Raw genomic sequence first — 121,896 nt, forward strand, 5'->3', positions numbered from 1 at the left:
GCATAAAAGCCAAAGTCCTTACCTATAAAGACCGTACTGCCAACACCATCTTGCTGTCTGCTGACAAACCAGGCCCCTCCTCCCACCTCAGAGCCTCACTGCCTAGGAAGCCTGGCCTCCAAGACACCAGTGCTCCACCCTCAACTTTCCATCTTCTTTCCCCATTTTATTTCCTCTTCAGGGTACTTATTATTTAACATACCACATTTTAACTTAATTATCCAGTTGATTATCTGTCTTCCCATACTAAATGTTAAACTCTGTGCCAGCAAGATTTTTATGTTCTGTTCTTTAAAGTACTATAATGCTTAAAAAAGCAGGCACTCAAATATTTGCTAAATGACTAGAGAATTAAATTTAGACATTAAATTTGATATGTCAGCACTTTGAGTTGAACGTGCTATGTGAGGTGGCTTTCACATGATTCAACCACTTAAAAGTGATAAAACTTTAAAACAAGGCCAAGTCCTCTTTGCCTATATAAGAGAGTAAGAGATTTCACTATACTCTTCTTCAACCTTTTTTTCAAGAAGGGGAAAAAAGCACGTATTACTGGCAAATTTCTCTTTCATTTCAACAGATATAAACTCTAGAGACTAAAGCTCTAGGGATGTCTCTGGAAAAAACTAGCAATGACTATCAGCCAAAAGAAAAAACTGAGGCAAACAAATATGCCGGTGCTCCTGCTGGTTTCTAAAACAGTGCTATGTCCTTCATTTATTGAAGGCAGAGCCAAGGTTATCCTCGGTAGTAAAGCATGTTAATGAGGTATAATAGTAGTCAGAGAGTACCTAGTTATTGCTATTAACACTGAGCACACAACACCACAGTCTATATTTCAAATAATCTCCAAACAAGAAGCCCAATCAATAACCAAGCAGCTTTCACTGGCAGGGCCCGAGTTCGATCCCTGGTGGGGAAACTAGGGATCCCACAAGCTGTGCAGCATGCTCCCTGCAGATCTTTTCAAACCAAGCCCCAAGCAGATTCAAAGTCTTGAAAACATGTTGCCCAATTTGAATTTTAACAGACTGCTTCACTTTCAGTTTATAATGAAAATGAAGATTAAATTTGATTTGCAAGACTTCTTTCAAATTCAATAGCACTGGCTTATTTCCAACAGTGTAAATATTTCGTATGTATTACTTTCATTGATCACTTTTAAAAAGTTTAAAAACTAAACATAAAGAAAATTTAAAAAAGAAAATAAAGCTTCAATAATACTATTAAAAAAATACTTCTGGAAATTACTTATCAGACATAAAGCTAGCCATTGAATTTATTATTGAATTATCTTTATTCACAGTACCAAGAGACATACAGTACAGAACTGCTTTTATCGAAAAAAATCTCAATAAATGTTTACTGACTTACTAAGACTTGTTTACTGGTCTAATAGTCACCTATTACACAATTCTCATCTTACAAGAGAAGAGAGCTTGTTGATCTTCAGAGCATGAAATCAGAGACAGCTTCAGTACGCAGATCCACAAGTAAAAATAGAACAAATTCCACAGCCTCAAATTGAGAAGAGGGAGGAAGAACACAGCCATCCCTATTTAAGTAAACAACCTATGACTCTATTCAAAATCATAAAATAGATATTTCCCATAATTTGAAATAGAAGTATTGAATAATTCAAGACAGCACTTTTCAAACTATTTTCACATTATGATTACTAATAGGATGCTCATATATGGTACTGAGGTTTCAATAATACAGTATTCAGAACTTCTTTATAACTTACCACTTTATTCTCTTTATAAAAATGTGTATAAAATACAAGTATCATTTACTGCCATAATTGTGAAGACTAATTTTAATTCTCATCTTAGGTGTATTTTCTACCCACTGAAAAGTCTTTAGGTGTAAATTATTCTTTACACTAATCCAATAAACATCAAATATTAATGCAAGTCAACAGTATGAACATTACACCCAGACCTCAACTGATATAATCCTAAATATATGGATTAGACAGCCAACAAACTCAGTTTTCATGGTCCTTCAAAGTAGGTAAGATACTGTGAAAGTGAAGTCACTCAGTCGTGTCCGACTCTCTGCGACCCCATGGACTGCAGCCTGCCAGGTTCCTCTGTCCATGGGATTTTCCAGCTAAGAATACTGGAGTGGGCTGCCATTTCATCTCATCTTAACTCATACTTTAACTAAGAATTTAGAAAGGAGGAACAGAGAGAAAACGAAGAAAGATGCCTGAGAAAAAGATACTAAAGAGGAAGAAATACAACTGTAGAAATTTGAGAAAAGCACTACTTAGCTCTTCTAAAGTTGATTTTAACCTTCTAGCAATTCCCTAACATCCCGACCAAAGATTTAAACTTAGCAGCTACTTGAACAATGCCATCCATTCAAGCTATATTTTCTGAATGCCTACTATATGCCAAGCAAAGTACTGTTATGTGCTGGTAACATAATGCAGTAGTCATTAACGATGTTGTCAAATACTTCTGGTTCTCTTCCCATGCAGGCATACGATTAACATACATTTCTTGGCCCCCTTGTGGTTGAGAAGCCCCGTGTCTAGAACTGGTTGGTCAATGACTTCTAACTGAAGCGCCTCCATTCACTTCTGGCCAGAGCATTTAACTGCCAATTGAACAAAACATCCAGAAAACCACTACCTCTCTGGCAATATTTGAGATGGTGGCTGCACTACTACTGAGTAATCTCGACAAGCAGAGACCTCTGTCAACCTGAGCCAATAAGGAATAAACATTTGTGTTTGAAGCCACTGCGATTTTCAAGTCTGTTTTTTTAACCACAGCATAACCTAATTTATTGACTAACACAAAGAGTGATCAATAGACGTCTTTTTCTTTCAAGCTACTTATTACTAAGCTAGGTCTCCCTAACTTCACCCTGAAAAAGCTTTTTTTTTTTTAAAGACAAATACAATTATCTATTATTTTAGCAAATTTTTCTGCCCAACTATGGAAAACTAAGTCCTTATTTTATCAATGAACCTAATGGTTATTCAATTCCTTTGATTCCTAAACTTAATAAATATATTGATGTCTTCATTCAAGTGATTATTTTTTGGAACTGGATCAATTAAGTTCAAGAACCCTGATGCAAACTAGTAGACTGTCCATCGTGGTTCTTGTGAACCAATCAAACATCACTACAGTTATAACTGTTCAACTATAAAAGCATCCAGTCTTCCATATGGTTACCATGGTTGTCAGTAGCTTAACAGAATCACTACAAAAAATTAAACATGACTGAGGAGAGAAGGACAGGAATAGGGATTAAGAAATAGGATCCTAATAGCAGACTGACATTTAATAATCATACATGGAGGCAAAAGCAAATGTGTACATAACAATCATCGTCAAGTACAAAGTGCTTTAAGGACAAAGAAAATACTAAGTAGAGAAGGTAAAAGTTCACTAAAAATACATCAGACCCTACTTGAGACACATGCTCAATGCCAACAAGCCAGTGCAACTGATTACAGCAAGGGACATGGATTTCTAAAAAACAAAAATATCTGGTCCTTTACCTTAAAAGATGAGTTTATTTTACTAAGCAAAGATGGGGAAAAGATGGGAACACCCCCAAATAAAATGTATGTTTGTTACACAGAGAAACAAACAGGACAGAAAAAACATTTTTCCAAAGGGAAGTTGCTAAATCAGAATGTTTAGGGTTTGTTCTTAATATCCTGTCTTGCCCTCAAGTGCTTTACAAAGAAACATAGAACACAAAAATATATAAATTAGAAATAGATGAGAAAAAGGGAAACAACGTAGGAACATTAAGTGAAATCAGAAATAAGAGTAATATAAAAAATGCATTAAAAATACATATCACAGTCCTCTTCATTCACAAGGTTAATAGCTTACAATTTCAGCTCCAAGCTAACAGATGCTTAGTTTTTGATGAATGACTAGTTCAATTAATTCAAGATTTCTAGCAACTGATATGAAAAAAGAAATATAATCAGATGGTCACACAACTAATTACCACTAAGGTTGAAAAAATTATTTTTCTGATTAAATAGAATTATGTGCACTGCTAACAAAAAATGCACTTACTCCTAAAGGGCTGCTTAAAAAGACAGTCTTCTAGAACATCTTCACAACTCTCAATGAATTCCACAGGGTTGCTGCTGACAGCATTATCTCCACGGGTGGCGACAGGAGTGATCTCTCCCCAGCCCAGCTCAATAAAGAAAGACACCTCTGTGGAGAGTAGGTGTGCAGCAGGGTAGGTGTTGAGGACAACCTAAGGGCATCCATAACACTGATATTTATTTCGTTGCAGGAGGAGAGGACAAAGGGAGATCAGCAGACAAGTGGTTTCAAACCTCAGAATCTAAATTAAGGGACAGATCTTCCTCTCCCTCCACTAAATGTACAATTTTGAATATAAAATTTCAGAGGATTCCAGATGACGCTATCCATTTAAGAACCCCCTGCACTTCCCTGGCAGTCCAGTGGTTAAGACTCCTCCCATCCAGTGTTGAGAAGGGGAGGGTGATGGAGTAAGTAAAGTTAAATAAATAAGTAAAAATTTTCAAAAATCACTCTAAACACCCCCTCTATAAACAGAGAGTGGGTTTTTTGGTTTTTTTAACAAAAATAAAAAGAAAGAGACTAACTGCAGAGACTTTAGTCAATCCTCAAAAACTGTAATTTAATCTTATTTATTGTAACTGAACATGGTAGCAGCAAATTTCAGACTATACTCACTAACCAAGTATCAACAGTGCAGATATGTATGCTCCATGTGACCCACAGAGCAAAAACACCAACAGTAGAACACACATCTTCTAAGGAGCCTTAACGAGATCTTATTACTAAAGAAAAGATACTCCAACGGATACTTACAATGGCTTAACCGGCTTCACTGACACAAGGCAGCACCACCCCTAGCCATTCTGGACCTCTTTTTGTTTACTCAATTGTCCTGGCCTTTTCAAACATCTGGGTAGTTCCTATAACCATCCTTTAGTCTTAGCTTGGATAGTACTTCCTCAGCAATGCTCCTCCCAACTCCTACTATATGAGCCTGTATATCACGGCAATTACAAATTTAACTATCTTCCGTGCTAAACAAATGAACTTCATTCAAGAAACAATTTTTACAGTGTCTCCCAAGCCCAATAATATTTAAAGTCAGCATTCAAATACTTACCTGAAGAACAAGACTACCTCTGATAAAAAGTAAATTAGCATCGCAGCACTGTTTATAATAGCCAGGACATGGAAACAACCTAGATGTCCATCAGCAGATGAATGGATAAGAAAGCTGTGGTACATATACACAATGGAGTATTACTTAGCCATTAAAAAGAATACATTTGAATCAGTTCTGATGAGATGCACGAAACTGGAGCCGATTATATAGAGCGATGTAAGCCAGAAAGAAAAACACCAATACAGTATACTAACACATATATATGAATTTAGAAAGATGGCAATGATGACCCTGTAGGCAAGACAGCAAAAAAGACACAGATGTGTATAGCGGACTTTTGGACTCAGAGGTAGAGGGAGAGGGTGGGATGATTTGGGAGAATGGCATTGCAACATGTATACTATCATGTAAGAATCAAATGGCCAGTCTATGTCCGATGCAGGATACAGCATGCTTGGGGCTGGTGCATGGGGATGACCCAGAGAGATGTTATGGGGAGGGAGGTGGGAGGGGGGTTCATGTTTGGGAACGCATGTACACCCGTGGTGGATTCATGTCAACGTATGGCAAAACCAATACAGTATTGTAAAGTAAAATAAAGAAAAAAAAAAAAAAAAAGTAAATTAGGCCTAGAAGTTTTTCGATATCCTTTCTTATACACAAACGAGCAAATTCCTATCCCTTATAGTATGGCTCAGCTAACTAGCTAACAACGCTGTCAAGACACCACCTTGAACATTTCAAAACAAGTAACAAAGCATTCACAGAATGCCTGGTTTTGAGGAGTACTTTCTGCTGTACTCCCCCAAATTAAATTATTTATAAAAATTTGCACCCAGGGACTGAAAGAAGCAACTTATAATTAAATGGCAGGGCCACTGTTAGTTATTTAAAACACTCTTTAGATAATATAACCATATCATCGTCAAGATAATACTGCCTTCCCAATCTCTATAGAGAAAAAGTTTCTACACAGCTCATTCATAAGTGGAATTAGATCATGAAGGAACCATTAAGAAGACTGACCAGACCATTCCATCTTTTTACTCCAGTGTTAATTATTACCTGGCCCATAAAGAAACAGTCTCCAAGGACCCTAAGAACAAGCCATATGGAAAATAGAAACATTATCAGTCAAGGTTTAGGGTGCAGAAAACAGAAAATATATTTGGTGCTTTAAGGAGAAGGAGCTTAATGAGAACTTTGGTGCTTACAAAATTATTGAAATGGCTAAAAGAGTTTGAGTTAGAGAAAGAACTTCCAGCATGACAACCATGGAAATGCAGAACTGATCTAACAGCAGCCCTGGAGCTAAGAATTCAAGAACAGAGGACCGCAACAGTGATCAGATTCAGAAGCATGAATCAAAGAGAAACCACTGTGCTGGTTCTATGCAACACTGTACTGCAAATCATGGCCAGCATAAGCAAAAAAAGTGTTTTAAAAGCATAAAGATTGAAGAAGTAAAATGGTATTTATGTGGAGATTACAGCTGTCTATTTAAAAACTCCTAAGGAAAATATAAAAAGGCTACTAGATCTAGTAACTCAGCAAGGCTGCACAGTTCAAGGTCAAAATACAAAAAGAGTCAGCTGTTAAATGTCCATCAGCGGAGGAATGGATAAAGATGTGGTACTTATGTGTGATGGAATATTACTCAGCCAAAAAAAAGAGAAATGCTGCCATTTGCCACAACATGATGGACCTAGAGACTGTCACTCTAAGTGAAGTAAGACAGAGACAAATACATGATATCACTTATTTATATGTGGAATCTTTTTTTAAAAATGGTACAAATAAGCTTATTTACAAAACAAATAGTCACACATGTAGAAAACAAACTTCTAGTTACGGGCTGGGGGGCTGCGGATAAACTAGGAGACTGGGACTGACATATGAACGCTACTGTGCACAAAACAGATGGCTGATGAGGAACTACGGCATGTAGTGCAGGGCGCTCAACTCTACACTCTGTGATGGCCTACACGGGAAAAGCAGCTAAAAGAGAGTGGTTGCATGCGTAACGGAGTCACTTTGCTGTACACCTGAAACTACAACATTTTAAATCAACTACATGTCAATAAAAATTTTTTAAAAAGAAAAAGAAAAAATATCAATTGTATTCCTACAGGAAATACTTAGGGATACACTTAACAAAGCTGCAAAATCTATACAGCAAAAAAGACAAACTTGCTAAAATTTTAAAAGACTCTAAATAAATGGAGAAATATACTATGTTCATGGAAGACTTCATATCATTAAAATGTCAATTCTCCTCAAAATCACAGTAAGTTTTTCTGTAGAAATTGTGTCAAACTGACTTGAAAAGACCTTTAAAAGACTAATTTTTACAGGAAAACAAAGTTAGAAGATTTACAATATATGATTTTAGGGCTTACTACACAGCAATAACCAAGCTGTGATACTAGCATAAGGACAGACACATATTTCAATGGGGAAGAAATGGCAACCCACTCTAATATTCTTGCCCGGGAAATCCCACGGACAAAGGGGCCTGGAGGGCTATACTCCATGGGGTCACAAAGAGTCAGATACAACTTAAGAGACTAAACAACAACTGAATACATAGTCTCCAAAAACCTACAACAGGTTAGTCAACAGATTTTCAACAAAAGTTCCAAGGTAATTCAATAGGAAAAGTTTCGTGTTTTTAACAAATGATGCTGAAACATATGCTACAACACAGATCAGTTTAAAAATATTATGCCAAGTGAAAAAAGCCATAACAAAAGAACCCACATCTTATTATCTCATTTACATGAAATGCCTAGAAAGGGCAAGTTTAGGGGGACTGAAAGTAGATTAGTAGTCGCCTGGGTGTGGGGCTGGCAAAGGGGAGTGTCTCCAAATGGGCGTAAGGTTTCTTGCTGAGGTGAGAGAAACGCTCTAAAATTACACTGTGAGGATGGCTGCACAACTCTAAACATACTGATTGTACACTTAAAATGAACAGATTTTATGGTATGCAAATTAAGCCTCAATAAATCTGTCATAGAAAATAGACTTTCACTGGGAAGGTGGAGCAGAGACTAACCTCTTGTAAATTAAAAACACAATTGCCAAATGAAAATTAAAATGGCCAGTCTAAACAAAACAGGCATGGTTGAAGACCAAGTCACTAATGTGGGGAAAAAAAGTGCAGGACATCTTTTCCATGATATAGTAACCAAAAACAGAAAATGGGCAATGGCAATAAGGAGACAACCAGGAGTGATCAAACACCTGACGCGCATGTGTGGAGCAAAGCAGCTCGAAACACAACACAGGGGAACGTGGACGAGGACAAAAGAAGACAAGAAGGAAGTTTCAGAGCGAAATACAGACCTAAGCCTTCAGCCTAAAAGAGCCCGTTGAGAGCCTAGTACAATGAATGGAAAACATTTACACTTAAGAGACACATACGGGTAAAATTTTAGAACTCCAAGTATGAAGAATACCCTTTAGAACTTCAAAAATTCATCTACACAGCAACAATACTTAGACTGACATAAGCCATTTTTCTTCACTGTCTTCTCACAAGGAATTCTGGATACTACAATGAAACAACGTCATCAAAGTTCCATGGGGAAAACATTTTCAACTCAAGAATTCAATTCCCAGAAAACCTATCAAACATGAGAACAAAATAAAAGCACTTTTCAATACGCAAGGACTCAAAATTCACCTCCCATACACTATGAATTTAAGAAATACTAGAAATAGGACAACATGGGTTATGAGAAAACAATAATTGCATATGAGCCAGAATAACTAAGTGAAAAGTGAAGGAAGTAAGACTTTGATACTTAAAGATTCTCCATTAACAAAGTTTCAATGACTGGAACTACAGCACCTGTTAGGTACAAAAACATATTTGGTATTATAATGAATACACTGACAAATTATATAAATGCTGTTTTCTAGTTCTTCTTTAAGACTAGATAAAACATTATTTCAGTTATTAAAAAAAAGAATATAAATGCTATAAAACTTGAGAATATAAAAATAATTAAAAGCTGCATGGAGGGGACGGAAACCACTGAACAGTAAGTGAACTAATTTCTTTAACTTTCATAGCAAGAACTCCTATGTAAAGTGAAAGTGAAAGTCGCTCAGTCGTGTCCAGCTCTTTCCGACCCCATGGACTATAGAGTCCATGGAATTCTCCAGGCCAGAATACTGGAGTGGGTAGCCTTTCCCTTTTCCAGGAGATTTTCCCAACCCAGGGATCGAACCCAGGTCTCCCGCATTGCAGGTGGATTCTTTTGCCAGCTGAGCCACAGGGGAAGCCCTTATGTAAGGTAGATAAATCATTAATAAAACCAGCCATTAGAAGAGCTACATATATAAAACAAAAATCAGGAAAGGGAATTAGAGTTTAAAGTCTACATCTTTCTTTTCAATGGATTATTTATTCAAGGATCTTGGGGGGGGGGGGGTCTCAATTATTTATTTATTTTGGGGCCAGGCCAGCACACGTGGGATCTTAGTTCCTCCACCAAGAATCGAACCAGAGCCCCCTGCATTGGAAGTGCAGAGTCTTAACCACTGGACCACCAGGGAAGTCTTCATCTTTCATAGTGAGAAGTGAGTCATGAATTAAGAAGTATCCTATAAACTATCGTGGTAACCAGAAGCATGAACTACAAATTTCCTTTGGAGGAGGAAAAGGAGGGAGGTGAATGGATGGGAGACTTACTTTTCATTTTATTCTCTCTGGTAGAACTTATATTTTTGTCATGAATATGCAATATTTTTATAATTTAAAGAAGCATTTTAATAAAAACTGAATTTTGTTTTGGCCATGGAATGGCATACTGTATTTGAAAAGAACAAGTTTCTGCGTACCAATACATAAAGATCAAGTGAAAAATCAAGAGGCAGAACAACACATTAGGACAGTATCATGTTTAAAACAAAATGTGTGATACGGCCACGGTGGAAGACAACTTAGCAGTGTTTTATCAAGTTAAACAGTCTTACAATTAGCAATTGTATCCTAGGTATTTATTCAAGGTGGTTGAACTGTGTATTAATGTTCACAGCAGCTTTATTCACAATCACTAAAAATCAGAAACATCAGTATGAACCTAGGGGTAACTTAATACATATATAGATAGACATACAGAAACAGGATAGATATGTATGTACCTAAGTTAGTTAAATACACCTATCTGTGTATGTGGGTGTATTTCTGTCCTATAAGGTAATGAAGTCCAGTAGCTATGAGCACTTTCAATGTTCAGATCTTGGTTTCTGGATATTATCCATGGAGAAACAGCTAACTTGAAGGCTGGGGCAGAGAAAATATAAGATAGGCCTGACACATCCTATAGTCATCAGAAAACAAGGAAGTGCTTAAAAACTAAAAGGCTGAGTGCATGTCAAAAGAACATAGAAGCAAACCTGAAAGAATTCCCAATGACCAAAGCTGCAACAATTTAGGGACCACATTAATGACAGAAGGAATAAAATACATATATGATGACTAACTTATGTCAACATTCTTGGGCCATGGTACTCAGATTATGTGGTCAAACTTACTCAAGATTGTTTCTGTGAAGGTGTTTTTTTTAAATGAGATTACAATTCAAGGCTGTGTTGGTCAGGTTTCTCCGCTGCAGAGTTACTGTTTTTCCTGATAGCTCAGTTGGTAAAGAATCCACCTGCAATGCAGGAGAACCAGGTTCAATCCCTGGGTTGGGAAGATACCCTGGAGAAGGAAAGGCTATCCACTCTAGTATTCTGGTACTCAGATTATGTGGTCAAACTTACTCCAGATATCTCTGTGAAGGTGTTTATTTCTTTAAATGAGATTACAATTTAAATCAACAGACTTTCAGTGAAGCAGATTACCCTCCATAATGTGACTGGGCCTCATCCACTCAGCTGAAGGCCATAATTCTTAAAAAGACTGACCTCCCCCCAGAGAAATTCTGCCAGCACTCTGCCTTAGGACTTGCACTACAACGCAGACTTACCTCCAGGCTTCCAAGCAGCCCTGCAGAATTTGGACTAGCCAGTTCCTACGATCACATGACACAGATATATCTGTGTATCCTCCTCCTGGTTCCGCTTCCCTGTAGAACCCTGCCTAACACATATTTTAACCCCCAATTATAAAATATATAAACCCATGCTAAGTAAATGATTGAATTAACAAATAAATGGGAAGAGTGACAAATCTCCCTTACAGATGAATTCGAAATAATGTAAGTAGATAGGGGCCCCTTCAGGAAGTGAGGCCTAGTCCTTCCTTCCCACATGAGTGGGGACTGAAATTTATAAGTGAGTAGCAAAGATAAGATAGGAAAAGAGAAAAACAGTAACTTTGCAGTGGAAAAACCTGGTCAACACAGCCTGAAACAAAGGGTCAAGGTTCCCATCGCCAGTGCTGTGGTGTGGTTAGGACAGGCATGTGATGAGAAGAGCACTTTACCTCTGCGGTATTCTTTTTGAAAACACCAGTCTAATCAAGAAAAACACTTTAGACAACTCCAATTTGAGGAACATCCTACAAAATACCTGACTGGTATTCCCCAAAATTGTAAAAGACACAGAAAACAAGGAAACTGAGAAACTCTCCAAGAACAGACAAGACTTAGGACAACTAAATGCAATGTGGTTACCTTGGATGGGAAACTAGAACAGGAAAATGTATATCAGGTAAAAACTATGGAAATCTGAGGCTTCCCTGGTGGTCCAGTGGGTGAGACTCCATACTTCCACTGCCAGGGACATCCCCAGGTTCGGTCCCTGGTCAGGGAATTAAGATTCCCACATGCCATATGGCACAGCCCAAAATAACTATGGAAATTTGAATGAAGAGGGAGTTCAGTTAATAATAATCTATCAATACTGGTTCATTAATTGTGACAAATGAACCACACTAATGTAATGTGTTAATAATAGGGAAATCTGGGTACAGGGTATATAGGAACTCTATCTTTAGAATTTTTCTGTAAATCTAAAACTCTTCTAAAATTACATTTATTGCAGGGGTGGCAGGGGGAAGGCCTATCACAATGGCACTGCTTCCCCCAAGAGCCACACCGTACGCCTTAGGCCCTGAAGAGGGCAGCAGGAAGCACAGCACCCTCACCCGTGCCACGGCTGCACCCACAAGAGTTAAATATAAACCAAACTGGATAACGGCGGTTTTGTTCTTTTTCCACCAAGCAAATGCTAAGGGTAGAAACTGCAGCGAAGGTATAACCCTAAGGGAGAGATGTAAAGCCAGCCAGGAGACACTGAACACACAGTGTTCCCTGGGGAATTACCCCACCACAGGCGTGCACAGCAGTCTGAATAAAGAAGTGAGCACAGTCCGAAGTCCTAGACGGCTAGTGATGACAATATAAACCATCCTACGCATTGCTAAACACGAAGAATGAATATTATCGTAACAGGTAAAAGAGTATTAAGGAAAGTCTCAGAGTAACAACTCTCCTGACATGAGCCATGAATAGATATTTTAATCTTAGAATCCTACAGCATAGAAGTTGAGAAAGGCAATCTCAAAATATCAAGTGAGGCCACGAGCAATATTAGTTCTCCTTCCAAAAGTCACAAAGTTTTCAAAGTTTAAACATGCCATTGTATCAAAACCAGTAGTCTTGGTAATAAGATGACCTGAGTTTAAAATCTGAGTTTAAAATTTCTGTCATTTACTTGCTAAATAAATTTGGAAAAAAAGAACTCCTTGATCTTTAAGATTTCTTAGAGAATCAGTATGTAAAAGGAACTTTAACAAACTCTACTTTGAAGAGCATGATTTTCACTAAAATCCTTAATATTAAAGGTTCTTCTCTTTCAATTTCAATTTACCAAAAAGAGCAAAATGCAATGAAAAGAATCAAATGTTAAGAGGCTGCAAAGGGGTGGTTGATCTTTGTATCACGTTTTATCTTTTCCAAATCTATAATGAATAGGTTCGTTTTATTCATTAGAAAAGTTACATTGTAAAACATTTGTTGTTGTTGTTCAGTCACTTAAGTCCCGTCCAGCTCTTTGCAGCTGCATGGACTGTAGCCTGCCAGGCTCCTCTATCCTGGGATCTCCCAGGCAAGAATACTGGAGTGGGTTGCCATGCCCTCCTCCAGGGGATCTTTCTGACCCAGGGTTCGAACCCCGGTCTCCTGCCTTTCAGGCTCCTTTACCCCTGAGTCACCAGGGAAGCCCCATTTAGTCAAAGCTATACTTTAAACAAGTGAAGGTGGAGATGTAAGAAGGGTAAGAATGTCTATACAAATGTGATGAAGTATATATATTCTAATGATCAACCAGTATTTGTTTATAAAAGTCTACACTCTATTCTAATTATCGGTCAGTATTTGTTTATAAAAGTCTACGCTCTACTCTAATTATCAAACAGTATTTGTTGATAAAAGTCGACACTCTCCACTAGACAGGGAAGCCAGGAATTGTATCATGAATCTTTGGATCCTTAGGGCCTGGCATATAGAAGGAACTAAATGTTTACTTTATGGAAGTTTCTAATTGTCTCACTTTCTACCTTAAAAGGTTCAGTTCACACGTGCTAAAGTAATGGGGCGGGGAGGCAGGTGGGGGGGGGTGGAGGTGGATCTAGTGCAGTAATTTTAATCCATCCAATAAATATTTATTGGTTGCTTGCTGTTTCACTCTTCTAGGCATCCGCGATATCAGCTAATAAAAATAAAAATCATTGTCTTTATGGACAGACTGTAGTCTGGTATCACTCTCTACTCTGCCCAAAGCAGCGCTAAAGTGTGGTCCATTAACTGGTGCCAATGTACCAAACTTACTGGTCCGTGACCGTCAGCCAGGGCAAGCATTTAGAAACTCAGACAGCAATATGATAGTCATTTTATCTGATGAACCTAATATTATAAAGTACTGACTAGAATCTATCTTTATTTCATTTTTCTAATAATTTGTTTATTGTATTTTAAAGAATCATTATATAATGAACTGGAAAATTTATTAAACCTGGTCGTTCACCACAGATAAGGAGAAGCATTGGTCCAACACACTTTGATCACATCATTTCTCCCCTCCTTGGTAAAAGTCTATGCTTCAGTATCTTTATGGTCTTCCTCAAATGAAACCAACCTTTCCAAATGCTGTTTTCCCACTAGTTCGGTTCATCATATACTCCAACCGCAGTGAATTGTTTTCAGCGCAAGACTTCTGTCTGGCTTGCGCTTCTCTCTCAGCCTTAAATACTTCTTAAGTTTACGTGATCAAATTTTACATATCCTTTTCAAGTCAAGCACAAATGCCACCAACTCCCTCAAAGCCCTCTAGGTAGAAGCAAACATTCCCTGACTTCCTCTGGCACAGTGTTCTAAAGCAGCCCTCTGATAGAATTTTCTATAGACTATGAGTTTCTGGAATACAAGAATAATTTATTCATTTGGCATCCCTATATAACACACAAAACGGTCATCAAATTTGCTGAATGAATGATGTAAGAGACAGCATTACATGTGCAGAAGTCTCACTCAAGAGATCAGAAAATCCTCTAAAATTATACCCAAAACTGTGTGTGCCTTTTCTAAGGGAAGCTCTAACGCTTACTAGATTCTCAAAGGAGTATAAGAAGCCCCAAATGTTAAAGAAACCACTGGTAAGGAAAGGGTTTCAATTTCATTAGCAGATCTATTTCTGCCAGCCAGCTCCATCAGGGTTAGCTCCAGGGAATACCGGACATAATAAAAACCTCAATTGTGCTCAGTTGTTCTGTTGCCACTCTATGGACTGAAGCCTGCCGGGCTCCTCTGTCCATGCAATTCTCCAGGCAAGAATACTGAAGTGGGGTTGCCATTCCCTCCTTCAGGGGAGCTTCCCGACGGAGGGATTAAACCTGCGTCTCCTGCATAGCAAGTGGAATCTTTACCTCTGAGCCACCAGGGAAGCCCCGAACCTCAATTTCCTTATCTCAGAAAGTGATGTTTACTCCAAAGATTTGCCATAAGAACTGAATTTGACCACATATGGAAAGTCCTAAGATCATGAAGAGTGACTTGTTTCCTTTCTGTCCTCCTTCCACTTTTATATACTCGTGAAGTAAGCAAGCAGACAGGTTCTATACAAAATTTCTTAAATTACAAATTACTACCATCCCTCGAAAGCTGTGTCCAGACTATTTTCTTGGAAATCTTCAACAGGGTTATCAATTCAGTTCAGTCGCTCAGTCATGTCCAGCTCTTTGCGACCCCATGGACTTCAGCACACCAGGCCTCCCTGTCCATCACCAACTCCCAGAGTTTACCCAAACTCGTGCCCATTGAGTCAGTGATGTCATTCAGCCATCTCATCCTCTGTCATCCCTTTCTCCTCCCACCTTCAATCTTTCTCAGCATCAGGGTCTTTTCTAATAAATCAGTTGTTCGCATCAGGTGGCCAAAGTATTGGAGTTTCAGCTTCAACATCAGTCCTTCCAATGAATATTCAGGACTGATTTCCTTTAGGATTGACTGGTTAGATCTCCTTGCAGTCTAAGGGACTCTCAAGAGTCTTCTCCAATACCACAGTTCAAGACCATCAATTCTTCTGTGCTCAGCTTTCTTCACAGTCCAACTTTTCCAATCATACATGACTACTGGAAAAACCACAGCTTTGACTAGATGGACCTTTGTTGACAAAGTAATGTCTCTGCTTTTTAATATGCTATCTAGGTTAGTCATAGCTTTTCTTCCAAAGAGCAAGCGTCTTTTAATTTCATGGCTGCAGTCACCATCTGTAGTGATTCTGACTATAAGAAAATAAAAATTTGACTACAAGAAAATAAAAGTTTGTCACTGTTTCCCCATCTCTTTGCCATGAAGTGATGGGACCGGATGCCATGATCTTCGTTGAGTTTGTTGAGTTCGTTGAGAATGTTGAGTTTTAAAGCCAACTTTTTCACTCTCCTCTTTCACTTTCATCAAGAGGCTCTTTAGTTCCTCTTCCCTTTTTGCCATAAGGTTGGTGTCATCTGCGTATCTGAAGTTATTCATATTTCTCCCGGCAATCTTGATTCCAGTTTGTGCTTCATCCAGCCCGGCATTTCCAAACACCTATTTGTTTTAAGTCTCTCAACATTAGATTTCTGTCATGCCAAGTAGTTCTAATAACTAATTTTTCTATACTGATAAATGCCAAGAATTTTTAAATATTTAAGTTAATACTCTTAAAGAAGTGAAATCTTGATTCTGCTATATCCAAAATACAGCTCTTTCCCTATGATTTCCCAACTTCACTGTACCCTCCCATATTAATACTCCTTCCTCATCTTTCTCCTCCTTCCACTTGTGTTTATGTACTTATACAGCATTATATTGAAGAAAGTAGGGAAAACGACTAGACCATTCAGGCATGACCTAAATCAAATCCCTTATGATTATACAGTGGAAGTGAGAAATGGACTTAAGGGTCTAGATCTGATAGACAGAGTGCCTGATCAACTATGGATGGAGGTTCGTGACATTATACAGGAGACAGGGAGCAAGACCATCCCCAAGAAAAACAAATGCAAAAAAGCAAAGTGGCTGTCTGAGGAGGCCTTACAAATAGCTGTGAAAAGAAGAAAAGTGAAAAGCAAAGGAGAAAAGGAAAGATATACCCATTTGAGTGCAGAGATCCAAAGAATAGCAAGGAGAGATAAAAAAGCCTTCCTCAGTGATCAGGGCAAAGAAATAGAGGAAAATAATAGAATGGGAAAGACTAGAGATCTCCTCAATAAAATTAGAGGTACCAAGGGACTATTTCATGCAAAGATGGGCTCAATAAAGGACAGAAATGGTATGGACCTAACAGAAGCAGAAGATATTAAAAAGAGGGGGGAAGAATATACAGAAGAACTGTACAAAAAAGATGTTTATGATCCAGATAATCATGACGGTGTGATCACTCACCCACAGCCAGACATCCTGGAATGTGAAGTCAAATGGGCCTTAGGAAGCATCACTATGAACAAAGCTAGTGAGGTGATGGAATTCCAGTTATTTCAAATCCTAAAAGATAATGCTGTTAAAGTGTTGCACTCAATATGCCAGCAAATTTGGAAAACTCAGCAGTGGCCACAGGACTGGAAAAGGTCAGTTTTCACTCCAATCCCTAAGAAAGGCAACGCCAGAGAATGTTCAAACTACTGCACAACTGCACTCATCTCACATGCTAGCAACTGCTGCTAAGTCACTTCAGTTGTGTCTGACTCTGTGCGACCCCACAGACGGCAGCCCACCAGGCTCCACCATCTTTGGAATTCTCCAGGCAAGAACACTGGAGTGAGTCGCCATTTCCTTCTTCAATGCATGAAAGTGAAAAGTGCAAGTGAAGTTGCTCAGTCGTGTCCGACTCTTAGCAACCCTACCAGACTGCAGCCTACCAAGCTCTCCATCCATGGGATTTTCCAGGCAAGAGTACTGGAGTGGGTTGCCATTGCCTTCTCCACATGCTAGCAAACTAATGCTCAAAATTCTCCAAGCCAAGCTTCAAAGGTACGTGAACCATGAACTTCCAGATGTTCAAGCTGGATTTAGAAAAAGCAGAGGAGCCAGAGATCAAATTGCCAACATCCACTGGATCATCAAAAAAGCTAGAGAGTTCCATGAAAGCATCTATTTCTGCTTTATTGACTATGTCAAAGTCTTTGTGTGGATCATAATAAACTGTGGAAAATTCTGAAAGAAAGGAGAATACCAGTCCACCTGACCTGACAGAGAAATCTGTATGCAGGTCAAGAAGCAACAGTTAGAAGTGGACATGGAACAACAGACTGGTTCCAAATAGGAAAAGGAGTACGTCAAGGCTGTATATTGTCACCCTGCTTATTTAACTTATATGCAGAGTACATTGTGAGAAATGCTGGGCTGGATGAAACACAAGCTGGAATCAAGATTGCTGGGAGAAATATCAATAACCTCAGATATGCAGATGACACCACCCTTATGGCAGAAAGTGAAGAACTAAAGAGCCTCTTGATGAAAGTGAAAGAGGAGAGTGAGAAAGTTGGCTTTAAAACTCAACATTCAGAAAACGAAGATCATGGCATCCAGTCCCATCACTTTATGGCAAAGAGATGGGGAAACAATGGAAACAAGTGAGACTTTTATTTTCTTGTGCTCCAAAATCACTGCAGATGTGACTCCAGCCATGAAATTAAAAGACACTTACTCCTTGGAAGGAAAGTTATGACCGACCTAGATAGCATATTAAAAAGCAGAGACATTACTTTGTCAACAAAGGTCCGTCTAGTCAAAGCTATGGTTTCTCCAGTAGTCATGTATGGATGTGAGAGTTGGACTAGAAAGCAAGCTGAGCGCTGAAGAATTGATGCTTTTGAACTATGGTATTGGAGAAGACTCTTGAGAGTCCCTTGGACTGCAAGGAGATCCAACCAGTCCATCCTAAAGGAAATCAGTCCTGGGTGTTCACTGGGAGGACTGATGTTGAAGCTGAAACTCCAATACTTTGGCCACCTGATGCGAAGAACTGACTCATTGGAAAAGACCTTGATGCTGAGAAAGATTGAGGGCAGGAGGAGAAAGGGACAACAGAGGATGAGATGGTTGGATGGCATCACCGACTCAATGGACATGAGTTTGGGTATGCTCTGGGAGTTGGTGATGGACAGAGGCCTGGCGTGCTGCAGCCCATGGGGTCGCAAAGGGTAGGACACGACTGAGGGACTGAACTGAACTGACAGCATTATAATCTTGATTACATGTCCATCAATGCCTATTAAATGCAGCACCTCAAGGCAAGAATGCCAGGTCAATTATCTTTTGCATTCCCTCCGTGTTTCTCAATGCAACTAAACAGAAGTGCTCAGTAAATGAGCTTTTATAGTGATCCTTTCTCCCATCTTCCAAACAATAGCACAAGAAGTTTAAACAAAGAGTATTTAAAATTAAGATGGAATTTCTACCTCAAACTACAGATTTCATTCAATTGCAGCTTCCTATTCCTTGAAAGTGTTAATATGGCAACTATGTTGCTACATTTCTAAGTATGATGTGAAAGTCTCAGTCCTGTCAGGACTCTGTGTGACCCTATGGAGTCCAGGCCAGAATACTGGGCAGGGGGTAGCCTTTCCCTTCTCCATGAGAATCTTCCCAACCCTGGGAATCCAACCCCAGGTCTCCCCAGATCGCAGGTGGCACTGCAGGCACACTGCAGGCTTATCTAAGTATGATAGTAAGTTTATTAATAAAAAGGACTTCTTTACATGAAAAAAGACCGATAAAAATGCTCTGGTTACAAGTGGCTTTTTAAAATTTTTTATTTTGATATACAGTTGTATAGGGCAATGGAAAAATAGAACAGAGAGATTGCTGTGAATCTAAAACTGCTCCAAAGGGAATTCCCTGGCTGTCCAGTGGTTAGGACTCAGCGTTTTCACTGCCAGAGCCCAGGTTCAATCCCTGGTTGGGGAACTAAGATTTCACAAGCTTCGAGGCATGGCCAAGAAATGAAATTAACTTAAAAAATAAAATAAAAAATAAAACTGTTCTAAAAGTTAAGTTTATTTTTAAAAAACAGAACTACCACATGAACTAGCAAACCCACTTCCAGCTATATATTCAAAAGAATTGAAAGCAGGGTTCTGAAGAGATATCTCACACCCATGTGCATGGCAGCAATAATCGCAGGAGATGAAAGCAACCCAAATCCACCTACAGATGAGTGGATTAACAAAATGCAGTATACGTACATACAAGGGAGTATTATTTAGAGTCAAAAGGATGGAAATCCTGCCATACACTACAACATACCCTACATTAACAAGCCAGTCACAAAAAGACAAACATTATATGAATTTACTCATATGAATCAAATGCAGAGAAACTGTAAACATAAAACGGTGGTCAGCAGCGGCTGGGATCAAAGTGGAAAGGGAGATTTGCTTACTGAATTTCAGTTTTTCAAAATGAAAGAGTTATGGAGGGTTTTTTTTTTTTTTTTTTTTCCCACAACACTGAATAAACTTAACACTACTGAACCATACACTGGAAAATGGCTGACTGTCAATTTTATGTTTTTTACATCAAAAAAAGAATTTTATATAAATGGAATCACAGAATATGCAACCTTTTGAGATTAGCTTTTTTTCATTCAGCATAATTCCCTTGAGATCAACAAAGTTGTTTTGTGTATCAACAGTTATTTCTGAGTAGTATATTCCACAGTACGGATGTACCACGGCTTATTCACCCACTGAAGGACATCTGCGTTGCTTCCAGTTATTGCTAATAACGCTACTATGAACATTTGCAGGTAAGTTTTTATGAGGATATCCGTTTCCATTTCTCTGAAATAAATGCCCAAGTGTGTACTTGATGGGTTGTATGGTAAGTGTATATTTAGTCTTACAAGAAACTGCAAACTGTTTCCATAGCGGCAGTACCATTTTACATCCCCACCAGCAACATGTGAGAGATGAAGTTTTTCTGCTTCTCCTGTCCAGCATGTGGTGTTAACTTGTTTTAATTTAGCTGTTCTAAATAGGTATGTGGTGATACCTCAGTGGTTTCAATTTACATTTCCCTGGTGTTTAATGATGTTGAACATCTTTTTATTTGCTTATTTACCAGCTGAAATGTCTGTACATGTCTTTTGCCCATTTTCTAAACAGACTGTTCATTTTCTTTTACCGTTGAGTTTTAAAGAGGTCTATATTTTCTAGAACAATCCTCTGTCAGATAGTCTGTAATTTTGTTCTTCCAGTCTGCAGTCTGCTTTTTCTTTTGTGTTTCAAAAACAGAAGTTTTTTTATTTTGACGATGTCCAGTTTACCAATACTCCCTTGTATAGATCATGCTTTTGGTGCCATGTCTACCTTGTCTAGAATTACTCTGTCTTGAAACATAAACTCTTAGTTAAAATACATCTTATATAAGAATAGAAAATTGATAATATAATTAAAAGCATAAACACATTTAATAAAAGGTAAACATTTCTACTTACAAAAATTGACTTCAAAAATTTTCTAGGACTTAACATCATAAAGAGAAGTACACATCTCTACTGCAACAGCAATAAATTACAGAATTTTTCCTAGCAGTTTCTCTGAGGGCCAAACTCAATCAAGGGAACAGCACTGATTTTAAAAAAAAAATGACTTAGGAAATTCCCTGGCTGTCCAGTGGCCAGGATCTGCACTTTCATTGCCAAGGACACAGGTTCAATCCCTGGTCAGGGGACTAAGATTCTACAAGCATGACACAGCTAGAAAAACAAAATCTGATTTACCTGAATTAGTATAATAGTATCTTGAACTAGTGCAAAAAAAATTGTAATGCTATATTTTAACATATATATATATACACACACACATATAAATACATACATACACACACAGAGAAAGAGAGAGATAACATCTTATTTCCTAAAGATGCACTTTATTCTTATCCCCTCATTTATCTGTTCATACCAAAAATTCATGTTCATTACCAAAATTTGCAAAATATTTGCTTTTTCTTATTTGTAATTTTCTGTAGTTGAAATGCCTTCAACCAGATATAACCATGTCTGCTTGGCCAGAATGGTTCCATAAGCATTTATTAATATTATGCTTTCTTCTCTGAAAAGTTATTTCCTACAAACTAGTGAAAGTTGCTATTCAACAGATTTTTGGAGGTCAACTAGTGTTTTAAATTCTAACAAAAAAAATTCTCAGTAATCTAGAAATGAAAATTTAGGATGAATTTAAGTCAGTTCATTAAACAAAAGAATGCTTAGCATTTTATTTGCTTGAAGCAAAAGCATAGCCTGCTACAATTTACAATAAACTAGTATCCCTGCTCAATAAAATCTGCACTAAAGTAAACAAGATCAAATAACCCAAAGATTGAAAATCTTGATACCTGCAAACACGCTTCATCTGAAAAGTCAAAAAGCAACAATAATATTGAAGTAGTGAAAGGATTTTTATATTTTCCATACTCGGTATCACTCTATTAATACTTAAGGCATGTTTGGGACTTCCCTACAGCTCAGATGACAAGAAATCTGCCTGCAATGCAGGAGACGGGGGTTCTAACCCTGGATCAGGAAGATTCCCTGGAGAAGGAAACTGCAACCCACTCCAGGATTCTTGCCTGGAGAATTCCACAGAGAGAGGACCCTGGCGGGCTACAGTCCATGGGGTTGCAAAGAGTCGGAAACAACTAAGCAACTAAGATACACGACATCACCATTATATACACACATATCACCAAATATAAAGTATATTAACTTATATAAACTATATAATAAAACCATATACTTTAGTACTACTTTACAGTAACTACAGATTATACTAATAAACTAATATGTACAAATTATAGGTAAACAAATGTTTACCTCAACATTTTGATATATTCAGTAGTACTTGAGAAAGTGAGATCAACTGTTACACAATATATAGAAAGTATGTTTCATTCTAAATTTAAAATTAAGCTACCATTTATTTTAAACTACCAATACTTATAAAACACTAAATTGCATTATATATCAAAAATATTCACTGAGCAACAGAAATTATAACTTAAAATATTTACTCCTTAATGTCAAGAATTAAAGATTATCCTTCCAGCTTTACTGAGATAGAATTGACACATAACACTGTATGTAAGATATACACATAATGACTTAATATATGTATATATTTTGAAGTACGATTCTGTAACATAACATTAGAGGCTTAATTCCTCAATGCTCCCCCTTGGCTACAGGGATTATAAGTCATCTAACATCCCTTCTTCAAACACGATGTTTGTTTGGTTTATACTTTTTTTCCGACAGCATATAGTAGCTGCATTGTATCTGGAACAGTGTAATGATTTCTGGAATTAAAAATTCCCCAAACTCTATTAAAATAAATAGTAATTTGATGCAATATAAGGCTTACTTTTAGGCTTTTCTTCCATTTCTAAATATGTGCGTTTACAACCATTAAGGATATTAATATTGTGCCCATCACCTTAGATTCTTCTACCACTAGGGTGGTCCCTTTCAATAATCAATACTCTATTTTTTCTTGTTTAAGATTACTAATGAAATTTTATGTCACAGTGCCAATACATTCTAGAAAGGCCAATAAGAAATATTAAATCTAATTCCTCCTTTTAAACACCATTCTTTCAATATCCTATGAACACCACGGTAACGAAACACAGCACCCCACAAAAACTAGGAACAGGACTACTTGCAGAAGGCCCTCCAGAGGGATGACAAAATAGCTTAGGGAAACTGTTGAAGTGTGGGGTTCAGAACACAGTTTCACAGTCAACAAAAAAAACTGCTTTAAAGACTTGGCTTTGTTGGGCCCCATCTGGACATGTAGACTAAGATTCTGTGGAGGTAAAGCCAGGAATCTGTATTTTTAACATACTCCCATGTGATTTTGTTGCACATTACGTCTGAGAAACACATATAATTCATCACAACCTACTTACATGGGTAGCCAAGGAGATATGGGAATGTTCCAGATTACTTTAAAATATACAATCAAACTTTCTATGATAAAAGGAGTTCAATTTATTTATTGTTACTGCATAAAGAGATTCTTCTTCCCAGTTTTGGAATGACAGGTACCTATGAGAAAGCAACTACTAAAAATCTATGTTGTCAATGTTAAAAAACCTCAAGTGATCTTAAAAAAAAAGATTCTCTTGTTCTTTATAAATGCTTGTCATAAAGTAAAAGTTAGTATGGTTAGAGTAGGGAATAAGACCAATTCATTTTCCCCAAGTTAACTGCTAACAGCAAAAAGCTTAGTGCTGCTTTCAACCTACGACATTCTGCAGAATGCTGCTCCTAAACTAATAATGGCTAAAACATCCTTTTATGATTACCTTAAGAATATCATTTAGATTGTAGAGTGCATTATTTTATGCGTATAAAACCGTATTTCACAGTTATATTAAATGGCTGCTCCCTGGAAGACAACGCTGCAAATTAAAAATAAAGCCTCTAACAGGAAGGTCCTGAATATGAATAGAGCAGCACCACTTACTACCTGTGTGACCTTGGATAAGTAATTTAAACTCTCTTAGCCTCAATTTCCTTATTAGGAGGATTAAATGAGATATATACATAAAGCTCTCAGCACAATTCCAGGTACATACTAGTCCTCAGTAAACATTAGCCCATATAAACACACAAGACCCCATGGTGTGCTGCAATCCATGGGGTCACAGTTGGACACGACTGAGCGACTGAACTGAACCGAAACACACAAGAAACTATCAATGATGGTTGCTTCTGGGAAAAAAAAAAAAGTAGGCTAGGTCAAGGGTGGAAAGATGATACCTTTTCTATACTCTTTGTATTTTTAACCAGTGCTTATACCTTTTTGAAAATTTTAAATCATCTCTTTCGCTGTGGGATTTCTTAGTATTTAGCATTATGCACTGCAAAAGCTGAACTGTGACTGCTGAATTTGCAAAGCAGTAAGTCATAGTCTAATAATACCCACAAAGAAATACAACCTATCTGATTTCATGAATCTATTTCTTACTTGCTTCACAACGGCCATTCTGGTCTTAACCAAAACACCTTAAACCCGAGGTTTTTCGACCTCGGGTGACTTTGTCCCTCGGGGGACATCTGGCAAGAGACATTCCTGGTTGTCACAACTGAGAAGGCATACTACTGGCATCTGGTGGGTAGCGGCCAAGAACACTGCTAAACATTCTATTACACAGTATATAGGCCTGCACCACAGTAACTGCAACCCAAGGAACCATTCCACTTCACTCTCAAAGTAACCGGGTTCTTCATTACAATTACCAACAAAACAAAACACACCCACAAAATAAATTCTCCCCTCAAGTAATGAAGTAAAATCCTAAGGACTGGCAGACTAGGGGCTTAGTAAACTAACCACTGTTGGCCACTGTTGTAAGTTTCCAAAATTCTACCACCTAGAATGGCTTAGGTTTGAGTGTCTACTCAGTTCAATACATTACAAGATTTTTAAAGCATTTATTATTAAGCCTTCCAAAAGTTCATTCTAAATGATTTTAAGAGATTACAGTTTACCATTTTTCCTGTTTTCAAATGATATCTGAAGAACCAAAAAGCTCAAACAATGTACTACTAAAGCCTAAACAGGGCTTTTGTTTCAGTATGTAGTTATCAAGTCTTTCCAATAAACCTGATATTTTCACATTTCCCTTAATGCATCGGCCTTGGCCTACTTCATACATTCTGAGTATGTTAATTAATATCTTTCAAAAACTTAAGAAAATATTAACAACAGTCCTTGTTTCTGAACTAGAAGGCAAGAAAAGTAATCTGCAGCTAAGCAATTTTATAATAAGGCATGAAAGATTACAAACTAAATCATTCTGTCCTCCACCTTAAAGCATAAACAAAAAGTCATCCATTAAGAAAGCATTTTGGAAAATGTCTTTATAATCAATATTTGGGATTAATCTTTAAGAGTGCAAAACTGAACCAACTGGCTATCAAAATTTAGAGTCTGTTCACAAGTAGGTTGGAAAGAATTTTGAAATACTGCTACTGCTAACAGTTATTAGTCATACTTTACTTTCATAGCAACTGCTTCCTTTACACCTTTAAATATATATATATACACACACACACCTTTCCCATTATGTAAGAGTTGAGTAGTTTTAATACTTTAATACTGTTTAATAGTTCACCACATAATTTAAAACTTATTCTGATTAAGGAATTCTCAGGGAGACAAAAGAACATCTTAATTCCTTCCACCAAAACAAACCAAAAAAAAAAAAAAAAAAACACACAGAACAGTAAGCTGTGTTTGCAACTACAAGATACAATAAAGTTGTTATTCATTCAGTGCTTGTCCAATACATTATTTGCGATGGACACAGAGATCACCAGAACTTCTCTATTCACTCCAGATCACTCCCCCTGACCATCCAGAACTTTAGTATGTGTCCAAACCTGCTTGCTCATGGTCTAATAATAAACCTAATTATACAACCTGTAACAGTCCCTGACAACCTTTTCCTTAAGAAGTCACAAAGGTGATTTAACCAGCACCTCAAACTCTTTGTAAACCTATTGCAAAAACAGATGTCCATTCCAGCCCTCTAGGTTCTGCCGAGGGCTCAGGGCCTCTGGCGGTAGAGCTGAGAGGTGAAGATCCGCCAGAATCGAGAAGGACAACCGCCGGGCGTTGGGCAGCAGAAGGTAACTGCTGGTTCATTTCTCTTTAAATCTGGCAGCACGTGGGGAGGCATTGTGAAGCCACCAACCCGCCTCCCCCTCTTCCACTCCGCACACGTACGTCTCCAGTGCGCATGCTCCGCTCACACAGTCCTAGCAGAGTCAGAGCCAACCCCCTAAAAAGTCAACCTGGAAGCCGCAAACGGCCGGAGGCCGGGACAATGGGGGAGGGGGGACGCAGGCACCTCTGGGGAGGCAGACCCGGCCGCCGCCCCAAGCCAGAGCCCGCGGGCCGCAGCCCCGGGGCCCCGCAGGCCTGCACAGGAGCCGGAATCGCTCGGAGCACAAAGCCCCGAGCTGGCCAGCGAGCGGCTCTCGGCTCGGCCCGCTCCTACCCTCCCCCAGCCGGGCGGCGCAGCCGGAGCCCGTGCCAGGCGGAGGCAGGCGAGGCGGCGTCCCGCGCCCCGCCGGGCTCTCAGACCCCGTGCGCCAGCAACCAGGCCGCAGAGGCCGGCGCTTTTGTTGTCCGCCACAACTACGCGGACCCGGCGCTGCCTGGGCAGAAGTTTGGCGCGCCTCACCTACCCGCCCCGCGGCCAGTTCCTCTCGCCCACCCTGCCCCCGGCTGCCCGCCCGCGGCTCGGACAGCCGAGCCCGCGACGCGCAGCCAGCAGGGCCCAGATGTTCTACCTGCCTCGGGGGGTCCAGCGGTCTCGGGCGCACCTGAGCCCGGACCCGCCCCTCCAGGGAGGGTCCGCCGGGACAGGGTACCCACAGCCCCTCCCCCGCAACGTCCCACCGAACAGTGGGGGAGGGGACAGGCTCCTCTCCCTGTCTGGGGGTGCCAGGCCCCGTCCGGGGGCCGAGGCTGGGGCGCGCCCCCGCCCCCAACACCCTCGGAAAGCCGGGGAAGAAGTGATGGGCCCGGCCCGAACCGGCGCCCGGGCTCCCCACTCTCGCAGGCCCGCGCCCGATCTCGCCGGAGCCTGCCGCTCCCCTCAACCGTCCGGCCCGCCAGCCCGGGAGCGCCCGGGAGGAGGGGAGAAGCGGGCAGCTGCTCGCCGCGATCGCGGCCCGGCCCGCCGCCCAGCCGCCCGCTCGCTCACCTGCCAGCTGTCTTCGCAGTAGCAGTGCCGACTGCAGCTCCGTCATCCTCCCCGCCAAGGGCCCGGGCTGGCGCCGGGGCTTCCGAAGGACTGGGCACAGGCTCCGGAGCTGCTGGAGCTGGGTGTGCTGAGGAACCCGGGCCCCCACGACGGGAGCGCCGAAGCCGAGGGAGGCTGGGCTGTGGCGGCGGTAGCGGCGCCTCGCTGCCGGTGCGAGTCCGCTCGCTTCAGCTTTCCTCACAGTGCCTCACGCCCGGAAGGGGAGGGTACCCGTGCCGCCGCGGCGCGCACTGGGACTTCGCTCGCCCGCTTCCCTCCTTCAACCCGCCCGTCGGCCCCACCGGTGCCTTCCCCCGCCACAGCCTCACAGCGCGCAGGGCCGCTCCGCGCAGGCGCGCTGGGGCTGCCAACTTCGGAAGCAGCCCGCTCGCTAGCCCAACCCTTCTGCCTACTGCTCCGCCTCCGGTGGCGGAACCCCGCCCCCTACGCGCAGTGGCCTCTGTCGCCGCCATCTTGGGAAGGTCGCCGCCCGGCCAAGTGCCTGGCTCCGGCGGCAGACGCCCCGCGGACGCCATGACAGAGAGGTCGCGGAGGGTCAAGACACCGCCTCCGAGTCGAAGCAGGTGGTCAGCAGGGAGGGAAGGGGCCAAGAGAAGTGATAGATGCCTAGTTGCTGGCGAGCGCCCAACAGCACACAGGGTGTGCGAATTAGTCATTGTTAAAGCCGAACTTAGTACTGGTGTGCCCCATTTTAAGCACACCCCCAAAATAGACTTCATATATGCTGGTAATTCACTGTACAGAAAGATACACAAAAAGATTCTTCAAGTAAAATGCTCTGTATCTCATAGTACAAAATGTTTAAACATCGTTAGTAATCTCTATGTGTAAAGTGAGTTGAGATTAGCAAAATCTGATATACACTACAAAATGTCCAGAAAAGCATCTATTATGTAAAGTCAAAGTGTGGGATCTAAAGTTTGGAAAAAATCACTCAACCTCCTCTTACCCTTATTGCCACAGCCCTCTGCCTTGCATAACACAGTCTCAATAAACAGACAAAGAGAAGGAAAAAATGCTACCCAGTGGCACTCAAATTTGTATTTGTTGCTTCAACAAATATTTATTAAAGCCGCATTAACCTTATACCTGAACTGTATGGCTCTGTTCCTCGCCTCAAATGGCTTACAGTCTCTGAGCTCCAGGTAAGGTAGCCAGAGAAGGAGCAGGTTCTAATAGAGTTTATTGACTCAAAAAATTACTGAAAAAAAACTGTCCTCACTCTCCCCGAAAGAACAAGAATTAAAAAGAGCAAATAAACAATCTGAATAAAAACATAAATCGACCGTTTAATAAAAAGGAGTAAGTTTGGACTCCTCTGGGAAACAACTCCAAGAAGCTAACCCAGCTTTTGTGAAGCTTAACATTTACCCCATTTGAAGGACTCTCTTTAAGGGAAAACAGTTTTAAATAGGGTTGGAATATGACTTTCTATTTAGAATGAGAAGATAAACCACAAATAGCTGTAGTCTTAGAGAATTGTTCCCTTTCTCTGAGATCTCTTCAGGCAGGTTATCAGAAATTCTGCTTGGCTGCAGCATGGTTTCTTCTCTCACCTACAACAAATTCCAGCCCTGCCAGCGACTCTATAAAGATTCTTTAGCTTTACCCGGAAAGAAAAACAAAAAACTCCATTTCTGACACTAACCCACCTTTCTGGACCAAGAAAATCTTTCTTTTTTAAGTAAATTTTTACTTTTATCAAAAAAGCAAATATACAGTTCATGATCAGTGTATTAACGATTATTGTGAAAAGCAAACATGGAGGGGAGGGGAATTAAACAAAAAACATATTTCTCACATAGTTCCTTCCTCATTCCTAATCTTGCTTACCACAGGCAATCCTTTTTAACTCTTTTAGTAGTTTCTTCTAGTAGTTACCTTCATTTATTCTAAATGATAGAATGCTTTTTCTTGACTTATTCATTTTAGACCTAATATATTTATTCTTATTGTAACTGATGAGAATTTAATTGACATGCTACTTTCCATCTTTTACTCTTTTAAATCATTTAATTATATTTATTTATATCAATACATGATTTTTACACTATTGTAATTTCTTAAATGTTGAATGTGGATACATGCTAAGTCACTTCAGTCATGTCCAATGCTTTGTGACCCTATGAACTATAGCCTACCAGGCTCCTCTATCCATGGGATTCTCCAGGCAAGAACGCTGCAATGGGTTGCCATTTCCTTCTCCAGGGGATTTTCCCAACCCAGAGATCGAACCTGTCTCTCTGATGTCTCCTGCACTGGCAGGTATGTTCTTTACCACTAGTGCCACCTGGGAAGCCCAAATGTTGAATAGGAGAGCCAAATACTATAACAGATTATATTTATTCCTTACACAGATTTTTTTTTTTCTTTTGAGGACTAGCATTTCAAATTATATTGTTTTCTGGCAGTATCTTGATTTTAATCCTTCCCTGCCCATTGCCATCCCAGTGCTATTGCACCAATTATCCTGCCAAGCCCCTTTTCTCAGAAATTTCCCTCCTAAAAGTCTCTATATTATCCTCTAACCTAGGCTGGTTGCTTTAGGCTGTCCTTGCTACACAGAATTCTTCTTAGGGCTTCCCCACGGCTGTTCTCCTTGGGTGCTGAATCTACAGCATCCTGGATCAAATGTAATTCTTTTTTGTTTACTCCCTCCTTTTGCTGGAGAATATTATCACATAACTTCTGATGAGTACACATGAGGCAGATTTTCAACTATTATAACAATGTTTGAAAAATGCCATTATTTTAAACAGCTATAATTAAGTGCCAGTTTAGCTGGGTATAGAATTTTGTCTAAAATCAAATACATTTTCTTTAAAAATGTGAAAGCATTGGTCCATTGTCTTTTAGCATCCAGTGTTGCTATTGATTCTTACTCTATTGTCACTGACCTTTTCTTTTCCTTCTCTGGATAGTCTTAGGATTTTTGTCGTTGTTATTTTTGGTATTTTAACATGTGTTCATAGGTCTATAGGGTGTTTCCTTTTTTAATTCACTGTGTTCACAGTGAGCTTTGTGGTGATAGAATGGTTGTTTTCATACAGAGATAAGCTTAGAATAATGAGATAGTCTGCATTTTCCTGGTATATAAAAATTATTTTTAAAAGCAATCAAGCTTTTTAAAGGAAAATTTATGTTTTGTTTTGTTTTTGTTGGCTGCTTGGAATTTATTGTCCACTTGGTGCAAGACACAAGGTTATGGGATGTGAAGAAGGCTCTCGTGTGACTTGGAGAGTAAAGGGTAAGGTCTCTCAACTTCCTTTTTGGTGTTTTGCTGTTTTGATATTTAAAACTGAACTGCTTACATTGGCTGCAACCTGCTTAGTCTTGGGGAGAGGAGGGGAGGGAGGAGAGGGGATGGGGAGGTATCTGATGAACCTAGCATCTTGGAAGGAAGCCTGGCAGCTGGTGATGGTCACTCAGGATGGGGGCCTGCAGTTCGTTTTGCCAGGCTGGCCAGCAGGCTGCTGCTTCCCCATGGCTTACAGAGCCAGGTCACAGGTGATCATGCTGGTGGAGGCCTGGGCAGACTCTGAGTGCTCTGGGGACTCCTACACCGTGGCCATAAATGGGAGATGGACTTCCTGAAAAAGAGGCTTGCCCACCAGTGTCCTGGGTGTGCCTTGGGGGGACCCTGGTGGTGGGGGAAGACCATGTGATGGGGTATGGCTTCTGCAGGAGCTGTTACTGGAAGTGTAGCTAAGCTGGTGCTGGTAGTAATCATGAGGGGGATGACTACCTTGCTCTAGCTTGCGGGCTAGTGGAAACCTTGGTGGTGACCCCTCATGGGCTTCGCTATCACGGACAGCAGGAACTGGGACACTAGGAGGCATAGCCCATCTACCTAGGAGAAAGTGGGTGGCTGCTCCACGAAGCAGATGTGCAGGGTTATTTTTAAATTTTTATTTATTTATTTATTTAGCCTGAGCTGGGTCTTCCTTGCTGCTCAGGACTTTCTCTAGTTATGGCATGTTGGCTTCTCATCGTGGTGGCTTCTCTTGTGGACTGTGGGCTCTATGGCACACAGGCTCAGAAGTTGTGGCACATGGGTTTAGTTACCCCACAGCATGTGGAATCTTCCCGGACCAGGGATCAAACCAGTGTCCCCTGCATTGGCGGGTGAATTCTTAACCATTGGACCACCAGGGAAGTCCAAAAAAGCAGTTGATTTTTATATGTTGATTCTACAACTTTACTAAACTCTAAATTAATAATTTATGTATAGGTGATTTTGTTTTTATACATAAATAATATATGTCAAAATATTGGCATTTCTGTTTCTTCCTTTTGATGCCTCATTTCTCTTTTTGCCTCACGGTGCTGGCTAGGATCTCCATCACAGTTGCATAGTTTTTTTTTGTTTGTTTTCAGGTTGTAGATTTTTTGTGGACTCTTTTAGAAAGTAAAGGAAGTTCTCTTCTAGTCCTTACTTATTAAGATTTATTTTTACAATAATTCCCAAATTTGTATCTTCAGTCTAGATCTTTCACCAGTTTATGTCAGCACATCCAACTGTCTAACTCTGTGTTCATTGATTTAACAAATGTTTTACTGAGCTCACTTACTGTGAGCTAGAGTTGATTCTAAGACCTAGGGCCCGGTAGTAAACTAGACAGACCAAGTCCCTGACCACATGGATGAACATCCAGTGGGACAGGACAGTCAGTTAAAAAGGTAAACAGATATTAAACAAATCATTATTGGATTATGATAAGTGCTTCCTGGGTGGTGCTAGTGGTAAGAACCCACCTGCCAATGCAGGACACATAAAAGGCAAGATTTGATTTTTGGATCAGAAAGATCCCCTGAAGGAGGACATGGCAACCCACTTCAGCATTCTTGCCTGGAGTACCCCATGGACAGAGGAGCCTGGTGGGCTATGGTGCATAGGGTTGTAAAGAGTCAGACAGGACTGAAGTGACTTAGCACTCAGGCATGCACATGATGGAAGTAAAAGGATAAGGAAAAGGGTTTATTTTTGATAAGGTAGTCAGGGAGTCCTCTCTCAAGAGATTATACTTGAGCTGAGCTCTGAATTACAGGTAGGAGATCCCATTTGAGGATTCTGGGCAAGAGATTCCAGGCTGAGGAAAAGCTACTGCTAAGATCCTATGGGAAGAGAGAGCTCGGCTTGTACAGAGACTAGAAAGAGGGTCAGCACACATGAAGTGGCTCTACAGGAGCCTGATAAAAAGGGTGCTAAGAGCAGGTTGGAAAGTCAGACAGGGGTTATCATATCGGAAGCCTTGTTGACCACAGGAAACAGTATGGATTTTAGTTTAGTTACAGTGGAAGCCTTGAAATGGGGGCAATCAGATTTATATTGTTTAAAGCTCCCTTTGGTGCTTACAGAAAAGAGAAGACTTTGCCAGAAGGTCAGTCAGAAAGAAGGCTATTACAGAAGATGAAGCAAAAGACAGTGTAACTTAAACCAGAATGGGGGCAAGGAAGGAAAAGCAGGCATGGGGAGGAGAGATTGGGAATGAAGTTGAGATACATTTTGGAAGTAAAATGCAAAGGGCTTGATGGTGGATGTCGGTGAAGGGGAAACATGACTCCTAAGTTTATGGAATAACTGGCTTGATTTCAAATAGGGGGAAGAGAACAACAGGTTTGGCAGGGGTTATCAAGGGATCTATTTTGGATGAGTTATATTTTAGCTCTTTATTAGACATCCAAGCAGAGATGGCAAATTAGCACATGAATGCATAAGACTGGAGCTCAGAGGAGAGGCCAAAGCTATACATTTGGAGAGATCAGGCTTCCTACGGAGAGAATAAACTGAAATTTACTCATTTATTTATTTTTGGCTGTGCAACGCAGCTTGCAGGATCTTAGTTCCCCAACCAGGGCTAGAACCTGGGTCACAAAAGTGAAAGCTCAGAATCCTAACCACTAGGCCTAACCATGAGGGAATTCCTCAGAATTTGTATTTTTTAAGCATACAAATGAGTCCAGAAGTACTCAGACATTTAGAGGTCAGGCTGAGGAGGAGGAGCCAGCAATGAAGGGTCAGAAAAATTGCACGCAAAGGAGAAAAACCAGTGTGTGGTGTTACAAAAGCCAAAAGAGGAGCAAATGTTCCCAGGAGGAAGGAATGGTCAATTGCCACATGCTACTGAGAGACAGAGAAAGATGAGGACTGAAAAGGATGCCCCATTGTGTTTTTGGGTTTTTTTGGATTGATACAACTGGCATTTATTAGAAATTCACTATGTACAAAATAACTGAAGAACTACTTTGATGCATCTGCTCACAGATTCTGTACATTGACCCTATTGTTTCCATTCGAAAGATAAGGAAACTGAGGCTTAGATTCAGTGGACTACTCAAGTATCAAATCCTCTTAAACCATAAGTGGTAGAACTGGGATTCAGACCCCAGTCTGTCTGTTGCCAAAGCCTGAGTTATTACCCATTGGAGTGCACAGCCTTCCCTCACGGCAGGTGTAAGAGGCTGCAGTTTGTCTCCTTAATGTACTAAGTTACTTAACAACTCACTCAGGAATGACCATACCACCAGTTTCACATTTCACTACCTGAAAGAGTTCAGTAACACTGCACACCTGGATGTTTGTGCATTTTGCCTTCTATAACTTTTAGAAAAATGTTCAATGAAGCAATTGCCAGTATTAACTTGCAGTTGGTCTCAGTATTACTACTACTCCAGAAAAATCTCTATATAATCTATGCTTTTAGAATTTTTTATTGAGGTAAATTGACACATTAGTTTCAGATATAACAGCATGATGATTCCATGTTTGTATACCCTGAGATCACCAGAGTAAGTCTAGTTACCATCCATCACCATACATAATTAACAAAAGAATTTTTTTTCTTACAATGAGAACTTTGAAGATGTACTGTCTTAGCAACTTTCAAGTATTCAATACAGTAGTACTAACTATAGTCACCATGATGTATATTTCATCCCTGTGACTTGTTGTATAACAAGGTGATTCCTTTCACATTCTCCACCACCACTCCCCCAACCATGCACTGAATTTTGAAACTGGGAAACTGTTTTTGACCTTGATAGGAGGATTCTGATGGAGCAATTTTGACAGCAGACAGACCAAAGTGGGTTGAAAGCTGATTGCAAGATGGAAAAATAGAGATCTCAGTGTAAAGTGCTTATTTGAGGTTTGTGGTCATGAACAGAAAATGGAACCAGTAGGTCCAGCTCAGTAATTTTTTTTTTCTGGCAGTGCTCAGTTGCTCAGGTGCAGGCATGAAAAACTCTGATAGTTGGGGTACATTTAGGGTTGGTGGCTAGCCAGTCAAGTAAATGGAGGTTGAGATGGAGACCAGCAAGTCTGTTGAGGGTGTATGAAGAGAGTGCCTGTAGTAATGAACTCTTTTCTAAGCTGAGCAGAGAAGGAAGTGAAAATGGGTGGGAGCTGATAGTGAAAAAGTGATACAGATAATGGGGTCTCGATGAGTTTGAAGAGTTGTGTGGTGTAGACACTAAACCGAAGGGCCTGGAAGGATAGGAAATGGTGGTCAGAGTAGGTCGTTTGAAATTTAGAATTCAGTTGAGATATGGTTATGGGTGGTGAGTTGGTCTCCTGTGAACCTGAGAGAGGCTGGCTGGTGGAGAAAGGAAGGGAGGAAGTCAGGGGGATAACAGGCAGACGTACTGGATAGTTCATCCACATGGGTAATTAAGTCCGCAAGGACAAGAGTTGGAGTAGGATGAAGGGAAAGTCTGTGACCAGGAGACAGTCATTGATGAATGTTTCCAAGGATAACAGCGATAGCGTAATAAGTGGTACAGCAGAGATGGCATTAACCTCAAAGAGCTCGGGACTGGGGACTTCCCTTGGGGTCCAGAGGCTAAGACTCCAAATTACCAAGGCAGGGAGCCCAGGTTCAATCTCTAGTAAGGGATCTAGATCCCATATGTCACAACTAAGAGTTCACGTGCCACAGCTAAAGATCCCCTAGTGCCACAATAAAGATCGAAGATCCCGCATGCCAGAACTAAGACCCAATGTAGCCAAACAAATAAATGAATGAAAACAAATCTTTTTTTTCGCTTTTTATTTTGTACTGGGGTACAGCCAATTAACAATGCTGTGACGTTTCAGGTGAACAGCGAAGGGACTCAGCCATACATATACATGTATCCATTCTCCCACATAAAAATAATTTAAAAAAAGAGCTCGGGTTTGGGAAGGTAAAGGATAAGAAAGATTAGGAAGCAGCAGTGAGGAACCAGGAAACTGTGCTAAGCCTGCTGGCCCTGAGGGCCGTGCAATGTGAGAGGAGACAGCCTTCCCTTGAGAAGGCTAAGGAACCTGAGTCCTTAGAAGATCGCTGGGTTCAGACAAGGCCAGGAGGTGTAGAAGCATCCTATGAGCTCCTCAAACTATCCTGACCAGAGCTCACTGCTGGGTCTTCCCTGTGGGTCCGGTGGTTAGGACTCTGAACTTTCACTGCAAGGGCACAAGTTCAATCCCAGGTCAGGAAACTAAGATTCCACAAGCCTTGGCACAGCCAAAAAAAGGCAAAAACAGAGTACAGAAAGTACTCACCCTCTGGATGGGGTTGGAGGAGATATATGAGGAGGAAGGGATTAGCATATACACACTACTACATATAAAATAGAGAAACAGCAGGGACCTACTGAACCACACAGAGAACTATAATTCAATATCTTATAATAACTTAGAATTGAATCTGAAAAAAAGTGTATTTTATATGTATAAATGAATCACTTTTTTGTACACCAGAACCTAATGCACCATTGTAAATCAATTTTTTTAAATGGCTAGTTAAAAAAAAAAGAACTCATCTTCTTCCCAACCTGTTCCAACATAACTGAAAGTACCCCATCATCTGTGTTCCCTCTTTTCCACCCCCTTGGATACTTCTTAACCCAGACCTGGGTAACTGCTACAACCTCTGTAAGGGTCTCCTGGCCACTGGTCTTGACCTTCCCTCCCTTCATCTATTTTTCTGCAGCCACAGCAAAATGTCCAAAATGCAAATCTACTATTGTCCCAATCCTACCTAAAACTCTTCAATGACCTCTCAACGATTGTAGGATGAAGCCCAAGCTCCCCAGTATGATTTAATTGTACTTTCCAGTCTAGTCTTCGTGACCTCTCCACGTTTACCCTAACTCTCATCCTGTACCTCTCCCTGACACTCTCTGTTCCCAGCACACTACATTTCTTTTCCTTCCTCTAAAACGTCAAGAGTTTTTTTTTTTTTTTACACCTCTGGGTCTTTCCACTTGCTGCTCCAATGGCCCAGGACACACTTTCCTGCTGTGTACTTGGCAAGCTCCTATTAATTCATCTTTCAGGTCCTTGAAGGGAGCAATTTCCTCCAGAAAACCTTTTTCAATCTTAAAATTAATCTTACTTTTATGTTTCCTATTTTTAGTATGTATTACTTATCCCACCCTAACATTTACAATGCAGTATTTCCATTTTTATTTTCTTTTCAATTGCCTGTGAGCTTTGGGATAGCAGGACTCTATTTTACTTCTCTGTTCTCAGAATTTAATATAATGATGCTCTGCAGTAGGCACTCAACAAATATCTGCTGAATAAATGAGTCAATCCTATTAAATTAATAACTGGATAATCTTTCAAGGCTAGTGTAGGCCATGTTTTTGAATTTGGGTTTGTGTACCTGGCAGAGGGTGGTAACACCGTGATGTGCCAAGGTGTTCTTGAAGCCTCAGAACAAGCCTCTTTTCGATTGTCAATTTCACCAACTTGTCTGATATTTAAAAGTTAAAAATACTCATACTAGATACTTTATATCTAGTTAAAAAGACTAGACTGGAAAGTACAATTAAATCATACTTAAAATAAAAGAAAGCATGTAATTTTAAGTGCTTATATTAGGAAAGAAGAAAGACTGAGAATATAATAAGCTAAGCATTTATTATAAAAAGTTAGAAATAAAATAGCAAAATAAATGCAAAGAATGGTACTGGGCCAACTGGATATCCACATACAAGAGAATGACGTTGGATCCCTACCTCACACCTTATGCAAAACTCAAAATGGATCAAATTATAAGTATAAGAACTGAAGCTATAAAGCTCTTACAAGAAAAAATAATCATAAATCTTTGTGACCTTGGATTAAGCAATAGTTTCTTAGATAAGCCACCAAAAGCACATGCAACAAGAGAAAAAAATAGATAAATTGGACATCATCAAAATTTTAAATGTTTATGCTTTAAAGGACATTGTTGAGAAAATGAAAAGAAAACCCTCCAAAAAGGAGAAATCATGTATCTGATATAGGATATCCATCCGTAATATATACAAAACTTGTACAGCTCAATAATAAAAGGACAACCCAATTTTAAAATGAACACAGGATCTGAATGGACATTTCCCCGAAGTAGATATACTAATGGCCAATAGCACATGAAAAGATACCAGTATCATTAGGCATAAGGGAAATGCTTCCAAAACCATAGTGAGTTATTACCTCACAACCACTAGAATGGATAGAATCAAAAAGGCAGATGATAGGGACTTCCTTGGTGGTGCAATGGATAAGAATCCACCTGCTAATGCAGGGGCCCTGAGTTCAATCCCTGGTCTGGGAAGATTCCACATGCCTTGGAGGAATTAGGCCTGGGCACCACAACTACTGAGCCCAAGCTCTAGAGCCTGCAAGCTGCAACTACTGAGCCCACATGCTGCAACTGATGGAAGCCTTCGAGCCTAGAGCCTGTCCTCTGCAATGAGAAGCTCACGAGGTGCCGCTAGAGTAAGCCAGCACACAGCAATGAAGATTGGCGGGGGTGGGGGGTGGGGAGGTGGGGGGTGGGGGGTGGGGAGGTGGGGGGTGGGAGGTGGGGAGGTGGGGGGTGGGAGGTGGGGGGGTGGGGATTTGCCCTCTTTAAAAATAATTTTTTTAAGATAGATAATAAAAGTGTTTTGGGAGGATATGAGGAAATTGGAAACTTCATAAGTGTTTCGTGAAAGTGTAAAATGGTGCACCACTGTGGAAAACAGCGTCACTGTAGAAGGTAGTTTCTCCAAAAGTTAAATATAGAATACTCTGCTGCTGCTGCTGCTGCTACTAAGTCACTTCAGTCTTGTCCAACTCTGCACAACCCCATAGACAGGAGCCCACCAGGCTCCCCCATCCCTGGGATTCTCCAGGCAAGAACACTGGAGTGGGTTGCCATTTCCTTCTCCAATGCATGAAAGTGAAAGTGAATTTGCTCAGTCATGTCCGACTCTTGGCGACCCCATGGACTGCAGCCCACCAGGCTCCTCCATCCATGGGATTTTCCAGACAAGAGTACTGGAGTGGGGTGCCATTATGATACAGCAATTCCAATTCAGTAGAATTGTAAGCAGTTTCACACGAAAACTTGTACACAAATGTTTGTAGCATTTTATTCATAAAAGCAAAAAAGTGGAAATAAGTCAAATCTCCATCAACAAATGAAGAAATACTCAAATATGATAGATCCATACAATGGAAAATTATTCAGCCATAAAAAGAGATGATAAACTGTTACAACATGGATGAACCTTGAAAACATTATTCCAACTGAAAGAAGCTAGACACTAAAGGCCACATATTATATGATTCTGAAAGCGAAAAGTGAAAGTTGCTCCGTCATGTCCGACTCTTTGTGACCCCATGGACTATACGATCCATGGAATTCTCCAGGCCAGAATACTGGAGTGGGGAGCTTTTCCCTTCTCCAAGGGATCTTCTCAACCCAGGGATCAAACCCAGGTCTCTCAAATTGCAGGAGGATTCTTTACCAGCTGAGCCACACAGGAAGCCCAAGAATACTGGAGTGGGTAGCCTATCCCTTCCCCAGGGGATCTTCCCAACCCAGGAATCGAACTGGAGTCTCCTGCATTGCAGGCATATTCTTTACCAACTGAGCTATCAGGGAAGCATTATATGATTCTATTTATATAAAATGCCTAGAATAGGGGGACTTACCTGTTGGTCCAGTGGCTAAAACTCTGTAGAAACAGAAAGTAAATAAGCTGTCATCTAGGGATTGGGTTGGAGGGAGGGGAATGGAGAAGAACATCCGATGGGTACAGAATTCTTTTTGGAGTGATGAAAATGTTCTAAAATTAATTGTGGTGATGGTTGTACAACTTTGTGAATATACTAACAACCATTAATATAGGTGATTTGCATGACATACAAATTATATCTTAATAAACCTGTTATTGGGCTTCCCAGGTGGCTCAGTGGTATAGAATCTGCTTGCCAATACAGGAGATGCTGGTTCAGTCCTTGGGTTGAGAAGATCCCCTGGAGAAGGGAATGGCAACCTACTCCAGTATTCTTGCCTGGGAACTCCCATGGACAGAGGAGTCTGGCGGCCTACAGTCCATGGGGTTGCAAAGAGTCAGCCATGACTTAGTGACTAAACAACAACAGCAACAAATCTGTCATAAAAAATAATACATATACCCAAAGAAATAAGACAATAATAAAAGCAAGAGCACAAGATTGAGAATATAAACAATAAACAGAAAGTCCCTGGTGGTCCAGTGCTTAAGACCCCACACTTCCAATGGAGAGGAAGAAGGTTTGATCCCTGGCTGGAGAACTGAGATCCCATGCACTGTTGGGTGCAACCAAAATATAAATAAATAAACTTAAAAAAATATATATTTGCAGATACTGAAAAGTGCTGTTGAGAAAATAAAATTGGCTATCCGGAGAGGCTGATGGGAAAGATTTCTTTAGCTAAGGTGGTCAGGGAAGGCTTCTTTGAGGTGGTGACATTTGAATTGAGACTTGAATGGTGAAAAGGAGGCAGCCATGTATTATTGACTTGGGAAGAGTGATCCAGGCTGAGGTGACAGCAAGTGAGAAGACCCTGAGGCTGGTGTGAGAACATAAGGAAGGCTTGTGGGGCTGGGGTGAATGGTGTGAGGGAAGAGGTTGACAGGCTGTGATGTCAGAGGTCCTAGGCTTCCTGGACCAAGGGAAGGAGTCCATCTTATTCTATTTGCAGTGGGAAGTCATTGCAGCATTTGAAGGAGTTTCTCCTCTTTCAAGATATTTAATTATGAAAGAGAAAAGAAGTGGGGCAACAGCTCAGAGGAGGGACATGAATGCCTAGCTCAGAAGAAGACAATGACTTAGTCTTAAATTTTATTAATATTAATGTTCCCTATAGGATGAGATGGCTGGATGGCATCACCGACTCGAAGGACGTGAGTGTGAGTGAACTCCGGGAGTTGGTGATGGACAGGGAGGCCTGGCGTGCTGCAATTCATGGGGTTGCAAAGAGTCGGACACACCTGAGTGACTGAACTGAACTGAACTGATGAATGCCCAGCCCAGAAGAACACAATTACTTAGTCTTAAGTTTTATTAATGCTTCCTCCTCACACCTTACCCTCCCTGCTGTTCTCACAGGTTTGAGTTCCTTTTTAGATCACGGTGGAGTAATAGTAAGTGCCTACAACTCCCCTTAAATGATAATTATCTTCTTCAGCCTTTGGTGCCTCAGTTCTGCCACCTGAAAAATGGGATGGGACCCACATGCCTCCTGAAGGTATTGAGTATGAGGCCTTTGGGTCCCTCAGAGGAAATGATTGCCAGGACTCCAAACTTCCTGCAGACTCCAGAGCAGCTCACCCATCCTCAGTGCTTGCTGGGTGCCTCACAGCAACCCTGAGAGTCCCATCAGAACTGAGAGGGGAAGGGACCTGCCCAAGGTCCCACGAGAGGCAGAGATCGATCCAGAGACAGAACCCAGACCTCAGTTCTCATTTCCTGTTGTCCTTGAAAAGCACACAGTGGCCAGAAACAGTGGACTTGAGACACAGAATCTGCTAAGATCTAGTTCCCCTGAAAACCTGACCTCTCCTCACCTGACCTGGGTATTAAGGACTCCAGGAAGTCCTCATCTGTCCCAGGTATCACCCACCTCTGAGCCCTGATCCCTTCACCGGTCCTGGGTGTTTGCCAGCCTCTGCAACAAAGAAGTTGCTGTTGATCTCAACAAGCATGTTGATAATGGAGCAGTGGGAAGATGAGCCAGACGACAGTGTGGGAGGACTGACCCTGAGTGACTTTTCCAAGAAATATGACCATCAAGGAAGGAATCGCAAGATAGAAAGCATTGGGAAACAGCAGAGTCAAAGGAGAAGTTTTTGCCATTGGGTTTGGGTTGCGGTTGTCTTTTAGGATGAGGGAATTGAGAATAAGCTGGAATGTTGACAATAAGGAGTCAGTGAAAAGGATAATAGGGGACTTCACTGGTCATCCAGTGGTTAGGATTCCAAGCTTCCACTGCAGCAGGGCATAGATTCGATCCCTGGCCAGGGAACTATTAATAAAATCCTGCATACCATGTAGTGCAGCCAAAAGAAAAAAAAAAAAAAAAGAATGATGATAAAGTTTCAAAAGTACAAGAGTTAGAAATTGAGGAGTTGTGTCCCACAGCACAGGTGGAGACGTAAACTTGCAATAAGAAGGGAAGTATTTCTCTATTTGTAACTAGAGGGAGGGAAGAAGGAACTAACGTGGATGAAGGTGGGTCTGAGGGGAAAGGAGGCAGGAAACCACAGGGGAGGCAGGAGGAGCCTGGGGACAAGAGGTGTGGAGGTTTAAGAGATAGCCATTGTGGAGAGCAGTGGAGAATTGACTAGGGAAACAGGGGAAATGGCCAGGCAATTTTGAGGGCCCATTTATAGTAGCACCAACCTGCTCAGATATGTGCCTTTGTTCAGCAGTGTCCATTTGTTCAGATGTAGACCCAGAGAAGATGGGGAGGTGGAACAATGTAGGGTTGCTATGAGCCAAAGACAAGTGCAAGAAAGTTGAAAACATTGGTGAAAGGGTTGAAGTGATGAACCAGAGACTCCTGGTATTGAACAAAATAAACAAACCTGCTATACTCAGAACGATCTGTTTTATTGGCACCATTCTTGCAGGTTGATGGGCGCTCTCAGACAACATTCTTCAGGGGCTTTTTGGCCATGGTTTGAGGCTTGTGGGATCTGACTTCCCAAACCAAGGATTGAACTCACAACCTCTGCAGTGCAAAGTGCAGAGTCCTAACCACTGGGCCACCAGGGAATTCTCTCAGACAAGGTTCTTTAAATGTATGTGCATATCCCATGATGAGGAACTTTATAACCCGGTGATCCACACACTGCCAAAACTGTAGCAGAGCAGTGACTGGCGCCTCTAATGGACTCTGTCACATGTGTACCTCCCCCAGTGTCTTTTGAACCTATTTCTCACGTGCTGGTAATTTCCCACCTCCCAAAGGTAGTTGCCAAGACTCGCCTGTCAAACCTCGTTTGCAGCCAGGGCTTGAAAGTGTGACTTGATCACCAATCAGATGCACCTGCATAAACCTTTCAGTGTCACAAGGAAGGTGGCACTGGCCTTGAAGAATCCCTTTTGCCTCCCAGGATGTTCAGGGTAGGGGTGCCAGCATTAGTGAGGATGCTCAGAAACTGCTAAGTGAGTAAATGTGCAGGTGTCCAGTGCTCGTGTGCCCTGCCTCCTTGCTAGAGCAGCCCAGCTGCGTGACTGGCATATTATTCCTAGCTCTAGAGAAGTGCTGTCCAATAGAGATTTAGAGTAAGCCACATAGGCAATTTTAAGTTGTTTAAAAACGACACTAAAAAAAATTTAAAGGTGAGGTCATCTTATTATATATATATATATATGGCCCTTCTGTGCAGCATACAGGATCTTAGTTTCCTGACTAGGGATCGAACAAATGCCTCCTGTGTTGGAAGCATGGAGTCTTAACCACTGGACCACCAGGGAAGTCCCGAGACCATCGTATCAGTATATTTTAGTATATCAATATATTTTATATATCAATATTTGGCCTCACCTGATGCAAAGAGCCGACTCATTGAAACAGACCCTGAGACTGGGAAAGATTGAAGGCAAAAGGGAGAAGGGGGCGGCAGAGGATGAGGCATTAGACAGCATCACCAACTCAATGGACATGAATTTGAGCAAACTTTAAGAGACATCAGGGGACAGAGGAGCCTAGCATGTTACAGTCCATAGGGTTGCAGAGTCGGACGTGACTTAGTGACTAAACAACCAATATTTTATTTAACCCAATATATTCAAAATATTATCATTTTAACATGTGTTCAGTATAAGGAAATATTTCCTTCTCCAGGGGATCTTCCCGACCCAGGAATCGAACCCAGGTCTCCCGCATTGCAGGCAGACGCCTTACCATCTGAGCCACCAGGGAAGCCCTTTTTTTTTCAGTATAAGGAAATATACTTTACACCATTTTTTATACTAAGTCTTTGAAATTCACTCTGTATTCAACACTTAAAGCACATAACTCAGACTAGTCAGTGACTACTGTCCTATCAGCAGATGTAGTGCAGACCTACAGCCTCCCAGCCTGGCTATTTGGTCATCCTCTACATTACCCAAGCTTCCAAACAACCTTCAATAAACATCTGAAGAAATGCTATTGCTACTGTCCATAACTAAAGATCATTTGGAGAAACCAACCACAATTGAGAAAAATGCACACAGAGAACTTTCTGTCTAGCACAGAGAACCCTATTCAGTGCTCTGTGGTGACCTAAATGGGAAGGAAATCTAAAAAAGAGGGGATATATGTATATGTATTATTGATTCACTTTGCTATACGGCAGAAACTAACACAACACTGTAAAGCAACTATACTCCAAGAAAAAATCATTAAAATAGAAGGCACACAATATTGTAAATCAGCTATGAAGTGAAAGTGTCCTACTTTCGGACTTTCATGTCTGACTCTTTGCGACCCCATGGACTACATAATCCATGGAATTGTCCAGATCCAGAATACTGGAGTGGGTAGCCTTTCCTTTCCCCAGGGGATCTTCCCAACCCAGGAATCAACCCGGGGTCTCCTGCATACCTCAAAAAAAAAAAAAGAAGAAGAATGAAAACTCTGTGAGTACAAGGACATCATCTTTCTTATTGACCACATAACCCTGAGGCCTGGAACAATGCCTGGTTCTCACTATTTAAATATTGGTTGCATGAATAAATGAAAGAATGACTAAATGAGAAAAAATGTTCTTCCCTCAATAAATCTCCCAATATAAATTTTTGACCAAGGCTACCTTTGCCTGGCAGTTGCTGTATCACTTTAGGGCTTTGTCATGATCAGCACCAACTCCAGGATAGCACATGTGACTTTTGAAGGTGGCCTTGGTACTGTGGGTGACATGGGCAGGACAACATAACTTCATAAAAGTCAGCCTCTGTGAAATGACCAAAGCCAATGGCTCATAAGGGGCTTGGGTTCCAACCCTGAAGCAGGTGAGCGTGAATAAAGTAATCATATTGCAAGAATAGGACCCTCTGGCCTGGGACATTTCAGGGTCCATGGCTCAGTGGCATCAAATACCACTTCTCCAGGTTACTTGATGTGCTGTGAGCAGTAACCTTTCACAGATGTTTGAACTAAGAAAATCATTCAGGGACTCTCCTGGTAGTCCAGTGGCTAAGACTCCATGCTCCCAATGCAGGGGGCCCAGGTTCAATCCCTGGTCAGAGAACTAGATCCCACATGCCACAACTAAGACCCAGCATAGCCAAATAAATATTTTTACAAATCAACTCTTGGAGACTTCTGCAAAAACCCAAGAAGCAGCGGTGCTCCTCCTGGCTTCTGTGTTGACAGCCAAGGTTGCCTCATCCTCGCAGCGTAGGATGTCCTTCCTAGGACTACCTGATTTTTTAGTGATTGCCCAGTCCTGACCCATAAAAGCAGTACTTGGGCTGAAATTGCCCTTGTCTCCCTTTCCCCAAAGAGCAGCGCTGGGACCAAAGGCTGGCTCTGAACTATTGACACCCTTACTCCCTGCCTGCCAATTTTCCAATTTTCTCATCTAATAAAAGAGGAATACAACCTCACAGGATTACTGTGAAGACTATATGAGAAAATGTAGGTAAAAGCTTAGCATGGTGCTTGGCATGCCGTGGATGCTCAAAAACTCCATTCTAGCTTTGTCCTTCAAGGCCTAACGCTAATGTTGCCTCTGTATTAACTTTCTGTAGTACCTCATCCCCAGCTGGACAGAGTCCACCCTCCTCTGGAATCTCAGGGCCTTTTGCTTGTTGATGAAAGTGGCTTTCTCTTTCACACACACACACACACACACACACACACATACTCACTCACACACAAAGGAAACACAGTTTGATGACTAGGAAGAGCCTGTGAGTTGTTTCTCAGTTGTTCAAAGTCTGAGGACTGTGACTGCTGAAGTTAACATTTCTAGTCAACGAGGTCTATTTTTAAAAAGCTGTTTATTTCAGGGGGATCAAAGGAGACTGATGGATAATGACATTGTTATACTCCTGACAGTTAAAAATGCACTAATTCACTCCCTCAGTCACCCCACTTGTTTTTCACACATCCATTTGGCCGATGTGTGCACGTGAGAAAGTCTGGAGCTGAAACGTCTTCCTACCCTCCACAAAGACATAAATCTTGCCCTTAAAACCTTATCACTCACAAGGAAAATCAAAGGCATTTATCCTGATGCTTTAAAGATTCTGCTTCTGTTCTGAGATAGAATTATACTTTGGTTCTTCAGTAGGGCTGACCTTGAATGGCTGTGTCCCCCATGGCTCTGGACAGTGCATGCTGATTTGCACAAGGGCAAGTGCAAACCATTTATCTTTGACAAAGGCCCATAAACTTACTCAGTGTGTTGAAATACCACCACTGCCTCCCCTCCCCCAGAAAGCATAACAACACCTGGTCACTTTGTTTCCCTATACTTAGGCCATGTGTATGTTGGCATAATTAGATGATCAAAATGCTAACAGGAATTCTTCCAAAGGAACTGCAGCTGATGCTACAACTACAACGACCCACTGAGATTGCCAAGGTGGGGCACTGTGGATGCCACAGTCTACATCTCTTTGTGGGAGGATCTCTTCCCCTGCCTGGAGTCTCTAACCAAATGGCGGCCAAAGGTCTGGGAGATCTAACACACCTTTCCACTTGTTCTCAGTGGGCAACTGATCTGATCGGAGTTGATATTTACTCCAGCTCATTACTCCTTAGGGGGAAATGGGGTGTTCTGCAGCCCTGAAACTCCCCTGCAGAATCAGGCACTGTTACCCACAGAGGTCAGCTACCTGACTGCTTTTTACCAGCTTCCTCCCTTTCCTTGCTTCAACTGCCTTCTATAGGTGTTCCTGGGGTCACCCGCCAAAGAAACCCTCTTGCATTCAAATCTTTGTCTCAGGATCTGCTTCCGGAAGAATCCAAACTAAGGCAGGGGCGTGTTGACAAGTATCAACAAATGTCCTTGGAAACCCAACTGATACTTGTTATCAGAGGCAGTCCCTCACTTACCTCGTAAAATAATTTAGCTTTGTGGCAATCTCAGAAGGGGTTTGTTTGGTTTTGGCTGCACCGTGGAGCCAGTGAGACCTTAGTTCCCTGCCCAGGGATCGAACCCTGCGCCCAGAGCAGTGAAAAGCTCAGAATCCTAACCATTGGACCCACAAGGAACTCCCTCAAAGAGCTTTTCACTCGCTCATCATGTACCTCGTGGGAGGAAAGGGGGCTGCAGGGCAAACTTGGTGCATGGTTCACAGCACCTTTCACTTAGTTTTACCTTTTTTAGGCTGAGACAGAGTGTGATACCTAAGGGGTGGTGGTGGGGAGGAGCAGGTACAACCTGGCAGGCCAGCAATGCCATTCTTCCCACCATGAAGTTCATTGTTTCTTGGTTTATAGCTGCTTACCACGGAAAATCTCAAACATATACAAAAGTAGAGAGAACAGAATAATGAACCCCTGTGTGTTTGTCATCAGATTGGACAACTACCAACTCACAGCCAACACGTCCCTACGTGCATGTTGAGTCATATCCGACTCTGCCACCCCATGGATTACAGCCCACCAGACTCCTCAGGCCATGGAATTCTCCAGGCCAGAATACTGGAGTGGGTTGCCATTTCCTCCTCCATGGGATCTTCCCGACCCAGGGAGTGAATTCAAGTCTCCTTGGGTTAGCAGGCAGATTCTTTACCATTGAGCCAGCTGGGAAGCCGTACTCTATCCCCGATTATTTTAAAATAAAACCCACAGGGAGAGAATTCCCTGACAGTCCAGTGGTCAGGACTCCTCACTTTCACTACCCAGGGCCCGGGTTCAACCCCTGGTTAGGAAACTGTATGTGTTTAGTCGCTCAGTCATGTCCGACTCTCTGTGACCCTATGGACTGTAGCCCCCAGGCTCCTCTGTCCATGGGATTTTCTGAGCAAGAATACTGGAGTGGTTGCCATTTCCTTCTCCACTGGTTAGGGAACGAAGAACCCCAAAAGCCATGTTACTGGCCAAAAAAAAAGTAAAAGCCATTTATATGATTTCACTTGTAATTTTCAATATCTCTATGTAGTTTTCAATACCTGTAATATATCAGGACTTTTTTTAAAAAGCATAAGCATGATATCACTGTCCTACCTAAAAAATGAGTAGTTCCTTAATATCATCAAATATTCAGTGTTCAACTTTTCCCAACTGTCTCATCATTATGTTATTATTAGTATTTACAGTTTTCATCATTACTATTATTACTTAAAACTACTTATAAGTTTACAGTTTGTTTGAATTATAATCTAAAAAATGTTCATACTGGGGACTTCCCTAGCAGTCCAACGGTTAAGTCCTGTGTTTCCAATGCAGGGGGCATGGGTTTGATCCCTGGTGAGGGAACTAAGATCCCATGTGCATGGCCAAAAACGTAAATAAACGAATAAAATAGCCTGTTCCCAAGTTCTCATTTTAAAAAAAAGTCCCTATTTTTGATTAGTTCTGTCTCAAGTCTTTCTTTTCTTTTGAGGGGAGGGGGTTCAATTTTGTTCTATTGTTGTTGTCCTGTTCTGGTTCAGTCGCCCAGTCGTGTCCGACTCTTTGCCACCCCATGGACTGCAGCACGCCAGGTCTCCTTGTCCCTCACCATCTCCTGGAGTTCGCCCAAGTTCATGTTCACTGCATCAGTGACACCGTCCAGCCCTCTCATCCTCTGACACCCTCTCCTTCTGCTCTCAATCTTTCCCAGCATCAGGGACTTTTCCAATGAGTCGTCTGTTCACATCAGATGACCAAAATACTGGAACTTCAGCTTCATCATCAGTCTTCTAGTGAATAATCAGGGTTGATCTCCTTTGAGACTGACTGGTTTGATCTCCTTGCTGTCCAAGGGACTTGCAGACTTCTCCGGCACCATAGCTTGAAGACATCAATTCTTTGGCATTCTGTCCTCTTTACAGTCCAAGACTCTTACATATGTAGTATTAGGGACTTCCATCAAGAGGCACATCTAACTGGTTTTTCTTTGTTTCCTAGATTCTATCTTGATTTAAAACAAAACAAAACAAAACAAAAACTTACGATGTTTATAGTATCATGGGACAAACAGAACTGTTACTTATGTGGGTGATTCCCCAGGTTCTTCTGCAGTGTGTACCAGCCTGTCCCTGAAAGTTGCAGTATGTTCCTTCAGGGATGCTGAGATATGGCTAGGGGTCCAAAGAAGAGCAATGTCTTCCCGTGAGAAGGCCAGTGAGGGTGGGGCAGAAGCTTTCCTCATTCCTTTTACCTACCCTGCCTCAAGCTATGGACTCTGGAAGACCTTGTTTGAATCCTCTGGGAAGGCTCAGCTGGGTAACCATGGATCAGTTCAGTTCAGTCACCCAGTCGTGTCTGACTCTTTGAGATCCCATGAACTGCAACACACCAGGCCTCCCTGTCCATCACCAACTCCAGAGTTCACTCAAACTCACGTCCATTGAGTCGATGATGCCATCCAGCCATCTCATCCTCTGTTGTCCCCTTCTCCTCCTGCCACCAAATCCCTCCCAGCATCAGGGTCTTTTCCAATGAGTCAACTCTTCCCATGAGGTGGCCAAAGTACTGGAGTTTCAGCTTCAGCATCAGTCCTTCCAATGAGCACCCAGGACTGATCTCCTTTAGGATGGACTAGTTGGATCTCCTTGCAGTCCAAGGGACTCTCAAGAGTCTTCTGCAACACCACAGTTCAAAAGCATCAATTCTTCGGCGCTCAGCTCTCTTCACAGTCTGTCACATCCATACGTGACTACTGGAAAAACCATAGCCTTGACCAGACAGACCTTTGTTGGCAAAGTAACGTCTCTGCTTTTGAATATACTATCTAGGTTGGTCATAACTTTCCTTCCAAGGAGTAAGCGTCTTTTAATTTCATGGCTGCAATCACCATCTGCAGTGATTTTTGAGCCAAAAACAATGAAGTCTGACACTGTTTCCACTGTTTCCCCATCTATTTCCCATGAAGTGATGGGACCAGATGCCATGATCTTTGTTTTCTGAATGTTGAGCTTTAAGCCAACTTTTTCACTCTCCTCTTTCACTTTCATCAAGGGGCTTTTAGTTCCTCTTCACTTTCTGCCATAAGGGTGGTGTCATCTGCATATCTGAGGTTATTGATATTTCGTTATAATCTCTCCCAAATAGTACTTATAGTGAACCATTTTTTTTATGTTGTGTTCACCCAGTATCTTTTTGAAAACCTCTCCTATGCATGCCAAAACGATTTCCCATTAGGAAAATATAAGGTGAAAGACTCTTCTATTTAGCCTCCTGTGTAGTTAGGGCACAGGAATGTGGTCCAGGATTGCCCAATCAGATGCAGCTGACTCTGATTCAGAAGAGAGCTGTATGGGGAAGAGGATGCTGCAGGGAGTGGCAGAGACATAGAGCTTTTGTGGGGCAATGTGAATAGCCTCAGTAGAGGTCCTTCCTCCCTTATGTGGGTGAAAATGCCCAGGGGAGGCAAAAAGCATGTGATTTGCTGATAACAGTCCTGGGGTAAAACTGACATATTGTTCCTGGCTTGTAGCCTCCAAGCTTAGTTCTCTATCCTGCTCAGATACTGTGTGAGCTATTTACATGTATATCTTTAAATACATTCCTTTGCTGCTTAAATCAGTTAGAGTATATTTTGTTATTTGTAGCTAAGTCCCTTGACAATTGTGGGGATTCCATCATATTGGTAAAGGTGGTGTCTAGTACTCAGAAGGGATCAGTCAAACTTGAAGCCTCTGGCATTCCAGGTAAATGACATCAGGCATTTTATTATGTTTGTGCTACCTAAGTTGGTTTTTCTGTTCTTCATGCTTAAAAGTATCTAGATTGATTTCTATATGCACCTTCAATGCTTGATTGGACCTAGATATGCTCAACCCACGTTCACTCATTAAGACCTTTTAAAAAATTGAGAACCATGGAAACACACTTTACCATATGTAAAATAGATGGCCAGTGGGAACTTGCTGTGTGACACAGGGAGCCTAGCTCTACTCTGTGACAACCTAGAGGGGTGGGATGAGGTGGGAGACGGGAAGGAGTTTCACGAGAGAGGGGACATATATATACTTGTGGCTGGTTCATGTTGATGAATAGCAGAAATCAGCACAATACTAAACAAATATCTTCCAATAAAATTTTTAAAATTAGAACACAATGGACACATAACAAACTGTGCATATTCAAAGTATAAAATAATTTGGGTTTCAACACATGTAAACATTACCTTAATAAAGGTAATAAACCTACGCATCATACCTAAAAGTTTCCTCATGCCCTTATTACTGTTATTTTGGCTGCGTTGTGGAATATGCAGGGTCTTAGTTCCTGGACCAAGACCAAGGATCAAAGTCATGCTGCCTGCATTGGGAGCAAGGAGTTTTAACCACCATACTGCCAGGGAAGTCCCATGCCCTTTTGTAATCTCTCCCTCTTTCTCTCTACCTTCGCCCCAGGTAACCACTGATCCCCTTTCTGTCACTTTCTAGAATTTTACATAAATGAAATCAAACAGAATATATTCTTTTTGGTCTTACTTCTCTCAACATAATTATTTTGAAGTTCATCTATGTTGTGTGACTCAATTGTTTGCTCCTTTTAACAGCTAAGTAACATTCTATTGTATGGATAGACCATATTCGTTTATCCATTCTAATGGTCGATATTTGTGTTGTTTCCAGTTTGGGGTTATTACCAGAAAAACTCCTACAAACATTGGTGTTAAAGTCTTTGTGTGGACATGTTTTCATTCTTGGGTAAGAATCGAAGGACACAATGGCTGGGTTGTACAATTGGTATTTAAAAAAAAAAATTTTTTTTTTTAAATTTATTTGGCTGCAATGTGTCACTTGTATGATCTTGTTTCCTGACCAGGGATTGAACTGCGGCCCCAGGCAGTAAAAGCTCAGAATCCTAACCACTGATGGTAGCAGCTTTCAGAGTCAAGTCCCATGAAGAGGATCATCTGCCTTGTTTCCAAAAGCCTCAGCCTCTTGCTCGCTCACTTCAGACCCTTGGCTTCTAGGGGTACATACAGGAGGAATGTAAGACAAAGCCTTTCTGGAATGTACAAGACAGCTGCTTCTTTAACCCTGTCCACCCAGCACCTGCCTTGGAACCACCTGGGGGCATCTGGTAACAAGCAGCTTCCTAGGCCCAAGCCCTGCTTCTTGCAGCTGGACTACAAGGCCCTGAGAAGGAGAGTGACTTCATTACTGGGCTAGGGCTGAGCTAGAACAGAAAACCCAAGATGGATGAGAGAAAGAGAATCAGGGCCACGAAAATATCCAGCCTCAGCTCCTCTGACTCCCATGTAGTTTTCCTTTGGCTCTCATCATTAAGATCATTAAAAAAAGGCCAGGAAACTCCTTGCTTGTCCAGTAGCTAAGACTCCGTGCCCCTAGTGCAGGAGATCTGGGTTCGATCCCTGATCAGGGAACTAGACAATTCCACAATTAAGACAATGCCACAATTAAGAGCTTGCATGCTGCAACAAAGATTGAAGATCCCACGGGCCGACACTGCCAAATAAATAAATACTTCCTTCTTTTTTTTTTTTTTGTAAAGAGAGAGAGAGAGAAAAGGCCAGTGCTGAGCCCAGCAGGAAGCTTTGGAGGGAGGTGGCTGCCTGCTAACTGGGGCTCCCTCTGAAGGCTCAGATTGCCAGCTCTCACCTCCCAGGGAGGCTCAACATAGCAGGCATCTCAGGTCTCCCAGCCTCAGGCACAGACATCTTCTGTTAGAGGAGGAGGCTAGACTGGGGGAAGGAGCTGGGTGTGTCAAGCTCCAGCATATATGAGAGCTGCCTCCTTTGAATGGGCACAGGGAGGTGGGGAGGAGCATGCAGGCAGGCTAAGCTAAGCAGAGCCTGATCTGCCTAGATCAGGGCCGGAGGGAGGCCAGGACCTCAGTTAATAAATAGGGAGGTAGGCGCCTTCCCTCTGCCCCATAGAACTTGTTCTACTGCTATCTCTAGCTCCTTCTCTGGGCCAGCTCCTCCCTGAGGGCCTCAGGGATAGAGGCAGGTGGGCAGAGGTGATGGGAAAAGCAGACAGGTGATGGGAGGGAAGAAGCTGCCAAGCCCTAGGGAACTGATGTGCAGGAGAGACAGGTGTCCCCAATGCAGGCAGATGCAGCTTTCCCATGACCACTTGCTCCAAAGCCACAGGAGTGATCCTGGTCATCAGCTGATGGCAGTGCCTCCTACTTTTATTGTTGTTGTTGTTTAGTTGCTAAGTCATGTCCAGCTCTTTGTAACCCCAATGACTGCAGCATGCCCAACTTCCCTGTCCTCCACTATCTCCCGGACTTTGCTCATTCATTAATGCCATTTTATACCATCCCTTCCCCAGCCCATCAAAGGTCATCTTATGGCCACTACATCGGTACTGGTTAGGTTGGTTAGCTGTAAGATTAAGAAATAGTGCAGGAACCTGGTCTCAAACTTTCAATGTTGTTGTTCATTTGGTAAGTCATGTCTGATTCTTTGCGACCTCACGGACCTGCAGCACACCAGGCTCCTCTGGCCTCCACTATCTCCTGGAGTTTGCTCAAATTCATGTCCATTGAGTTGGTGATGCTATCCAACCATCTCATCCCCTGTCACCCCCTTTTCCTCCTGCCCTTAATCTTCCCCAGCATTAGGGTCTTTCCCAATGGGTCGCCTCGTCAAATCACGTAGTCAAAGTACTGCAGCTTCAGCTTCAGCATCAGTCCTTCCAATGAATATTCAGGGTTGATTTCTTTTAGGATTGACTGGTTTGATCTCCTTGTAGTCCCCAAGACTGCCACTGTATAGATGGAAAACTGAGGTCTGGAAGGGGCAGGGCCATGCAATATGCTTATCACCATCTCTCATGGAGCACTAGGGCAGAAAAATCCTCTAGTTTTAGGGAATTCCCTCGGGGCCCAGTAGTTAGGACTCTGCACATCCACTGCTGAGTTTTGATCCCCAGTTATAGAACTAAGATCCTGCAAGCTTTGAGGCATGGCCAAATAAATAAATAAACATATTTTTAAAAGGCCCCCTACACTTAAAATTATTTTATACACACACATATATTATATACATATGAAATATACATTCATGATAGTTTGCTGGATTTGATAATATTTCACAAAATTCAAAGGGCACACACCAAAAAGTCTTCCTCCCATTTTTATTCTCCCAGCATCCCACTCCAGGACACTGTTGCTGACTGTTTCCTTCCAAAGACACTCTATACTTATGAAACATTTACATTTTTTAAAAAAATCATAAGCTTTAAATGCTGTATTCACTGTTATGCACTTTGCACATGATAAATCTTAATTAGGATCACTTAATTTTAGTGCTTAGCTGCCTCATTCTTTTAAATAGAACATAATATTTAATTGTATTGCTGAAGCAGAACTTATTAACTACCCTCCTCTTTAGGTTCCAAATGGAAACTATGAAACCTATAGTTCAATGAATATCCTGGTGCATATTATATACACGTTAGGGCACCTGTATGGCGTTACTGTTTAGTTGCTCAGTCATATCCAATTCTTTTGCGACCTCATGGACTGTAGCCTGCCAGGCTCCTCTGTCTCTGGGATTTTCCAAGTAAGAATATTGGAGTGAATTGCCATTTCCTCCTCCAGGGGATCGTCCCAATTCAGGGGTTGAACCCGCACTGTCTTCTGCATTGACAGACAGGTTCTTTACCATTGATCCACTGGGAAAACCCTGGGGCACCTGTATACCTGCAGGGTAAATTTCTGAAAGTGGAACTGCTAGGATGAAGAGTTTGTATATATAATTTTTTGACAGGTATTACCAGTTGGGCCTTTAAAGAGACTGTGCCAATTAACTTTCAGACTTTGTTTTCAGACATCTTGACCTCAACAGGCATGAGCTCCCTTTTGTTGGGTTTCTGGTTTTGCTCATCTGATAGGTAAAAAATGGTATCTTGTAGTTTTAATTTACGTTTCTTATGTTATGAATGGGGGTTTCTCCAGTGGCTCAGATAGTAAAGAATCTGCCTGCAATACAGAAGACCAGGGTTCAGTCTCTGGGTTGGAAGATCCCCTGGAGAAGGAAATGGCAACCCACTCCAGTATTCCTGCCTAGAGAATCCCACGGACAGAGGAGCCTGACAGGCTATAGCAGTCTGTGGGGTCACAAAGAGTCGGACACGACAGAGCAACTGAGCATATTTTAAGAATGAGGTTAAGCATCTAAGAAATGCAGAGGGCAGTTTGTAAGTGGAGTGGGGTCTAGTCCTTACCCCAGGCTGAGCCACCACCGTGTGTCCCCCTTCCTCACCTCGGTTGATGAGAACTGGCTGGGCCAGAATCCTCCCTAGAGCTTCTTCCCCGCCTCCCCTCCTGGGATGAGTAAGTTTCTCCTGGGTGACTGACTGGAAGAGGCATGTTTTATTCAGGCACCCTGGTTTGTCCTGCTCTTGGTCCCTGAGGGTTGGGCCTTGGCCTCTGATGCAAAACAGGATTAGCAGCAGAGAATCGGCAAGCTGAGACCTGTTTTTATGGGGAATGGAGCTGGGGTAGATGGGTAGATGGGGAGGAGGCTGCCGCAGTTCAGGTGAGCTCCGATGAGCCTGAGCTAAGCAGTGGGGCTTGGGGAGGATCCAAGGGACTGACTAGGTGAGGTGGAGGAGGGAGAGGCAGACAGGTGATGGGGGTGGAGTCAGGATGGAGGAGGAGTAGCCAGTTGATGCTTCCCAGTGGGATGGACAAAGGAGAGGAGAAAATGTTTGTCAGATAAAAGTCCTCCATAGGAATGGAGTGGTCATGTGTCCAGTTGAGGGTTGGTTAATTCAGCCAGTCTGGTCACAGCAGGTTAAACCAGCTCTGGGGCATGTCTTGCTCCCAGCTTTCTGCAGCGACACAGTCCTGGTTTCCTGGAAGATAATTAACACTGAGCAAGCTTTACTCCTGATTTACCACCTCAGTCTAGCTGCTTCTGTGATATCTCTGCCGTCCCTCTGGTGTAGGGAATGCAGGGTTGGGAAGTGGGTTGTTGTCCTGGTGGCCAGCCCCCAGCCAGAGCTAGAGGAGGAGCAGGTAAACTGGAAACGGGGGAGAAGAGGAGAGACACGGGGGTCCACCAAGCCCAGCCCCCATCCAGGCTGCTGGTGTGTTTGCTGCTGGTCTGAGAGCAGAAGGTGAACCAGGCCTGGAGGCCACTACTACTCTTTTTAGGACTGTGTTCTAGATCTTTCTACTTCAGCCCATATTTCTTTCAAAGGCTCTCACCCCATCTTCTCCGGAGTTCTGTCTCAGACAAAAACTCTCCGGTAGCAGCAAGAGAATCAATCTATTATCAGTACCTTAGTCTCTCTTTTAGGGTTTGCAGATAAATTTGGGTTTCAGATAAGGAATACCTTTTTTTTTAGTCTAAGTATATCCCCAATATTGTACAGGACATATTTATATACTTAAAAACAAAAGTCTCTTATTTGAAATTCTACTTTAACTGGGCATCCTATTTTTAAAATATGCTAACTCAGGCCACCCTGCCAGCCCTCTCCCAGCGGGTGGAGACAGCCAGCATGCCTGACCTGTCACTGACCCAGGGCCTTTAGCGTGCAGGCACCAGGGGCTTTACTTTCATTCCCTTGGCACATGGTCACACGACAACACTCTGAGGAGGGGGTTCAGTCCACCCTGGGTAAGAAAACTGAAGCTCGGAGACGTGAAGTGACTTGTCTAAGGTCAGCGGGAAAGGCAGGCGCAGAGGAAGAGTCCCAGCCCCCACCGGGTATCTCCAAGTTCAAGTTCTCTGCTCACCCGTCTCAAACCACTGTCTCCCCGAGCAGGAAAGCAAGAGCGGGTTTCCACTGCGCAAGTCACAGGGACGAAAAAACACCCACGCGGCCGAGGCTTCCAGGCACGGGAACCGCCAAGATTTGGTGCAAGAAAATTCAAAGCGATTTCGAAACCGAGCGCCTCTTAGTAATAAGAATACCAACCCCGGTCACATGCATAGCTCTCGGCAGTTGACAAAGGGTGTCCCCGAGAGTCGATCAGAATAATAGAGAAAGCAGATGATGGGAGAGGGACCGCCTGCAGGACCCCACGGCGGGCTCGGGGACTCTTCCGGAATTCAAGCCGGGAGTGGGGCGGAGGGAAAGGCGGGGAGAGGGGGGAGGACGGGAAGTGGGAGGAGGGGGCATCTCGGCAGACTTCCTGGAACCCGGGGGGTTAGACACCTGGACCCCTCGCCCCCTCGCCCAGGCTCTGGATGCGGATCTGGGCGGTACTCAGAGTCGGGCGATGCTCTAGGGGGCGTGAACCTGTGGGGATGATCACTTCTGGACTTTTCCTGCTGGGCTGTGTCCCGGTCTGTGGTCGGAGCCAGCGGCTGAGGTGACAGGTCATATTTCCATGGGAGGGGACTGGGAGCCTGGCCTGAAAGGTGGGTCACGGACGGTGGGTCAGGAAAGCCTTGCTGGGAGGGTTGGAAACCCCGCGCGGGGTGGGTGGGGGTGGGTGGGGGGTTAGGTGGGTGGACAGAGGTTGGGGAAAATCTGGTAAAAACGAGACTTCTGTAAATTAGACCTTATTTTCCCCTTGACTCAGGATCTTTACGGATCTTACTCAAGTTCTTACTTGGCAGTTACCAGAGAGGCTGCTAGATACTTGAGTTTTGAATAGTTTTTTTTTTTTTTTTTTTTTTAATGAGCCCTGTGCTGCTGGTGGGGGAAGGGCTTGGGTTGGGGTGGGGTTAGAAGTGAGGGGTGAGCTTTAGGCTCCCTAGGGGCTTAAGGAACGCCAGAAACCTTCATGACGCTTTCCCAAAAGCTAGAAAGGAGGAAAGGAAGGGGAGGAAAGGGAAGGGAACGGAAGGGGAAGGTGTTCCCTGAAAACTGAGTTCATCCCTTGATGGGTGTCTCAACCAAGCAGAAGGATCAGAAGGAAGGATTTATTACATGCAGCAAGCAAGGAAAACAGGGGGCATCTCCTCCAAGGCAGTGTCTCCCCAACAGCAAAACTGGGGACATTTTAACCTAAGGTCAGTTCAGTTGCTCAGTCGTGTCTGACTCTTTGCAACCCCATGGACTTCAGGCTTCCCTGTCCATCATCAACTTCCAGAGCTTACTCAAACTCCTGTTGGTGATGCCCTTAACCTAAAGGTACCGCATATTCATGAGGGGGCTTGAGCAGAGGAGCATTCAGCCTAGAATTGGGGCCAAGGGTGACAGAGTCCACGCTGAAAGTGATTGAATTCAGAAGGGTCAATGTCATCGTTCTATCTTCCAAATGGATGGGGGCCTTGGTTCCTGCAGAACTCAAAAATATATTATTATGTATATCCCCTGAGGAACCAGGACCCTGCCCCAAGGATGTATTATGGGGCATAAACAAGTGCAGCCTGCCTTGTTTCTGGCTTCCCTGGTGGCTCAGATGGTAAAGAATCCACCCGCAATGCAGGAGACCCAGGTTCAGTCCCTGGGTTGGGAAGATCCTCTGGAGAAAGAATGGCTACCCACTCCAGTATTCTTGCCTGGAGAATTCCATGGACACTGGAGGCTGGCGGGTTACAGTCTTCGGCATCACAAAGAGTTGGACACGTCTTAGCAACTAAATAGCAACAGCGTCAGGAAAGTCATTCCTGGTTCTCTTTCTCCAGGGACCCTCTAAGCTATCTGCTTACAGAGGGAGAAAGAAAAGAAACAGAGAAAGGAGAAGAAAAGAGACAGAGAGAAGGAAGGATGGAAGGAAGGAAGACAGGTGATTGTGGATATAGACAATCTTCCCCTCAATTTCTGTTTTGATTCCTAATTTTCTCCTCTAAGCAGCTGTGTTCAAAGTGTAGTCATGTTAAGCTGTTGAGAGGGTAGGAGAAGGTACGCTGATTCGACGCCCCCGCCCCAAGTTAAAAGGAACTTCCCAGGTGGCTCAGTGGGTAAAGAATCCGCCTGTAATGCAAGAGACACAGGAGACGTGAGTTTGATCCCCCGGGTAGGGAAGATCCCCTGGAGAAGGGCATGGCAACCCACTCCAGTGTTCTTGCCTGGAGAATCCTGGGGCAGAGGAGCCTGATGGGCTACCGTCCATGGGATCGCCAAGAGTTGGACACAACTGAAGTGACTGAACACTCAATCACTTCACTCCCAAGTTAAAAATTTATTTCAAATCTGCTGCAAAGGGAGATACTTTGAAAAAAAATTCAGTGAAAAGATTCCCTCTGGGTAAAACATCCAGTATGACAAAAACTGTAGAGAATCATCATCGCAAGCTGACTTTAAGTCTGGGTAAGTGACCTTAGCCTGTTTCTCAGATGGAAGATAGTTATGTGCATAGATCTAACTTCCAGAGAAGGGCTTCATCTCAATAACATCTACTCAAGTATTTTTTCCAGGAATGCTAATGACCAAGGGATCCAGGCAGTGTGAGGTCATCCTCAGGCCCAGGCAGGCCCCAGTCCTTGGGTCTCATCTGTAAAAGGTGGCCTGGAGGACGTGGGACAACCGGCCAGTGCTGTGTGCTGGGGAGTGGCCCTTGGGACAGCCTCACTGGGAAGCCTTAGGGGAATTTCTGCAGATCTCTACATAGTAGCCCACTCTGAACCTGGACAACTGGGCTCCTCAGCACATCACCATGTCCAAGGGAATGGGGTACCTAGGTTCATCAAATGATGCGGCATGTGGGACTTCCCTGGAGGTCCAGTGGTGAAGACTCCAAGATTCCACTGCAGGGAGCACAGGTGTGATCCCTGATTGGGAAACTAAGATCCCACATGCCCAGAGGCATGGCCAAAAAGAAATGAAAATAAAAGTTGATGCAAAACAATGCATAATAAACAAGCTAACAAACAAAAGATGCAGGCGGCACTTGGTCCCATCAAAGTGAGAATTATCTCTCTTCATATACCAATAGTGACTCTCTAAGAAGCATTGGTAGGGTTGAATTTGGTGACTTCTGAGGGACTTAAGATGTGAGTGACTGCCGTTTTATTCTATTATTGTTATTTTCTTTTTTGGCCACATTACATGGCTTGTGGGATCTTATGCCCCGACCAGGGATGGAACCCTTACCCCCTACACTAGGATCTCAGAGTCTTAACCTCTGGGCCACCAGGGAAGTCCCTGAGTGAATGCCCTGTTAACATCCATTGTAGATGATATATGGAATTCTGAAAGTAAACCCCAAGGGAGAAGATTCAAGGCCTAAGCACCCATGGGGTTGTGCATGCCCTGTGGATACACACGCACCCTCACACATGCACATATGTTGCAAATAATCCTCTAGGAAAACCCTGACCAGCCCAGCGATGGATGGGTGAAGTGAGCTGGGCAGTAAGATGGCGGGGGGAGAGGGGAGGAGGAAGATGGGAGAGGGGAGAGGAGTCCTGGGGGCAGTGTGGGTGGAGAGGCTGGGCTGCGTTTGGGGACCTCAGGTGGCGCAGCAGTCCCAGTTGCCTTTCTGGGAACTCAGTTTCTCCCTGGCCAGCTAGAATCAAGCCTCTCCCTGGGGCTCTGCCCACGAGCAAAGTGTGCAAAGTGTGCAAAGTGTGGAGCCAAGAAAATGGCATTTATTTTGAGTGATGGAGTCAGTTGGTAGTTGGCTGACACTGGTCCCTTGGGTTGATTTAGACACGTGTCCATCTCCTGCCCCCACAAGCCTCTGCAGTGGTGCCAGGGATGCCTGCAGGCAGATAAGTGAAGGCGCTTCCACTGGTCTGGGGTACCCGCTTCCTGAATCACTGGCCCTGTCCCTTGTACTCCAGCCCCTCCTAACCCGCGTCCTGCTGACAGTCTGCATCCCCCACCCCCCACGTCTTCCTGCTCACCGTCCTCCTTGACCATGATTCCCACTCACCTGAGGATTCGGCTGTATGCCATGAGCTGTCGTCTCCTAGAAGCCCCAGAAGCTGGTTTCCATGTTTGTCTGGGGCCGTGTCCCTGTGCCCATGGGGACAGGGGTTCAGAATTGCTGAGGCAGACAGAAGCCACGTGCAGTTAACAGCTTAGGTCATAATCAGCACATGGGTACTTTTTTAAAGCATCATATTTACAAAAGCACCACTTACTGGTTCCTGTTCTGGTTCAACTTCAGGAATAGCTCCCAGTTACACAGGCATGTTCACCCACATACAGACACACGTGAGTGTGCATAGGCCCATGTGGGCACGTGTAGACTTGTGCAGGCACTAACGGTACACATAAATACTCACAGGTGCATCTGTTGTCTCCAGCAGCTCACTGGGCAAGCGCTCTTTCAGCTCTATCTCTGTACCGCTCCCTGAAGGGCAGAGACTGCCAAGCCCAGCTGAAGAAGGAAAAGGCAGGGCATGAAGGGTCTGCACCCCCACTGAGAAGGCACAGCCTTCAGTAGCAGTTCTCATCCACCTTTGGGCAGACTTTTCCAGGAGGGAGCAGGTAGGGTAATGGCCTGGAGTTGGCTCTTCTGGGCTCACAAGAGACTGTGTATTTGGTGATGTTGCAATTTTAGCGAGTTTTTAGCTGAGATGAGAGTATTTACACTGTGGCAACTGGCAGATGCTCCAAGTCCCCCTCCCCATTCAGTGGGTTGCTAAACATTTCCCCAGAACACGACTGGAACGGGAACAGAATGACCTTATTTCCCACATTCCCGTGTAACCTATTAGCATGACCTACTGTGCCCGTCACAGGCAGAAGTGCTGGTAGGCAAGGGGTGAATGTGGAGAACAGATATTTCTACACATGTGGATGGGCTGGGTTAAGTGGAACAGGGACCCCACCCTCCAGCCTATGATGCACCTAAGTACCCAACAGCTGTGATTGTACCCTTTCCCTGGAAACCCTTTCCTTCTCTATCACAATCTGACCTTCAAGGTGCAGCTGGATCCGGCTCCCTCTGGGATGGTTCCTGGATGCCCTGCAAGTCGTAGGGATGGTGTCTGGAGTCCAGCCAGGACCCCGACTCTGCTGCTTACCAGCTCTGTGGCTTTGGGGTACTTAACCATGCAGAACCTTGATCCCTTTCTCTATAAAATGGGAGTAATGGAGGGGGGAGATAAATTAGGAGTTTGGGGTTAACATGTACATTGTGCTGCTGCTGCTGCTAAGTTGCCCCAGCCGTGTCCGACTCCGTGCGACCCCATAGACGGCAGCCCACTAGGCTCCTCTGTCCCTGTGATTTTCCAGGCAAGAATACTGGAGTAGGTTGCCATTTCTTTCTCCAATGCATGAAAGTGAAAAGTGAAAGTGAAGTCGCTCAATTGTGCCCGACTGTTAGTGACCCCATGGGCTGCAGCCTACCAGGCTCCTCCATCCATGGGATTTTCCAGGCAAGAGTACTGGAGTGGGGTGGCATTGCCTTCTCCGAACATGTACACTCTACTATATATAAAATAGATAGACATGAAAGACCTACTGTATGGCACAGGGAACTATACTCAGTATCTTGTAATAACCTATAATGGAAAGTGTCACTCGCTCAGTGACTAACACTGACTCTTTGCGACCCCATGGACTGTAGCCCACCAGGCTCCTCTGTCCATGGAATTCTCCAGGCAAGAATCCTGGAGTGGGTAACCATTCCCTTCTGCAGGGGATCTTCCCTACCCAGGGATTGAACCTGGGTCTCCTGCATTGCAGGTGGATTCATTACCGTCTGAACTACCATGGAAAAGAATCTGAAAAAGGATATATATATATATATATATAGGCTTCCCAGGTGGTGCAAGTGGTAAAGAACCCTTCTGCCAGTGCTGGAGATGTAAGAGATATGGGTTCGATCCCTGGGTGGGGAAGATCCCCTGGAGGAGGGCATGGCAACCCACTCAAGTATCCTTGCCTAGAGAATTCCATGGACAGAGGAGCCTGGTGGGCTACAGTCCACAGGGTCACAAAGAGTCAGACACAACTGAAGCAACTTAGCTTGCAGGCATGCATATATATACATATATTTATGTATAACTGAAAAAGTGTTGCTGTATACTTAAAAAAACAAGTTAACTGTACTTCAATTAAAAAAAAAACTTTCAAAAAAAACCCAAAAAACTTCTGGGACTTCCCTGGCAGTCCAGTGGTTAGGACTCAAGCTTTCACTGCTGAGGACACAGGTTCAGTCCCCAGTTGGGGAACTAAGATCCTGCCAGCCACATGGCTTGGCCATTAAGAAAAAAAAAAAACCTTCCAAAAAAATAGGAGTAATGATGTTTATGCCAACACAGCGTGAGCATTGAGCAAGGCCACCTGTGGGACACACATGGCTCAGGGCTGGCACAGAACTAACATCTGATAAATGGCTGTTCCTTTTCCCTCCTCCCATCCAGTCCATGGCAGCTTGCAGACACCTCTGATTAGCCTCAGTCACGATAATTGTAAATGCACCAACTCACCCAGATTGGCTGTCAGATTGCATTATAAGAAGAGCCCAGATTCATGCTGTTTACAGAGAGAAACATCTAAAGCAAGGAAACGGAAGGTTGAAAGTAAATAGAAAATACTAACCAAAAGAAAGCTGGTGTGTCTCTGCAAATATCAAACAATTATTTAAGACAAAAAATGTTTATGAAGGGGGAGAATGGATACATGTATATGTAGGGCTGAGTCCCTTTGCTGTTCACCTGAAACTGTCCCAATATTGTTAATCATCTATAGCCCAATAAAAGTGAAAAGTTAAAATAAATATTTATGGGGAAAAATAAGAATATCTACATCATAATTCTAGGAGTAACCTACTAAGATGAAACAAGTCACCTTAAGACATATAAAGCAAATATCAAGAACATGACAACCCGTGGGAGAATGGGAAAAAAGTTTTGCAAATCATGTAGCTGATAAGGGAGTTGTATCTAGAAATTATAAAGGACTTTTAAAACATAACAATAAAAAGACACTGAGGGAATTCATTGGAGGTGTAGTGGTTAGGACTCTGCACTTTTACTGCCTTGTGTGGGGGTTTGATGCCTGGTTGGGGAACTAACACCCCACAAGCCACATGGCCAAAAATAAAGCAGAAAACAAAAGAACAAGAAGAAGACAACCCAGTTTAAAAATGGGCAAAGGATTTGAGTAGACGTTTCTCTGAAGAAGATATGCAAATGACCAGTAACCACACTAAAAGACGTTCAACATCATTAGTCATGAAGGAAGCACCAATCAAACCCCCAGTAAATAAGATACAACTTCACACTCACTAGAATGAATGGCTAGAATCAAAAAGGCAGATTACAAATGTTTACAAGGATGTGGGGAAATCAGAATCCTGGAATGTTGTTGGTGGAAATGGAGAATGTTATGCTTACTCCTTGAAAGGAAAGTTATGACCAGCCTAGATAGCATAATCAAAAGCAGAGACATTACTTTGCCAACAAAGGTCCCTCTAGTCAAGGCTATAGTTTTCCAGTGGTCATGTATGGATGTGAAATTTGGACTGTGAAGAAAGCTGAGCGCTAAAGAATTGATGCTTTTGGACTGTCGTGTTGGAGAAGACTCTTGAGAGTCCCTTGGACTGCAAGGAGATCCAACCAGTCCATTCTAAAGGAGATCAGTCCTGGGTGTTCTTTGGAAGGACTGATGCTAAAGCTGAAACTCCAGTACTTTGGCCACCTCATGGGAAGAGTTGACTCATTGGAAAAGACTCTGATGCTGGAAGGGATTGGGGTCAGGAGGAGAAGGGGACGACAGAGGATGAGATGGCTGGATGGCATCACCGACTCGATGGACGTGAGTTTGAGTAAACTCCGGGAGTTGGTGATGGACAGGGAGGCCTGGCGTGCTGCAATTCATGGGGTCGCAAAGAGTCGGACACAACTGAGTGACTGAACTGGTCTGAACTGAACAGTCACTGTGGGAAACATTCTGTCATTTCCTCAAACTTAAATATGGAGCTGCCATTTGATCTAGCAATTCTGCTTCTAGATATATGCCCAATATATTGAAAACATAGATTCACACAAAAACTTAATGCTCATAGCAGCATTACTCACAACCAAAAAGTGGAAACAACCCGAATGTCAACCCCACTGATGAATGGATAAACAAGTGGTAGGGGATCCCTACACTGGAATATTACTCAGCTATAAAAAGGAATGAAGTAGCGATCCAGGCAAGGACATGGATGAATCTTGAGAACATTATGCTTAGTGAACAAAGCCAGATACGAAAGGCCACATGTATGCTTCCACTCGTATGAAATGTCCAGAACAGGCAAATCCATAGAGACAGAGAGTAGACTGGTGGTTACCAGGTCTGGGGTAAGGGGCAGAAGAGGGAAGTTGGGGGGAATGCAGAGTGACTACTCATGGGTACAGGGTTTCTTTTCATGCTGATAAAATGTCATTTATTTATTTATTTTTGGCTGCCCCGTGCAGGATCTCAGTTCCCTGACCAGGAATAGAACCTGGGCCATAGCAGCAAAGCCCCAGAATCTAACCACTAGCCCACAAGGGAACTCTCTGAAGAAATGTTTTTATTTTTGATATTTATTTATATTTGGCTGCACTGGATCTAGTAAAGATACCACTGCGCATGTGGTATCTTTAGTTGTGGCATGTGGAATCTTGTTCCTGACCAGGGATCAAACCTGGGCCCCCTGCATTGGGAGTGCTGAGTCTTAGCCACTGGACTACCACGGAAGTCCCTGAGGAAATGTTTTAAATTTGTTTCCTCCCACCCCAATTCTGCAGCAGTGGAAGTGTTTGACCTAGAACCTGGACAATGAGTGTATACCCAATGGACAGATTGGAAGACTGAGTCCCTGGCCCCAGGGCATTTGCCTGGCTGGCCTCTAGTAGGTGTGTGTTGACTCTCAAGTGTTCTTGGAGACCTTCTTAATGGTGAGCTGATGGTTTAGCCCTCTGGTGCAGCCTTGAAAGGGCTGTGCCATGGAATCACTTCTTAGCAAAGCTGTCTTTAGCGACACCTGGTGGTCACTGACCATCATAGCTCTGATTTGCCTTAAGGGCTATTGGTCCTTAGAGACAGAGCTTATTCAGTCACATAATTTGTGGAGAAAGCTCAGAAAATAGCACTGTCCTGCCTTAAGTCACACAGCAATTCATCCCTTTCTTTATTAAAATGTGAATGAGCACGGTTTGAGTGTCAGGTGCTGGTGATGACAGAGGGGGAAGAAAGAAAAAACAATCAGTGATAGGAACCATGCAGAGCATTAAACTGAAGCTGGGACAGAAAGTGACTGGATGACTTTTTTTTAGTTGAAGTATAGAGATTTACATTGCTGTGTTAATTACTGCTGTACAGCAAAGTGTTTCAGTTACACACACACACACACACACACACACACACACACACACACACACACATATATATACATACTTTAAAAAAATGTTCTTTTCCATTATGGTTTATCATAGGATGTTAAGTACAGTTCTCTGTGCTATAAAGTAGGACCTTGTTGTTTATCCACTTTATATATAAAAGCTTCCATCTGCTAACCTTAACCTCCCTCTGCATCCTTCCCACAACCTCTCACCCTTGCAGTCTATTCTCTATGTCCATGATTCTGTTTCATAAATAGGTTCATTTGGTCTTATTTTATTTTTTGGGTGTGTTGCAAAGCACTTGGGATCTAGTTCCCTGACCAGGGATAAAACCCTCATAGTCTGCATTGGAAGCATGGAGTCTTAACCCTTGTCATACTTTATTTTCTACATATAAGTGGTATCATGTGGTATTTGTCTGTTTCTGATTTGCTTTGCTGCTGCTGCTGCTAAGTCACTTCAGTTGTGTCCGACTCTGTGCAACCCTATAGATGGCAGCCCACCAGGCTCCCCCGTCCCTGGGATTCTCCAGGCAAGAACACTGGAGTGGGTTGCCATTTCCTTCTCCAATGCATGAAAGTGAAAAGTGAAAGTGAAGTCGCTCAGTCGTGTCCGACTCTTAGTGACCCCATGGACTGCAGCCCACCAGGCTCCTCTGTCTATGGGATTTTCCAGGCAAGAGTACTGGAGTGGGGTGCCATTGCCTTCTCCGCTGATTTACTTTACTTAGTATGATCATCTCTAGTTGCATTCATGTTGCTGCAAATGGCTTTGTCTTTTTTTGTGGCTGAGTTATATTCCATTGTATATATGAGCCACATGTTTATCCATTCATCTGCTGATGGACATTTAGGTTGGTTCCGTGTCTTGCTGAATCATGTAGTAATTCTGGGCTTCCAGGTGGCCTGGTGGTAAACAATTAGCCTGGCAATGTAGAAGATGCAAGAGACTAGGGTTCAATTCGGAGAAGGCAATGGCACCCTACTCCAGTACTCTTGCCTGGAAAATCCCATGGATAGAGGAGCCTGGTGGGCTGCAGTCCATGGGGTCGCTAAGAGTCAGACACGACTGAGCGACTTCACTTTCACTTTTCACTTTCATGCATTGGAGAAGGAAATGGCAACCCACTCCAGTGTTCTTGCCCGGAGAATCCCAGGGACGGGGGAGCCTGGTGGGCTGCGGTTTATGGGGTCGCACAGAGTCGGACACGACTGAAGCGACTTAAAGCAGCAGCAGCAGGGTTCAATTCCTGGATTGGGAAGATCCCCTGCAGTAGGTAATGGCAACCAACTCCAGTATTCTTGTCTGGAAAATTCCATAGACAGAAGGGCCTGGCAGGCTACAGTCCATGGAGTCCCAAAGAGACACGACTGAGCACACACACACGGTAGTTCTATTTTTAGTTTCCTGAGGAACCTACATACCTTTTTTTTTTTTTAACAGTGGCTGCTCCAACTTGCATTCCCACCAAAAGTGTAGGAGGATTCCCTCTTCTCCACATTGAGTGACATTTTTGTTTTTCAAAAATTTATTTATTATCTAGTTTGGCTGTGCTGGGTCTTAGTTGTGGCTTGTGGGATCTTTGTGGCAGCCTGCATACAGTATCCAGTTCCCCAACCAGGGATCAAACCTGGGCCCCCCTCCATTGGGAGTGTGGAGACTTATTCACTGGACTACCACGGAAGTCCTTGGGTGACTTTTTAAAAATTGAGTAGTCAGGGAAGGCTTCCTGGAGGTGGTGACATTTACACTGATATCTTAATAAGAATGAGCTGGTTGTGCAACGATCTTAAGGAACAGCATTCCGGGCAGAGGGGATTAAGTTTTTGAAATGAGGATGAGCATTTGTGTTTGAGGGACAGAGAAAGCATGCCTGTAACAAACAGGATGGGGAGCAGGGAGGGAGATAAGAGATGTGGGGCCAAGTCAGCAGAGTCAGATCACTAGAGGCTGAATTCAGGGAAAGGGATTTGATTTTACACTGTGTGTGGGAGAAAACCTTTGGAAAGTAGTTCCCCCACTCCCAGTGGTTTACTCAAGCAGGGGAGTTACCTAATCTGATATCCATTTTACAAAGATCACTCGGGGGTTGTGTAACTTGTGGGCCGGTGAGGCAGTGGTGGAAACAGAGGGGCCAGTTCACATCCCACTGTGGGGGTCCAGGTGAGGGCTGGTGGAGATGAGGAGAAAAAGGATAGATTCAAAATGTGTTTTAGAGGGGGCAGGATTCGCTGAAGGACTGAGTATGGGGGATGAAGGAAGAAAAAGGCTCATTTGGTTTTTTACTTGAGCATCTGGTGGATGATGGCACTTTAATGGTGTGAGAAGACAGAGGAAGGAGGAACCTGGGAGCAGGAACCAAGAATTCCATTTTTAAAAAATGTTTATATTTATTGATTTGGCTGCGTATGGTCTTAGTTGCAGCACCTGGGATCTTTAGTTGCTCCCTGTGGGATCTAGTTCCCTGACCAGGGATCGAGCCTGGGCCCTCTGCACAGGGAACGCTCCGCTGCTTGCTTGTCCTGACTACTACTTCCGCTAAAATGTTGAGTACAAGAGGGGAGAGCAGACATTCTAGTCTGATTCCTGATCTTGGTGGGAGGGAACATCCAGTCTTTCGTCATTAATTGTGGTGTCAGTTGTGGATTTTTTTCATAGATGTACTTTTTCAGAATGGGCAAGTTCCTCTCCTCAGTTGCAGTGTTTTAATCAGGAAATAGTGTGGGATTTACTAAACGCTTTTAATTTTGCGCTCATTGAGATGATCATGTGAGTTTTGCTTATTGATGGGATACATTACGTCAGTGGATTTTTCAGATAGTAAACCAATCTGGGATAAATCCTGTTTGGTCATGGTGCATAATCCTTATAATTAAAAATATTATTATTGTTTTAAGCCACTAAATTTGGGGGTAATTTGCTAAGCAGTAAAAGATAATTAGTTCAAGCTGCCTAGTGTGGGGCCATGGGCTCCTTGGCACCTTAGCTGCCAGGTGACTGAGGTCAGGAGTGGGGCAGTTAGGTTCTCCAGTGTCTGCTCTCTCGGGTAGCCGTGAAGGCCTTGTCTCTCCAATGTCTGGATGGTGGGGTAGTCTCACGTGGAGCCAGGAGCCAAGGACACGTTCTTCTCTTTGGTGGCACGAGTGTTACCTGGACACAGGATACCTAGAAGCAGAGCTGGAACTAGAACCTAAGCCACAAGCCCCTGCCTCTCCAAATCCTTTCAATAAAAGTCATGACTCAGCTTGAGTTTCATCTGTGTCCTCCTGTCGCTTTCGGTTACACTTGAATACTTGAGGAAGACAGGTGGTGTCTATTTGCATGAGGGCCCAGGTGGTCCCTGGAAAATACTGGAGTGTTTGGCCATTCCCTTCTCCAGGGGATTTTCCTGCCTCATCGAACTCGGGTCTCTTGCATTGCAGGCAGACTGTTTGCCATCTGAGCCACCAAGGAAGCCCCCCACTGCCTGGAAAATAATTTGCCTTGATTAACCAAAGAGTCAGGGCCTCCAGCGTAATTTTTAAAAAATTTTTGACAGTCCTGTGTGGTGTGTGGGATCTTAGTTTCCTGACCTAGGATCGAACCTGTGCCCCTTGCAGTGGAAATGCAGAGCCCTAACCACTGGGCCACCAGGGAAGTCACAGGGCCTCGAGCTTGATGAGGGCAAACCTCCAGTGCTGGAGGGCAGAGTGATGCCACATAGGGCTCCTGCCCACCACTTGGGTTGTGCTCTGCGCCTGACACCCCGGCCACAGCCGACGGGGAGGGAGCTGTGAACACTGCTACAGCGATGTCTTCCCCAGGCCCCAGAGAGGTGCCCTTGTGTGCAGAGAGCTCCTGAGTGCTCTATGTTTGGGAGAAACATTTTACGCACAAGCAAGCCTCCCTCTGTATGATCCCCACAGAAGTGTTTGGGGTCATGTTTTCAAAAAGGAAGAGAGGTCTAGCTATTTGCTGGTAAAGGCTATAGCGACAGAAATGCCGCTGCTGAGAACGATTACTCCCAGGCTGGTGCAGCTGGTAGCCTGAGAAGCAAGTTTCATTCACTCACAACATCCATTTTGTGTTTCCCCTCTGGTCAAGGCCAGGGTCAGACTCTGGAGAAGGCAGGCAGAGGGCCTTTCCTTTGAGGGGCTTGGTGACCCACAGGGAAGACAGAAAATGTCAATAATGAACAGTACGTTTCATGATAGAGATAAGCCAAGCTTGCAGGCTTCCTGAAGGAGGTGACCTCTGAGTGGAGTTTGGAAACACCAGTAGGAGGTAGGTAGCATCATGAGGCTGATGGGTGGATATTGAAAGCCAGGGATGGGGGAAGTTGAGAAAATTATCTTCGTTTTTTTTTATCCGTCTTCTTCCACTTCCTCTTTTCCTTTCCCTTTCTTCCTTTCCTTCTCTTTTCCCATTGTTCCTTCAGTTTGGCAGCCTCCTTCAGCCTCACCCCACCCCCAGTGCAGGCCCACCACTCACCAGGGCTGGGTCCCTATTAATTGCTAGTCCTTGCATTCGTAGATTCTGAGGGAAAGGAGGAATTTTCAAAACTGCTCCCAAGTCAAGAGAGCCCTGCTGGTCCAGTGGTTAGGACTTGGGGCTTAGGACTTGGTGCTTTCACTACCAGGGCCCAGGTTTGATCTCTGGTCAGGGAACTAACACCCTGCAAGCCAAGTGGTGTGGTCCAAAAAAAAAAAAAAAAAAAATCAGGATAGCCCACATGAAGAGGGGATGTGGGCCTGTGCAGGCACAAAATCCTGACTTTCTGGTGTAGCTGTACCCACGTGACACCAGCAACCCTGACCCGTGCCACACACACCCTCCCATCCCGGCCAGAAGCACAGTTCATGGCCAGCCACGTTTTTCTTGTTTTGTTGTGTGCGTTATTTTTTGGTGTGATCGTAAAAACTATCCATGCCACTGCTTTTTCTTAATTATTATTATTACATAAGTGGGATACTGCAGAAAATTTAGTATAAACAAATAAGATAGTAAGATAGTATAAGGATTTCGCTGGCAATCCAGTGTGGTTAGGACTCAGCATTTTCACTGCTGGGGCTCAGATTCAAACCCTGGTCAGGGAAATTGAGATCCTTCAAGCTCGGCCAAAAAAAAAGAAAAGAAAAAGTAAAGCATAAAGGAGAGGAGCACAGAGTTCAGAGCCAGAGGGGCAGTTGTTTAGCCTTTTGGGGGCTGTTTCTGTGTCTAAAAGATAACTATAATTATCATACCCACTTCAGGTAGCTGGCAGGACCCATCACATGGAAAGTACTATGTTAATATTTGTTATTATTACGGGTGGCTAGGAGTCGGACATGACTGAGCGACTTCACTTTCACTTTTCACTTTCACACATTGGAGAAGGAAATGGCAACGCACTCCAGTGTTCTTGCCTGGAGAATCGCAGGGACGGGGGAGCCTGGTGGGCTGCCATCTCTGGGGTCGCACTGAGTCGGATATGGCTGAAGCGACTTAGCAGCAGCAGCAGCAGCAACCATTAGCAAGTAAGGAAAAAAGAAAAGAAAGGAAAGATAGTACCTATGATTTTAGGCGCCTGAGGTAAGTACTGTTAACCCTTTGGGATATATGTGTCTATGCTTTCGCCCTGGGTTCATGGTCGGTTCCATAATGTGGGATACAATATGATCACAGCTCTTATTTTCCCAGTTGATCACTCACACTTGCACGTGTCTCATTCGCAAGCAATCCAGGATCTTGAGCCCACCCTGAAGTTTCCATAACTAACTTGGTTGCTTACACAATGCCTGAAATAGCTCTGACCGCTGTTGCTTCTTACGGCCACAGGGTGTCGCTATGGGAGCCTGGTCCCAACCGGTCCCTAGGACTTGCTGGTGAAGGATGCCCGTGCTTTTTGAAAATGGGCTGAACTCAGCTAGGGCCTCCTCAGGCTTGACATCTCAAGACTGCGGCACTCAGTGTGCAGCAGCTCTCTTTCCCGTACACTTTCCTGGAAGAGGGAATGGCTACCCGCTCCAGTATTCTTGCCTGGAGAATTCCACGGACAGAGGAGCCTGGTGGGCTACAGTTCATGGGGTTGCAAAGAGTCGGGTCCAACATAGCGACTAACATTTTCACTTTTTTCCCACTAGTTAGGGTGACCACTAGCTTCAGGAGTCCCAGGTTAGGACAGTATTTCCTTTTCTCCTTGGGAGCCCACACCGGAGGCTTGTTTCAACCCTCCAAACGTCAAGGGTTATGTGACACCCCCTTTTCCTGGGAGCACGGTTGCTCAGTCCCTCTTGGAGGGCGCCGAGGTGGTTAGACATCTGCGAAAGGCGTTGTTGGCTCATCCAACGGCTACTTTCCTTCCTCTTCTTCATGAACAGAGGCAGTCTCACCCCATGCCTACCTTCCCAGCTTCTCATGCAGCTGGGTCATGGACATTGGCTCAAACCTTGCTGAGGGGTCCAGAGGAGCTGCTGGCTGGGGATTTCTAGGGAAGACTTCTCTCCCTGATAAATACACATGACCATCTTTCAGGAAACATCTCCTCTCTTCTTATATGCGAAAGGTCAAGCCTACAGATGAAGGCTGAGGTCGCCAGCCTCCAAGAGGATCTCCAGGTAGCTTTGCCTCCTGGTTATCCGTGCCTTTGAGGAGTCCTGTCCTGCAATGAATCAGGGTTGGCCTGTGTGACAGATGAGAACGCAGCAGAATGCAGACTCAGAAAGTGAAAGGTTTTGAAGTTTCTGCCCCGGTTCCTATCGGATTGCTTTCTCTGAAGGAAACAAGCCCCCACATTGTAAGGACACACAAGGGCACATACCCCACTGTGAAGACACTCAGACAGTTCCGCAGAGAGGAGCCAACAGCCAGCACCAACTTGCAGGCCATGCGGGTGAACTTCAGGGGTCCTGGGAGATGGACCATCCCAGCCCCAGTCTGGCCTTCAAATGAGCGCAGCCCTGGGTGGCATCTCTCTTCACCACACAAGAGACTGACTCAGAACACCTGATAAGCTGCTCTCAAATTCCTGACCCACTGAAACCATGAGGGATAATAAATAACTACAGTTACTTAAGGGCTTCCCTGGTGGCTCAGTGGTAAAGGATCTGCCCACAATGCAGGAGACATGGGTTTGATCCTTGCATTGGCAAGATCCCCTGGAGAAAGAAATGGTAACCCACTCTAGTATTCTTGCCTGGAGAATCCTATGGGCAGAGGAGCTTTGTGGGCTACAGTCTATGGGGTTGCAAAGAGTCGGTCATGTCTTAGTGATTAAACCACCACCAACCATAGCTGCTTAAAGCCATGTTTGTGGGGATGTTATACAGTAAGAGTGTGTGCGTGTGTGTGTGTGTGTGTGTGTTAGTTGCTCAGTCGTGTCCGACTCTTTGTGACCCTATGAACTATAGCTCCTTAGGCTCCTCTGTCCATGGGATTTTCCAGGCAAGAATATGGAGTGGATTGCCATTCCCTTCTCCAGGGGATCTTCCTGACCCAGGGATTGAACCCGGGTCTCCTGCACTGGGTTTCTCTGGTACCTCAGTCAGTAAAGAATCTGCCTGCAGTGCAGGAGACTTGGGTTCAATTCCTAGGTCAGGAAGATCCCCTGGAGAAGGGAATGGCAAGGGTCTTTTCCAGTGAATGGCCTCTTCGCAAAGACCTGGAGGTTGAGTTTCAGCACCCGTCCTTCCAGTGAATATTCAGGGTTGATTTCTTTTAAGACTGACTTGTTTGATCTCCTTGCTGTCCTAGGGACTGTCAAGAGTCTTTTCTCCAGCACCACAATTCGAAAACATCAGTTCTTCGGTGCTTAGCCTCCTTTATGGTCCTCCTCTCAACCCACAATGACTGAACCATCTTCAGTCCTACCAGCTATGTATGAAGGTTTCAATTTCTCTATATCTTCGCCAACACTTATTTTTGGTTTTTTAATTGATAAAGCTTAAACTTCTAGTCCATACTAGTGGACATGAAGAATAATATATCATTGTGGTTTCTTTAAGACACTTAAAACTTATGTATTTATTTATGGCTGTGCTGGGTCTTCATTGCACCACACAGGCTCTGCTTGTTCACGTGGGCTTCCTTGCTGTGGAGCAAGGGCTCTAGTTAAAAGCCTGTGTGCATGCTCAGTTGCTCAGTCATGTCCGACTCTTTGCGACCCAGTGGACTGTAACCCGCCAGGCTCTTCTGTTCATGGGATTTCCCAGGCAAGAATACTGGAGTGGTTTGCCATTTCCTGCTCCAGGGGATCTCCCTGACCCAGGGATTGAACCCACAACTCCTGCATTGGCAGCTGGGTTCTTTACCACTAGCACCACCTGGGAAGCCCAGTTAAAAGCTTATGTCCACACAAAAGCTTGCACATGGATTTTTTTTTATCACCTTTATTTCTTTCTTTAGTCAGCTCAAGGTTTTTAAAATTTTGATTGCAGTATAGTTGATTTACAATGTTGTATTAGTTTCAGATGGATAGCAAAGTGAATCACTTACACATATATCCACTCTTTTCTTTTTAGATTCTTTTCCCATAAGCCATTATGGAGTACTGAGCCAAGTTCCTGCGCTATGCAGCAGGTTCTCATTAGTTGTCTGTTTTGTGTATGTAGTGTGTATATGTCAATCCCAGTCTCCCTATTTAGTCCTCCCCTCCCCATCTCCCCGTAACCATGTTTGTTTTCTGTATCTGTGCATCTGTGACTCTCCTTCCGTTTTGTAAGTAAGTTCATTTGTACCCCTTTTTTTAGGTTCCGCATGTAATTGATATCATATGATATTTGTTTTTTGTGTCTGACTTGCCTCACTCGGTGTGATAATCTCTGGGTCCATCTGTGTTGCTGCAGATAGCATTTTTATTCTTTTTTTATGGCTGAGTAATATTCCACTCTATATATGTGTGACATCTTTTTTTATCCATTCCTCTGTTGATGGAAATTTAGGTTGTTTCCTTGTCCTGGCTAATGTAAATAGTACTGAAATGAACACGGAAGTGCATGTGTCTTTTCCAGTTATGTTTTTCTCTGGATATATGCCCAGGAGTGGGATTGCTGGGCCATATGACAGTTCTATTTTTAGCTTTTTGAGGAACCTCCAAACTGTTCTCCTTGGAGACTGTATGAATTTAAATTCCCACCGAGAGTATAGGATGATTCTCTTTTCTGTACATCCTCTCCAATATTTCTTGTTGTAGATATTTATTTATTTTTAATGGAAGGATAATTGATTTATAGTATTGTATTGATTTCTACCAAACATCAACAGGAATCAGCCACAGGTTTACCCATGTCCCCTCCCACTTGAACATCCTTCCCCCCTCCCTCCCCATCCCACCCCTCGCAGTTGTTATGGAGCCCCGGTTTAAGTTCCCTGAGTCATACAGCAAACTCCCATTGGCTATCATCTGCTTCACATACGGTACTGTATGTTTCTATGGCACTTTCTGCATGCCTCCCAGCTTCTCCTCCTCCTGCCCATAAGTCTGCTCTCAGTGTCTGTGTCTTCACTGCCACTCTGCAAATAGTTTATGAGCTTTTTACATTCCATATATATGCGTTAGTATAAGATAATTGTTTTTCTCTTTCTGACTTACTTCACTCTGTATAATAGGCTCTAGGTTCATCCACCTCGTTAGGACTGACTCAAATACTTTCCTTTTAATGGCTGAGTAATACCAGACCATCTGACCTGCCTCTTGAGAAATCTGTATGCAGGTCAGGAAGCAACAGTTAGAACTGGACATGGAACAACAGACTGGTTCCAAAGAGGAAAAGGAGTATGTCAAGGCTGTATATTGTCACCCTGCTTATTTAACTTATATGCAGAGTACATCATGAGAAACGCTGGACTGGAAGAAACACAAGCTGGAATCAAGATTGCCGGGAGAAATATCAATAACCTCAGATATGCAGATGACACCACCCTTATGGCAGAAAATGAAGAGGAACTAAAAAGCCTCTTGATGAAAGTGAAAGAGGAGAGTGAAAAAGTTGGCTTAAAGCTCAATATTCAGAAAACGAAGATCATAGCAGCCGGTCCCATCACTTCATGGGAAATCAATGGGGAAACAGTGGAAACAGTTTCAGACTTTATTTTTTGGGGGCTCCAAAATCACTGCAGATGGTGACTGCAGCCATGAAATTAAAAGACGCTTACTCCTTGGAAGAAAAGTTATGACCAACCTAGATAGCATATTCAAAAACAGAGACATTACTTTGCCGACTAAGGTCCGTCTAGTCAAGGCTATGGTTTTTCTTGTGGTCATGTATGGATGTGAGAGTTGGACTGTGAAGAAGGCTGAGCGCCAAAGAATTGATGCTTTTGAACTGTGGTGTTGGAGAAGACTCTTGAGAGTCCCTTGGACTGCAAGGAGATCCAACCAGTCCATTCTGAAGGAGATCAGCCCTGGGATTTCTTTGGAAGGAATGATGCTAAAGCTGAAACTCCAGTACTTTGGCCGCCTCATGAGAAGAGTTGACTCATTGGAAAAGACTCTGATGCTGGGAGGGATTAGGGGCAGGAGGAAAAGGGGACAACCGAGGATGAGATGGCTGAATGGCATCATGGACTCGATGGACATGAGTCTGAGTGAACTCTGGGGGTTGGTGATGGACAGGGAGGCTTGGCATGCTGTGATTCATAGGGTTGCAAAGAGTCGGACATGACTGAGCGACTGAACTGAACTGAATATTCCATTGTATATATATACCACAGCTTCTTTATCCATTCATCTGTTAGTGGACATCAAGGTTGCTTCCATGTCCTAGCTATTGTAACTAGAGCTGCAGTGAATATTGGGTTACATGTATCTTTTTCAATTTTGGTTTCCTCAGGGTATATGCCTAGTAGTGGGATTGCTGGGTCATATGGTGGTTTTATTTCTAGTTTTTAAGGAATCTGCATACTGTTCTCCATAGTGGCTGTATCGGTTTGCGTTCCCACCAACAATGCAAGAGGATTCCCTTTTCTCCACACCATCTCCAGCATTCATTGTTTGTAGACTTTTCATGATGGCCATTCTGATTGGGGTGAGGTGATACCTCATTAGTTTTGATTTGCATTTCTCTAATAATTAGTGATGTTTAGAATCTTTTCATGTACTTTTTAGCCATCTGTATATCTTCTTTGGAGAAATGTCTACTTAGATCTTCCTCCCATTTTTTGGTTGGGTTGCTTGTGTTTTTGATATTGAGCTGCACAAGCTGTTTATATATTTTGGAAATTAATGCCTTGCCAATTGCTTTGTTTGCAAATATTTTCTCCCATTCTGAGGGCTGTCATTTTGTTTTGCTTATGGTTTCCTTTGCTGTGCAAAAGCTTTTTTTGTTTCATAAGGTCCCATTTGTTTATTTTTGTTTTTATTTATAATTGTCCAAACTTATGGGCCTCCAAGATGCCCTTCAGAGGTGAATGGATAAATTGCAGTCCATCCAGACAGAGGAATACTATTCAGCACTAAGCAAAAATGAAGCTCTCAAGCCATAAAGCAACATGGAAGAAACTTCGATGCAAATGACTAAGAGAAAGAAGGCAGTCGGCAAGGGCTCCATGCTGTACAGTTTCAACTGTATGACATTCCAGAAAAGGAAGACTATGGAGACAGTAAAAATTTCAGTGGTTGCCAGAGGATGAGGGGAGGGAGGGATGATCAGGCAGAGTACAGAGGATTTTAGGGCAATAAAATTGTTCTGTAAGACACGATAATGATGTGCATGCGTGCTTCGTAGCTCAGTCGTGTCCGAATCTTTGCAACCCCATGGACTGATAGCCGGCCAGGCTCCTCTGTCCATAGGGATTCTCCAGTCAAGAATACTGGAGTGGGTAGCCCTTCTCCAGGGGATCCTCCTGACCCAGGGATCGAACCCTTGTCTCTTAGTCTCCTGCAGTGACAGGCGGATTCTCTACCACTAGCACCATGGACTCCAGTTCATAATGATAGGTACAGGTGGTACTCATTTGTCCAAACCCATAAAAGGGACAACACCGAGAGTGAACTCTAATGTGAATGATGGACTCCGAGTGATGAGGACGTTTCAGTGTAAGTCCCTCAACTGTGACAAGTGTCCTGCTCTGGGCAGGGGTGTCGATAATGGGGGAGGCCAAGCATGTGTGAGAGCAGAGGGGTAAGTGGGAAATCTAAATATTTTGCTCAATTTTCTGTGAACCTATGATTGCTCTTAAGAAATAAAGTCTATTAAAAAAAAATAGTGTCCCTTGTTTGGGTTTGTCTGAGATTCTGTCGTGATTAGACTGGGGCCATGCAATCCTGGTGGGAATTCTGCCCCTCATTAGTGATGCTGTTTTATTTATTTGACTGTGCTGGGTCTTAGCTGTGGCACATGGGATCTTTCAGTTGCAGCATGAAGGGGTCTAGTTCCCTGACTAGGGTTTGAACCTGGGTCTCCTGCATTAGGAGCACGGAGTCTTAGCCACTGGACTGCCAGGGAAGTCCCTAGAGAGACACTTTAAGAGCATGCCAATGTTTTGCCCTTCATCAAAAATCTCCCCTTAAATTTCACATCCACTGGTGAACTTTGCCCTCGGGCTGCCTTCCTGTCGGCAGCCCCTCATCGTCTTTGTCTCTCTCCAGGTAGGACTTTACGCAGGAGCAGGGGTTAACCTCCACTTACGGTCCAGTCCAGTGTCGCTCTCCTGGCCAACACCTAGGACCCAGATTCAAATCCCTCGTTCAAGTCCTTCTCGTGTGTGGCAGCCAGACCCTCCCCTAGCACACGGGACTCTAGGAAACTCCTCTCACTTCCTGTCCTGCAAAGCTTCTGTTTCTCAGGGCAGCTACCGGATCGCAGGCTGGGTCAAAAGGACCAGTTACTCTGGGTGGTGGGCCAGGAGCTCTCTTCCCCCACCTCGAGCCTCAGGGGCTGTGGATGGTGAAATCTCACCAGTGAGGCTGCAGTGGGCTCAGCAGAGACCTGTGATAAGATCCTGAGCGGTTAGGGCAGCTGCTTTGAGGTTGGGCGACTGGGAGCCCACAGGAAGTGACTCTGTGCAGAGCTGATGTGTCTTTTATCCCGGCATCCATCCTGGGACGGGAGCTGTAGGCTGGAGAGGCTGGGGGCATGTCTGTGGAGTTCAGGCAGTCAGAGGGGCTTCACAGTCAGTCCCCGGGGCCAGATGGACCTTCGAGGGCCGCGGACACAGACTCTCCATCCATGCCCGCGCCCTGGAGCCTGCCCCGTTGGAGAGCTTATGTGGCTGCTGCTGTGCTCTGCTACATCAACCTCCTGAACTACATGAACTGGTTCATCATTGCAGGTGAGGCAGGGGCCGGGCAAGCTGGGCAGCACGTGCCACCAGCTGGTGCTGTGTGTCCACAGTGACCCTCCATCCAGCAAACTTTCTCCTTGTGCGGCACATCTCTGCTATTCTCACCTCTGCGCCCCCACCCCCCGCAATGGTTTCAGGCCAGCCTGAATGGGGAGAGGACCAAACGAGTTCCCAATGTATCCCCCGACTGAGTGTGCCTACAGGTGTGGGTGCTTGATGGCAGTGGGTAGGTGAGGACTCCAGGGAGGGCTGGGCCTCGGACAAAGCTCTGGAAGTTCTGGGTGGAACGTTGAGGTGAGGTCCTGGCGTAGGACAGGGTGGCCTGGCTCTGCTTCCAAGAAAGGACCAGCTGGCTGCTTGTTTCTGGGGCAGCAGGTGGCTTGCAAACCTTGCACATTCTGCCTTCCTTCCTGTAGGCCCCAGGGCTCAACTCGCTCTGTCTGCATGTCACCACTTCTTCGTTCATTCGTTCAAAGTTCAACCTTCTTTTCTGCCTTGATCATGCACTCATTCAAGATGAACTGAGTGCTATGGGCCTTGGGGACCCAGTGGAGGGGGATTCAACCTTGTAGCTCCTGAACACAGGAATGACCATCTCATGCGGCAGAGAGAGAAACTTGTTAATAGGACTCCTGCGAGACAGAGAGATGCAGCCAGACGAGGAAACATGGGTTGCGGGGAGGGTACCTGGGGAGCTCAGAGGAGGTGTCTGCAGCAGCTGGGCTCCTTGAGGCCAAGATGTGGATTAATCAGTTACCAGCTCGCAAATGCAGAATGAAGGTGACTTGGGGATTGCAGACAGCACCAGACCCTGTGGGTGACTGCCTTTGAAGAGCTCAGAGGGACACAGAACACATGTTCAAGTGTCTCTAATCCAGGACAGAGCTGAGTGACTATTAGCTGGACAGCCCCAGGATGAAAAAATAGGGGGCTTTCCTGGTGGCTCAGATAGTAAAGAATCTGCCTGCAATGCGGGAGACCAAGGTTGGATCCCTGAGTCAGGAAGATCCCCTGGAGGATGAAACAGCAATCCACTCCAGTATTCTTGCCTGGAAAATCCCATGGACAGAGGAGCCTGGTGGGCTACAGTCTGTGGGGTCACAAAGAGCTGGAGACAACTGAGCAAATAACTTTCCCAGGATGAAACACTGAGGGTTCAGAGAGAATTCACAGATGAGGGGCAGAAGGTTTGGGTCTTGAAGGCTGAGAAAAGCAGGGAATGGGGCAAAAGTGCAGGGTCTGATCAGAGGTGGAGAGAGATGGAGAAAGCAGGAAATTATTCTGAAAGAGTATTTGGGGCTGTATCATAGGTTTCTCGGGGACCAGGCTGGGAGCTTGCACTTCCTGCTGAAACAATGGGGAGCCACGGAAAATTTTCAAGTGGGGAGACTGTAACTGGGGTTGAGGCTCTGATAGAGGCCACAGGAGACACAGAGGTCAGTCAGAGGCTACTGCGATAGATCAGGCTGAAGCTGAGGAGCCCTGCATTGGAGTTGGGGTGGAGGGCTTGAAGAGGAGGGGAAGGGGCAACTGGGGGTATGGAGGTCTTTCAGCCCCCGAGGACTGAAAGGACTTCCTCTGGCTGTGTGAGTAGCAGGGCCATGGTTATTGGGTTGAGGGAGGCCTGGGGAAGTGAAACCTTGCCCGGTGCCTGGGGACTGTTGAGGCAGGTGGTTCTCACGCACCAAGAATTCTCTTGCGTGAAGCAGGTCTCTGGGAGGCCAGAGTGATAGCAGAAAGGTGAAAACAAGGCTGGACCCACACTCGGTGCCCCGGCTGCCTCCAGAGCAGCATGGGGCTTGGAGGAGCCCAGGAGTGGCCAAAACAAGGGGCTGAGTCCAGTCCCTAAAATGAATGCGATTATAGAGAATTTTTTACTTAGCCATTGACTTAAAATAATTTTATTTATTTATTTAGGTTTGGCTGTGCTGAGTCTTTGCTTTTCTCTAGTTGCGGCAAGCAGGGGTTACTCTCTAGTTGCGATGCACCGGTTTCTCATTGCCGTGGCTTCTCTTGTTGTGGAGCACAGGCTCTAAGGCATGTGGGCTCCAGTAGTTGCTGTTCCTGGGCTCTAGAGCGCAGGCTCAGTAGTTGCGGTGCCCAGGCTTAGTTGCTCTGCGTCATGTGGGATCTTCCTGGACCAGGGATCGAACCCATGTCTCCTGCATTGGCAGGTAGATTCTTTACCACTGAGCTACCAGGGAAGCCCACCATTGACTTTGCTTATCTGTGTTGTCTCTTTCTTGACAATGAATATATCTAATTCATGTAATTAAAAGTATTAAGAGAGAAGGAAAGACATAGAAGCTAGTATCTGGATTTTGTGGCAATTGGGTCCAAAGTAAATATCAGAACAAAAATCTCTTATTTGACTTCTCTGTTTCTTCCATCTTTTTCACCCACTGGCAGGTCTTCGAGGTGTGAATGGCAGGTTTTCTTCTTCATTGTGGGGGCGTTTCTGCAGAGCCCCATTTGTGACACTGGGTGGGAGGGTAGGCTGCCTCTGGCTGGGATGGTCCCAACTGTACAGCCATAGGTGGCTGAGACCTCTGTTTCTCAATCTGTATAATGGGGACAGTGATACTGATGGCCCTCAGCCATCTCATAATTCAAAGTGATGACAGGGTCAGAGCCTCACAGCTCAGATAAGTAGGTGCCTTGGACCCTGACTGGCTTTGATATACTACTAGGGACTGACGGGATATTAGGCTAGCAAGATCTTAGAGCAAGAACCTGCAACCTTCAGGGAGGTGGGGCCAAGGTCAGACCTAAATGGGACCTATCTCTGAAGTTCTCACAGGCACTCCATGTTGGTGTGTTCATGCCTCTAGAAGAACATGCTGTGTGTGCACGTGGGCCAGGCCAGGGCACATATATCTTTGCGTGTACATGCTCATGCATGTATATGTGTATCTATGAATATCTGGAGTTTGTATACAAGTAAGGCTGCTGCGCTGCACAGTTTCAGGGACTTTCATTACACCGTAGTCTAAGTGGATGGCTGCCAGTCATTCCGGGGCTTCCCAGGTGGCGCAGTGGTAAAGAATCCGCCTGTCAGTTCAGGAGACTCAGCTTCGATCGATCCCTGGGTCAGGAAGATCCCCTGGAGGAAGGAATGAAACACTCCAGTATTCTTGCGTGGAGAAGCCCAGGGACAGAAGGGCCTTGTGGGCCACAGTCCATGGGGTCGCAAAGAGTCAGACACAACTGAGTGAGCACACCAGTCACTCTGACTATGGTGTGAATGGCAGGCCTGCATATGTGCAAATGCACATGTGCCTGTGGGTGTGTCTTTATGTGTACCTCTCAGTGTACATGTGTGTGGATGTACGAGACTGGACTTACAGGGCTGTGAGTGCTGGCTCCTGTGTGTGAGCGTCTCTGCTTCTGGGAGTATATATCTCCGGGTGTGCCTGTTTGTATGTGCCTATGTGGATCTGCATGTCTGTGATGTGTGAGCATGTGTGTGTAGTCCGGGCATGCAGGCTAGTGTGCGAATTGGTATGTCTGTGCCTCTGGGATATGCTGGATCCTGTGTGTGTGTGTGTGTGTGTGTGTGTGTGTGTGGTTGTGCGCATGTGTGGGAGAGGGGGATGAGAAGAGTGGGCCCAGGTGCCATGTCTGTGCTGAGCTGGTCAGCTGTGAGCCTGTCCCAAATGCAGAGGCAGCTGCCTTTGGAGGCCTGGCAGGCAACTTCCCGTTTCCTGAGCGCTGTCCATCTGTCCACAGGAGTGCTGCTGGACGTACAGAAGTTTTTCCATATTAGTGACAGCAATGCTGGTTTGCTTCAGACAGGTAAGGAGGGAGTCCCCAGCCTGGGGTCGTCAGCTCATGCTGGGCGGGGGTCTTTTGGCAGGTCCTGTTCTCTGTGCAGCTCCAGCTGCTGGTGAGGGAGCCAGCCTGAGCCCCACTGAGTCCCCTGGCGCAGAGGATGGGTGGTGTTTGGGTGGAAGGGACAGTCTGTGTCAGAGAAGGAGGCAGCAGAGGCTGGGATCTGGTGCCTGAACAGCCTCTTAGGGTTTGAGGGTGAGTGCTGTGGCAAGGAGGCTTCCTTGGTGGCTCAGCGGTAATGAATCTGCCTGCAAAGCAGGAGCCACAGGAGACACGGGTTCTGTCCCCAAGCTGGGAAGATACCCTGGAGGAGGTCTTGGCAGCCACTCTAGTATTCTTGCCTGCGCAGAGTTGGACACAACTGAAGCAACTTAGCATGCACACAGGCTGGGGAAAGAAGGGAGGCATCTGGGGATTGAAAAGGCTCCCAGGCTTCAGATCCTGGCTGGGGAGTTAGTCATTTGTCCTTCATGTCTATTAAGCTCAGCTTTGTAGCTGGGGTTAGAATTTCTAATATGTGCTTTCTTCTTAGGGATCTGAAAACCCTGGTGACTAGGACCCAGACAGACAGACAGTGGACTTCCCTTATGGTCTAGTGGTTAAGATCTGTGCTTCCAATCTGTGCTTCCACTGTAGGTGTGGGTTCAATCCCTGGTCAAGGAACTAAGATCCTGCGTGGTGCAGCCAAAAATAAAAAAATAAAAGTAGATTGACAGACAGCGACACATATCCACAGGGGCTCAGATGGGGTCTGGGCCCACTGGGGCCCTCAGTCCAGCAGAGGGGAGCAGCCACGCCTTCCATTTCCAGGTGGGGGCAGTTGGGGTCATGAGGTGCTAACTCTTTCTCTATGGGTTTCTGGATGGTGACACGCAGATGCACACACGTACCTACGTGTGTGCACACCCTGTCACAACATAGGATACACACGTGTGCTCTTTACTATTTTGAGAATCCCTGTGCGGATCCTCAAGCCCATATATTTCTTTCCTAAGATAGATCTGCCTGAGAACAAGCATCTGGGTCTTTTTTCCCACCTCCCCTTTAATACTTACCTGCCCACTATTTGGGGGAGGAAAATACAGCTCTCCCCATTCTGAGTTTTACTAGGTGTAAAAAACCTCCAGGGGAGACTTCCCTGGTGGTCCAGCAGCTAAGACTCTACCCTCCCACTCCAGGGGGCCCAGGTTCAGTCCCTGGTCAGGGAACTAGATTCCACATGCTGCAAGGAGGAGCCTGAGTAGTGAAACTAAGACCTGGTGCACCCATATAAACAAATAGAATATTTAACGCCCCCCCGCCTGCCTCCGTATCAGACAGAGGGACCCTTCACGGCTGCTGGCTTCTGCTGACGAGGCCCTGCGGGCAGGACAGATGTTTGCTCTAGGCCACAAACCCGGGATGGCAAGGTGCCAAGCCTTATCTCGCTGGCCTGTGCGCGTGTGTGACAGTATTCTCTTTATCTACAACTGAGAATTCAGAAGTGAGATGGTTGTCTCAGGGATGGGTATCAACACATTCATTTCAATTTAAAAAAAATGAAGCTGTACAGTGGAAACCAAGATAACCACTGTAAATCAACAAAACCCCAGTAAAAACTAATTAAAACAACTAAGCTGACATTTTCATATCTTTCTCACAATCAGTCTGATTTGCCCTATCGATTTGCCAGATGAGGACTGACTTTGCCCATAAGGCTCTATGATGCATGTTTTCCATGAACTTGATCTGCAGCCCTAAGGACTGATGACAATCTAGTTTAAAAAATACAATCACGGCTGGAAATCACATCCTTTGCAGCTAGTTAAACTTACGATAAAAAATGCCTTAGATGTCAGCTGAAAACATGCAAAGGGGTACACGGTTCTACAAATGGAGGCACCAAACCAAAGAGTTAGATCATTGCGTTAGCTGGCCGTCTTTCCCAGCTGCTCTTATCTCAGGGCTAAGGTGGGCACATGGTGCTCATCTTCCAGTCATACTGTAGCCAGAGGGAGGCTTTCTAGGCTCAATACCCAGAACCTTCTAGATTAAACAGATAATGGAAGTTGAGTCAGTATTTCCCTTCCCTGGTTCTTACCATGGTGACCAGGATTACTACTGCAAGGCCCCTGATAAATGAGTTGTGTGGAGGGAGAAGTCTGTGTGAGAGAGACAGGACAGGAGAGAGGGAGAGAGGGAAAGCCTGTGAACACAGAGATGTGCTTGTTAGTGTGTAGTGGGGATGTGCCTGTGCGTATAAGTGTTTGAGACTGGATGAAGGGAAGGGTCTTTTCTGCAGAAGTAGCCCAAACAGGTATGTGGGAAGGGCAGTGAGCTTGGAGGCCTGACAACCAGGCTTGTCCCCGGTGGCTTCGGTGAGTCTTCTTACTTTTCTGAGTCACCACAGGGGTGCAGACTGGAGGAAACTGATGGCTCAGAGGGCTCAGTGTAGCTGTAAGAATGGGGTGGGAGGTGGGGCGAAGCAGTGGTCAGACACCCCCCACCCCCTCTACCCCACTGCAATGGGACAGAGAAGCTGCTGGAGTTAGTTAACTGATTTACAATATTTAAAACAAACACTGATGTGGCTTTTACCATGTGCCAGGTGCTGTTCTAAGGGCTTAATAACATGTAGCCATTTAATCTTCACAACAATCCCACAAGGCAGGGGTTATTATTATTATGCCCATTTTACAGATGGCAAACCTGAGGCACAGAAAGCCAATGGGGCTTCTGAAGGCCACATAGCTTGCAAGTGAGAGAGCTGGGATTCAAATCCAGATGGTTGCTTATGGAGTTCTTCTCTGAACCTTGTGCTCCTTAATGACTTCCACCTTGTCACAGGAATGATTTGAATCTGGAGATGCTGGGAGTGAAGGTGTGCCTGCCTTCCACTTAGAGACAGGCTTCTCCATTCCAGGAGATCTGCTGGTTTAAAGTGTTTATATCCTGTGGGTGGCTCAGTTGTAAAGAATCTGCCTGCCAATGCAGGAGGTGCAGGAGACTTGTGTTCCATCTCTGGGTCGGAAAGATTCCCTGGAAAAGGAAATGGAAACCCACACCGGTATTCTTGCCTGGGAAATCCCATGGACAGAGGAGCCTGGTGGGTTGTAGTCCATGGGATAGCAAAGAGTCCAACAGAATTTAGCGACTGAGCATGCACACACACGTACTGTGAGGGATCCCTACCCCTAATCTCATAAAGTATTAGAACATTTGGGGAAATAGAACCTTTAGGTGACAAAGATACGTGTTAACAAGACACAAAACAACCTCCCCAGAGAAAGATTGATACATCTGATTACATCAAAGCTAAATTTTTCTGTATGATGGTGATTGAAACTATAAATGCAATTAGCAATAATAATAGATAACATCTGTTGGGTATTTACAGAAAGCCTATCTTTTATATGCTTAATTTTATTTAATCTTCTTCATAAGCTTAGGGGGGAAGTACTATTACTTTTGTACTCTGATAAAAGGGGAATCAGAAAGTAAAGGATTTTGTCCAAAGTCACACAACCAGGAAGCGGTGGGGTCAGAATGTCAGCCCAGGAATTCAGTTTCAGAATTTGATTTTAAATCCTTAAAACAAATGTAAGGGACTGGAGAAATTATCAACAGAGAGCCAACAGAAAAAAATAGGCTGAGGATGTGAACACAGGGGCTGATACTCAGCCTCACTGGGGAAAAGGATGATGCTGATTAAAACGTCGGGGAGACACCATTTGTGTTTTAACCATTAAATGAACAAAAATAAATCGATTGATCCTATCAAGTGTCAGCAAACAATATGTAATGAACAAAAATAAATCGATTCATCCTATCAAGTGTCAGCAAACAATATGTAATACTTCTATTCCAGCGTAAATTGATAGAGCCTTTTTGGAGGCCAATTTTCGCATTTCATTTTGGCAGTAGTTATTAAATTTTTAAATGCCGTTGACATCAAAGACCATTCTCTGCGGACTATTAGGTCAAACCACATTCAATTGCCGTTTTTGTAGGTCAAAACTGGCTTAATTTCCGCCAATTGCTCATGGCGTAACCCAATACGAGAACGGGTCAGGGCAAAGTGGGAGGGGCTGGAACCTGAGTTGGGACGCCTCTGGGCATTCATTGGACTCAGAAAACGTCAATCATCTGTGCTTAGTGAATGAAGACGCAGACGCTGGGCGGGGCCCCGAAGAGCCCAAGACCCTTGGGTGGGGGGACCGGGTGGCGAAGGGTTAGACCTTACCCTGGCCACCTGCTGGCTCTCGGAGGCAGCGGACTCAGCGAGAAGGATAGAGGCGATTTTATCTGAGGAACAGAAGCAGTAAAGGTATACCTATCCACGTGGTGTAGTTAAGCAAAAACTTGGCAATTTCTTTGTCTTCGCAGAATAGTAAACGCATTCATTAATCCAGTCACCAATTCATAAGTGTTAGGTACTTTGGAAAAATGGTATAAATACAAGTGCAGCGTCAGGGGAATGTTTTACTTAGGAAAACCGAGTCCCTTCCAGCCTCCAGGGGCCGCTGGTTTATAATCAGTGTGCTCATTCTTCACCGTGCTCATCTGCTCAAAGCAGGCATCTGGCCCACACCCCGCCCACCTGGCCTTCCACCCGCTACCTCCAGCAGGGGCCTGAGAGCAAAATTTCACCAGGCCCAAAGTCAGGTTCACAGGGGTGGGAGTTCTCCTAAAGATAGGGCCCTGGCGTCTCCGTGCCAGACCCTGTGCTCACTCCTGTCTCACCTTTACACAGCCTGGGAGGGGGGAATGTTGACCTCCACTGTTGGGCTGGTGCTCAGAGAGCACTCTTTAGTCACCCAAGGCTGCACAGTGAGCTAGCCGCAGAGCTGAGATTTGAGTCCGGCCCAGCCCCCCCGCCCTTTCCTCCCACTCCCCCTGACTCTGGGCTGTGGCGGGTATTGGGGGATTCAGCTTAGGTTTTTCTCTCGTCGGTTTCTACTCACTTTAAAGCGAGCTGAGTCAGTTTCCTTTTCTGGGCCTACTGGAGCCTTCTGCTGCATGCTGCCCCTTGTGTGTCTCTTCCAGTCTTCATCAGCTTCCTGCTGCTGTCTGCACCTGTGTTTGGCTACCTGGGCGACCGACACAGCCGCAAGGCCACGCTGAGCTTCGGTATCCTGCTCTGGTCCGGAGCCGGTCTCTCCAGCTCCTTCATCTCCCCCCGGGTAGGTGCCCTCACTCCTTCCCAGGCCCCTGGGGTGGGCCTCCCCCATCTTCTTCCTCTGTGATCCAGCTCCAGCAGCGCTGTTTCTGCTCTGTTCCGGGCTCCAGGCTGGCTGTGGGGGACTGCCTTCCAAGGGCTGAGGGAGGGGTCTTCTCAACAGGCCGTTGGACTTTCTTAACAGGGGCCTTCCTCTTTGGCATCTTCCTCTGGACTGAGCTAGGGGTGGGGGTGGGGGTTGGGGTGAGGGTAGCTGCTACTGTCTGCGGAAGTGGCCTGGTGAGCAAAGGCCAGTTTGCTAACCAGGATGCCCAGGAAGAAGGCTCCTCAGGGCAGTGGCTGTGGGCGCCAGCAGGGGGCGCCTGTGCGATTTGGGGGAATAGGTGTCTGGAGTCCTTGGTTGTGGAGATCCTCTAGAGAACCGAACGGCAACCCACTCCAGTATTCTTGCTTGGAGAATCCCATGGACAGCGGAGCCTGATGGGCTACAGTCTATGGGGTTGCAAAGAGTCGGACACGACTGAGCGACTAACACTTTCACTTTTCACTTAGAGCCCTGATCTCCAAGTCACAAGATGCTCTTGGTCCCTCTGACAGATCTTTAGTCCCCTTTGCCCCGAGGGTGATTTCTGGAACTCACTGTGGTCTTGTGCCCATTTTCCCAGTACTCCTGGCTCTTCTTCTTGTCCCGGGGGCTGGTGGGGACTGGCACAGCCAGTTACTCCACCATCGCACCCACTGTCCTGGGAGACCTCTTCGTGAGGGACCAGCGGACCCGTGTGCTGGCCATATTCTACATCTTTATTCCTGTTGGAAGGTCGGTATTACCCTGGATCTACTTCTCTGGATGGTAAACTGAGGCCCAGAGGGGTCAGAGCAGGGGCTGGGCTGGATGTAGGAGACATCGAGCAGAAGGGGCTGCATTTGAAACCCAACTCTACCCTTCCTCACTTTATCTCTCTGAGCCTCAGTTTTCTCATCTGTAAATGGGGCCAATAACACCTAGCTGCAGGCTACGATGGGGGTTAGAGATATGTAATGGAGATGCTCCCTGCATACTAATACACTCCAGGAGGAGGGAGAAAAAGCAGCTCAGCAGTGTGGGCTACACAGGGAGGGGCTGACTCTGGGAGGTGAGGCAGGGAACTGTGTTAGGGTTGGGCCACACACCCCGCAATGGGATAGGACAGGGCTTTGCAGTCGGACCCCTGAACTCTGACTTATGTTTCCTGAAATCACCTGACTTGGGCAGGGCTGAGACTTGGAGAGGTGGGGTGAGTGGTCCTTATATAGGCAGACAGTGGGTGGTTGGGATGGGCCTGGAGCCAGAGGTCACTGGTGACTTACCAAGGGCAGGGGACATCTGGGCCTCATGTGGCTCACTTTTCCCAGTTGTGAGCTGCTGAGAGCTGGCTCCCTGGGGTAGGGGCACCCTGGCTCAGTCTGGTCTTGGGGCCACCTGCCTCCTCTCACAGCCCATTCCCCCCACTTCTCTGTTGCAGTGGTCTGGGCTATGTGCTGGGGTCGGCTGTGACAGAGCTGACTGGGAACTGGCGTTGGGCCCTCCGAGTGAGTCCAGCTTCCTTTTCTTCCCTCTGCTTTCCCCCCTGGGCCAGTGGGGACTTTCCAGTCTCCAGTGGCCTTTGCCCCTTGGCACAGTGTCTGGCGCCATGGCGAGTGTTCAGACATCGGCAGCTTCAGGGCTGCATATGGACCATGGCCTCTGGAAGTTGTGCCCCTGGTTCATATCCCAGCTGTTCAGTTTGCTAGCTGTGTGATCTCAAGGAAGTCACCTCCCTCTTTGGGGCCTCACTTTACCTATCTGTAGAGTGGGGAAGTAAAGCTACCTTATGGAATCTTAAGGATCAGTGAGACAAGGGAGGGGAAGACCCTTGGACAGGGCTGGCGTGGCAGATGGAGGTGTGGGCCGGGAAAAGAAACCCTCACTGGAGCAGTAAGTACTCAACAGTCGGGGTCAGTGTAGTCCAGCCTCCAGCTCTCAGCCGTGTCAGTCTCACTGATTCCAGCAGAGTAGTGTCTGTACAGGACAGACAGGTATTAAGTCAAATCCCAAGGGGACCATGCTCCCCAGGGAGCCTGTCCTCTCAGGGGTGAGGGGATGAGAAGCAGCGGTATGTCAAGCTCTGTATAACCAGCTCCCCCAATATGAGCCCGTTTCCCCTATCCCCTGGGGCACAGAGCAACCAAAGAACCTGGTCCACAAAGTTCAGTCACAGCTGGGGTCTCCTGGCTTCCAGGAATGTGGCCCTGAGCTTCCTGGGCCCTCCTGTCCCCAGATCATGCCCTGCCTGGAAGCTGTGGCCTTGATCCTGCTTATCATGCTGGTTCCAGACCCACCCCGGGGAGCTGCTGAGAAGCAGGGGGTCGCAACCACGGGGGACCCACGGAGCAGCTGGTGTGAGGACGTCCGTTACTTGTGGAGAAAGTGAGTGTCTCTGCTCCTCCCTGCGTGTCATTGAAAACCCCTTTGCCCGCCCCAGCATCACCACCCTCCCTCCCTCCATTTCCAGGGAGCCCTCCCTGCCCGCCCCAGCATCACCGCCCCCCACCTCCGCCTCCAGGGAGCCCTCCCTGCCTGCCCCAGCAGTGTTCACAGCCCTCTTCTTCCTTTGAGTTCTTTGTCACCAGCTGAGATGTCACTCCCCCACTCAGAGGCCTCCCTCTGCCTGCCATGAGACAGAATTTGGGCTGGGAGGGAGGGAGCTCCGGCCTTGGCTCTGCCACTGCCTTATCCCTGAGTGACCTGAGACTTGGAGCCTCACTCCCCTCATTTATTCAGCAGACATGGTTCTGTAGCTTTGCCGGCTTCTCAGGTTGTTGGGAAGATGCCCGAGTGTATAACGCTCACCTCTCTGAGCCTCATGGGAGAGCACCCCTCCTCTGTTCCAGGCATGGCTGGGGAGGTAGGTGGGGGGTCACCTACCCAGGTCTCATAATTTACCATAATGTGGGGCATGGACCGGATGCCACTTCTTTGTTACAGAGCCATGAGCCGAGTGGAGGGCAGGGGAGAGGGACAGATTGCTGGAGAATGTGATGTTGGATTTGGGTCGCTCTGGTGGGGGAGACCTGGTCCTCAGAGAAAAGGGAGGAAGGCAGAGCGGGAGCGAAGGTGTGGAGGTGGGACGGGCAGGCAGGCTGCTTAGGGGGTGTTGGTGGAGGATCAGGGATCACCTGAGTGCCCAGGAGATGGAGGAAGGGAGCAGACAGGCTCCGAGAGCCCCAGCCCTCTGCCAGCTCCATCCAGAGCACTTTTCCTTGTTGTTCAGTCGCTCAGTCATGTCCAACTCTGCGACCGCATGGCCTGCAGCACGTCAGGCGGCCCTGTCCTTCACTGTCTCCCCAGAGCTTGCTCAAACTCATGTCCATTGAGTCGGTGATGCCATCCAACCATCTTGTCCTCTGTCTCATCCACTTTCTCTTTCAGCTGGAGTTTTGTGTGGTCGACGCTTGGGGTGACAGCCATGGCCTTTGTGACTGGAGCTCTGGGCTTCTGGGCCCCCAAGTTTCTGTTCGAGGCCCGTGTGGTACACGGGCTGCTCCTTCCCTGCTTTCGGGAGCCGTGCAACAGCCCGGACAGGTGAGGGACATGTCTGCTCTTTTTTGGCCACACAGCCAGCATGCAGAACCTTAGTTCCCTGACCAGGGATCGAACTCATGCCCCCTGCAATGGAAGCGTGGAGTCTCGACCATGGGACTGCCAGGGACGTTCCCAACATCTGGGCTCTTGATGGGGAAGTTCTTGGTGTTCTGAGTCCCAAGACTCAGTCTCTGGGTGGACACCAGGACTCGGGGGCCCACTGGCCTGGTTCTAGCTCAGGCAGAGCTCTTGCTGCTGAGTGGCCACAGGCCGTTCCCTTGTCCTCTCCGGGCCCTACTCCCTGTCTTCTCGCCCTTGGGCCACTGTGAGGGTCCAGAAGGCACTTGGGGGTGAGTGAGGTTTCTGTGGGACCTAGGGAATAGTGGGATTTCTAGGCAGCCTTGCTTCAGAGGGACCTGAAGCATGAGGTTGTCCCATTTTACAGATAGCAAACTGAGGCACCAAAGGAGATTGTGATTTTTTTTTGGCTGCACTGTATGGCGTGTGGGGATTTAGTTCCCCAACCAGGGAACTGAACCCATGCCCCTGCAGTGAAAGTGCAGAATTTTAACCACTGGACCGCCTGGGAAGTCCCAGGATATTATGATGTTTATCCTGGCTCTACAGCTAGATTCTTATCTCCCCAGAGGCAAAGACTGAGTCCAAAAGTCCCCCAGCAGCTTGAAAAAGTGGAAAAATAAGCCAGGACTCCATCCCACTTCAGGCATTCACTGGCTGTGCATTCCTGGGCCCGTGATTTCCCCTTTCTCTGCTTCAGCCTCTTCCTCTGACTTGGCTCCTTCCCAGAACCTGAGTGAGAAACTGACATGGGAGTTAGTGTTTGGGTCCCAGGGCTGATGGACCAAATGTCCACACACTCAGTAGCTTCGAGCAACAGAAATGTTTCCCATAGTCCTGGAGGCCAGAAGTCCAGAATGGTTTCACTGGGTCAAAACCAAGTTCAGCAGGGCCACGCTCCCGCGAGAGGCTCTCGGAAAGCCTCCTCCGGTGCCGCTTCTGGTGCCTGTGGGCGGCCTCTGGTTGAGGCCGCATCGCTGCATTCCTGGTCACATTGCCTGTCCCCTTCAGTCTCATATCTCCCTCTGCTTCCCTCTTATAAGGACATTTGAAGCTGCACTGAAAGACCCACCTAAAAAGTGGAGGAAAATTTCTCTAGCTCAAGAACATTAATATAGTCACATCCACAAAGATTATTTTGCCCATACAAGGGAACAGTCACAGGTTCCAAAAGTTAGGACATAGATGTCTTGGGTGGGGGCATTGTTTAGTTTACCCCAGGATGGGTAGAAAGCCCTGGTTTTGCATAGATCTTAGCTTTTTTTTTTTTCTTAAATATTATTTATTTGGCTGTGCCGGGTCTTAGTTGTGGCATATGGGATCTAGTTCCCTGACCAGGGATTGAACTCAGGCCTGCTGCATTGGGAGCGTGGAGTCTTAGCCACAGGACCACTGGGGAAGTCCCCAGAACTTACCTGTTCATACACCCTCCTTAGGCTAAGCCCTCGGGTAAGGGTTGGATGGGAGCAGGAAGCCACAGTACGCAGGATTCTAGCTCAGCCAGAGGGAAAACTTCCAACATCCAGAGCCCAGACGGAAGGGGCAGCAAGGGGCTACTGAGTTTCACACCCCTGGGGTCATGTAAGGAGGCATTGGATAGCTGCTTGCCTGGGCCACTGTACAGGGGATCAGCACAGAACTTGCAGGCCTTGAGGACCCTCTTGGCTCTGAGAGTCTGATTCTGGGGCTGCGATGTGGGGGTGGGGACACTTTGTGGTAGGTGTATCCTCTGTCCACCCCTCTGATCAGGGGCTCTAGGGGGGCCACATCTAAATCATTTGTCCGAATAATCAATCCTGAGTCTTGGAAAGGTCTTGAGAACCTGCCAAGTTCGGCTCAGACCAAGACTCAGAGGCAGATAGCATTCGTCTGGATTCGGGGTCACTTGACTGGGCTGAGCTGGAGCCTGGTACAGCTTGGAAGCCTAGGAAGGTTTGGTTAAGCACCTTTAAGCTGCCTAAGGACACACATGCTTTGTTCAGTAGGAAGAGAGCCAGGAGCCCCTGGTTTTGCTGGTGTGGGTCTGTGTGGCCTCAGGCAGGTCCCTGTCTTCTCTGGAGATATTTTTTTGGTGACATTCAGTTTGTCAGTAACCACGGTCTTGCATCTGTTATGTTCTTACGCCTCGGTGGGAGCCAGGGAGGTCATGGCAGGCACCTGGCACTTTTGGAGAGGTGTGGCGCTGGGAGAGGACCCTGGCCAGGTGGAGAATGGTTGGTGGCGGGAGGGGGGGTGGTCCAGGAAGAGGGAAGAGTGTGGGCCGAGACAGGGAAGCTAGAAAATGTAGGGTAAGTTTAGAGAATTCTCAATCATTTGTGCAGAGGGAGGGAGGGAGAAAAGAAGGGAGGTTACACAGGTCAGCAGGGGCCAGTGCTGCAGTGCTGGCCGGGAGCTTTGAGGATGACAGGAAGCCAGTTAAGAGCTGGAAAAGTCTTAGTTACATTTGTTGTTTTCAAGAGTTCACACCAGTCAGTCTCAGCATCTTTGCCTTTCAAAGGAGGCTTGGGTCCATCCTTTGGGCTAGGATGGACCAGCAGGATGAAGATGTATATTCAGATCCTGGTTCTGTCACTTACTAGCTGGGTAGTCTTGGCCTTGACCTTTTTTAACCTCACCTTCCTCACCTGTTCACTTGGGAACTTCTGGGAGAGATTAGTGAGCCATTTGCTTAACATATATCACTTGTTCCAGACTCTATGCTCCCAGCCTAGAGTCAAGAAAGTAAACCAAGCCTGGTTCTGTTCTCCAGGAATTCACAGTCTAGTGAGTGATCTTGATGATAGAGACGCAGAAGGTGCTATAGTAACTGAAAGAGTGAATGAATCAGCAAACGGACAGGAGAAAGCATCCCCAAAGAGAAGACATTTGTGATGGGTCTTGAAGGATATATAGGAGTTTGGTAAATAGAAAAATCAATGAAGGGTGTTCTGGATGAAGGAATAAAGATATGAAGTGGGGACAGAAACAAGTCTAGGGGTTGAGGAAGATGGAATTGGGGTTTGGGGTTGAGGTCACTGAGGGTCAGATCAGGAAGGGTCATGTACACCACAATGAACTGGAATCAAATCTGTTGGGTATTTAAGAGCTGGTGGAGAATTTTAGACAGGAGCTGGGCAGGTACATGGTCAGATTGGTGTCCTAGAAAGCATCCTCTGGAGACCTGTATGGAGGTTGTCTTGGAATGACGTTTCTACAGAAAGAAGCTGCAAGAGGGACCAAGTGGAGTGGAAGTGGGCCCAAGAGTAGATGGGAAAGGTAGTGAAGTAAGGAAGGGCTACTTGAGGGATGTTCAGAGACAGAGAGTGAAGGATGGAATCAAGAAGTGTAAAATTCCCAGGTGAGTGCCAGTATCATCAGTTCAGTTCAGTTCAGTCGCTCAGTCATGCCCGACTCTTTGCGACCCCATGAATCGTAGCACGCCAGGCCTCCCTGTTCATCACGTTCTCCCAGAGTTCACTCAGACTCACATCCATCGAGTCCATGATGCCATCCAGCCATCTCATCCTCGGTCATCCCCTTCTCCTCCTGCCCCCAATCCCTCCCAGCATCAGAGTCTTTTCCAATGAATCAACTCTTCTCATGAGGTGGCCAAAGTACTGGAGTTTCAGTTTCAGCATCATTCCTTCCAAAGAAATCCCAGGGTTGATCGCCTTCAGAATGGACTGGTTGGATCTCCTTGCAGTCCAAGGGACTCTCAAGAATCTTCTGCAACACCACAGTTCAAAAGCATCAATTCTTCGGCGCTCAGCCTTCTTCACAGTCCAACTCTCACATCCAGCCAGTATCATTGGAGCTCTATAAGTAAATGTTCACTTATCTCCATCCCATTAGTATTTGGGGCTGGAAGGCAAGGAGGTTGGGGCTAGAGTGGGACTGTAGAATTAAGATTTCTGAGTGGGGCAGTTTTCAGTGCTGAGACAGTGCAGGAGGTTGCTGGTGATGAGACAGGCTGGGTGCTGGAGTGCTGGAAACGTCTCCCACACAGCCAGTGAAGTCCCAAGGATGAGGCAGGAAAGGGGGTGGGAAGGGTAGGGGAGTACATGGATCCCTGAGCAGGGTCCCAAGGACCCATGTTAGGAGGGAGGGGAAGAAGCCCACAGCCACATGCCCTGCAGGTACCAGATCATGTGGCTCAGCTGTAAAAAATCTGCCTGCAATGCAGGAGACGCAGGAGACATGGGTTCAATCCCTGGTTCTGGAAGATCCTCTGGAGGAGGGCATGGCAACCCACTCCAGTATTCTTGCCTGGGGAAATCCATGGACAGAGGAGCCTGGCTACAGTCCATGGGGTCATAAAGAGTTGGACATGACTGAACGCACACACATACCAGGTCAGGCACTGGAGGGCAGGTGGCTGGACCCCTATCCTGATCCCACCGCTGACCAAGCCCTCTGCTCTTTTCCATCAGCCTGATTTTCGGGGCACTGACTGTTGTGACTGGCATTATTGGGGTCATCCTGGGAGCAGAGACTTCAAGGAGGTACAAGAAAATCAACCCTCAGGCTGAGCCCCTCATCTGTGCTGCCAGCTTGCTTGCTGCAGCCCCCTGCCTCTACCTGGCTCTCATCCTGGCGCCGACCACCCTCCTGGCCTCCTATGTAAGTGAGGGCCCTTTCAGAGGTGGGAGTGGGCTGCTGTGGGTAGGGAACTCCTGTTTCGCATAGGCTGACACTGTGCCAGGTCTTCCCAAATGTTATATTTATCACTCCTTCCAGGTGAAGCTCTGATATTCCCATTTAACAGATGAGTAAACTAAGGCATACTAAGAGCCTCAGCTAGGAAGGGGCAGAAAACTAGGATTTGAGCCTAAGCTTTTCTGACTCTAAAGTGTGTCCTTTGAGCTCTTGGTTAATGCTTAAAAAAAAAATTATTCACTGCACTGGGTTTTCACTGTAGCACATGGGATCTCAGTTTTGGCATGCAGGATCTAGTTCCCTGACCAACAATTAAACCCCGGCCGCCTGCAGTGGGAGCGTGGAATCTCAGCCACTGGACCACCAGGGAAATCCCTCCTAGTTAATGCTTTGATTGGAGATAATGGGACCTCACTTCTTCTAAAAATGATTCTTCTACTGTATTATTCTAGTTTAAAAGTATGCAGGGAAAGTCTCAGTCTTTTATCTTCTTCTCTATTTAAAATTAAATGTAGAATATTTGCCTGGAGGAGTCTCATAAGCTAGACCAAAGTGGGTAGATATAATGCCCTGTACTGTCCTTGGTAGGTGGCACCTCCTTTAAGGTATGAGTGTTTCTCACCAGCATCCTCAGCTTTGGTTGGGTTTCCACTGAAATTCCTGGGAAATAGACAAGTTCTGTTAGCATTCCCGCCTGCATGTGCTCTTATTTGGTCCTTATCATGCCCTTGTCCCTGGAGAAGGAAATGGCAACCCACTCCAATATTCTTGCCTGAGAATCCCATGGGCAGAGGAGCCTGGCAGGCTATAGACCATAGTGTCGCAAGAGTCGGACACGATTTAGCAACGAACCCACCACCACCATATGCCCTTGTCGGAAAGGGTTTTTCTTATCCCCACTCAACAGATGGGAAAACTGAGGCCCAGAGACAGCCGCACCAACAATGAGACAGATAAGCCTCTAACTCTGCCCCCGCAGGCTCCAAAGTCTATGTCCTTCATGCCACATTGACCCTTGTCACCCCCGTGGGAGAGAAACAGAGGCTGGCATACACCAAGCCAGCCTAATAAATGCCTTAGTGCTTATTGGCCGAGAGCGTGACTGGGATCATCATCTCCAGCTGGTGGGGACTGAATGAGCCTGACCTTGCAGGGAGGCGGTGGCCCTGGGCAGATGGAGGCCCTGTTGAAGGCCTGTCTCTGCATTGGCTGGGCCCACGGAGCCCCTGCCAGCTCTGCTTCTGCCACTGTCTTGCTTGGCTCTGGGAAGTGGCTCCTTGGCTGTGTTGCGGGGACACAGCTGTCCCCCTCCGTAGCCTGGCGCATCTCCAGAGCGGGATGGCTCATCCAGAAATGACACTGCGTCTTGGCTGACAAAGCCAGCTGGAGAGTCTCTTCTCTGGGCCTGCCCTGGGGCGTGAGGGGCTGAGGGGCAGGAAGGTGGGCGGGTCTGGGACACGTCCACCCTCCTGTGTTGGGAACCTGCTCCTCCCTGTGGCTCCTGCAGGGGCTGGACGGGATCCCCAGAACTCTCAGCCTTCCAGAAGTGGTGTGGTTCCCTCTGGACGCCCTGACCAGGCGCCCCCCGGCCACGTCCCTGGCTCTGTGCTCCTAAGGTCCCGAGATTCAGGCTCCAGCTCCCCCCAACCTCCCCACACCCTACCCCTGCCCACTAACACAAGTCACAAACCCTAACACCTCCAAACCGCCCCTCTTCTCTTTTTTCTTTTTGTAAATTTATCTCCTTAATGGACTTAAAAGTAATTTCTATTGATTTATCTGTTTGTGGCTGTGCTGGGTCTTCGTTGCTGTGCGGGCTTCTCTCTAGTGGTGAGCGGGGCCTACGCTCTGGTTGCCGTGCGCGGGCTTCTCATCGCGGTGGCTTCTCTTGTGTGGAGCACAGGCTCAGTAGTTGTGGCCCGTGGGCTGAGTTGGTCCACGGCACCTGCAATCTTCCTGGATCAGGGACTGAATCCGTGTGTCTCCTGCACTGGCAGGTGGAGTCTTTATCACTGGGGCAGCCTCTGCCCCGTTCTCTTGGTCCACTCTGTCCCGTCTTGGCTCATACCTTGCTGTCTTTCTCTGGGACTGTCCCAAGAAGCCAGCTTCCTGGTCTCCTTGTCTTCCTGCTCCCCCACCACAACCTGTTCTTCTCGCACTGCCAGAGTGACACCACGGACCTTTCCTGCTCAGAAGCCTTGCATGGCCCCTTGGCGCCTCCGGGAAAACTAAGTCTGACTCCTCATCCTGGCATTCCAGGCTCCTCATGGATGGCCCTGATACCCTTAGTAGCCTTATTCCATGCAGTTCCCCACCTGGTTCCCAGGACATGCCCCCTGCTCCCTACATCTGGGCTCTCCATCTGCTCTCTCTACTCCTCCCCTTCTCCATGTGCCTGAATCATTCTGGGCCCTCACGGATTGGCTGGAGCACCGTCTCTCCATGGAGCCATCGCTCACGGCTAGGTCCTGCCCTCTCTCTCCATCCTCGCCGCTCTTCAGCACTGTCTTCCTCAGGTTCTGGTTACATATGCTCTGATCGCCCCTCCCAGCTGGGCCCAGGTTGGTTCTGATCTTTCTCAGCCCTCCTAGCTCAAAGCATGGTGTCAGGGAGGTGGGGGTGGTGTGGGGTGATCATTGCTCACTGTGTGAATGGTTGAGTGACCAGCTATTGTTGTCCATTCATTCTTTTTAAACAACTATTTATTGAGTGCCTACCAAGTGGCATGCTGGTTTAAATACTGCAGATATATCAGTGAATAAAACAGCCAAAAACAGCTCTGTTCTTAAGGAGTTCACATTCTAGTTGGCGGAGATAGCTAACAGGTAAGATATATAAGTAAAATTCACAATATGGTGAATTATGGGATATTTCGGGAAACAGTGTGCCAGGCAAAGGGAACGGCAACTGTAAGTGCCCTGAGGCAGGAGTGTATCTGGTAGGTTTAGGGACCAACAGAAAGGGCACTGTGGCTAGTGTGGAGTGAAGAAAGGCGAATAGGACAGAGAGGTGATGGGGACAAAGCTTGTTGGGCCATGTGGGCGTTGGGTCGAGGTGGCTTTTACTGAGAGTGAGTTGAAGTTTTGTGTTAAGGAGCAGGTGGTCTGGCTCATGTTTATTGCATCTGTTGAGATGGTCATGCCATTTGCCCTTTATTTTATTAGTGTGGTATGTTACATTGATTGTGTGTTTAACCAACCTTGCATTCCTGGGATAAATCCTCTCTTGGTTATGGTGTAAAATCATGTTTATATGTTGCTGAATTTGGCTTGCTAGTATTTTGCTGAGGACTTTTGCATCTCCATTCATAAGAAGTATTGGTTTGTAGTTTTCTTGCGATATCTTTGTTTGGTCTCATAGAATGAGTTGACAAGCGCTTCTTCCCCTTCTATTTTTTGGAAGGGTTTGTGAAGGATTTGTGTTAATTCATCTTTAGACATTTGTTCAGATTCCCCAGTGAAGCCATCTGGTTCTGGGCTCTTGTTTGTGGCACGTTTTTTTGATTACTGACTCAATATTTACTTGTTATTGGTCAATTAAGGCTTTTTATTTCTTTTTAAGCCAGTCTTGGTAGTTTGCATCTTTCTAGGAATTTCGTTCATTGTATTCTCTTATAATCTTTTTAATTTCTGTAAGGTTGGTAGTAATGTTCATTTGTGATCTTTGTAACTTGAGTCTCCTTTCCTTTTTCCTTGGTCAGTGTAGCTAAAGGTTGGTCAGTTTGGTGGCCAACAGTGGTTGTATTGACTTTCTCTATTGTTCTTCTGCCATTGACTTCTGTCAGTGAAATCACTCTGACTTCAGTGCTGAGAATGGACTTCCCATGAGGGTGGAGAGTGCAAGAGCAGAAGTGTCAGGGTGGTCAGAAACGGTTGGGTTATAGATACACTTTGAAGGCAGAGCCGTCGTAATTTCCTGATGGATTCAGTATGGGGTGTGAGAGAAAGAAGACTCAAAGGCGAGTGCTAGGATGTTAGCCTGTGTAGCTGGAAGGAGAAAGAGGCCATTAACTGAGATAGGAAAGTAGGCAGGAACAATGGAATCTGGGGGGAGATGAGCAGCTTGGTTTGGTACCTTCTGAGTTTGTGGCAGGAGGTTGACATCCAAGTAGAGGTGTTAGTGGAGTTGAGTACACAAGTCTGAAGTCCCTGGATATGACATCACCCCTGAAACTTCAGAGGGTGGGAACTGGCTGCAGTTCACTGTGAAGGATTGTTAGTAGGTTTTGGAGACCTATGTGGGTCAGTATCAGAAAGGGTGGCCAAAGGGGGCTGACGAATTGGCTTCAAAATAGGAAGTCACTTGAGTGTCTTCCATACACCCATCCATCCATCCACCCCGCCATCCATCCTTCACCTTCTCAGACTGAAGGAACCACAGTTCTTCCTGTACTGTCTCTGCCAGCCCTGGGGAAATTGATAGGCTCCAGGGGAAATTGATGGGGCTTCCTAGGAAGGCCCACAGGAATGTGGGCGTGTGTGCTGGTGTGTGCATGCGTCTAAGTGTGACTGTATGCAGGTCTGTGAATATGAATGTGGATATATGTACGTTCACGTGTGTCCACTTCTGTGTACCCGTACAGTCAGGCTCTGTGCATACTGCATGTACATGTATGCTCCGTGTATGTATGAACAGTGTGTATGAGTGTGTCTAAGGGTGCCGTTTTGCATACATGTCTGTGTGTGAGTGTGCGCATTCATGTGTATCCAGGCAAGCAGATAGTCGTGTGGGATGTGTGTACACGTGTCTGCAGCTGCATAGAGCTTTTCTCCCACTGCTTTTGTGGCTGCATCGCATTGGAAGGAAGGGTTTGGGGAAGCATCATGGGCGTGCTCGTCCCCAGTTTGCTGAAATAGGGCCAAGTCTTGCTGTATGTTTCACGGTGATGAGGTTTCCTGAGCATCTAAAGTCTGGTCTGGGGCCTTCTGTGGGGGAGCCTGTGCCCTGCGGCCCACCTGCAGGAGCAGAGGGTTCCTTCTCTTCCCTCCTTCCAGTCCCCTTGGCAGGGAAACTTGACTTCTCGGCTGTTAATTGGGATCCAGACGCGCACAGCAGGTCTTGGCTCACACCCTCTTCCTTGGCCTTCTTCCCAGAGCCGCTGCCCTTCAGAGGAGAAGGGGTTTGTATTCAGTGGAGGGACTGAGCTCAGGGTAGGAACTCCATCATCGCTGGTTTGGTAGCTGGTTGAACATTGGCAGTACCCCCTTAGGTGGGCTTTGTGGTCCAGAGGGAGGAGCTGGAATTGGGGGATGGCAACAAGCATGCATCGAGGCATCTGAAAGACCTGAACCTCTTCCTGCTTCTTCACCACCTAGCTGTGTGAGTTAGGGCAAGATCTCGACCTTGCTGAGCCTAGATTTTCTCGGCTATAAAATGGGAGTGCTAGTACTTTCCCCTTGGTTTAACTGAATAGATAAATGAACCTTGGGGCCAGTTCTAGTTACTATAGATACGTAATGGAATTTAGTGGTTTAAAAAAATAAGAGCGCTTATTTTGCTCTTGACTTTGTAGTTTGGACAAGGTTGGGGGAGAGGGTAACATATCTGTTACCACTTGGGGTTAGCTAGGCTGAAGGGGTGGGAGCTGGATGTCAAAGGCTAAGGGCTGATGCTTGATGCTGGCTGTTGGCTGAGGCCTTAGCTGGAGCTACTGCCCATGACCTCCCCATGTGGCTGGGGCCTGCTTACAACATGGTGGCTGGCTTCCAAGGACTAGAGTTTTGAGAGAGCCAGGTGAAGCCGTATAGTCTTTGATGACACACCCTGGAAAGTTACAGAGCGCCACTTTCACTGCGTTCTGTTCTTCATTGGAGCCGCAACTTCTTGCTCAGATTCAAAGGGAGAGAGAATGGGTTTACTCTTTTTGGTGGAGAATAGTAGTGATCTGAAAGAGCATGTGGAAACACTGCAGTGGCTGTTTTGGGAAAATAGTCTGCTCTGTGGCCCAGAGGCTCATCCTTCACTGAGCCCCGGGTCCCGTTGCTATCCAGCATTATGGTGAGCTATATCTGGGCACGCACAGCCACAAAGCCCCACGGGTGTACCCCCACCCCTGCCCAGGTCGTCTCTGGTTCTGTGCTGCCCTTCTCATCTCACAGGTGAAAAGCCTGGGAGTGGGCGGTCTTTACCCTCACATCCTGCTGGGCTTCACAGGCTGAGGGAGCAGAGCTGGGGGCATGGCGAGGTGGCTGCAAGGCAGGTCCTAGCCAGGATGAGCAGAAATGAAGCTCTCTCACTTACCCAGTATTTCCCAAGCATATCTTGTGTGCCAGGCACTGTTCTAGGCTCTGAGGGTGCATCATTGAACAAAACAGGCAAAAATATGTGTGCAACAAAATAGATGTAAAATAGGGGATTCCCTGGTGGTCCAGTGGTTAAGACTCCATGTTTCCAATGCAGGGGGCGTGAGTTCAATCCCTAGTTGGGGAACTAAGATCTCATATGCTGTGCATGTGGCCAAAAAAAAAAAAAATTAAAAAAGATGTAAAATAAATGGTGAGTTAGATGGGGCTGAGTTCTGTGGAAAAGAACAGAGTGTAGAGAGTGGACAAGAAGAGGGACTGGGCTGTGCCAGGAGGTCAGGGAGGCCTCACTGAGATGGTGATGCTTCAGCGGGAACCTAAAGCTAGTGAGGGAAGGAGCCATGTAGATATGGGGGTAGAAGTGGGGAGAGCCCTCCATGCAGAGGAAACAGCAAGTGCAACGGCCCTGGGCGGGGGAAGCATACTGGTGTCTTCTAGGAAACGCAGTTGGAAAGGAGATGAGGTCAGAGGGAATGGTAGGGGTGGAGGGGAGCTGCTGATTGTATGGAGCCCTGTACATCGAATGACTTTGGCTTCCAATTTAAGTGAAATGGGAAGCCATTAGAAGATTTCTAGCTCAGAGGTGATGCTCTGACTGATGGTTTGTATCAGTTAGCTATTGCCGAGTAACAAATCACCATAACACTTAGTGGCTTCAGTTAATGATTTATTCTTATGATTCTGTGAGTTGGCTGGATGGGTTCATGGCTGGGAACCAGCCCATAGCTCACTCCATAGTTGCCTTTAACTGGAAGACTGGGTTGAACCTCCAAGCTGATCTCATTCGTGTCTGGTGGTTGGCTGGGGCTCCTCCATTCAGTCTCTCAACCTCCACTGGCCCAAACCCGTTGCTTCCATTGTGGTCTCAGGGCCACGTTCTCAGAAAGCAGGCACGGAAGCCGTGAAGTCTCTTAAGGCTTATGCCAGGAAGAGCAGAGCATCACTGCTGCCTTACTGCATTGGTTGAAGCAAAGGGTAAAGCTGCCCCAGTTTTCCCCTTGGGAGAGGACTGTACAAGGATGTGAATACCAAGAAGCATAATTCACTGGGAAGTGTTTTGTTAATTTTTTAAATTTATTTATGGCATGCAGGCTCTGAGTTTCTTGACCAAGGATTGAACTCATGCACCCTGCAGTGGAAGCATGGAGTCTTAACCACTGGACCACCAGGGAAGTCCCAGCTGGGGACTTTTTCTAACTACCTGGGCTTCCCTGGTGGCTCAGACAGTAAAGAATCTGCTTCGATCCCTGGGTTGGGAATATCCCCTGGGAAAGGAAATGGCAGCCCACCCCAGTATTCTTGCCTGGAGAATTCCATGGACAGAGAAGCCTGGTAGGCTAAAGCCCATGGGGTCGCAAGGAGTAGGACACGACTGAGCAACCAGCACTTCCATTTTCACTTGTAACTGCCTAGCATGTGGCTTAACAAGGTCTTCCTGGCTGTTGTGATAACAAAATGAAACAGATAAGAGATAGGAAAATCCATTATCAGACTTTCCAATAATACAGGCAAGAGATGCCTATGGCTTGGATTGGGCTGGTTGTAGCGGAAGTGTGAAGAAGTGATCAGATTTGTGGTGTGTTTTGGAAGTAGAATCAACAGAATTTCCTGATGGGTTCAGTGTGGGGTGTGAGAGAAAAGGATGAGAGAAAGGTCGACTCCAGGGTTTTTGGCCTGAGCCGTTGGAAACACAGAGCTGCCATTTACTGAGATGGAGGTGCTGAGTTGTTTTTTTGGTTTTTGCTTTTGAAAAGAGTGGGATTAGGAGTTCAATTTTAGACATTTTGAATTTGAGGTGCCTTTTGGGACATTCACCTGCAGATGTTAAGGGGCAGTTGGAAATATATAGAGTCTGGAGTTCGGGAGAGAGGTCTAGGCCGGTTATTTAAAGCCATGAGGCTGAATGAAATCAGCACGGGCCTGAGCTTGAATAGAGAAGAGGAGAGGACTGAGGATGATACTCTGGGGCCCTTGACACGTCAGGGGTGTGGCAGCCACATGCTACCACAGTAAACTCAAAACGTTGAGACCAGCAGTTCAATCCAGCACACTCTATCAGTGACCTTTCTATTTTTATTTGGGGGAAAATTAAAAAAAAAAAAAAAAAAAGCAAAACCAGAAAAGCCTGAAGAAGAAAATAACAACTTTCCATTTTCTCATCCTCCAGAATCAGCTACTCTTAACTTCTTGGCCTGTTTGTTTCCACTTTTATGTGACCATCCTTCTATATGTGTCTCTCGGTGTATAAACATAGGTTTATGTTTTTAGAAACACTTTTATTAAACTGGGGTTATATGGAAATTTTGCTTGTTTCTTTTTAAAAAATTGTTTGACTGTGCCTTGTGATACGTGGGATCTTAGTTCCCCAACCAGGAATCGAACCCTTGCCTCCCACATTGAAAGTCTTTAACCGCTGGACCACTGGGGAAGTCCCTATACAGTAATTTTAAAAACAGATTTATTGAGATGAAATTCATGTGCCATGCAATTCACCCATTTAAAGTGCAAAATTTAATGGTTTTTAGTATATTTGCAGAGTTTTACAATCGTCACCACATCAACTATAGAACATTTCATCACCTCAAAAAGAAACTTCCTAAGGGACAACAGAGTAAATGCATTTCTTGGACTTTCTATTAAAAAAAGAAACTCCATAGTCCTACAAATCATTCACCATTTCCCCCAGTCATTGTCTATTCCAGCTCTACGTAACTGCTAATCTACTTTCTGTCTTTATAGATTTCCTATTCTGGATATTTCATATATAGAATCATGTAATGTTTCATTCATTTGTATGAACTTCCCTGAAGAAATTGAACTGAAATTGAAGGAATTGTTTAACTTCAAATTAAGTTTTGGACTTATTGACGAATCCTGACCAGCTTTTTTTCCTTTTTAAAAAAATATTTATTTATTTATTTATTTGGCTGCACCAGATCTTAGTGGCAGCATGTGGGATCTTCTGTCTGCATTGCAGCATGCAGGATCTTTAGCTGTGGCATGTAGGGTCTAGTTCCCTGACGAGGGATGAAACCCGGGGCCCCTGCGTTGGGAGCACAGAGTCTTAGCCACTGGACCACCAGGGAAGTCCTTTGAGTTCTTTCTTTATTGAATTAATATTCAATATAGTTTGCAAGTGCTTCCCCAGTGGCTCAGTGGTAAAGAATCCACCTGCAATGAGGGAGACCCGGGTTCGATCCTTGGCTTGGGAAGATCTCCTGATCTTCCCAACGCACTCCATAGAGGAGCCTGGTGTGCTACGGTCCATGGGGTCGCAGAACTGGACACAACTGAAGTGACGGAGCACGCAACTGGCTTGGAACCATTATCAGCGATTTCCTCCTGCTCCTTTTCCTGGCCGTTGTCGTCCAGGTCGGGTTCTTTTTCCTTCCTCTCTTTCTTCTTCCTTCTCCACCTTTCTGTTCCTTCTCTTTCTCTCTCTCCTTCCTTCTCCTTCCCTCCTCCTTTCTTTCCTCCCCTCCTTTCTCTTCCCCTTCCTTTTGCCTCTCATCCTTTTTTCCTTCATTTTCCCTGCTTTCTCTTTCTTCCCTCCCTCCCTCCTCTCTGGCTTGCTCCCTTCGTTCCTCTTCCCCCTTCCCTCCCCACTTGCCTTCCCCCTTCCCTCCCCCTCTCTCTCTTTTTCTGTGTGTCTGCAGAGTTCACGTGCTGCTCGCTCTCCCCAGCCTGGGTGTGGGCAGCTCTGCTCTGATGTCAAAGTGCTGTGACGTAGTGTGGGGAACTCTGTTTTCTTCGACCCTCTTCCTGCCTTCTCTGTGACTCTTCTCTTCCCCAAAGGGGCTGCAGCTTGAGAGTTGAGTGTTAGGTTTTCTGTCACTGGAGGGAATTGCAGGGCTCAGGTAAGGTGGGGGTGGCTTTGTTAGAACACCTGGACGCTGCTCTTTCATTTGGGATTTGGGTAAATGCTCGATCACAGGGTTCATTCTACTTAATGACTGGGTGTATCCCCTCTTCTGGGATGGGAGCTGATTTTTGGGCCTCACGTGAAGTCAGTAACTGGTGTCATTCATTCACTTTCTCCACTTCTACCCATTTCTCCCCAGCAGCTTTTGCCACTAGGTCTCAGTTAAGAGTGGAAACAAAGGACCCCTGCTCAGTTTATTTCCCTCCAGATATGGGGGTTTTGGAGAATAGCTTTGGGGAGGGATAGCTTAGGAAGGGCTATATTTTCTACCCTAGAATCATCTGGGTTTTTTTGCCTTGGTTGCCAATATTTAATACTTATCTCATTAGGCTTTGTTCTTTTCTTTGGTGAAAAACATTTTTTTCCCCTGGCATTTTTTGTTTTGTTTTGTTTTGTTTTTTTACTTCTGGGGGATGGGAGGTCTATGATGCGATTGCAACCTTCCATTTTTACAAAAGACTTCTCAGCCTTTTAGCGAAGATCAAGTGTAGTATAAGATCAAGTGTAGTATGAGATCAAGTGTAGTGTGGGGACTTTCCAGGTGGCAGAGTGGTAAAGAATCCGCCTGCCAATGCAGGAGACCCTGGAAATTCAGGTTTGATCCCTGGGTTGGGGAGATCCCTTAGAGTGGGAAATGGCAACCCATTCCAGTATTCTTGCCTGAAAAATTCCATGGACAGAGGAGCCTGGCGGGCTACAGTCCGTGGGATGGCAAAGAGTTGGACACCTGAACGCGTTTTTACCCAGGAGTTGCTCCAGATGACCTTTAGGCTCCTTCCAGCCCAAACTGGGTTATAACTCTGAGTTCTCTAGTGGCCCAAGGAGAGCTGCAGCTACCACGACAAAGCAGAGTCAGCATGGTGGTCACTGAGGCCTTCACATCCGGGAGGGGATGCTGCCTTCCTCAGCCTTGGAGATTCCTGAGCAAGGACCAAGGATGAAGGCCCCACATCTGCCAGTCTGGTGCCAACAAGGGAACCTTGTGTGGTGCTTGGCAGGGAGCAGCCAGGATGTGTGTCCACCCTGTAGCTGTGGTCAGGGTCAGCTGAGGGTTCCAGAGTTGGTTTTGGGATCTGCTGTCACCCTTGGCGGAGAACCAAGCACAGTTTACTGACTCAGCCTTGCTCACCTCTCTGTGATGCTCCAGGGGTCTGGGATGGGGAAGGCCTGGGAGGGGCTGTGGACGGGATGCCTGGTCTTGGCAGTCTGGTTGGCATGCAGGAGGTACCTCCTCAGTGTACACGACCGAGACTGGTAGGCTGTGCAGATAGCCCAGGTTGGGTGGGGGGCTCTTCTACCACTTGGCCCTTGGGGGCTTCTTGGATAATTTTATTTTGCATCTTGAGCTGGAGTAACTGAGACTTGCCAGGGGCTGCCTCAGAGGAGCTAAGAGAGGCCCATCTACCCTTCTTCTGAGGACCCAGTCCCTGCGGGAAGCTAGCAGGTGTCTCTTCTTGGATGCGCAGCAGAGCCCGCCGTGTCAGCTGAGTTCTCCAGGAGGACTGGAGCCCATTCCCCACCTGCTTGCCTCCCAGGCTGCTGGCCCCTGGGAGCCGGACGGTACCCTTGTGCCTTGAGCCAGTTCCTGTGGTTACAGGCTGGCAGGCCCAGGGGCAAAGTGTGCCAGCCAGCCCAGCAGCTTGCTGATGACCAGTCTGTGCTGGGGATCTGCATCCTGACTGGCTCAGCCACACTGGGTGAAGAGTTGACCCATGCAAGGGGAGGATTGGCCTTAGCTCTCCCTAAGTCTCCATGAGCCTTTGGGAGACCTTTGCTTTCCCCCTTCCTGGGGGCACCTAGAACCCATTCTTTGCAGTTCAGAGGTCAGTGACTATCCAGTTGGAAGAGTGAGATGGACCAAGGTGGAGACACTGTCCTTTCTACCCCACAGGGACTGAGTCTTCTCTGGAGTAGGTGTTCCAGCTTCCCTCCTGCTCCCTGCCCATGCCTACATGTGCCTGCAGGTGTACACAAGGAGGGGTGATGACGTGTGTGAAGGTATGAGTGTGTGCACGTCTATGTGTATATAGGTGCCTGAGTGCAAAACCAAGAGTATATTTGTGTATCTGTGTATGCGTATGTGGGCTTCCGCTTCCCAGATGGAGTCAGTGGTAGAGAACCTGCCTGCCAATGCAGGGACATTTAGAGACACAAGTTTGATCCCTGGACCAGGAAGATCTCCTGGAGGGGAGGGCATGGCAACCCACTCCAGTATTCTTGCCTGGAGAATCCCATGGAGAGAGGAGCCTGACGGGCTACAGTCCATAGGGATGCGAAGAGTCAGACACAACTGAAGTGACTTATCACACACATATGTGTATGCCTGTGTGATTGTGTGTGCGTGACTTCTTGTCCACATCATGAGACCACAAGCAGGCATGTGTACATGCTAGGCTGTTTTCCAACAGGTTCACCCCAGCAAGCCTACCTCAATGTTGGTAATCTTGCTATACATGTTTTTATACTTGGAACATCGTCCCTGTTACCTGCTTATGTGTTTCCTTGTGGTGTGTGAGTTTTGCACGTGCATCTCAGGTTTTGGGTCTAGGTATGTGTGCATGGGTGTTGGAGCTCTTGTGTGTGTGTGTGTGTGTGTGTGTGTGGTCTTGAGGATGCTTGTGTCTGTGCGTGCTTGTGTGGTTTTGTGTGAGTGCATGTGTGTGTGTGCGCATGCCTCTCTGGCTGGGGGTGACTCAGGCTAGAAATATTCACCATCACTGCCCCAACTCGAGGGGGAAATCCTCTTGAGCCTGAGATGGAAAAGGCCAGGGACTGCAGGGCCCCATGCTTCTCAGGCTCCCAGCGGCATTCCCAGGCCCTGTGGCCTGGGGGATGGAGTCAGGGTGCAGGGGAAGCATGTGCCGGTCCTAAGGGGATGAGGGCAGAGTCAGATTTCCCTTTCGGAAGTCCCCTCTGGGGCTGCTGTTGTGGGGAGATCCTGGGGCCTGGGAAACCGGTGAGGAGGAGGGACTGGCCCAGGCCAGACAGTGGATGGGAGGAGGGGGCAGAAGGGAGGGACATCTAGGATCAGCATGGACAGGAATCTGTCTGGAGGGGTGTGAGGGCAAGCAAGGCATGGAGGAGCAACCCCCACCCCTGCCTCCCCCTGTCTGTGTCTGACCAGAATGATGGGGGGACAGGGGCCATCCAGGAGCAAAGCCACCTGGGCAGCTTGCTGGTGATTTGCCTGATTTGCACACAGCCTGTGGAGAACACAAACAGCACCCACTGAGGTTATCTCCTAGGTTATTTCTTATTCTCGTTTAAAAAAATTTATTTGGCTATACTGGTTTTAGTTGCAGCATGTGGGATCTAGTTTCCTGACCAGGAATCGAACCCAGGAGTATGGAGTCTCAGCCACTGGAGCACCAGGGAAATCTCTCTCCCAGCTTTAGAAGCACAAGCTCTTGGCACTGTGGAGGCACCTGATGGGGTGTGGGGCTGGAGAAATCAAGGCCCAGTGGGTGGTGATCTCCTCGGAGTGGCCCCATGTGGCAGGGTGGGGCCGAGCTGTCTACTCTTAGGGGGTCACACTTCTTTGAAGGAGTGACCCTCCCTGAGCCCAGGCGGCGCCTCAGGAGGCTCTGTAATTATGGGATGAGGAGGTGGCCTCTCCCTAGCCGGGCCTCTCTTTGCCCCTCAGAGCTGCCGCGTGGAGACAAGGGTTTGGTGGCTTGGGGTGGGTTTCCAGGTGTGTCTGAGGAAACCTGGCCTCCTCTGGCGGTTTGTTCAGCCTGAAAAGCTCCATTGTGGCTGCAGCCTCCCTCTGATCAGCTCTATTTTGGGACAGGATCCACCCTGCTCCAGCTGGAGGAAGGAAAAGGTGTATTTCAGTGTGTCCTGTGGGTGTGGGGGGCGGACAGGGTGTAGAACACAGCCCCAGCAGAGAAAGCAGCTCAGGGTGGCTGGCGCAGGAGGTGTGGAGGGTAGGACCCCGGCCTGTGAGCTAGAGGGGGAGGGGGACAGAGGCCTGGCCGGCCCTGGAGGTGGGAGTCAAGGGGAGGATGGGTGTGAGCGGTCCCCGCTTTCATGTGGCCCCAGGAGGCTGGCTTGGCAGATCCTGTCTAGGTGGAATGCGGGTCTGTGGCCTGCCTGGGCCCCACCTAGGGCTTGTCCACCAGCCACTTCCTGATTCCTAACCCTGTGGATGCCCAGCCCAGGCCCAGAGGAGGCCTGCCCTGCCCTCAAGAGTTCCCCAATTTGTGGAGGGCCAAGGCCTGGTGAGACTGGGAGACGACCCCTGCTGCATCCCCTCCCCAGAGGGTCCTACCTTCTCTCTGCAGCCCTGGCCACACTCCTGCCCGCCCAGCCTGGCAGGTACCTTCTGGCCTCCTCGCCTCACCTCTGGCATGGGCTTGGGACTCTTCTAGACCCATCCCGATCCTGCCCATCCTTCAGGGCTCTGCTCAGTGCCACCTCCACCTGGAAGCCCTCCACATCCTGAGCTTTCCTCTGACTTCCCTTGTACCAGCCTCGCCCTGCACTGCAACTTCTTGGGCCTTTCAGAGTCTCCCCTAGCCCCCTGACAGCTTCCTGTCCCTCATCTTGTCACTGGGGTGAGGGGCTCACCAGAAAGTGATATGTGACCTGGGCCTGATCCTTCTCATATGTCAAGTGGGAGTCATGGTACGGGTCTTACGAGGTGGCTGAGAGTCGGGTAGATGACAAAAGGAGACAGGCCCAGTGTGTTGTCAGTGGGCAGGCAGTAACCCTTCGGTTCCCCTGTCCTGGGTGCTTGTAGGCCTTTGGGTGCCAGAGCCTGGGCTGCCCTGGGCAGAGCCCCGTGACTCCAGGAATGACTAATTCCACTCCAGCAATAAGCTCTCAGGAGCTCTAAGAAATGAGACTTTTCCCCCTCCTTCTTCCTGCCTCATTAAACTCTTCTTGAGTGAGTGGAATGAAGATTGTCCTAATCCTTTGGCACGAGGTGGGGGGTTCAGGGAGCTGGAGGAGACAGGCCCACAGCGGCCTCCAGTCACCCGCAGACAGGCAAACAGGTTTTCCGAGCCCCATAGGTGCCCAGGGCAGGGGTGGGCACCGGACAGGGGCTGGAAGCCTCGTGTTTCAGTCTGGCTTTGTCCTTGGCCAGCTGATGACCTCAGACAAGCCCTGATCTGGGCACAGTTTACTGCCTCAGCCTTGCTCACCTCCCTGTGATGCTCCAGGGAACTGGGAAGGGGAAGGCCTGGGAGGGGCTGTGGATGGGATGCCTGGTTTGGGTGGTGTGGCTGGCATGCTGTAGGTGCCTCCTTAGTGTATACAGGCCTTAGGGGAACAAAGTGGGAGGGGTGGGCAAGGCCAGAGCAGCCTCTGTACCTTTCTCTGTTTCCCCACCTTTAAAAGTGGCCTGGGAGGGACTTTCCTGGTGGTCCAATGGCTAAAACTCTGTGCTCCCAATGCAGGGGTCTGGGTTTGATCCCTGGTCAGGGAGCTAGATCCCACATGCTGCACCTAAGAGTTGGCATGCCGCAACTAAAGATCCCACGTGCTGCAACTAAGACCCAGTGCAGTCAAATGAAAATAAGCAAATAAATAAATATAAAGTGGCCTGGGAGTGAGCTGGGCCTTGGGGCGCATCCATCAAGGGATGTGCTCTTCCCAGGCCTGGGCCCTAACTCCTCTCTGGGTCATGGCTGCCCATGTGCCCAGATGGGAATGTCTACCCACTCTGGGAGCTTCTCTGGTGGCTCAGTGATAAAGAATCCACCTGTCAGTGCAGGAGATGCAGGTTTGATCCCTGGGTCAGGAAGATCTCCTGCAGAAGGAAATGGCAACCCACTCCAGTATTCTTGCCTGGAAAATCCTATGAACAGAGAAGGCTGGTGGGCTACAGTCTGTGGGGTTGCAGGCGTCTGACATGACTTAGGGACTAACCATGACTGGAGGCTGCTGCCACCGGGATAGCAGTCGCAGACCTCACCCATCCCAGGAAGTCTCGATGGGGCTTCCTGTGTGCAGACTAGTCTCCCCCTGCACAGATGGGAAGACACCGCGGGGAGGGGCTGGTGACTGAAACCCAGGGAGCCTCCTCCTGACCCCCTGTGTCCACAGGTGTTCCTGGCCCTTGGGGAGCTGCTCCTGTCCTGCAACTGGGCGGTGGTTGCCGACATCCTGCTGGTAGGTGTGGGGGTCAGGGCAGAGGGCTGGTCCTGGGGCACTGAACGGGGGCAGCTGGGTCTGTCCTGCTCAGGGCCAGACTTCTGCTGTTGAGTGGCCCAGAGGTCAGGTGGGGCTTCAGAGACCATGGGGTCAGGGACTGAGGTCAGCAAGCAGTTACCTTGGATCAGGGGCCTCCCTGACACTCTCAATCGTATCCTCTGACCATCAGTCCTGTGTTGTAGGTAAGCACATGGAGGCTCAGAGAGGGCAGGGGCCTGGACCAAGGTCACACAGCCTACAGAGGCACTGAGCCAGGGCTGGGACCTAGTCTTTTTGACTCCAGGCCTCTTTCTTTGCCCCTGTTTCTTGACTGCTATCCTTCTCAGCAAGTGGTCTCCTTGGCCTCTACACTGGGTATGCAGTCAGGGATGCTGGACTTCAGGGCCACCAAGCCCAGGTGGTTCTGGGCCACCCCAGCTCCCATATCATGGGCTACAAGGCTCAGGCTACAGTGAGTCCTGATGCTGTCCTGACCACATGCTGCTAGGTCCAGAGTCTAGCACGACCCTCCCTGAGCCTCACATTCTCCATCCAGCCTCCCTGCCTCCTTCTTGGAGACCACAGGGAAGTTGTTAAACACTGAAGGGCTGTGCCCTTGTGGATTACACAGGGTCCCCAACGTAGCGACACCCCGAGAGCCCTCTTCCTACCTCCTGGCAGCCCAGCATGGTCCAGCGCTGGGCACGAGGGAACCAGAGCTGTCCTGAGGGTGGTCCAGTGCAGGGGGACGAAGTCGGGCTCACGAACCTGGGTGTCAGCCCTGCTCCTGCCACTTACTAACTCTGTGCGACCTAGGCAAGTCACTTTGTGTCGCTGAGCCTCAGTTTCCCTGTGTAGAAAATGGGGATGAAAAGACCTCCTGGATTATGGTGAGGGTGAAACAAGATGATCCCTGTAAAGCTTGTGCCCTGTGCCCGGGGCTCTGGTAATAAATCAGCAGTTCCTACTCTCTCATCTTCCGTCTCCTAAAGAAATCCTGGCATCCTGAAATCTGAGTCTGAAAGGGCTGTGGGGAAGTGTAGTCATGTAATTAGCCAACAAAAGCTGCTTGAATACCGCTGTGGATAGGAGGCTCACTCTCTGTCTAGATGCTCTGGCCCTTCCTTTGACCCAGGCTAGCGGGTATAGACAGCGCTATCCTGTCTGTGACTCCCGGGTGAGTGTATCAGCTGCAAGGCTCTCGGCTCTTCTCTTTTCCTCCCTCCAGACAGGAGACTTGGGCTCCAGCCCAGACTCTGCCACAGACCTGCTGAACGGCCTTGGGCCTCGGTTTCCTTGCCTATAAAAAGGGGCAGTCATAACTATCCTGACGGGATGAGCAAGATGGCCTGAGGGAAAGCCCTCAGTGTATGGGATTATGCTGGCAAAGCTTGCCTCGAGTGCGGCTGCCCACTTGGAGGCACAGGGCGATGACCTGCCCCCACCCCCAACACAGCTTGTCCTCTGAAACCTGGCCCCCCTCAGCTTCCTCTGCCACCCCCTCATCCCTGTTCCCGCTCCACATGACAGCCCCACAGATATGTGAAGACTGCGCCCGCCCATGGTCTGTGTTTGCAGGAATGATTAACCTGGTGGAGCTGGCCTCTTTGTAACGCCGCGTGTGGGTTGGGGGCAGGGGTCGGGGAGGGGGTGGCGGGGAGAGGAGAGGTGAGGGGCCAGTCAACCATAGTCTGACCCATCTGGCGGTGCTGGGGAGTGGGCGGGGACCGCCCAGGGGGCCAGACTGGACCCAGCCCACCTGGTGCTCCTCCTCCTCCTCCCCTGGCTTAGAGGCATCTAGCCCCCAAAGCTCAGTGGGGCCTGTCAACCCAGGGAGGCTTCTAGCCCCCCTTCCCCTGCCTCCCCACCTTCCCAAAGCCTCACGGGAGGGACAGCTTTGTGACACTTTATTGGCTGGAGCTGGACCACGTCTCTGCCGCTCTTGGAGCTCAGTCTCCAGGCAGAGGTGGGGGGAGGGGCTCCAGAAGGGAGGGGTCTCAAGCCAAATGCTGGTGAGGGGACCGCTGCGGGGACCTGAGCTGTGGAGTGGAGGGACAGACCGGGAGTAGGGTGGGGAAGGGTGAGGTGATGAGGCTGGAGTGTAGACCAGTGAGTAGACGGTGCCTGTGAGAAGCTGCACGGGGGAGAGAGGGGAAGAGAGGAAGGTCACTGGAGTTGGGGGGTCATAGGTGGCGAGTGCTGCTTTTCTAGAGATGAGGCCAGAGGGGAGATGAGTAGAGAGAGACTGGCAGGGGGTAGAGTGGGGCTGGGGCAGGAAGTATGGGGACGCTGGTGTGGCATGAAGTACAGGGAGGTCCTTGCTGGCTGCCCTTTCTTCTGAGGCCCGGAAGGCGAGAGGACAGCGGAGCCCGGGAGCCAGGATTCTGGAATGGTCCGCCTGCTTCCGCTCCCAGCTCTGCCCCTCTCTCTGGCTGGCCTTGGGGTGCTCAAATGTGCAGTAGGTATTTAACAGAAAGGCTGCTGCTGCTGCTAAGTCACTTCAGTCGTGTCTGACTCTGCGCGACCACATAGATGGCCTCCTACCAGGCTCCTCTGTCCCTGGGATTCTCCAGGCAAGAACACTGGAGTGGGTTGCCATTTCCTTCTCCAGTGCATGAAAGTGAAAATTAAAAGTGAAGTCGCTCAGTCGTGTCCGACTCTTAGCGACCTCATGGACTGCAGTCTACCAGGCTCCTCCATCTATGGGATTTTCCAGGCAAGAGTACTGGAGTGGGGTGCCATTGCCTTCTCCTAACATAAAGGCAGTACCTACCAGTTATACCCGGGCTACAAGGGCCAAGAGAGCTAAGCCTGCATTCCTGAGGGGTCGCTGTGGGCTCCATAGGCCCCACGGTGGTCCTGCCTCAGAGACACAGCTCTCTTTGATCTGCTTATCCGCAGGGAGGAGAATCCAGATTTTCTCTGGGGAAGAGACTTCAGGGACTCTTCAGTGGTTCTCAAACTTCATTGAGCGTAAGAATCAGGTTTAGAGGAGCTTATTACAAATTTCACTCCCTGGGTCGGGAAGATTCCCCGGAGAAGGGAATGGCTACTCACTCCAGTATTCTTGCCTGAAGAATTCCATGGACAGAGGAGACTGGTGGGCTACAGTCCATGGGGTCACAAAGAGTCGGACTTGACTGAGTGACTGACACTTTCACTTCACTTTCATTACAAATTCATTTTCCCGGCCCTGTGTCCTCAGAGTCTGATTCAGTTGTGTCTGTGTTGGGGGCCCAGGGATCTGCATTGCTCTTGAACTGTCCTGCATGATCCTGGCGGAGCTGCTTCTCAGAAAGCACTGGAGGACACTATTCTAGTGCAGCCAGCTCTCCAACTCATGAACCTTCTGAAAAATTCTGACCAGTCCCATCCACCCCCTGTTTACATACCCCTCTGATGGGCAGCTCACTCCTTGCATCCTGGGAAACCCCTGCCTCCTAGTGGCGTGGTTAATAAAAAGCATCTTGGCGCATCACAGCCAAGACCCACTTCAGACTGTCGTCCGCAACCTCCCCACTAGCCTGGCTGGGCCTCGGATGGCCTTGCTCCCTGGAAGACTGGAGACTGTGTATCCCCAAATGAGCTCCCTATCTCCCCTGGTCCACTGATGGTGTCTCCAGCTCCCTTCCCACCCTCCTCTCTCTGGGGCCCCCTCTGGTTTGCCCATCCCCAGCTGTGGGGAGTCGGGTAGAAGGGGAACTCGCTCCCTCTCCCAGGTCTGTATTCTGGGATGCTGGAATCCCGCCACCGGGATCACCTCCCACCTCTTCAGCAGAGCCCCCTTCCCTGGGGGATCATCACCCTCCACGTCTCCCTCCATCCGCGCGTCTCCATGCTTCCCTGCTCTGCCTTCTGCCCCTGGGTAGCCGTCTGCTCACTTGTCTGTCTCACCCTCCCAGGGGTGTCTGGGTGTGAGGGCTGAGTTGGGGCGCGTGAGGCAGGCTGCCAGGAAGTTTGCACCTGGTGACTGCCACTCCAACTTTCTGTGGGCCCTTGATTGGCGCTGGTTATGCCCTGGGCTATAAAGGGAACAGCTCTTCTAAGAAGGGCAAGTCAAAAACAGAGGTGTTTTTGTCTCCGAATAGAGTGAGCCTGGAGTTTTGGGAACCCAAAAGCCTCTAAGCTTCTAAAATTACCTGCCTGGCTCTCCAGCTGCTGGCAAGGCCCAACCTTGGCCCCTGGTTATGTGGAGACCCTGGGGACCCAGAACAGGTAGGGGGAGACCTACCTCCCTGCCGCTGGCAGCACGAGCCGGTCTGGGTCCTGCAGGTCGGAGTTCCTGGGAGGGGAGGAAGGGAACTTTCTCTCTCCAAGCAACCCTGGCCCCTGCATGGACTTTTTTGGACATTCAGAGCCTATGTTCTAGGACTGGGGTCCCCAGCTTCTGGGATCTAATGCCTGATGATCTGAGGTGGAGCTGATGTAATACAATAGAAATAAAGTGCACAGTAAATATAATGTGCTTGAATCATCCTGAAACCATCCCGTACCCCATTCGTGGAAAAATTGTCTTCCATGAAACAGGTCCCTGGTGCCAAAAAGGTTGGGGACTGCTGTCTCTGGGAGGCCCTGCCCTTCTGCCCAAAACCACCAGTGAGTAATCACATAATTATGGAGTGAGAAGGAAGCACTTGGGGAAGGTGCAAAGCTGTGGTCAGTTCCTCCTCAGGCCTGTTGGCAAGTCCTGGTGATGGGTGGGAGGCCCAGCTTCTCTCACCACCTGGACAGAGTGGCTAAGTGCCAGTGACTCCAGGACCAGCCGGTCACCCTTAAGAGTGACTCCTGCTGCTCTGCTCTGCCCACCCACAAGCCCCTCTCTCCAGTCCTACGGCTCCAGTCTTCACACCTTGGCTCACCCTGTCTGGAGTCCCTTTCTCTGCCCTCCTTGCCAGTTCCCCATTTGCAGGGCTTGAGGTGAGCTTGTCCTCTTGGTTCTTCTCACTGTTTTCCAAACATTCTGTTACAAACATGTAAATATTGCTAGAAAGGCTCCTTTTTGCTTTTAACAGCAGGATGGTCAAGCATCAGACCCTGAGAAGAAGGCCTGGGGTCAAATCTTAGTCCCACTGTTTGCTGGCTGGGTGACCCTGGGCAAGTTACTCACCCTCTCTGTGGAGGGTTTCATCAATTGTAGTAGTGGATAGGAATTGTGTCTCCCTCATGGGTTGCTTGAGTGGTTATATATAAAAATATATATATATATATATATATATATATATATGAGATATATAAAATGCATACAGGAAGCACTTAATGAATGTTAGTAATTATTATAATAATAATAATTATTATGTTGTTATTATTCTCTGATGGGCTGAGATTATGGCCAACTAGGCCTTGGGAATAAGGCGTTGGTGTGGGAAGCTCCCCCGTGGATGTCCTGTTGGGACTGTGTGACCTGTGGCTTCTAGATGAACCTCCTGCCTCCCTCCCTGCCTCCCTCCTATCCTCTTGCTGCAGCTCTGGGTTTTAGCAGGGTTTCTCCTGGGATCAGTCTCCAAGATGATTCTACTTGACTTGTTCAGTTGGCAAGCTGTCAGCTAGTCCCTGCCATGCCTGGTGCCTTGCTGAACCCCCAGGGACTCCAAGAGAAATTAGGCAGGAGCTTTGCTGCCAGACCATGTAAGGGTAAGGGGAGGAGGGCGATGAACCCTTCCAGCTGTGAGGGATGTACCTTCAATTAGGGGTGCACACAGGGGCTGTGGGAGCTCAAGGCAGGCACCTGAACTCTGGGAAGGCTTCAAGAGGAGGTGACCTTCTTGAAGGTCAGTCCTGAAGGACGAATGGGGATGCTCCAGTTGGACCAGAGAAGGGAAGGCTTGCCAAGCAGGAGGCACAGCAGGTCCAATTTATTTCAGCCTAATGTCCTCAGGTACCGGGTGAGGAATGATCATGAAAGTAACCCTTTATGTAGGTCCCATGATTATGCCCATAATGAGGAGGCTAAGGCACAGAAATGTGAAATGACTTGCCCAGAGTCAGACAGCTAGTGAGTGGGGGGTGTGGGATTGGAACCCAGACAGTTTGACTCCAGAATTCATATCTTTAACCTCCCCACCCCCTTCCAGGTGGGCCTTTTCAGCAAGGCTGCCTTTGGTCTCTGCCCAGACGGGCTTCCTGAGAGAGAGACTGAGCCCTCCACACCACCCCACCTGGGTGCCCACATGGGCACCTGGCTGTGCACCCTGTCTTCACTCCCCAGCCCACCGCTGCCTTCCGCGCCCCTGACCTGGGACTCACCCACCCCTTCACTGTTGTCACAGCCCTGCCTGGGCCCCTTGGTTCAAGAGCAAACCCTTAAGAGGGGTGGCCCTCATTGGGGGCTTGGCAGCTGCATCCTGGGGGACTGGGGAGCCTTCCTGAGACTCTGAGAGGCTAATGTCTTGGTGGTGGAGCTTCAGTGACCCCCTGCCACCCTACTCTCTCAACCAGCCTGTTGCCCCACCAGGCAGGTCCTTGGTAGCGGGGGGACAGGAGAGGGTCTGAGGGGCTACCTACTCCCTGTCCTCGCTCAGGGACATCCCCTGGTGTTCCTGTGTTTTGCAGTCGGTGGTGGTGCCCAGGTGCCGGGCGACAGCTGAGGCGCTTCAGATCACAGTGGGCCACATCCTGGGAGACGCCGGCAGCCCCTACCTCACGGGACTTGTAAGGCCGGGTGGATGGTGGGGCTCCAGAGAAGGGCTGCACTTGGAGGCCCAGTGGCTTCCTGGTGGGCCTGGCAGACCCAGCCTCTCTCCTCTGCAGATCTCCAGCGCCCTGCGGGCGGGGCGCCCCGATACTTACCTGCAGCGCTTCCTCAGCCTTCAACAGAGCTTCCTGTGCTGCGCCTTCATCATTGCCCTGGGCGGCGGCTGCTTCCTGCTGACTGCGCTGTACCTAGAGAGAGACCAGGCCCAAGCCCAGAAGTCTGGCACAGGTACCCTGCTCCTTTGCACCCATTCCGGGCTCAGGGCTGACCCTATAGGAGCAAAGAGCACTGGCCACCCCCTGAATTTATTAATTTATCCGTTCATTCATTTGTTGATTCACGCACACGTAATTGTTACGCCCCTGCTATGTGCCGGATTGCAGATCCTGGGGAGTGAACATCAAGTCCAAGCCCATGTGAAGAGAAACAAACAAGAAACAAACAGAAGCAGTAAAAGACAGAGTGTGTTTGAGGTCCTAAGTGCTATGAGAGGCATAAGGCAGGAAAGTGGGGAGAGAGGAACGGAGGGGGGGGCGGTGGGCGGGGCAGATTGCAGTTTTTGAAAGGGTGGCCGGAGAGGTCCTCACTGCACAGGTGACCTTGGAGCAAAGATTTGGAGGAGGGAATGAGTTGTGCAGCTGTCTGGGGGAAGGTGCTCCTGGTGGAGGGAAGAGCTTGTGCAAAGGCCCTGGGGTGGGAATGTACCGGCTTGTGTTTGAGGACCTGCAAGAAGGCCGCTATGGCTGAAGCAGGAGCAAGGGGGGCCAGCGGCAGAGACAAGAGTGACAGTAAAAGGACCAGAGCGTGGGGGGACTGAGGACTTTTGTAGGGACTGAGGCCTTAACACTGAGTGAGATAGGAGCTGCTATGGGGTTTCCAGGGCACAGGCCCCAGGGTGTTTGATTGACATCATAAAAGCACCACTGTGGTGCTGCTGTGTTGAGAGCAGACTGTGGCAGGGTGGGGTTGGGTCAGTGTTGAAGCAGGGAGGCCAAAGGGAGGTTCTGTAGCCATCAGGGGAAAGCAGAGGGGCTGGGACCATGGTGGTAGCATTGAAGGTGGGGAGAACAGGTTGGATCTGGAATTTACTTTGAAAATGGAAGATGGAGGATTTTGTAGCAGACTGTGTCCAGGCATGGTCCCCAAACACCTCTGCCTCCTTTGGGGCTGGCTGAGTGATTTCCGCCCACAGGGATCTTTGAGAGCGAGAACCAACGCCTGATTTCTGGCAGGGGTGCCTCCCCAGAAGACCCCTGAGGCCCTGCCTGGCAGCAAGGAGGTCCCACCTGCCCTGTCCGTACCCCTCTGGGTGATCTCCACTGGATCAGTGCCTCTGCCCACCTTTGACTGTGGCTCCAGGACCCTGGCCGAGCTGCACCTGCCGTTTCTTTGCTCCCAGCTGGAGAGCTGGCAGCGCCTGTGGCTGGGCTGGGAATTGAGCTGTCAGCAACCCCCGTGGGAAGCCTGAGCCTATGCCTGCACCCAGCATGAAGCCACTCACTCCAGCCCGGAGTCCTCAGCCTGGCTGCCAGCAGGCCCGATTAAAGTGTGGCCGGTACAAAGCCCGTGGATATAGGCCTTTAGACAATCATGTTATTTATAGCCTCAAGGTGTCTCTGCTGGGATCAGGAGCTGGAGAGGAGGAGGTGGGCAGTCTGGGCGGAGAATGCATGGCTGCTCAGTGTGGGTCTCTAGGCGTGCCCACCCTGGACTGCCCACTCTGACCCTGCTTCCCCACTCTGCAGGGTCGAGAGGGCACGGGACACAGCTCTGTGTGCATCAGCCTTTGAACTCAAGGTGGGGGCTGAATCAGTATTCTAGAAGATAGGTCTCTACTTGGGTGCTGGTGTCGGGGTGTGGCCACAAGATCCATGGAGATCCTCTGCCTGCGCTGACCCAGCCGCCTCAGACCCACGCTGGGGGGCTCGCATGGCTGTGCATGAGTGCCTTGCTCTGCATCCCTCCCTCCCTCCCCCATGGGGAGGGCCGGCTCGGTGGGACTCACCGGGTTCACAGCAGCTGGGCGCAGCAGGCCCTGCAGGAGATCAACAGCTTCCAGGCGGGTAGCAGTGAGGAGGCATGTTCTTTCCACCATGAGCATAAGCGTCTTGCCCTCTCCCCTGGTGCCTAGCCAGGCAATCACTGTTCACTTTCTGATTGCTGCTGCTGGGTCTGCCTCTCAGCGGCTGTGGGCAGAGTAGTGACCCAGACTCACGCTCACCTCCTGACCCTTGTTTGCTCCGTCCCTGCCCTCTATGGGTGTCCTCCCCCCTGCCCCTTAGGTTGGAGGGGACAAGCTCCAGGAGCTGGACTCTCC

General features: G+C 46.6%; 1 protein-coding gene and 1 long non-coding RNA gene across 4 annotated transcripts; one reads left to right on the forward strand and one right to left on the reverse strand.

Moving 5' to 3' along the window:
- The first annotated feature begins 56,943 nt into the window (after positions 1 to 56,943).
- Positions 56,944 to 121,150, forward strand: SPNS3 (SPNS lysolipid transporter 3, sphingosine-1-phosphate (putative)). Of its 3 annotated transcripts, none has more exons than XM_027975111.3 (12): positions 56,944 to 57,182; positions 82,953 to 83,018; positions 88,080 to 88,216; positions 88,878 to 89,029; positions 89,715 to 89,781; positions 90,510 to 90,658; positions 91,661 to 91,813; positions 96,301 to 96,490; positions 112,802 to 112,867; positions 119,438 to 119,536; positions 119,636 to 119,807; positions 120,772 to 121,150. In XM_027975111.3, exons 1-12 carry the CDS (start codon positions 57,152 to 57,154, stop codon positions 120,834 to 120,836), a joined length of 1,347 nt encoding a protein of 448 aa, XP_027830912.1. In that variant the 5' UTR covers positions 56,944 to 57,151; the 3' UTR covers positions 120,837 to 121,150. The 3 variants fall into 3 exon arrangements, with proteins under 3 accessions (XP_027830912.1, XP_060251310.1, XP_042111478.1); XM_042255544.2 differs by lacking the exon at positions 56,944 to 57,182 and adding an exon at positions 78,965 to 79,211; XM_060395327.1 differs by lacking the exon at positions 82,953 to 83,018.
- LOC132657403 (uncharacterized) lies at positions 81,094 to 88,428 on the reverse strand. Its single transcript, XR_009595522.1, has 2 exons — positions 87,998 to 88,428; positions 81,094 to 86,072 (listed from the first exon to the last, which is right to left on the reverse strand). It is a non-coding gene; the product is annotated as an uncharacterized LOC132657403 (long non-coding RNA).
- Positions 121,151 to 121,896: the final 746 nt, after the last annotated feature.

This window comes from Ovis aries, chromosome 11, assembly GCF_016772045.2.
Source record: "Ovis aries strain OAR_USU_Benz2616 breed Rambouillet chromosome 11, ARS-UI_Ramb_v3.0, whole genome shotgun sequence".
In the NCBI taxonomy this organism is placed as follows: domain Eukaryota; kingdom Metazoa; phylum Chordata; class Mammalia; order Artiodactyla; family Bovidae; genus Ovis; species Ovis aries.

Coding starts and splice junctions, on each gene's coding strand:
- SPNS3 (XM_042255544.2), top strand. CDS start 79,016: ATGTCTGTGGAGTTCAGGCAGTCAGAGGGGCTTCACAGTCAGTCCCCG. Junction 83,019..88,079: donor TGCTGGTTTGCTTCAGACAG/GTAAGGAGGGAG, acceptor TGTCTCTTCCAG/TCTTCATCAGCTTCCTGCTG. Junction 119,808..120,771: donor AGCCCAGAAGTCTGGCACAG/GTACCCTGCTCC, acceptor TTCCGCCCACAG/GGATCTTTGAGAGCGAGAAC.